The 103898-nt window shown below is 33.5% G+C and overlaps 13 protein-coding genes and 1 long non-coding RNA gene across 28 annotated transcripts; 7 read left to right on the top strand and 7 right to left on the bottom strand.

The window, feature by feature from the left end:
* Positions 1–7850: 7850 nt before the first annotated feature.
* LOC110600792 (ethylene-responsive transcription factor ERF086) lies at positions 7851–9816 on the top strand. The gene has a single exon (XM_021737663.2). The coding sequence runs from the start codon at positions 8022–8024 to the stop codon at positions 9057–9059; it is 1038 nt and encodes a 345-aa protein (XP_021593355.1). The 5' UTR covers positions 7851–8021; the 3' UTR covers positions 9060–9816.
* A 603-nt stretch (positions 9817–10419) lies between these two features.
* On the bottom strand, positions 10420–16312 carry LOC110602191 (zinc finger CCCH domain-containing protein 34). 2 transcript variants are annotated; one of them, XM_021739646.2, is made up of 7 exons: positions 15869–16312; positions 15568–15713; positions 15243–15308; positions 14918–15037; positions 14496–14813; positions 14095–14412; positions 10420–11495 (listed from the first exon to the last, which is right to left on the bottom strand). In XM_021739646.2, exons 1-7 carry the CDS (start codon positions 15954–15956, stop codon positions 11106–11108), a joined length of 1446 nt encoding a protein of 481 aa, XP_021595338.1. In that variant the 5' UTR covers positions 15957–16312; the 3' UTR covers positions 10420–11105. The 2 variants fall into 2 exon arrangements, with proteins under 2 accessions (XP_021595338.1, XP_043807226.1); XM_043951291.1 differs by lacking the exon at positions 15243–15308.
* A 6682-nt stretch (positions 16313–22994) lies between these two features.
* LOC110601755 (protein ALWAYS EARLY 3) lies at positions 22995–34087 on the top strand. Of its 4 annotated transcripts, XM_021739033.2 has the most exons (21): positions 22997–23198; positions 24739–24862; positions 25060–25158; positions 25326–25388; positions 25591–25668; positions 25959–26133; positions 26495–26754; positions 26833–27172; positions 27770–27847; positions 28634–28851; positions 28972–29028; positions 29343–29354; positions 29493–29660; positions 29749–29927; positions 30023–30305; positions 31008–31250; positions 31769–31912; positions 32297–32437; positions 32529–32747; positions 33252–33551; positions 33681–34087. In XM_021739033.2, exons 2-21 carry the CDS (start codon positions 24758–24760, stop codon positions 33843–33845), a joined length of 3327 nt encoding a protein of 1108 aa, XP_021594725.1. In that variant the 5' UTR covers positions 22997–23198; positions 24739–24757; the 3' UTR covers positions 33846–34087. The 4 variants fall into 4 exon arrangements, 3 of the variants coding, with proteins under 3 accessions (XP_021594727.1, XP_021594725.1, XP_021594724.1); XR_002485885.2 differs by having other exon boundaries at positions 22995–23198; positions 29343–29660; positions 32529–32805; XM_021739032.2 differs by having other exon boundaries at positions 29343–29660.
* An 864-nt stretch (positions 34088–34951) lies between these two features.
* On the bottom strand, positions 34952–41280 carry LOC110601756 (sucrose nonfermenting 4-like protein). 6 transcript variants are annotated; one of them, XR_006348789.1, is made up of 14 exons: positions 41054–41280; positions 40751–40938; positions 40583–40670; positions 39977–40117; positions 39579–39713; positions 39411–39470; positions 38790–38879; positions 38163–38297; positions 37784–37928; positions 37540–37713; positions 36645–36708; positions 36482–36551; positions 35767–36161; positions 34952–35682 (listed from the first exon to the last, which is right to left on the bottom strand). XR_006348789.1 is itself a non-coding variant. In XM_021739036.2 (14 exons), the coding sequence occupies exons 2-14, from the start codon at positions 40852–40854 to the stop codon at positions 35591–35593; spliced, it is 1413 nt and encodes a 470-aa protein (XP_021594728.1). In that variant the 5' UTR covers positions 40855–40938; positions 41054–41276; the 3' UTR covers positions 34952–35590. The 6 variants fall into 6 exon arrangements, 5 of the variants coding, with proteins under 5 accessions (XP_021594728.1, XP_021594730.1, XP_021594729.1 ...); XM_021739036.2 differs by having other exon boundaries at positions 35767–35881; positions 41054–41276; XM_021739040.2 differs by lacking the exon at positions 34952–35682 and having other exon boundaries at positions 35767–35881; positions 36109–36161.
* A 2473-nt stretch (positions 41281–43753) lies between these two features.
* LOC110601334 (pentatricopeptide repeat-containing protein At4g15720) lies at positions 43754–45794 on the bottom strand. Its single transcript, XM_021738430.2, has one exon. The coding sequence runs from the start codon at positions 45674–45676 to the stop codon at positions 43853–43855; it is 1824 nt and encodes a 607-aa protein (XP_021594122.1). The 5' UTR covers positions 45677–45794; the 3' UTR covers positions 43754–43852.
* Positions 45795–48022: 2228 nt separating this feature from the next.
* LOC110601132 (protein SRG1) lies at positions 48023–51445 on the top strand. Its single transcript, XM_021738152.2, has 4 exons — positions 48023–50079; positions 50158–50405; positions 50487–50814; positions 50894–51445. The coding sequence occupies exons 1-4, from the start codon at positions 49822–49824 to the stop codon at positions 51155–51157; spliced, it is 1098 nt and encodes a 365-aa protein (XP_021593844.1). The 5' UTR covers positions 48023–49821; the 3' UTR covers positions 51158–51445.
* LOC122721866 lies at positions 50154–53784 on the bottom strand. Of its 2 annotated transcripts, none has more exons than XR_006348645.1 (2): positions 52476–53784; positions 50154–50847 (listed from the first exon to the last, which is right to left on the bottom strand). It is a non-coding gene; the product is annotated as an uncharacterized LOC122721866 (long non-coding RNA). The 2 variants fall into 2 exon arrangements; XR_006348644.1 differs by having other exon boundaries at positions 52705–53784.
* A 515-nt stretch (positions 53785–54299) lies between these two features.
* On the bottom strand, positions 54300–62068 carry LOC110601771 (cullin-1). Of its 2 annotated transcripts, none has more exons than XM_021739075.2 (20): positions 61875–62068; positions 61077–61255; positions 60845–60944; positions 60212–60397; positions 60062–60109; positions 59774–59977; positions 59613–59690; positions 59321–59410; positions 59116–59196; positions 58962–59024; positions 58413–58448; positions 58241–58327; positions 56368–56517; positions 56224–56279; positions 56001–56121; positions 55753–55914; positions 55528–55671; positions 55183–55401; positions 54928–55095; positions 54300–54849 (listed from the first exon to the last, which is right to left on the bottom strand). In XM_021739075.2, the coding sequence occupies exons 2-20, from the start codon at positions 61214–61216 to the stop codon at positions 54748–54750; spliced, it is 2235 nt and encodes a 744-aa protein (XP_021594767.1). In that variant the 5' UTR covers positions 61217–61255; positions 61875–62068; the 3' UTR covers positions 54300–54747. The 2 variants fall into 2 exon arrangements, with proteins under 2 accessions (XP_021594767.1, XP_043807162.1); XM_043951227.1 differs by having other exon boundaries at positions 61928–62061.
* Positions 62069–65870: 3802 nt separating this feature from the next.
* LOC110602591 (nuclear transcription factor Y subunit B-5) lies at positions 65871–67239 on the bottom strand. Its single transcript, XM_021740146.2, has one exon. The coding sequence runs from the start codon at positions 67178–67180 to the stop codon at positions 66704–66706; it is 477 nt and encodes a 158-aa protein (XP_021595838.1). The 5' UTR covers positions 67181–67239; the 3' UTR covers positions 65871–66703.
* An 8375-nt stretch (positions 67240–75614) lies between these two features.
* LOC110602270 lies at positions 75615–81084 on the top strand. The gene is made up of 4 exons (XM_021739751.2): positions 75615–75776; positions 75987–76037; positions 77311–78150; positions 78906–81084. Exons 2-4 carry the CDS (start codon positions 76032–76034, stop codon positions 80676–80678), a joined length of 2619 nt encoding a protein of 872 aa, XP_021595443.1. The 5' UTR covers positions 75615–75776; positions 75987–76031; the 3' UTR covers positions 80679–81084.
* Positions 81085–81902: 818 nt separating this feature from the next.
* Positions 81903–86008, top strand: LOC110601886. Its single transcript, XM_021739269.2, has 3 exons — positions 81903–82311; positions 84831–84955; positions 85450–86008. Exons 1-3 carry the CDS (start codon positions 82149–82151, stop codon positions 85729–85731), a joined length of 570 nt encoding a protein of 189 aa, XP_021594961.1. The 5' UTR covers positions 81903–82148; the 3' UTR covers positions 85732–86008.
* Positions 86009–86115: 107 nt separating this feature from the next.
* Positions 86116–91072, bottom strand: LOC110601884 (mitochondrial thiamine diphosphate carrier 2). The gene is made up of 8 exons (XM_021739268.2): positions 90791–91072; positions 90519–90683; positions 90008–90124; positions 89333–89444; positions 89044–89171; positions 87967–88119; positions 87218–87367; positions 86116–86602 (listed from the first exon to the last, which is right to left on the bottom strand). The coding sequence occupies exons 2-8, from the start codon at positions 90639–90641 to the stop codon at positions 86384–86386; spliced, it is 1002 nt and encodes a 333-aa protein (XP_021594960.1). The 5' UTR covers positions 90642–90683; positions 90791–91072; the 3' UTR covers positions 86116–86383.
* Positions 91073–92617: 1545 nt separating this feature from the next.
* LOC110601834 (protein SRC2) lies at positions 92618–99801 on the top strand. Of its 4 annotated transcripts, XM_021739177.2 has the most exons (3): positions 92711–92811; positions 95594–95682; positions 98609–99801. In XM_021739177.2, the coding sequence occupies exon 3, from the start codon at positions 98718–98720 to the stop codon at positions 99597–99599; it is 882 nt and encodes a 293-aa protein (XP_021594869.1). In that variant the 5' UTR covers positions 92711–92811; positions 95594–95682; positions 98609–98717; the 3' UTR covers positions 99600–99801. The 4 variants fall into 4 exon arrangements, 2 of the variants coding, with proteins under 2 accessions (XP_021594868.1, XP_021594869.1); XR_006348701.1 differs by lacking the exons at positions 95594–95682; positions 98609–99801 and adding an exon at positions 94754–95312 and having other exon boundaries at positions 92618–92811; XR_002485891.2 differs by lacking the exons at positions 95594–95682; positions 98609–99801 and adding an exon at positions 92945–95312 and having other exon boundaries at positions 92618–92811.
* A 2739-nt stretch (positions 99802–102540) lies between these two features.
* Positions 102541–103448, top strand: LOC110600971 (60S ribosome subunit biogenesis protein NIP7 homolog). Its single transcript, XM_021737930.2, has one exon. It carries the CDS (start codon positions 102713–102715, stop codon positions 103274–103276), a length of 564 nt encoding a protein of 187 aa, XP_021593622.1. The 5' UTR covers positions 102541–102712; the 3' UTR covers positions 103277–103448.
* The last annotated feature ends 450 nt before the right edge of the window (positions 103449–103898 follow it).

Here is a 103898-nt window from a genome sequence, read left to right as displayed (position 1 = left end):
AATGGTAAAGAATGGTTGAACTCTTCTTAAAAAACCAAGTCCTTTGAACAATTCTTTTCTTTCTATGATGCCGTTGGATTTTTAGAATAGTGTAATTTTCTCTAAATAACATAGGATCAATCGAAGGTTAAGTTTGTTATATATATATTTAGAAGACTTAAAGAAAAATTAATCAATAAAAACATTTTTTCAATCAAAATGAATAATTTTTTTAAAAAATAAGTGATTTTCATTACTTTAAAAATTTTATCAGTGGTACTTAACTTTTTAAACATAAATTTATCAACATCCTTTATTATTAATATTATTATTAAATAATAATTTTTTTCATATAGAAGTTATTATTTACAAAATAAATGGAGTATCTTTATTTATTTAAGTCATATGAAATAATAAAAATATATTGAATTTCTAACTAGACATATAATTTTAAAATAAAACTATTTTGTCCAAGTAATTTTAAGATAACTATTCAATTCTTACAATTTTAATGTTACAATTATTTTAATTATTGAAATAAAATAAATAATTAACTGTTTGATAATATAGAAATTAATTAATCTATTTTGAAAATAGTTGAGTAATAGTTAATTTCATTAAAATCTAATGATGATTTTTTTTTTGAAAAAAAAAAAAAAGCTTTAGGAATGCTAGTAGCTTGCGGGATTGAGTGACAGCAGCAATCTCGTAGTTTGTGTTCTGAAACGGGTCGCTCTCGGACTCAGTTCTCGACCGTCAATCTAAATCCAACCGTCCCAAATGAATCTTTGACCAGAACGAGAGATTCGCTTTTACTGCACTCTATGAATACTCAACTACACAACAAATCCTCTCCGTACATAACCGTAATTCACGTCTAGATCTTTGACGCGTAATCATCTGCCAATCGCTCCTCGCTCTCACCCACCCGTTATTGGAGTCGCCCCACCCACCACCGATCACCTTAGCCTGTTTGACACGTAGTCTAGTGGTCCAAAAATGCCACTCTGGATGACGTGGCAACAGTGTCCAAGCACACTGGCTTGTCAGATTTGGTTTTCTTCATTTGGCGTGGCAATGTCCCAGTGGTTGAACAGAAAGGGCAATCCTTGTTTCCGTTGGCCGTAAGATCCTTACTGTTGGATTCAAAAACAAATCGAATATTTTAGACAAAGTTCAAATTCATCCTTAAAATTTTTTCTAACATGTCTAATGTGATCCATTTGAATTTATGGGTTAATTAGAAATTTACTATTTTAATTAATTTACTAAGTGGGTTTTTTGGATAGACAGAAACAAACTACAAAGCCAAGAGAACAAAAAAAAACAGCCCTATGCTACCATTCACCGAGCATAGCACATTCCACATGCAATTATACAAAATCCACGATTTTGGTTTGAAATTAGAACCCATCATGGTTTGATTCGCAATTAGAATCAGAATGAGTTGTATGCAAATGTGGTGCAAGAGTAGGGGTGAGCATTCGGTCGATTCGGTTTAAAACTGAACCGAACCGAATAAATCAAAAATCGAAGTTTTAGTGTTTATGAAAATCGAACCGAACTGATTTTGGTCAGAAACCGAATCGAACCGAACCGGTCTGATTCAGTTTGATCAGTTTCGATTTTTAATAATTTTTTTATTTTTTACATTTTATTTTTAATATTTTAAAATTTAATTAAAATATTTTAATTTTAATATGATTTAATTTCTCTATATTATTAAAAAAATATATTATTATCACTAATCGATTCGATTCGATTTTTTCGATTTTTTTCTGATCAAAACCGAACTGAACCGAAATAATTAAAATTTCTGAAATTAAAAACCGAACCAAACCAAAATATATAAAAAACAGAATCAAATTTTCAAATTAATTCGGTTCAATTGATTTTTTCGATTTGAACCGAATACTGCTCACCCCTATGCAAGAGCAGTGTAAAAGCAAATGGGAAATTGGAAATTTTAAAATAATATTAAGGAAAAATTATTATTTAAGGTAAAAAAAATTATTGATTAATTTTTTAATTTTAAAAATTATATTCAAATATTATTGAAATTTAAAAAATAAATATTAATTATTCTCTCTAATAATTTTAACTATTAAATATTATTAAAAAATCTAAAATATCAATATATAAATACTAATTAGTATATATTTATATAAAAAAATAACTTATAAATTTTTTATGCTATAAAGGTAAAATTTTCTAATAATAAAACATACAACTAATGATGCTATTCTTATCCAAAAGGGCTACCATTAAAAATATAACTCAGTGTATAATTATCTACTCTTTGTTTCTGGGCTCAAGAAGTTGCAAAAACTCTTGGCCTGGGTTCCCACTCTCAACCTCAACGCCTTTATTTACCTCTGCTTCATTTTATCGAACATGTAGTGTGCACTCTACCTCTTAGCCCAGCAACCTCAAATATTAAATTAAAAACAAGAAGAAGAACAACAATGAATTCAGCGCATGCAATGCAATAGTTTCTCCATGAGAAGAAGAGGACAAAGAAAGATGATAATCCCTTGACCATCTTGGCTTTCCTTGAAAGTTGAAAGTGCTTTTTCGGCATTGACATGGTAGATTCTCTCCTTTTCAAATTCAACTGGCTTGGTTGTTTGTATAATAATGCATGTGTTAATTAGTCCATAAAGCCTTAATTACGCCACATAAATTATGTTATAGCACCATGATTTCACAAGCACTTGTCTACTTGAAATAATAAACCTATCATAAAATAACAAATAAGTTCAATTATATCCATATTTTTAAAATAATTTTCTTCTTTTAAATTGTAATTCATTGCAGTTTGATTATCATCCTATACATTGTTCCACATGTAATCATTCCAGATAAAATTACTCTATTAAACATATGCCAAACAAATTTAAGAACCAAACTGGAATTTATATTTCTATGGTTTGAAATTAAAAGTTTCATAAGAATGTAATTTAATTAATTTTTTATTATTTTATTTTAAATACAAACATTCAATTTTCTTTTAAATTAAAAAAAAAATTCTCATTTAAAAATATAAATCATAAATGTTTTATGTAAAAATTCTTTTTTTAGCAAAATTAATTGTTTCAAACAATACTAAGATTTTTTAATAAAATAGAAAATCATTGTGATTTTATATAATTGAATTATATATAATTTGTTGTACGTAATAAGTTTAAGGGAATTGACTTCAAATAATGAATTTTGACTTAATAATAGAAAAAATTAAAAAATAACTTATTGATATTATGACTGAAAATGAGTGGATATATAATTAGTTAATTTATAAAATGAAGAATGAAGTAGCTGATGCAGTATTCCGATAGTCAAGTCAATAAATTGCTAGAAAAAATGAGTGTAATAGATTTTTTTAGTTTAAAATTAATATGTAAAATTATATATTTTAAATTCTGTATATATTTATTTTTATACCATAAAAATATAAAAATAATTATCGAATTTTTTGAAAATTCGACTGGTATTAATTAGTGAAAAAAAAATTTCATGATTATAAACGTAATAGCAATATGCTAGATTATATTCACTAATGGTAATTTTGTTCCATGAAATGCTCAATCTGCTCAGAAGAGAGCGGATCTTGATGGATAACCGAGTATTATGATATTCTGATGTTCCATTTTATGAATAAAATTTCTACAATCACATGTTGATTGATTGTTTCATGGTATTATATATATATATCAGTAATATTGAATTCATTGTGAATTCATTGAAGGCTCAATTAAAAAATGAAAAATATTTGCAGACAATCATGTTTCAACTTAATGCTATCAATTTGACAATTTATGCTTAAGTTAAGTCTAATTGTAATTAAGCTTTTTCTAGGTAGCTTAATTATTATAGACATGATATATCATATATTTTATTTGTTATGAGTAAGTCTAGCATGATGTCTTAAGATATAACATATATTATTTGCAATAATTAAACCTCATTATGAATTTTGATTTAGAAAAAAATTGATAGCTTATATTTTTATTGTATAAATTATCATTTCATTATCAACCTTCTACTGTAATAGTATCTTCATTGTTTAGTATTGTTTTACATTCATTTTCTATGACTCAGCTCATACATACAAGTTTAAATATTATTAATGTAATTAGTTACAGACCCAATAATTATATTTAGAGAGTATTAAAATATACATTTAATAAGTAAAATTAATTTTTCAAAATTTATACTAAAATTATGATTAGACTAAATATATGATAATTTATTAAAAACAAACTCATATTTAACTATTATTACTTAAAAATTAAAATTTCAACATTAAAAATTAAAATTTCAAGAAATGACGGTGGATACCAACCTTCTTTTATCTCTGTAAATATGTGATATTGTTTATGGTTATAATATAATGATAATAGACCTCTTAAGATTGCAAACGCATGTAGGTAAAAGAGGAAGGGTCCATTACTGGCCCATCCGGTTTGACCATCTTGCTGGAGAATCACCGGTCATAGAATGTAAGTCCGACTTTTTACATTTTCGACCTCACCTATACACGAAACGTGTAGGCCAACCTTATTAAAGCACGTAGATTTCCAATGGGTCATCATGTGGAGCGGAACTGGCAAATAAAATGTCATTGACGAACAGGACATGGTGAAAATGGCTCAGTATTTATTAGTTGATTGTCCACCATAAATGGCTCAGTATTTTTTAGTTGATTGTCCACCATAAATGAGCTGTCTGATATTTCTGTCATAATACTTTACCATCATGTTCGATAGAACGATTCGTCATAACGCATCAAAATAATTATAGTATTAATAACTATAAACCAATTACACAAAAAAACAGATTTTTTAGGTAGAAAAACTCATATCCTAGAAGTTTTGGACTATTGAAAAAAGAAAAAATTCTATACATTTTTAAATTTTAAAAAAATCAGTCCGATTCTCTATCCACTCTTAACTACCCGGTCAGATCCATTAATTTTTCCGTGAATCAAATCCTCACCTTTCACCATCTTTTTGATTCACCATATCTCAAACTTAATCAATACTATATGGAATATGAGGCCTAGTATATATTGTTTCATGAAGAAGAGGGTAAAGATGAAAAAGGGAAGGAAAGAAAAGTCTACATTCAAAGATCAAAGTCCAAGTGGTTAGAAATAGAAAGACAAGTTAATGTTTCTTTCCCCTAAATCCCGGGACACTGATAATTAAACACACAGAGAGAGACAATGGTGTTTGGGAGAATGTGCAGAAATTCTTTATCTGACCCAACCCAGTACTACTAATCTTCCATTTGAAGAGAGAAAAGACCAAAAAAAAATCATTCTTCCATCTATTTTAAGAATTTCATAACTATACTCTTTAATTCCAAGCAGCTCACGCATTTTTAGATTGCCCCTTGACTCTCCTTTCTTCTCTACAAATTATTCATAATTTATCTCTTCAATTTCTTTTAGTGCATAGCATATTCATTTATCTTTAATGGTTTTTTATGGTTTATTCTTTTTTCTAATATCAAACTCATGACCCTTTTTGAAATTATTCTTGAATAATATGATTTTTTTTATTTATTTTGTAATGTTTTGGTCCACATGCAAACATTATTATAGCTTCCTAATTGTGGGTATTGCTCATTAAGATAGATCAAATTAAAAAATTCAACCAATATATATTATTATAAATTTGATCTTTTATATATAAATTTAATTTACATGGAAAATTAAACTTTTTATTATTTTAATTATATGTATATTAATTAAATATAATATCAAACTTATATTAGATGTACATGTTTCTTCAAATCTTGAGTGGATGAGTCAAGGGTCATAGATTCTATGACTATGTCATTATAAAAGAAAATAAAATGATTGCTGTTTAACTTAAATTACTAATACACATGATTGCTTGATTTTCATTTTTTCATACGTTAATTATTTAAATTAATTTCACCTTTTTCTCCTCTAATTTTAAATCTAAATAATACTATGTATTTTACAGCAGACAACAATAATGACAAGTGATAAAAAAAGCAAAAAAATAAAAAATAAAAAGGGAAATGCTAAAAACAAGAAAAAGAAAAAAAAAAGAGGGCTGACCCATTTGATTATGATTAGTTTATGTCATTCCCAAAGCCATTTTAGGGGTTCATCAAACAGAATAAAAAAAATAAAAACTTTTTTTTTCCCTTTTGGAAGTAATTAAATTGGTAATGGTAGTGACCCACTTATAGCTTATGTTTGGGCAGTTTAATCCCCCTCTCTCTCTCTTTCTTTCTTTCTTTCCAAGTGTGGTTCAAGCTTTTGATTGCCCTTTGACTATCTCCCTTTTTGCATACTTTTGGAGATCAGAGACTCTCTCTCTAATTTTTTTTTTTTTTTTAAAAAAAAAAACAAGCAAAAGGCAGTTTTCCTGGAATTCTCTCTTCTTTTCAAACTTAGCTGTCACCTTCTGTTTTCAGCTTTCAACAATATATGATTAGGCAACTGGTTAAGATACTTGTTATTCAGAAGTTACAGGATCCAAAGTGCTGAATTGCATATGTAACAGGTTTATGTGCAATGAGTAGCAATCTTACACATCCAATGTGAGAATGGTCCAATTTAGCTAAAGCGTATGCAACAGAATTGGTTGTTTTTACCTGTTTAATTTCAATAAATAACTTTTTTTTAAAGAATTAATAAATTTTTAAAAGAATATTAAAAAAGAAGAGCTGGAGTTTTCTTGCCAGTTTCAAAGTTCCTAACATCTTGACATGTTGTTAATTTTATATTCCTAATCACACACACAATTAATGAAATTGCAAGACAGTGGTCAACAGCTACAAATAGTTTTTGGTTAAGCTGAGCTCAAGGCAACATATGTTAAAACTAAGATGTGAAGCATATCTCTATAAAGTGACAAGACAAAACAAAACAAAAGCTACAAACTTTGACTTATGGGCCCTTTAGGAAGCCAACACCTTTGCTTTTGTGTGTTTCCAGTATGAAGTGGACCAGAAATTAAAACCTAAATATAGAAATAATTCTTGATTTATAAGTACAGTAGACATAAAAATTTTAACTGCTCCCTTTGAAAATCTTGAAGCAGACAACATCCTACCATGTAATTTCTTTAATCTATTTTGCATAAAATGCGGATTCACATGTGCATAAGTTTATCACTCATAATAAAATGTTTTCTTTCCAAGTTTTATCCATTTTAATATTTTTACGAAAAATATTTTAAAATCTTATAATAAAAAAAGGATTTTAATATTATTAAATTAGTTAAAACTCATACCCATCATTAATTTAATTAAATTAACATGAAGTAACAATTTCAATTAAGAAAATTAAGGATTTTTAGTATGAATGATCTTATGAGTTTGACATTCGTATGGGACACCTTAGTCTTAGAAATTGGCATTATTTATGACATTAAGAAAAAGCAATAATGTTCCCTATAGCTCAAGGATAGGGTACACATTTTTCTGGTAGATTGGCATTGCCTAGCTACTGAGTTTGCACGTGAACTGCTCATCTTAATTACTTTAATTCTCAACCTCATCTTCTCTCATTAACAAAATTGCTACTGCTTGCATTTACCTGATGTAATGTTCACCTCATTAATTTTATGATAATTTAATCATCAACTATATTAACATTTTGTTGATTTCTTTATATATCTATCATGTTCTAAAAACCTCTACTTAAATTTAGAGAAAAGTTCTCTCTTTCAGAGAAATGAAATCTCTGCATTTTTGAGTTTTTTTTTTTTTAAGGAGAAACCCTAAAGGTTAGAGGCTTAAAAGAGACCAAAAAATTTTAGGAGAGAATTGGGTATTAGAAATTGGAAAAAGAAAAAGGTTTCAAAAGTAGGTGGAAAAGGCAGCATAGTCTTCCATGGAATAGAATGACATCTACAGTACTGTCCATTTCAGTGTCTTTATAAGACTTCCCTGCACCTTCACTCTCAACACCATCTCCACACAAAAGCTCCACACTTTGAATTCCTCCTTGCTCCCTCTTCTCTTCTTATACCTCTACTGGTTAACTCTTTTTCTTCACAATGTCTACCTCACAAACCTTGGATAAACCCTTGTATGAACCAGTTAAAATTCATGGTGGCTATGCTCTTATTCAAAGGAACACATCCCCTCCTCAATCTGGGGAAAGAAGAGGCAGAAGAAAGCAGCCAGAACCAGGGAGGTTTCTTGGAGTCAGGAGGAGACCTTGGGGTAGATATGCTGCTGAAATTAGAGACCCAACAACTAAAGAAAGGCACTGGCTTGGTACATTTGATACTGCTCAAGAAGCAGCTCTTGCTTATGATAGGGCTGCTCTTTCAATGAAAGGCACCCAAGCTAGAACCAACTTTATATACACTGATAATGGTACCTTTCACTCTCTTCTTACTCCATTTGATATTCAACCATTCTTGCCACCATCACAGTTTCTCACAGGCACTCTTCAGGATAATAAACAACAAGAAGCTCCCACCAACCACAACAGTCCACCCAAGCATGAGATTTGTCAGAATGAGACTCACAACCAATCAAGTAGTGAAACTTGTGGTGCTGAGACTTCCACTGAATCAGCATATGATAACAGTTTCTTCTTTTCCCAGGACGATTCTAACTCTGGCTACTTGGGCTGCATTGTCCCTGATAACTGCCTGAGACCACCTGCCACTCCCACATGTACAATCTCCAAAACCAACAGCTACAAAGCTCCAAGTGATCATCAAAACTTTTCTTCTATTACCGCAATTTCCATTGAAGACAAAACACATTGTAATAACCATGCATTTCTTCCGGATACTACAGGTCTGCCAAGTAAAGCCCTTAACCCTGGAAACTATCCCTGCTTTGACGATCTCAACTGTGGTTTCTGGGGAGATCAGAAGCCATGGGAGTTCAACTCTGATGAGCTCTCTGCGATGATCAATAACCCGTTAATGGTGGGAGATGTGTGCATGGAAAATTTTTATCCTAGCGCCAACGATCCTGGTTATGGGTCAGTTCCTCAAGCTACTTCTTCAGTATCTTGCACTCCGTCACTTCCTCCTTATGGTGATATAGTCGACTATGGCTATTCATTTTTCTAAGTATGGGATGTTTAATGAGTTATCTACCAGCATTCTATTTACTATTTAGTCGTATTTTGATTTACATGCACTTTATGTTTTACTGTAATTACACAGAGAGTTTCCATATGTGAGCAAGAAAGAGATATGGAATGGGTATCGCAATCCCTGGTCCTATGAGTTCTAAAGAAAGTGGTTAGTTTGAAAAGCTTCTTAGCTTGTTTCAAGGCAGAAAGTGCTCATTATTAGATGCGCAAAATATCGACTGCGATTGGTGTCTGTCTTTACGGCTATTTGCCTTAGCTTTTTTCGACAATGTTGAGAAGATGACGCACGCCATTTCCAAGCGCCACAGATTGATGAATCATGAATCACTAAGCTATTGCAGCCCATAACCCTTTTCTCATCTTCAAGACTATTAACTGCTTGCCACTGTTTACTTCATTTCATTGCATTTCTGTGTTCAGTTGCATTCAAATGGGATTTGGTATATTTTCCTGATTGGACTAGGTCCATCCCTGCAACTTTTTCTGGCATTTGCTGTTGGTCCAAACTTTTCAATCCATATACTGAGCAGGACCATCTCTATGCAAAAACTCAAAAAAGGGCTGCATGTACAATAACTAGATCGATAGGTTCCTCAATTCTCAATTCTCATCCACTTAATTTGACATGCCAATATTAACATATTTAATATTAACTCCATAAGTGTACTTGACCTTCAGTTGATCTAGGAGCTAATTACAGGCATAATAGGTCAAGGCTAGATTGACTATTTAGCTGACAGCTACAAAAGTTAGCTCTCGGGCTGCACGGGTCAAAGGAAACCTAGAATATAGCTTCAGCTTTGCTGCAACTCGTATCTTAATAGGAATATTGAGGAACTCATAGAGGAAGTAGCAACAAAGTAACAGTGATGCATAGCTGACCTATCAACCGATGGAATGAGAAACCAGTTCTGAGCCTCATCATCTGATAATTTGGAACTTCCCTATCTCTACATGCATACGTAAGCCATACATGACCTACAATGACTAAAACTTCAATGGCTAGTGGGACACAAATTCAGCAACACAGGAGAGAATGATATAATCCCAATAAATTCAATCAGGTTTAACGGCTCACCCACCTCACTGGTCCTCATTAAGGAAACATCAACTACAAACCAGCAGACTTGAGGTTCAAGGAACAGAATTCGTTGTCTAATTGCTTGATTAAAACCAAGATGAAATATTATTCTTTTTCTTTCTTTCTGTTTTTCTAATGAGAGGCTTTTCTTAAGAAGTGCACTCTTCAGCAAGTTATCATTTACCACTAAAAAAACCTACCTGATATTACGTACGTAACAAAGCTCATGCAAAGAATACCAAACGGTATAATATGAAAGAAAAGGATGATTATTACAGAGTCAAAGAGTGGTTCTTCATATATTCGTATTTCATAATAAATTTATCAATAACAGTGTCGAGAATTTCAATTGTCACAACATAACTATGTACCTACTCGCATGTAAAGTAGCATTTGGATTTTCCTTTGGGTCTTCTGTAATTACTTCTCTTTTTCACAATAACCCCCACTAAAAAGAGGGGGAACAAGGAACCTTCAAATTCCTTTCTAGACAAATTGGAAGCCTGTTCCCAGTTATAAAGCAAATTGTAACACGATGGAGATGAGGACACGGCTGATGTAAAAAGAAGAATGCTACAGGACTGATCAATTTCATTTTTGAAAAGGATTGCAGCATAAATAAACACAACAAACTCCAAAAACCAGAGAACATACCCAAGGGAACTGCAGACCTTGGTGGTTATTCAAAAGAAAGGAAGAAGGCTATTTGGGGCTTTGATGAACAATTTGAGGAAAGGCCATAACTTATTCAAGGCAAAAGGGATGGCCATGAGACTATATTAACACAATTACAAGACCTAACGTGTTCTATACCTGAATCATGGAACCATGTGGCCAAGAAATGAATCTTCCTATTTGATGGATAGAACAAAAAAAAGGAGAGGCAAAAAATATATATGTTTTCATGAATTTGATAAAAAAAAAAGTTTGATATTTCGCTTAGATTGAGGTGCAGGCCTCGGTGCTGCTGCTCCCAGTTGAAGGGCCGGACCTCTGGCTAGACTGCTGCGCATCAGAATGAGGAACAGAACCACTCTTTGAAAATGTTGAACCCACCAATCCGCTCGATGTGCTTGATGAGGAAGACATCCTAGTAGAACTGGATTCCTTGCTTGACCCTGAAATAAGATCAGGCCGCAATTCTGAAGATGATGATGATGGGGCTAGAGTACCAATTGAAGAGCCCACGGGGTACGGTGAAACAGGCATATCAGCAAGAGAAGATGCAGATGGACTGTAACTTAACGTTCCCATTGGATGATCAAATTTGCATGCAGGTCCAAACTTGCACTGTCCCCGTTGCGTATAGTGAGTACAAGTCGGTGCACCCTGATAAGCATAAAGAATTATCAGATGCATCACAACTTAGGAGAGAACTAGTTTCAATGAACTATATGCATCGTATAAAATAGAGCAGGTGTTAACTAATGGTTACAATGACAAAGTATTGAAAAGCAACATAAAGAGTGGAAATGCACAAGAAATGAAAGAAATCATCAATACAAATTGAGGGTAAAAGTCTGAATGTAATACTGAAAGTAGTTTCATATGCAGTTCAAATGCTTCCAGAGTTGGTGGCACACTTGTTGCACGTAGCCAATAAATGAACTAATGAACTGATCTCTAGCAACAAAGCCTAGATGGATGAAATCATGCTAATGCATTAATTTGGCAGAACAAATATTTCATTTGCAACATGTCTCATATAGATTGTCATGACCCGATATTTGAAAAATGATCTCGCTTTAACAACAACAGATCTTTAAACATGGAGAAGGCAGGCACCATAAGCTCACTCATTCTAAGCTGCTTGGGCTCATCATACACAGACTTGGATGGCTTATGAAGATATCTGTCTAAGGACGAGAAAATTATAGAAAAACCAGAAAAAGTAATATGATGAACAAAGAAATAAATTATGGCCATCCCAAATATCCAAATTGAAGTCAAATACACTTACGGCAACCCTGCCAGAACAACACGTGATGACATTGATCACTTTGAAAAGCTTGATGATATAACAAACTTAAACCTAGTACTCAAAAATATCAACAAGATGTGAACCCAAACTAGCTTAATAAGTAACAAATATAAATTATAGGTCAAAAGAAGCATTATTCACCAAAAAGAAACCCTCAATTTAACATTACTCAAAGTGGACTTTCACAATATAAGAAATGTATGCTAATGAATGCACACTGATCATGGTTAGTACAGGTGGGACAAAAAGATCAATTCCTGAGAAATCCAACACCGGTTTGTAAATGCAGTTTAGTAAAATGTAACCACAAATATCTTGCAAAACTAATTCATCCACTTCCTGTTTCTCCGACTAATCTCTCTCACTATTTTCTCAAGCACACAGCCCCGTGTATTCATGCTTCTATGGTAGTTCCAACTTTTCATTAGTCCCCCCACTTTGACAAAAACCTCTCAAAAAGAAGTCAACATATGCAAGGTAAGAGTTGGAAATATGATACAAGAATGGGAAAAGTATAAGACTCAAAGTTCCATGATGCTTTGAACAAATCTTTTTCAACAGAAAACAAAATCTCACTTTGATCAACGAAAGTAGCATACTGTCATTCATCTTTGCATTATCACACATATACAATGCTTACATAGATTATTGATAGAAGGACTCCAATAAAAGTAATCCAATCCACCAAAGGATCACACAGATCCTTGCATAGCAAAGATAAGGGATTGAGGGGAAGAAAACAAAGAAAAGAGAACATTTCTCTTGTGCCTCTCTGTAAATTATGAAAGGATACCAGTAAAGTTCTGAAGACTGAACATTGGATTTAGGTTTTTCAACAAATAAAGATTTGGAAACAAGCTTATCTATTGTAACTCTGAGGTTAAAAAGCATACAGGTCAATGTAATTACAGCTTAATATCAATATGGTATCCCCATAACTTGCAAGCTGGGAAAATATCAGAGAGGACCAAGCAAAAAGAGAGAGAAAATTGAAATGTGTAAAAATACCAAGATTCACAGGATGCTCAAGCAGGAGTATTTCTCCATTTACAGCATTATCAAAATAAATAGAGCATTGGAAAGTAATGAACCACCAGAAAGGTTTCAGTGACCCATCCCACTCTTAGCCAAGCATATAACAGGAACAAAGGGCCAACCTCAGTTTGAGTGCATGTGGATAATTGAAGTCTGGGCCAGCTATTTGCAATATCAGCTCAGATAGGCATGCAGACATCCAAAATACAATTTGAATTATCATTTATAATCTCTTATATTTACAAAAGCCCAATTCCTACCATCTAGCCCTAAATATACTGTGCAAGAAAAAGTTGTGCCAAAACAAAGACTTAATGCTAACATCATTAAAACACTGACCAGATAGCAGGACCAAAAGCATAATGTTCAGTACCATGATAAGAAAGGAAGTCCAAAACTAAATTATATTGTGCAATCACAAAACATGAAACCACAAAGGTGGTAAGGCCACAGGTCATATATTATAATCAAGGATTGGAACATTTATCTACTTAACATTGATTAAAGAGGAACATATGATTGTCCGAGTAGAAGAAACTCTACTATATTCAGTTAAAACATTGCGGAGGAACAAATCAGGGTAGAAATATTCTCCTCTTATTCTCACACCAAAAGGAGGCTTGAGAACACATTCAGCAAAATTTACCAAGAGAAACATAGAAGATGGGGGGAAGGAAGAGAGAATGGGATGAAGGAACAAGTGTGTAGCAGCAACACATGGTCACAGCCATGAAAGAAATCCACAAGTAGATATAGACATCCTTTGTATACATGCTTCATATACCATAATATATCAGCTATAATAAAGCTATCTAGAAAATTATACAAGAGGCCTTATTTATTATGCAGCTTCTGTATACTGAATTAGTAATCCAGATCCTGATAATAAAGACAATATGAAAGAATTCTTACCGGACGCATAGGAAGACCAATGGGGTTAAGAACAACAGTTGTTCTTGGTGCAATAAATTCTGGTGGATGATGATATCTACATGATGATCCAAATTTACAATCGCCAGTTTTCATGTAATACTGGCATTCTGGTTGGCCAGGTCTTTCCGGAAATGACTGTTCCTTCTGGCTGCTGCTGGATGGACCAATTGAAGTAGGCATGGGTTGATAGGCTCCGGTATAGGCAGGTGCTGAAGGGGATAGCTGGGTTATCCCATATACAGAGCCTGATCCAACTCCCTGCTGTGTGTTAGGAGATGCAACTGGACTTACATGTGCCTGCACCATGGGAGATGATGAATCAAACTAATAGAGAACTTAATCAAATTTATATCGAATATATAATACTCTCATTCACATACCGCGTAGGGACTCCAACTCGGATAGGAAACTACACCTGGGGAAAGCAGCATTGGACCATAAGGTCCTTGCACATAAGATCCTGGCATAAGGGGAGGCCTTGCAACTACTAATCCATACTGTTGAGTAGAAGGAATGGATGGAGACTGCATTTGGTGATATAATGCAGGACCTGCTACGGGAGCAGGCACAGGTGCAACTTGTGGAGCCAATGATTGTGTTGCCATTTGTAGGCTGGCTGGCTGTGGGTGATGGAATTTACATGTTGCACCAAATTTACACTGCCCTGTTTTAATATAGTATGTACACTCTTTTTCACCCTGTTGACAATTGGAAAAGTTTTAAGCAAACTTAACTTCAGAACCAGAAGACTATTGTGACAAAAGACACTAAAAATTAAACATCAATTTGTAAATATACATACTGGTCGTAATGGGTATCCATAATAATTTAGTGACACAGGGATAACAGAACCACCTCCCTGTTTAGGGTGGTGGTACTTGCAGGAAGTGCCGAATTTGCATGCACCTGTCCGCATATAATACTGGAAATCAAGTAAAGAATAGCAAAATCAGTGCAACTCGAACTCAACATTCCCACAAAATATCAAACATGAACAAAGGCGTCAGAGAATAGCTAAATTAAGACAAAGCACGCATAAACTAATGGCATCCACATTAATGTACATTGTCAAATTTTTCATACATCCCAAACTCTACATTCATAATAAAGCCAAACACATTAAGTACCTGACATACAGGCTGGCCCAGTCGCTCAGGAAACTCCCCAGCACCAGCTCTTGCAGGTGCTATTGCCTAAGCAATGAAAACACTTTAGTATGACAGATCTTTTACAGCAACACCGAAGACTAACCAAACTATTTAACAATTTACTCATTTCATAACAAAAAACATATCGAATTACGCAAATAATCATCCAACTTCAATAGAAAAACCTCAAGATCAAACTCAAATGGTCCCAAAAAAATGATTCAATGATACAATTCGAAAGAACAAATCATAAAGCACTAATTCGAACTCAATTAAAGACAAAACCAAAAGGAATCAGCTTTACCGCGCCCCGTTCACGCGGGTGATTGAACCGACACCTTGCCCCGTACCCGCAAAAACCGGTCCTCAAGTAATAGATACAATCGTCCTCGTCTGGTCTCTCCGGGTACCCGGATTCCCCTTCCCCTAATCCCAGCTGCCAAACACCCTCTGCATTCACACCAAAAACAAACAGAATCAATGAGCAAGCAAATACTCACAATCCAGACAATAGAAACAATAAGATCATACTTACAAAACCCATTTCCTCTGGGCTATACATTCCATAAACCTCACGAAATTGGAATGCAGGTGAATAAACTTACCTTCAAGCTCAGTTTCGGGTCCAGAAGCCGTCCATTCCGGCGACGGATCGGACTGCGAGCCCTCCTGAGTCCAACCGTACCGGTCCATCCCAAAATCGCGGAACCGGACGGCAACGGTGGAAATTATACCGGCTTTGGGACAGTTAACAGAATGAGGCTCCGATCAAATGGGGTGCGCCTCGTGTCTGCGCTTAGAGAGAGAAAGACAGACAGAGAGAGAGCTAGTGTGAGAAACTGAAGAAAGAGTTTTCGTTTTTTGGATTTTGCTTTGGGGATTTTTTTTTTTTTTGGTTTTTTGTTTTATTTTCCTTCTTTCACTCTCACACACAGAGACTCGCACAGTGTTTGGTTTTCATGGTTTTGCGTTTCTCTCTCTACTTTCTCTGTCGCTCTATCAGCTTTCAAGGGGCGATGGCTTTGATATTTCTTCCTTATTGTGTTCTGGTGGTTTATATACGCGCCAAACAGAGAGAAGAAATCACCTAAAATAATGCTTATTTTTCTGGTAACAAAAATTAATAAATAAAATAAATAAAAAAGTAAGTGTCCAGGAAGCACACATAACTCCGGTTACCAACTGTTTAGTGTCTCTCTTATCCCTGAAATGTCTATAATGCCCTTGGCCTATGACGGTGTTTTGGCGGAACGGCGGTGCTGGTTGGGCGTGACAGGGCTGTCCTCTTGTGCTCAGGTTATTGCAAGAGTTAATGGAAGCATTAATTTAACACTCTGTCTCGGATATGGCAGCGTAAAGTGATATTTTACGATTTAAACTTTTAAAATAAAATCTGTTAATAATCTAAAATTTTATAATATCTAATTATATAAAATAAATAAAATTTTAAGATATTTATTTTTTAAAATCTTGGAGAGTGAAAAAAAATAAAATTTTTAGTTATCTTTAAAAATTCATGAATTTTTAAATACACGTTTAAAATTTTTAAATTATAAAAAAATCATCCAGATAAATAATATCTTCTTTAATATCTTATCTTATAAAAGTTAGTTTTCAATATAAAAGCAAATTTATGCATATAAAGTTAAAAGTAAAAAAGAAAAAACATAGGATCCACTTTATTTTAAGTAATAATTAATTAATTTCAAAAAAAAAGTAACAATTAATTAATGCAATCCCATGCAAGTGAATGCATGGGAGTGTGAGAAGACGGTAACGTAGCATAGGATCTCAATTTCTTTGCATTAATTATATTTCATTATTTTTTAGATATAATATAATATTATTACTCTCTTTCATAATTTTTATTTGTTTTTTTAATTACTTTAAATTATTATTTATTTTCATTTTTAAATTATAATAATATATAAATCAACTATGTTTAATTTTATTTTCTTTTTAAAAAAATTGTAATAAATTATTAAAATATAATAAAATTTAATATATTTAAAATAAATATAATTTAAAAATTATTTTAAAAATTATATTTTTTAATATATGTAAAAAATAAAATGAAAAAAAATTATAGAATGGATAAAGTAACAAATTATTGAAATATAATTTATGTAAAAATATAATCAGTAAAAATATTTAAATATACATTGACAAGTGACACCTTGTTTAGAATTGATGTCTTTATAAATTTAAAATTCTTAAAAAATTATAATTTTGAAAATCTCACTTTTAATTATTAAATTAATAAATGGAAAATGTTTGATGCTTAAACTTTTATTAATTTATATTGTTGATTTATTAATTTTTACATCTTTTGAAACGCTTACTAAACAAAAAATAAGATTAATCTTTCCTTATTTCATTCATATTATTGAAAAAGATTCCATTTACTTATTTAAGTAATAAATATAATCCAAAATCCCATTTCAAAAAATATATATATATAATCCAAAATCCATTTGTCTCACTTTATTTTCTTTAATCCAATGCTAGCTTTAAACAGCAGATAAACTTGTTTATTCATTAACATATACATACAAATTTTTAAAAAATAATGATAATATTGGTAGGGTCATACGTTTTTCTCCCTTTCAATTTTGTGTATGAAACAAATTAAATCATAGGTTGTCAAATAATTTCAGTCCAAATATGGCATAGGTTGGTGTCTTTGGCATCTTTGCAGTAATTTATGACATCCAACTCAAATATATTTATATTTCGATATTTTTATATTAGTATCCATTAACTGTATAATTAAATTAGTTTAGCCTAAATTGGTCTATTCAATAATTCATACTTCCAATTACATATTTTTAATTTTCAACTTAAAAATAATGTTGGACAGTAAATTCAGTTTTTCTTTTCATGAAATAAATTTAATTTTCTCTTTGAGATTTTAGGTCTGTTTTCTTCAAAATTTACGAATTTTGTGTTTTAACTTTAAATTTATTATCTATTATTTTAAATGGATAAATATCTCTCTCGATTGTGAATTTACATAAAATATATAATAGTAATATTTATATAGGAACTTAGTTTGATTATCGATTTGTTGTTTATTTTGTAATGGTGTGATTTGTATATTTTGTCAATAAAAATTATTATAATATTTATTTTTTATTTTGAATCTTGAAAACTTCTTATTTGGTTCGAGTATAAGTTTATAACATGGTTATGGTTGTTATTAGAAAAAAAAATCTTAATAAAAAAAAATTATATCATTTAATTATATTGTCTCAATTGCTATTACTAAATTCGACTTTAGAAACTCTCTTGGTATTTCACCAAAAAGGATGACAGCTACTAAAGTACAAATGAACCATCATAATTTTTAATGACCGGCACACGAGTGCGCGAGAAACGGTAAAGATTATCTCGACCATTATTGGAGTATTTTTATAAGATTTTAGTTTAGTAGTTTTTGTGTAGTACTGTAGGTAAGACAGGGGACGATTTGTTTTGTTTATATCTTTTCGGATCCATGACGTCTTTTCATAGTGGTTTGACTTTTCTTTTTGAGTTTCGATGGACTTTTCTTGTCATGCAACTTCTATGGTTTCATCGTCGTCAGTTACTTTATTGATGAACCTGGATTCGATGAGATATCCGATTGACTTTCGAAAAATATATTATTTACTTATAATGTAGCATATGAGGACCACGCCATTATATCCCGTAAATAATGCTTTGGTATATCGTTGATAAACTGAACTCTGCTACGTCCTTTTTTCATTTGGCTTGTTGGATATTTGTCTCCAATAACCTTGTTCAAGTCTGGTCGACTTTCATCTTTCGTTGCATATACCTTTTTATCATTTTTCTCATAGTCTGTTTTTCATTGTGAGTCTGTTTACTTGTATATCAAAAAAGATGTTGGTGCGACGATGATGAGGTCTCTTGTAGTGTGAACTATATTTTGATTGATTTAAATTTAATTATGGCATTTTCAGTTTAATTAATTATTTTTTTTAGTTCAGATTTATTGATTCTCTTAATTCGATTTACTTTATTTGAATCAAAATTTTTATATTTTACTTTTTTATATATAATTTATTGGGCCTTATTAAATTGCAATATATATGAATGGAGTAAAAAAAAAGACCTTAGAAAGTGCTTCTAAAACCATTATCTTATTTTCCCCAAATAATTTTAATAACTTCACCTAACATTCCACTTGTTTATTTCGTACCCGCAAATAATATTTTTTTGGTGCACTGTAAATTAACTCATCATAAATGCACACGTGCCATGACTTGATGATTTAAGATATTTACATAACAAAACAAACTTACATTGGATATTTTATTAATCTCATATTTTCAACAATTAGAAACTCAAATCTTCTAATTTTTAATAATTCACAAAATAAATTGACTATATCCAAATGCAATCTTGATTTTGCTATGTCTTAACTGTCTATCTGTATTTATTGAAATATTAAAATTTCAATTTATGCTATTTCATTCTATTAGTTTATTTTATTCAATTAAATATTTTATTCGATTGATGTTATATTAGATAAACTAGTAAAATGGATTTTCAATATTAGATATATATATATTTTTATATTTCTCAGAATCTTATTTAATTATCTTTAGCTTAATTAATTTTGCTGCTTGTAATCTTCTAATGCATTTTTATAAATAAATAAAAAATAAATGAATAAATGCAAGGTTGAAAAATAAAAAAATGAACTATATCTTATTAGAGATGGTAATTTAATTTGCGATATCAGAAATTAATAAATTTCTTTCTTTTTAATTGAAAACTGAAGATTGGGGGAGTAGATCTAAAATTTATATTACCGGATTAAATATATGAATGTATCGATAAATCTTTTTAAAATCTGTATTATTTTTAATTATATAGTTTCATACAATTATATATGTGAAATATAGAGTTAAAAATATGGATTGTGTTAATTTTTAATTGATTATAGGTTTTTTTTTTGAACTGAGAATTGGGGTTGTGAGTCCAATTGATTATAGATTTTTGAACATTTCGGTCACTGATATTTTTTCATATTTTTTTGATAAATTTTAAAAATGTAATAAATTGATTAAAAAAAAAATGTAATAAATTAGAATTTAATTTAAGACTAATATATGATAAAAGTTATTAAACTTCACCAAAAAAGAATGACGACGGGATACAAATAAATCAAATGCAATAGTTTACTATAGTTATAGAAAATAATTTGAAGGGGGTTTGATAAAAATAAAGAAAAAACAGAGTTTATTTTTTATTTTTTATTTTTTATTATTATCCAAAAAAAAGGTTATAAAACAAAAGGTTCTGAAAGACATCACAATGCTCCTTGAAATTCAATAAAAAAAAAAAAAGTCATCATTTAAGACAAGGAGGGCATATCCACTAGATGCCACCAAATTCCCATATCCTACATGGAACACATGTTTTATTTATTTTCTATACATTTCAAATTTTAATTAAATTTTTAATATCCAATTTGACATTAAAAGATGATTTTAATGCGCAATAAATGAGATCATAAAAGACCTAATTAATATTTTAATTTATTTTTTCTTTTCCTTTTTTGTTAAATTCTACTTCAAAGTTAAACAAATTCAATAATATAATGTTCATTTAACACGATTTATTTTATATATATTTTTTATAAAATTTACTATAAAATTATGCCGTATTTTAATTTTTATAAATAGTTTTTAAATAAAAAATTAAAATTTTCATTATAAATAAAAATTATTAAAAAATAAATTAATTGAACTAAATTTTTATAAAATTATCAATTGCAAATAGAGTGATCAGGTATTCTACTGAGCCAGACTTTATAACAGTTCATATATTGGTATTGTGCAAAATTTTTAAAGTGAAATTACTCATTTTTAATTTTCTAAAACATATTAATTAGTTTTATTTAACAGGTGAAAAGATAAAAACCTAACTAATATATTTTTAAAATTAGAAATATCAAACCCATTTAAAAAAAAAGAAATATCAAACAATATAATTAAATCATAAAGTGAATCTTTAAGATCTATTAATTAAAATTTAAAAAATTACAATTTAATAAATGGCCTTTTCTACTTATGATGGGTGAGGCTTTTTGTGTAGCTCTGTTTCTTTCCCTAATCATCTCCAAATAATGATTTTGGCTCTAATCATCTTTGATTGTTGTTAACGATATGGATGGGCAATTTAGGTTTATTGCAAAACTCACTCGCTATCGCAAGATACAGACACCCGCCGGTGTCCATGCCTTTTTCATTTAACCAACCACTAACTGCCACGTCGTCTCCAAATTTATGCCGTGCCCTTGCCCCCCTTCGCACGAGTTTGCCCTTTCTTGCTATCCATATTCCATTGCATACCGTGGCTTTACCAAATCTAGTCACTGTTTGGATAATTCGTATATATATAAATATTATATTTTTTTACATTTCTATATTTTTCAGTTTGAAAAAGCGAAAAGAAAATAGTTAAAAATTATTACTTTATCCTAATTTTATAAATTATATTTACTTCTTTACTGGATAAAGCATAAAAAATTAAAATGAAGGATGATGAGCAATTTTTTAATTGTAATACTAAAATATGAAATTATTAAAAAATTCAATTTATTAAAATTAAAAAAATGACTTTATATTTAAAAAACCATGAATGTTACAGATTGATCCAAAAACATGATTTTGTTATTGATCCAAAAACATGATTTCGTTTTAAATACAGTGAAATGATTTTGCTTTAAAAATACAAAAAATTAACAATGATTTGAATATTTTAATTTTAACAATAAAAATATAATTTTATTATTAATTTAAAGTAGGATTTTTATTACACTATTTTCAGAAATATATACTTGTATATTCTTAAAGTGTATTTTAATAATTTAATAATTTTTTAGAACTTATTACTTCACGAAATTACGAACTATTTTACATAAATTTATTTTTATAAAATAAAATATTTTTTATTGGATAATGCGAAATAATCATAAAAACTACATATATATTTTATCAATTTGTGGTAGATGCGAGTAACCGGCGCTTATTTGAGTAGAGCGGGGGAATGGTTGCCGGATCTGTTAAATAAAAATCAAAGCACGTAAGCATCATGAGGAGGTTTGTTTCAGTTACATTCAGTTGCAGTGAATTTTCCATCGGGCGGCTCAGTTCCATCCGGCATAAAATGGACGGTAGAGATACATTTGATGTCAGCATCTGGAGTGGAAACGACTGGGGGTTGTAGTAGGTAAGAGGTCTATAAATGCGAAGTTATTCGGTCAGAAGGAGAAGAGAGGACACCGGGTGTAGCCGGTGAGTGACAGTGGTGATTTCGACGGGCGGAACCGGGAAAACCGGTGATTAGGTAGAAGCTGTGTTGTTTGACTTGGACAAGGTTTTGAACACACGTGGCACTGTTTTAGTCGCTTGCATTTACTAGGTTTTGTACTGTAGTAACCGTATCTTATCAACCAGATGTCGGCGACGAGTTGGGCCTTATGAGGGTCTGGGCTTCAGCTAAGAGTTCAAGTAATGGGCTGGATCATGGATCCAGCTGAAACTCCGTAGGAGCAACGGATCAAGATCTAATTTCGATTGCCACGCGTACGGCCGACGCGGTCAGAACCAAAACGAAGGGCCCACGTGCAACAAGAGGGCAGCACTCACTCCCAAAAAAAACAAAAGAAATGAAATTTTAAAAAGTGACCCACCAAAATTACAAAATTCTCATGCCCTTTTAATTTCTATTATTTTTAAAGTTTCGCGGTTATACCCCCAAATTTCTCCACCTTCCTTTCATCCTCTTCTCCATCATTTGTGAAATCCTGCTTCATCATAGTTTCCTTTCTGCTTGATCGATCGCTTCCTGCTTCGATTTGCTTTGCCTTATAATCTTCTTATCGCGATGCTCAGTATATCAAACCCAGCGCTTTGATCGGTAAGTTCAAGCTTTGCTCTTTCTCCCTGCTTCAATCTATCAATTAGGGTCATTCAATTGAACAGTTTCCACCTTCCTTTTGCCATGCCACTTAGTGCCTCTGTTTATTTCCTGAAAAAAAAAATGGGAGTAGGGAAGAGAAAAGGGGAAGCAAATTGATTTCGATTCCTATTGTTTTTCCCTCTTTCTCTCCATTTTTTAAATGATTAGAGAAGTAAAATTCAGTTAAATTGTGTTTTTGGGCTCATTCGAGTCGCAGTGACCTGTGAATTTGAAAATCTCACATCGAATTCTGTGTTTTTCTTTGCTTTGCTTTGCTTATGTGAGACGATTGGACGAACATCGCAAGTTCGCATTGACTAAACTAAACAGCTCGCTTTGAGCGAGATTCTTATTTCGAAATTCGGTTGGCTTTTTTTCTTCCTCTTGTTTCTCAGCGAACAAACATGAACTAGGATTTGATCCATGAATACTCGATTTGTATGTTATAGCTGCAAATTTTAGAAAGAGGCAGTAATGGGATTTTGGCTGTTTTGACTTCATTGGAGCTCTTTGCTTACCTTTTTCTCTTGTATAAAAAAGTGGAACATTCATTTTAGTTATTTTAAACATTAACAATGAACTCAAACTTACCGAGTTTTGGTTCCAGCTTCTTTTCATTTAGTATTTTTCGCGTTTCCTGATTGCCTATAATAGGATTTCTGAAATTTGATTCTTCACTTCTTGTCACAAGTCGATTCTGAGGTCTTAGATTTGGATCTCTTCTATGCTGATTCATGTGGTGCATCCATTTGCCCTGCATTGTCATATGATCTTATATTTATATAATATACTAAGTTTGTGCTTAAAAGATTAAGTTATCTTCACTTTATGACTTGGAATTTTGATGGGATGACGTTATAATGGGAATCGTTGGATCAACCGCAGTACCTCAGAGAAATTCATTTGTTGGGTGCATACTGTTGTTGCTTTCAGATCTATGTAACAGTTATCCGTCAAATACTCTAATGTCAAAATCAATTAGATCTTTGTAAGGTAGTTGATTATTTTTTGTGCTCGGTTGACTTGCTGTCCAATCTTCAGTTCATGGACTGGATTTAGGATAGATCCGGCAACTCAGATTAACCAAGCAAAAAGATGTTGGTTCTTCTTAATTGATAATTTCCTTTTAGGTTAACTCATCCAAAATTGGATGGAGAATATTTGTCCTTTCTTTTTCTCTTTTCTGCATCAGGGAACCAATTCCATGTGCAATATGGGATTTAATCCTGCTTCTTTTTTCCATTTATGCCATTATATTTCTTTTACTGGTTCATGTTTAGCGGATTTTAGTTAATTCTGCTAAACTACATTCTTTTTCCAGCAAACAAATCACTGCTTTTTTCCCTTGTATATAATATTCACCATCCCTCCTTTCCTTTTGATAGCTCTGACCACGTGTGGGCTTGCAGTTATGGGAACATTTATAGAATGAGCATCTTTTTAGACTTTTACTTTTGTTTTGGATAGTAAAAGCTAACTTATTTTTTGCTTACTTCAGATAATTGATCAAGGTACTCATGGCTCCGTCAAGAAAGTCTAGAAGTGTGAATAAGCGGTTTTCATACATTAATGAGGCCACTTCTAATAAAAATGGGGAGAATACCAACAAAAGTAGGCAGCGGGTGAGTATCTGGCCTTGCTCAGTGGGGTATTAATTTATATTTTATCAGTTTATGCAACAAGGTACCTTTTTTATCCGTTCAGGTAACTTTATTATATTAAATAGGGGTAATCTTTTGGAATTAATCAGTAGCTTCCTAGCTCATTAAAAGTTTGATTTTGGAAGCACTTCTAGTGTATGACCCTTTTTCAATTGCAGAAGAGGAAGTTGTCTGACATGTTAGGACCACAATGGAGCAAGGAAGAGCTTGAGCGTTTCTACAAGGCATATCGTAAGCATGGGAAAGATTGGGAGAAGGTCTGTACTGGATTTTCATAATGAGAGTTTATTGGACTTAAAAATGTCAAAGTGATACCTAAATCTTTTTTTTTTCATGGTAAGCATAGGACCAGCTTTTCAGCTGTTAAGATAAAATGATGTGATAACCTTTGCTTTTTCTTTGTTTTTGTTCCACGGGGTTCTAGATAACTGCTACAGTGCGTGACCGGTCTGTGGAAAATGTAGAAGCCCTTTATACCATGAACAGGGTAAGTAATGATTTTAATAACCAGTGTCTATCATACAACTTATTTTGATATTGGAACTTTTACATTTTTTAGCAATTCATGAATTTTTTTTTTCACATTCCTTAAATCATTTATCTGTCTGTTTTTAACTCATTATGTATAAATGAAGAGGTTACTGCCTTGTGGTAATAAAATCAGTAATGAAGATACCCCTTGTTTTCAGGCTTATTTATCTCTTCCACGAGGGTATGCTTCTGCAGCTGGACTAATAGCAATGATGACAGATCATTACAGTAATCTGGTGAGAATGAAATATGCAGAATACTACCTGGATCTTAATTTGGTGGTCTTGTGGATAATGCTCAAGTTGGCCATCACTTTCAGATGTTCAAATTAGATTTAGTTGTTGTTTTCTTTACAAGTACTGCATGATCAAAGGATACCATGAGTTTTTTGTGTTGAAACTTGAAATAGAGAATTAGTTAATCATGTAATTTTTAAGCAAAGCACAGGCATCTACATGTGTTCATGCAGTGTGTGTGTACTATGGATAAGGTGTATCACTAAAGCTAATGGATTGTGATTTTGCAGGAAGAAAGTGAAAGTGAACAAGAAACTAATGAGCCTGTAGTGGCCCATCAAAAACCTCAAAAGGGTGCTAGAGGAACTAAAGAATTAGATGCTTCTCCGGCCCCAGATCTTGTGCAATCCCAGTCAGGTGCATCAAATTATGGCTGCTTGTCACTGTTGAAGAAGAGGCGCTCTGGTAGAAACATGCTCTCTCTCTCTCTCTGCTTCTATGGCTGATTTATTTCCATTAATTTTTCTTTCTTTCCTTGTTTTTTTTTTGCCGGGAGGGGGGGATGTGTTTTGAGAGAGTGCATTTTCTTGTTTTCATGGTTGAAACTGGTGGCAGTTCAGTAGCTGTAGCTATGTCCATTAACTGTGAGTCCGATCATTAAACCTCTGGTCTAAATTCAACTCCAAATTTAGTTTCTTCCTTTTTTAACCCCCTTTGGCTGCTACTGCTGAACTTTTCTGATTTTCTTCCTCCCCCCCAAACAAAGTTTTCATTGTTAATGTATTGTTCAGGATCAGCTTTCTTAATCTCTTGGAATTTATTTTAGGAAGCAGGCCTTGGGCTGTTGGAAAAAGGACACCTCGTGTCCCTGTTTCTTATTCATTTGATAAAGACAACAGGGAGAAGTATATTTCACCAATTCGACAAGGTTTGAAATTAAAGGGTGATGCACTGGATGATGATGTTGCTCATGAGATAGCATTAGTATTAACAGAGGCTTCACAAAAAGCTGGTTCTCCCCAGGTCTCTCAAACACCAAAAAGAAAACCAGAGACACCATCACCTGTTCGGAATGGTGAACATGTGGTAATTTATTTAATGGCTTCCATTATTTTTCTTTAATGTGTTCCTAGAATTATAAATTTAATTAATCATGGTATTCAGCCTGCTGAATCAGAGACGACCAGCACCAAGCTTCGTGGCAGTGAAATGGATGAGGGTGGTTGTGAATTAAGCTTGGGAAGAACAGAAGCTGATTTAGGACATTATGTAAGAAATAAACGTTTTGCGAAGGGGAAGAGATATCATGTGAGGAAGCCAGAAGTGGAAGAAAATGTAGATGATCATTTGGATGACTTAAAGGAAGCTTGTAGTGGGACAGAGGAAGGACAGAAGCTGGGTGCTGTCAAAGGAAAACTAGAAATGGAGGGTTTGGGTACAAAACTCGTAAGGTCCTCTAGTAAGGGTCCAAGAAAGAGAAGCAAAAAAGTTCTCTTTGGAGAAGGTATGCTAGCAGTTTCATCTAAGTCCAAAGGCCTGTCTCCCAGTTTTTCTTTCAATTTGAGATAGCTGTGCTCTTTTCTTTTGGTGGATGTCGCCTTGGACATAACATGTTTCAGGAATATCTCAATGGCACGCAGGCTGTTTGTTTATTGTTTGCAAAGGATGTGCTAGTTTTAGGTCTTGACTCTATTGAACTAAATGGAAGATATGGTAAAAATTTCATTTTGTTCTTCTTTAAGCTATTTGAAGTTGATCAAAGAAGAAAGTTTCTCCTTTGTGAATGAAGTGTCAAGCATCAGAAAATATTAGAAGGATTATACTATACAAAGATGGAATGAAATCAGTCCTTAGTAATTGAGTCTCAGATTTGCTATCTTGAGTGAAATAACTTCACCTTCATCCTAATTTAATTTGTTCGTGGAAACTTTTGGTATAAAATAAGGAAAGTTTGTACTGTTGCGGATGATATTACCCCCTTGGTTCAAATCCAGCAACTTCTTCCTTGTGTTTCTCCTTAAGCGAATGTCAACCTCTGTTGAAGCATGGTATCCTTGTACAACTTTTTATTGCTTTTCCTTCTTTCAATTCTCTTTTGTAGGTGAAGCTGATGCCTTTGATGCATTGCAAGCTTTGGCAGATTTATCACTGAGATTGCCAGAAGCACCTGTTGATACAGGTGAGAGATATATATGCTTTTAATGAGTAGATTATTTAAGGACTAATCTGTGATTTGGTCTGCTGCTTTTATTGTTTATTTATTTTTTCTTCCATGCTTGTTCTGGTATTTGTACTGGTTGTCACATTACTGAGACAATTTTTTAGGTATGGATGTATTATTCATACTTCTAAATAGTTGATGTGATTATAAGATTATTGACCAATAATTCCCGCACATTATCTTCCAAATGTGGATTGAATTTAAAGGCAGTAATAACTCTAATTTATAACCTTGCATGGTGAGGCATGCTGACAGATGGTAATAAATAAAATTGTTTTTACAGGTGGTAATATATTAAATTGTTTTTTTCTTTGATATAAATATTTTTCTTAAAAAAATTTATGAAGGTATTCTATTCAATTAAAGTAAACATGCAAACCTCATTTAAGAAAAATATGTAGTGATTTTGACAAATCTTTATTGTTCATACATTGTATATTGAATCCTCTATGAATGTCCTTTGTCTCGTTTTTCCTGGCATAATTATTTTTTGAAATGGAAGCAACGTAAATGTGTTTGCTTTAGTTATAAATAAGTATTAGAATTCAATGTAGCATTTTTATACTTCCTGGGGACAAAAACTTGTCGCTGCCTTTGCACTTCTTGTGAGTTTGAGTTCTTTGTTTTTATCTATCTCTACCAAATATTTTGGAGATTCCTAAAATTGAGCAAAATTCATTATATAATGATTATATTGTGTTATTAGGCAATCTGGATCTGATTTTCTGTGAATGTGTCTGCCAGAGTCATCTGTTCATGTTGAGGAACAGAAGAATGAAATCGTTTCCAAGACCAAGTTGAAAGGGAATCATTCAACTCCCAGAGTTAAAGTTGCCTCGAAAACAACTAAACAAGGAAAAGGTTTCCCTCATGTTGTTAAATCAATTCCAGAAGTGAAGGATGGAGACCATCAGATTAATGTTGGGATTCGGAAAAGAAGAAAGAAGTCTTTGCCATCTAAGGTTAGGATCAATTGAACTCTCATTTGATTGCAGCCAATTTTTTTTTTGCAGTTATCTTACCAGAATATTCTTCATATTACATGAATTTATGTCTATCTCTAAGTTTCTTATGAGTTGCAGATTTTAGAAAATGAAGAACGTATTGATTCTCATCTGGGTGAGTTCCAAAAGGTTGAGGTGTGTAGTTCCCTTCACCTTTGAAATTTTAACCTGTTTTCTTTTCAATGGTTTTATGGAATAAATGAATTTTAATTATGTGGGATGTTTTTTTAATTTATATGAATTGCCTAGTATAAGTGAAAACAATACTGAAGACTCCATCTTTTCCAATTTGTTGTGTTTGGTATTACAATTTGGATTCTCTTTTTTTGGGGTATATCTTTTGTTACTTAGTAAAGTAATTAGCTGTCTTATGTATAAAAATGGATAGGAACTTATATTTCTAGGTTCCGTCATTGATGTTATTCTTATGTGTCCCTTCTTGGGTGTAGGGCACTGATGATGTAAGTCACTTAATAAACAAAGCCAAATGCTCTCATGATTCTGCATACCAGAAACAAGGGAAATTGATGAAATCTCAAGAACTTACTTCCACCGACCATGGAAGGGATTCAAATGATTCAGCTCCATCTTCCATACAGGTTTTATCTTCAAACCAATTCAACTTACCTACCAAAGTGAGGAGTAGGCGTAAAGTCAAGTCACCAAAACCTTCTATTGATAAAGATGCTCCGTCTTCTGAGAACATTGTAAATGGCCAATACAATATTGCCATTCCTTCCCTCAATGACAATGCATTCAATCTTAAGGTTAGATTGCGTGCTGGTTATTTACATTTCCGTATAGTTTGCTTGAATCTCTGATTATGTTTGACTTATTTGTTATTGATTATTACAGAAAAAGCTTTCTAATTGCCTTTCCTGGTATCAAGTTCGGAGGTGGTGTGTTTTTGAATGGTTCTACAGTGCAATTGATTACCCATGGTTCGCTAAAAGGGAGTTTGTGGAATACCTGGATCATGTTGGATTGGGCCATATTCCTAGATTAACTCGTGTTGAATGGGGTGTTATAAGAAGGTATATGGATCTATTGTATATCTCCTACTGCACTTTTGACAGTTCAATAAAATCTCAGCTTAAAATATTTATTTGCATGCTGCTTATCAATGCAGTTCCCTTGGTAAACCACGTAGATTTTCAGAGCAGTTTTTAAAGGAAGAGAAAGAGAAGCTTAATCAATACCGTGAATCTGTCAGAAACCATTACACAGAACTTCGTGCTGGTACTAGGGATGGACTTCCTACTGATTTGGCTCGACCTTTATCTGTTGGACAACGTATTATTGCTCTTCACCCTAGAACGAGAGAGATTCATGATGGAAGTGTACTTACTGTTGATCATAACAGATGCCGAGTTCAGTTTGACGAACCTGAACTAGGGGTTGAATTTGTCATGGTAATTCAATTTTCTTTATGACATTTTGTATATTCATTGTAGTAAGCATTTAAAGACCATGCCACTGCATTCCTTTATCTACAAGGAAGAGAATAGTTAAGTAAGCAATTAAGCATCTAATTCTCAAAAGACACCTCTTTGTATTAGTAACTTAGATGCCTGAATTGCAGTTATGCCTAGCCTGATTGGTCTCCCTATATCCTTCAAGGGTGTGGGGCTGGAGAAGTGGAGGGGTTCTGAAGTTTGAATCACTCCATCCACCAAATATTGGTTGATTTAAAAGGGATGAGGTGGGGACAGGCATCTGAGGCCTGTTGGGTTTCCCATTGGAATAATTATATAATAAATTTAGTGCCTGCATATGATGTTTATTATCTCTATTTGGATGCTCTGAATTGTTACTCTTTGTATACCTGGTTAAAGAAAACAACAAACCAGTTTACATTGGAGTTTGTTTCTAATTCCCCTGAAAACAACTGTATTACAAGGGAGGTGGGTGGGGAAAAATTTTTGCTACTGGAAGATGTGCTTCAAAGATCACATGTGCACATTCCTTTTCTTAAGTTTATGTTGCATTGGGAAGCCCATAGTGTACTTCATTTTATTAAACTTTTCTGAGAATGTATATGTCCTTTTTTTGTTGCTTTAACAATGATATATTTTTCTTTCAAGTGTCATATTGTGGTGCCTGTTTTACTGCAGGATGTTGATTGCATGCCATTAAATCCATTGGAAAATATGCCTGCATCTCTTACCAGGCACAATATTTTTTTCAATAAATTTATTGAGAACTTAAATGACATCAAAATGAATGGGCAACCGATGGAAAGGAAGGTGGAAGGATACATAAAACTTGCTCCATGTGAGAATCTGGAGAATGGGACTGGTTTTCCACATACTTCTCCATCAACTCATCTTATTAGCAATTTATTTCAGCATGCAAAGGTCAGGAGTCCTTGGAATGTACATTTATTGTATGCTTATGGCATTTGGTTAATTTGTTAGATATAATGAGCAATTAAAACATTTTGCCTGCACAATGGAAAGGATCATTTTTCTTAATACCTCCATTGCTCTGTGGTTCATGAAGTCCTCACCATTCAGAGAAGATGCCTGTTACTTGTCTGTTGGATGCCAGAATGCTTGATTATAGATAACCAGTATGATATTGTGCATGAGTTCATCACCCCAGTCAATTACTTTTCAGTCAGATTAATCCTCTGGGACACATGCTTTAAAATATACTTTTCAGACGCAATGGAGATTTCCCTGTTGCATCATTACTTAACCTTCTCCGATGAGCTAAATTCTTTTGTGTTTTAGCCTAGCTACTGCTATATATCAACTTTTAGCAAGCCCAAGGCCGTACTCACTTCTGCAGCCATTTGATTTAGTAGCCTACTATGTTAACTTTATTTCTGTTTCTTTTTCACTTTACACTAGTTTTTTCTTTTCGGCTGTAGGGCGGTTCAACAAATTCTACTATGCAAGTTAGCGTCGAGTCAGGTGAACCTGTTATTGCTCAACCTTTTATTCTTGCACATGTCCAAGCAAAGGAAGCTGATATCCAAGCTCTTTCTGAGTTGACTCGTGCTCTTGACAAGAAGGTTATATTACTTGTTTGGCTATATGCATCAATTTTAGATAATTTTGGCAGCTTTTTTCCCATTGAAGTAGTTTAACTGAAATTTATCTCAGCATTCATGTTCACACTTCATACATCTTCTAAATCTGTATTTTGGCATATCCATTTGAAAATCTTCTATTGGAAGAATAATTGCATCACTTGTGACCATCTCTTATCTAATGTGCACTTTCATCTTCATGATTGATGTTGTTCACCTTGTTGCGACATTGAGTTTGCTGGTGTCAATTATGGTCCATGTAGTATTTTGTTAACTGTAGTTGCATTCAGCAGTAGCTGAATATAGAAACCCTTTCCTGATGATGACAGTATTAAGCAAGAACTTGATGAATATTTGAACTTGCAGGAGGCTGTGGTTTCTGAGTTGAAGCGCTTGAATGATGAGGTGGAAAACCAGAAGAATGGAGAAAACTCCCTAAATGATTCTGAACTTTTTAAGAAGCATTATGCTGCTGTACTTTTGCAGTTAAATGAAGTCAATGAACAGGTATGAGTAATCTATCGACTGTTGTCAGATTCAATCTTTATTCCACTTTTCACTTGCAGGAATCACTTGACTTGATCACTTCTTTTTGTAGGTCTCTTCTGCTCTCTATTGCTTGAGGCAACGTAACACATATCAAGGAAATAACCCACACATCTGGTTGAAGCCCATAATTTGTATAGGTGAACCAGCTGGGAGCTGTGGCTCGGTTGACCATTCTGCAGATGAGACCCAAGAACCTGGATCTCATGTGTCTGAGATTGTTGAAAGTTCAAGAGCAAAAGCTCAGACAATGGTTGATGCAGCTATGCAGGTTGGACGCTATTTTGACATTTCCTGTTTGCGTGTCCGAGTTCTTTGTCTAGACTACAGTTAAGTTAACAATATATAATTTGCTTAGAAAATAACTTGCTACCTTAAAATTGCAAGTGAACCTATTTTTGCAATTCTGCGCTAAAACAATGTTTGTTAGCGGAAAGTAGTACAATTGCTTTTACCTTTTATGTTGGCGCCCTGACTGTGTGGAACTAAAATCTCATCCTAGCGGTGAATGCTATTTTCCATTGACATAACCTGATGTCTTCTATAGACTGTTCCAACTTCGTGAAATCTGTGGGAACATTTGTGTTGGGAGTTCTAAGCAAAGTGTTTCAGTAAATATTGTGTTGCTACAGTTGGTCATGGATCTTCTCATGGCTGAGATAATGAGCGATCTGATTAACAAGTGGATTCAAAGCCATACCATCACTGCCTTTTTTCTCCTGAAAACCCATGTTTCTCCAAACAATAACCTCTTTCTAACTTCTAACTGTTTCAGGCACTGTCATCTTTGAAGAAGGGAGGAAGTGGCTTTGAGAGTATTGAAGAGGCTATAGATTTTGTAAATAATCAACTTTCAGTAGATGATTTAAGCACAGCAAGCATGCAAACCTCTACCACTGCAAATTTAGCACACAGCAGTCTGGCTTCTCAGGATCAGCCAAGTTCCTGTGCAACAAATGTGGGGACAAACAACCATGCTCCTGGTACTCACTTGGACCTTATTTCTGACCAAAATGAAGCACAAATCCCTTCAGAACTCATTACACAATGTGTAGCTACTTTGCTTATGATTCAGGTGAGTATTAGGTATGTTTGTATGTTCTGACACTTTTATGTACCTTGCAAAATATATCTTTTTTCTTCAGTTTATTGTTTTATGCCCGAGAGACCTGGTTCTGATTATCTTTGTAAAATCAAAACGCAGAAATGTACAGAACGGCAGTTTCCGCCAAGTGATGTTGCCCAGGTACTAGATTCTGCAGTTACAAGTTTGAAGCCATGTTGTTCACAAAATCTTCCAATATATGCAGATATTCAGAAATGCATGGGAATTATTAGGAATCAGATATTGGCACTCATACCTACATAGCTCATAATAATTGCTATATTTTTTTTCTCGGTTACTTCCCTTCCTAAGTGTATAATATCTGAGTGGAATCAGTTGCCTGAAAAATGACAAATTGGCATGTATTCTCCATTTTTTTTCCCTATATCTTGTTTGGTAAGCTAAACAGGAGTCTGTACATGTACCAAAATACCTGTGGTTCCACGATACTGCTGTCAATATAAGAATCAGCATCTCTTATTCTTTGTGCCCCCTAGCGGTGGTCATGATGTTTCTACTATTAGAATAGAAACTAGTCTCTAATGGCATAATCTGTGTAGATTCTCGGCTATACATGTCAAATTGGGTTCACCTGTGATGACCAAGCTTGCACAAACTACAGAAGGTCAATGCCAACGTGAAAGGTTAAAGAAAAAGGAAGAAGAAATGGTATAACTAAACCTGGTTCAGTTATTTTGGCTATCACTAGATAGAAACCCGGGTTGTTATGAACTAAGAAGAAGAGGGACTCGGAACGAGGAACGAATTTGCTTTTCTTTCTTCTTAACTTGCACCTTCCATCTGCACCGTCGTGCCCTAATTTTCTTCAACTGTTATGGGTCTCTGAAATAGGATTTACTTGTTGGAAGCAATCTAGTAGAAATGGCCATGTTATACTTGTTAACAGTTTAGTCTTGATATTCACTTGCATGCAAATAACAGAAACCACAGTTTAAGGAATGAGACAATGATCTAGTACTTGTTATTAAATCACTCGAACTCATGCGTTCCTTTGCTTCGGTTCCTCTGATCTGTTGAAAACAATCCCTTGTATGCATGGTTTATTTTAGAGATTTATCCAAGCCTTTTGTGGCAAATAATTATTTTTTGGTAACATATTTGAAATTGACCGAGTTTTGAAGCTCAAGTACCTATCATATGATGCAGCCTTACTTTTCTCATGAATGAAAATGAAACCAACAAAGATTGAAACATCATATTTAGCTGCCAACCATCAATTAGTCATAAAACTGGCATCTTCACTCACATTCAGTTTTATCTAATCAAGTTTTACCTGTTATTATTAGTCTACATAGCAAATTATGAGAGGGAAAAAAACAATAATAGTTCAAAACTAATTATAACGATGCTAACACTTAACATGAGAGATTTTTTAATTGAATTTCCAAAACTATATATAGACTATTTAGTGTATTTTTGAAAACTCGAAAACTAACTGCTCAATTTCACCACAAAGACTAAATAATAATTAAAAATCTAATCTATGAACACCACCAAAAGGAAAAAGAGCCGGTCACAACCCCTTCAAATTTTCTAAGGACCAATCACAACCTAATGAAGCATAGAAGAGAATATTCATTGAAGTTCCTCTTCCCTAGCTCTTCTCCATTTGGCAGCAGCATACAACTTTACGCATCCCATGCTGCTCCCTCGCACATCAAAATTTTGCAATTTACATCAGTGGCTTGAATGAAGGGCATGGGAGAATAAACAAATTAGAGGACAAGGATAGTTTTGCATGCACTCTATTAGCCTGAGATTCTGAGAACGGCAACCAAGCAAGGCCAACCCAATGGTTGATTTCAAAGAAGTGAGAACAAAGTAACATTGAAGTTGAATGTATTGGAGTCTCATTCGAACGAGGCAGGAGATGCGGCAATAAAATATGCCTGTAGTCATAAAACCACTGTACATTCTCTTTCAAGTTATAACTTTCGTGGTTGGTTTGAACTCATCCATGCAAGAGCTTGAAAATGTCCAGTTTGAACTTATCCAAGCAAGAACTTGAAAATGTCACTCAGTGTGACGATGCCTTCCACACGGTTACTGCCTGCTTCCACAATGATAAGCCGTCTAACCCCTGAAATCCCAGGGTTGAGGACCATTAATTTAGTGACACATTATCCGAAAGGCACCACTTGAATTTTTTAGAATTCTAAATTACCTGGACTTGCCAATCGTTCCATCACTTTATGCAATGTATCAGAACGCAAACACATCTGACATCTTTGATTTAGTCTCTCATGTGGAGAATAATAATCTTGTCCCAATTGCAAAGCCTAATCAATTGAAATAATAATATGATAATAAGCATAGAAAGCCATACCCCAACATAAGCAAGATGCATAGCATGGATTCCCAATTTTAAACTGCATTTTAAATATGATGATATCACATAAAAAACATTGTCATACACAATGCTTAGTAATTCAAACAAATTCATGAAGCCGAAACCAGATTCAAACAGTATTAATTGAATCTTGATGCCATGTCTGCGAAGTCATACATTGATTCTCAACATCCGACCAGCAAGTGCAGCCTTAAGGTTTTGTTTGCAATCTGCAAATTCTTCATACTTTGAGGTAGATAAAAAAAAAGGTAGATACATGCCACAGCTGACCTAAAATCTTGCAAATCTAGAAACTCTTAAGGGGCTATTGGCATTCAGCTTAATTAACAACAACAACAATAATGAAGCTGTAATCCCAAATTAGTTCCAGTTGAAGTTGGCTATATGGATCTTTTTTCGCCATTCAAAACAGTTTGAGCAACCAGTTATTCTAGAAATTTGAGCTATTGTTTTCAATTAATAAATATAAATTGACACAGTGAACATGTTCAAGGGAATGAAAAGTAGAGAGGTAAACAAAGATCAGTACCTCATGAATAGTTATTTCACTAATATTAATATGTGTATAAACTCTATCTTTCGCCAAGGCAGTTATATCACTGTTCAAAAACAATAACATTTATCCTCAATCAGAAAATAGTTCCAAAATGAGCTCTGAACACAGTTGTATTACACCCAGAAGAACTACTTACCTCCGACAAAATATATCCAGTAATGAGTCGTTATCATCAACTATTGGTATTGAACTTACTTGAGCTGCAAATACAAAGAAAAACATTAGCATAATGATTCGCATAAAATGAAGTTTGGCCTAGGCATATAATAACTGATGATAATGCCTAATCTTATACATACGAAGGAAACTAGCTTAGTAAAGTCTTGGCATGAAGGTACATAAGCAAGAGGGTGCCATTCAACAGTAACTTGACCAAGGAGAATGGGTAGCAAAATGGGAAGGTGAAATGAAATGAAATCTAAGATACATAACATCATCTTACTAAAGCATGAGTTCATAGTTCCAGATCTGTTGGAGCATTTAGACATTTGATGTAAGTTCCAGTTAGCCCGCAAGGCTTACACTTGTTCAATCATCAAGCTTGTGTGCTTTTTGCTGGTGAACCTCAATAAAATCCTAAATTGCCTTTTAAGAACACTGATTTCTTTCTTGAAGTCAAAGTTACAGCTAAGAACTTCCCACCTAATGCTTAGATACCAAAAGCAAACTAATACCACATCTAATGGTTGCAGTTTGCCAAGGAAAAGCAACAGGCCACATGTTGTAACTATGAGAACATGAAAGAGGCCTAACAGAAAGTTTTGCAGAATTTCAGTTTCATAAATCGATGAGGCTTATTCTAACCTTGGAAGCCTGACATCCACTTACCCATGTGCTTCATGCAATATGAAAGCCTACCATCAGTAATTAGTCAAGTCTTGATATTGGCAAAACAATTTTAAGGCGCTAGCTAGAAAAGTCATGGCTCAATATAATAAAAAAAAAACAACTTCATCCTTATCATGATTCACTGCCTCCCCTGAATAATCAATTTTTCCCTTTTATGCCCTTGATAGAAACCAGAAGCATACCTTGAATCAACAAGTTTAGAGCTGAACTAAGCGAAGCACTAGGTCTCAACATTGCCAATGGGCGTTTATTAGATTCTCCAATCTTTGGGACCCATGTACCCACCGGAATAGCACAAATTGGCAGTTGAAGAACAGGCAAGGTGCCAGAACAATGTCTAAAGTATCTGCAAATGCCTGGAAATTAATGTGCCCTGGTCAGTAACAACCCCATACAACTATTCAGCAAACCAACCAGGAGGCTTACATTTAAGTATTCCAGAAAGTGAAGCAAGATGCAATAGCTGGGGAAATGAACCATCTTCAGAAGATGAATGGATAATTGGAATTGAAGACACCTCATTTTGCAATATTCTCAAAGCAACTTCTCTCAAGGTATCATATGGCCCAGCCTGAGACAATCAGCAAACTGCCCAGTCAATTTACACAAGCCACTGATGCCTAACTTCTAGTTCATTATTATTATAGTAAATGATACAGAATTATCGTTGATGCTGAGTTCCACAAGTTAGAGCAATACAAACAAACAGTAAATGCAGCACAAGGAATAGTCACGCCTATGAATGTGAACATGAATATGACCTGTTCATTTAAAAGAGGGTACAAATACAACATAAACCTCTCACATGGATGAGACGTCTAGAAAATGCCCTCCCATTCCCATCAATTTGTCTATTATGATATGATTTTCCCTCTTTCCAGGCAGATATGGTGTGTGTATCAAGCTCTTCCTCTGTCAATTTTGATCCATGGTTTCCAAGCTGCAAGTAGATGGTGACACAGCAGTAGCAGAAATACATAACAGCACAATCAAAGATCTTTTCCAATTCTAGATACACTAGAAAACATTAGCAAGTGTAAGGTGTCCAGCATCCTTGATGATCTCTCAACTAAACATCAAGTACATTTTTGTTTCATTCTAAAACAAAACATTCTGAAGGAAAAAAATTCTGAATAACATAAGGTGGAGACAATGGAGAACTACTTCAAATTTAGCTTTTTCCTTTAAAAACATCTCCAGAACAGTTAAGTTCAAATTTCTTGCTATAACTATCATACATATGATTATCCAATAACCAACTCCTTGAAATATCTAGTTTTTTTTCTGTTGCCCAATCCATGTCCTGGTAATACAGGATATTTGACAACTAGGAAATCAATGCAAGTTTGAGCAATAAGGAATGGACAAATAAAGAAAATATTTGCATTTGTAAACACACCAAGGAAAGATATTTAAATTTATGTGCTCATACCTCCCTCAATATTAAAATGAAATCCAATGCACTGAGCACCCCAACAAACTGGCTTTTGCTGAAGTCCCAGAGAGGAGCCATAGGAATTCCCTGGAAACAAACAGCTTATATCAGAAAAAATACACGCGCAAGTTCACATTACAAGTATATATGCATGAATGCCACCAACATGAAAAATTATAACATGACAAACCCTTTACAGATCCTGATTGAAACTTTCTTTGAGAACTTATGAAATAAATTATCAAATTCTAAACAAATTGCCTCACAGGAAAATTACACAAAGGACAAGACCATGAGAGGTGAAGGGTTGAACAAGTATAGGGTTGCATTATTACATTATGTCAGTTAGTATTTGACTAGTACTTTATATAGCAATATTTCCACAGCAATACAAGAAGTACTTTGACAATACAAATCATAAGTTGTTTAAATTTGCATAGGAATGCATGCTTACTTTTCCTCCAAATATCTATGAGTTCAGCGAAGAGACCAACAAAAAAAAACTTTCCTTTTTCCATAGCCTGTCAGTTCAGAATATTTGACAGGAAGCTCAACTAAAGTCGGTCCAATGACACACTCAACAAGATTCTAAGGTTAAGGAAAAAGCAAATTACACACCTTCTCATATAAAATATGAAATGCTTGCTTTACCGGCAAATCAACATCCAAAGCAACAACCTGTACTACATGTACTGAATTAGGAGAAAAAGGGAACAGTTTGCAGAATCCAGTTTAAATAATCCGGAAATGATCTCATAATAAAGTCCACGGTCAAAAGATCCAAACCTTGCCTGACTGGGGAAGTAACTCGTAAGTGGTCTGAGTTGACAAATATGCAGAAATGCGGTGACGAGAGGCCTGTAAGTCAGCCTCTGATATCCTCGGTAACACATCAATTGATGTACCATCTGATGCATGGTCCTGCATTGCGAATCACAACCCAATTGCACTAAGTACAATTTGTGACAGGACAAAAGTTACAGAACATAATCTGCAATATGAGGACAATCAACGTTTGTTGATGAAATACAAAGCCCCATATCCATATCTTTTTTTTAAAAAAAATTTGCATATAATTGGCAGGGAATGAAAAATTCCAATATAGGAATCCCATTTTTTAACTGTTAAAAGGCCATCACAAAGCAACTTCTGAGCTCGGCAGTCACAGTAGAAGTGTGTCTCACCACATGTCTCAACTCTGGACCCATAATAAAATCGTAATTGGCTTCCCCAGTGAACAGGACAGTGTTCACTACCCCACATTCACTTGTCGAGCAAGATTGGCGCTCATCGTGTTTCCATTCTCCGTCAACCAAAAATTTATACTGCATCAAAATATCTCGGTAAATCAATATAAGCATACATAATACTGACATGAAAAAATTGATTCAGCCTATCTCATTCAAGTCGAATGTTTGTAAGATTTGATGAATCCAAAACATTCCAAGTACTTTAAACTTCTGATCTGCGGTGCTGACCAAAGGTTGCCCATATACAAGGAAAAATATATATATATCCATCTCACCATGCATTTATGAAAGTGAAAAATACACAAACTAATTATGTCTCTGTAACCATATTGTTGGAGAAATTCGTTCCCATGAACTCCCTGCAATCTAAGTGACCATAGCTCCGAGACTGAGGAGAAATCAGCATCTCCATAAATAGATAACGTGTATGTCATATAAATACGAGAGAAAGAGAGTGAGGGGGAGGGAGGGAGACCATGACAACTATATAAAGGGTGACATAGTGCACGAGCATCTATGATAATCATAATCCTAACCCACCTGGTGATAACCGGGCGTTATACTGCAAACGGCCTGAAATATTGTAGGGCAACCTTCCATCGGCGACATAGGCACAAGCCTAGCCCATCTTCACAGTAAAAGGACAACACATCAATCAAAGCCACCGCATATTGTAAAATTAAATATAAACTAAAACATGAGCATCACCTATAAAAACTACCGCTCAGAAATACACTTTGACCCCCATGAGGCCACACAAATCGCATTAATACTGTGCCCGCAACTCCACCAGCTTCACTGGCAGAATCCATATCCGGGACAAACGTTATTGCTTCCCCGATTGTATAAATAATTCCCCAAAAATCCCTTCTAAGTACGCTCCTTCAGTTCATTCACTGCAAAGCAACTTTAATCATTAAATCCCTCTCATCAAACCACTTCATTTTTCTTTAAATTCCACTTTGATTAAACTATTAACAAAGTTGTATTAGCAATTAATCCGAGCAGTACCTATGCACAAATTTGTCAGCTAGAAACCCAAATGAAGAACCGAGACGCACCGTGAAACGGAAACGAAAGTAGCTCCAATATTCGAATGGGAAAATCTCAATGAAAAATGAGTGGGAAATTCGAGTATAAATAATCCAACCCTAAAGAATATGATAAACGAATAATACAAATTAAAGGAATAATTGAATACTCATTATTATGCTAATGGTTTATGGGATTAAGATCGATACCATCGAATCTAATTTCCAAATTGAAAAAAAATACGAGGAAAAAGAAAAGACAAACTTTTATAGATGTTAACGTTTTTCTTCCACGTATTGGAATTGGAAGGTAAAATAAAATAAAATAAAGTCCACAGGTTCGAAAAAAAAATGATGGGCATCTGTTTGCGGTAGGTGGATAGGAGCCCACGTTTGAATTTTGCTATTTAAAAAAAAAAAAACTACGGTTAAATAGAGAAAAGAAAATAAATAAAAAAAATAAATTTTTATTAACGTATTTGAAAATGGAGAGGAAAATATTAATTGAAAAATTATTTTTGGATTATAAAATTATAGTTTTAACTGTAAATATTAAAAAAAAAACATTATAAATCTATAGTAAAATTATAATTTAAAAATTCCCTTCTCATATATTTTTTAAAAATATTTAAAAAGAGAAAATAAAGGAAGGTGACGTCTTTGGCTTTTCTTTTCGGTGTCATGAACACGTGGCGGCGTATGCAAAAAGGAGACAAGTGGGACCCAGCCAAATTCTGTTCTTTTTGCAGTTTTTCTTTTGCCAGAACTTTTACGCTATTTGGACCTCCCTTTTCTCGAAACCTCACTACTTGCCATGCATTAGAGGCCAAATCAGGCTAATCAAACCATCCATTGATTAACAAATATATCGTATTATTTTATTAAAATCAATCAAATTTTTATATTATTCATATACAATGAGACAAAATTAGGAATAAGTATTTGAATTTATTAGCTTAATATGGCATGAAATATATGTACTCATCATTTTTCATTTCTCTATTATATTGCGTGGATTAATAATATGGAATAGAATATTCACATAATTTGTTATATTTAATTGCTATCTTAATATTATAAGCATTATTGAATTGATAAAATTATTTCATTTATTATAATAAAATAATAAAACTCTAAACACACAATTTCTCTCCCATAAATTTATTTTTTATATTGTCTAAATATTAGTACAAATAAAAATGAAAGTGGAAGTGGAAATGAGATAAGATAAAATTACTCTTTAACAAATATATAAACCTATATCCATTTAACATTATTACAAAAATTACCTAAATAAAAGATTAACTATTCATTTAAATAAAAAACATACATTTTATATCAACATATATAAAATTTTAATATTAGATCACGCGAATTAATTGATATGCGGTCGTAAATATTACCCCCATAATTCAAATATTATATTTTTTGATTTTTTTATCAAAATATATCGAGTATTTATAAAAAATTATTAGTAATAGATAAAGTTTAATAGAATTCCATTATATATACCTATAAATGCGGATACTTTATACTAACAGACTAATTTTAACATCACATAGCAACATAAAGATGCTGATCTACATTGTTTGAAGATAGCAAGTTTTTCAGAGTTGTAGAGGATGTACAAGTAGCCAATGGCAGGAGATGCAGAATCTATCAAAAACTGGAGGCTGTGTCAATTCCTTAATTTTAGTTTTGGATGTTACATTGTTAATGTTTTTCTTTTTTCGCATAGAATCATGCAATGAATTTGGTGGTTAGAATAACAGGTAGCCAATAATTGGATGGGTTCATTGACTAGACTTGGATGCATAAGAGACCTTGTTTGCCTCAGGAGTGGAGTGCTTCTGTAATATTCATGGCTGTTGCCAAAATATTGTGCTTCATGTAACTTCTAAGTTGTTCAGTGATAAGGATATACAATGCTTGTTAGCTGTTGAAGGCGTTCTATCATTTCTCATCTACTGTTAATATAAAAGATTTCAACTGAAGGTTGGTTATGGACTTGTGATTGTTAATGGATTTGCAGTTAGTAACTAAGCATGGTCTGTCGTTTGGGTAAGTGTGGATTGGCATTGGTTTCATTAGAAAGTTAAAATGCCCTAAGATGCATTACATATTGGGGAAAACTCTCCAATTTATATTCTTGTCTTCCAAATATTTCAGACACAAACTTTTCAACTCATTTGTTACTCTGATAAATTGATGATTTACTCATCTGTTCGGGAGATTTTCTACTGATTTGAAGTCCTGAATTTCAGATGTATAAAAAAGGAATGTTGAATTTGGCTCGAAATATTTGATAATTAGTCAATTTATTTTGTGGATAATTTGCAATACATTCTCCGAAGTTTGATACAGCATATAACTTATAATCGCTACCATTTTAATAACAAATCACTTCTTTCTTAAATTTCCCCTTTGTCGGCAAAATAATTACTCATTTGAATTTTGCTCTTTTATAACAATTTTGTCCTTTTAATTAATAAGTTTGACAATTTTGTATTATATTTTTAATATTCATTAATAGTAAATTTAATTGAATAACTACTTTGTTAATAAAATAAAATTTTAAAAATTAAATTATTTATTTATAAAAAAGAATAAGAATTAAATGGTAGATTTTATTTAAATTCTTTTTATTTTTAAAATGAATAATTGGTTGCGCAATCGTGGTGGAGTTAATCTTATTTATTCTACAATCATCCAGATCATCAAAACTAATTGTTTCACAACATTTCCAACTGAGCGCACAAGTAATTTAAACCAATAATCCTTACCAAAAATCCCTGCAAGAGCATGATCCATCCATGAAATGATGAAATCTATTAATATCTCTCACAACAAAATCTCTCTCGACAATCTCACTAATCAGCTTAAAAGCATCATGACAGTCCTTGCACATTCTCAAGTTCTTCATCACTCTAATGGTGATTCCTTTAGGTATGGTCATTAGCCCAAAGGCCAAGGCCAATCTCTCACTGTGCAGACCCACAATTTCCTCTCTGACCTCTGGTTCAACATCAACAAACACCAATCCCATGCTCCCCCCGACGTAACCCCTCTCCTTCATTCTCCTTTCCAACTCCTTGAGCAAACAAAGGACTTCGTTCCCCCTTTCACATGATAAGTCGCCAGCATAGAACACATAAGTTGAATCCTTAATCTCAACCCAGCTGCACCCAGGTTCCTTGTGAACCCCAGTTCGCTTCATTTCAGTCCGAAGGCTATGAGCATTCTCCCATTCCCCTGCTAATGCATACGTGTTTGATAACGTGACATATGCGCCTGCTACTTGCTGATTACATTCAATTAGCCACTTACTGGCTTCAACAGCTATATCTACTCGTCCATGAAGCCTACTAGCTGACAAAAGCGTGCCCCACAGGAGAGCGCCTTCATGATGGTCCACCCTAGTAGATTTTGCTAACCGGTAAGCCTCATCTATACGGCCTACTCGACTGAGCATGTCAACAACACAAGTGTAGTGTTTGGCATCGGGCACTAGTCCATGTTTCTCATGCATGGAATTCAGGTGTTCTAGCCCTTCATCCACAAGTCCTGAGTGGCTACATGCATGCAAAAGCCCCACAAAAGTGACATCATTTGGTTTTATTCTTCTATCAATCATCTCTTTGAAGAGTTGGAGTGAGAGTTTTCCAAGTCCATACTTTGCTGCACCCACAATCATTGATGTATATGGAATGACCGAAGGATCTTGAATTCTCCTGAAAACCTTGTCAGAGTAACTAAAACATCCACATTTTGCATACATGTCCACAAGAGCGCTTGCAACCACATCGCTTAATTCATGACCACTACGGATCACTGCCCCATGCGTAACTTTCCCTGAAACTAGCTTCCCCAAGCTTGCACAAGCACTGATCACACTTCCCAACATAAAATGGTTAGGTCTTTCTTGCATCGAGCAACTGAATTCTTTAAAAACTTCAAGTGCATCGTGTCCTCTTGCATTCTGTGCATATGCTGAGATCATTGAAGTCCAAGAAACAACATTCTTGTAATCCATAATATCAAAGACCCGCCTGGCTCCGTCAACATCATTGCATTTCCCATACATATCAACCAATGAAGAATACACCACGAGATTGCCTTGAAACCCAAAGATCTCAATATGGGTATGGATTTGCTTTCCAGTTTCAAGGTTTGCAAGCATTGAACACGCATTAATCACTGTTGCAAAAGTGAAATCATTTGGGGCGACTGAACTCTCAAGCATTTTTCTATATAACCAAAGAGCGAAATCGGGTCGACCCGTGTCAATGTAGCCAGCCATGAGCGAAGTCCACGAGACCACGTTGGGTTCAGGCATTTCATCGAATAGTTGCTGCGCATGGCTGGTTTTGGGGAGTCTTACGTAACAATTGATGAGATGATTGATGGTGAAAGTGTCATGCAAAAGCCCCGATTTCAGTAAATAGCAGTGCGCTGACGTCGCACAAATGACGTGATTGCAATTACGAAGCTTTTCAATGAAATGGGCTTGGAGTTGGGTATGAAAATTTGACCGTTTGTTTTGGCGGGGAAGACGGGAATTCGTTAAGACGGAGAGGCACTTTCTGCTCAAAGGCTGCTTCATTTGTTTAAGACCATGGTTTGGATTTAGAAGTCTTATTAAAAACGGGATAAATAAAAGTAAAAAATAAAAATAAAAAGAGAGAAATGGGAGGAAAGGGGATATGCTAAGCAAACTTTTATTTATTTATTGTATTCATCGTTGAAGAAGATTTTGAAATTGCTTTTCTTTTTTGATATTTTATAAAGTTTCAAGTATTCGACGTTCAATATTCGATTTAATAAAAATCTGATAAAATTTGATTTGAATTTTAAGTGAGCTGATCTCAAATTTAATTTTTAGCTTCTTAGCTTCGTTTATTAAATAAATTAAATTTAAGTTCAATAATATTTAACTCGTTAAGATTTATAAACTGACTTATTAAAAGACTCACGAATTAAATCGTTATAGAGATGTATGAATAAACTCGTTAAAAGATTTGTGAACAGATTCGTTAAGAAAATTCGTGAGCATACTCGTTAAAAGACTCGTGAGCATACTTATTAAGAGGCTCAATTTTACTGATTTCAAATTTTTTAGTCATTTAATCTATTTATCATATATATTGTTAATTTATATATTTTTATCTTTCAGTTATCTAACTACATTATTATTTTATATATTTATTTTTTATTATATATATTTTTAAGGAGACACTCTTTTTAAATTATTAAATCTCTTAATAAATTATTATTATTATTATTATTATTTTCATATATTTATATATATATTTGTATGATTATTTTTCTACTTAATATTATTTGCTTAATTTTATAAATTAAAATTTTTATATAATTTAAATATAAATTAATATAATTTCATTCATAAGATTTAAGCACAATGTATATATATAATTATATAATTTAAATTGATTATACTTATATTAATATATTTATTTTATTTAATATGTTATATTTATATTATATGTATATTATTTTTATATAATATAAAATAATTTAATATAAATTATATATTTAAATAAAAATAAATAATGATATATAAATAATCAAATCATAAAATATGAATAATCAGTGATAATATATTAATAAATTTTATATAAAAATATCTAAAATTATACCATATAATTAAAATAATATAATTTAAATAGAAAATTTTTCTTCCTCACAGTTTATATATAGATTTATATATTTATTATACATATTGTAATTAATTTTTCATGTAATATAAATATTTAAATAAATAAAATTTAATATTTAAAATATGGTAAATTTTAAGTCATTTGTAAAGCTTAATATAAATATATATATAGAAATTAACATGTGAAGACATAATATTTGTATCTTATATTGCATAGGAAATTCATTAAAAATACCAAAGATAAAAATCTCTGAATTTTCAATATGATTTTTAATTTAAAAAATTTTTATTTTTATTTTTTCAATTCACTATAAAACAACAACATATATTATCTTAGATTTACATTCATATATTTTATAAGTTGATGGTACTATAATTTGAATAAAAGGAGACTTAATTGCCACTATTAAATTTTATATGGACTTAATTGAAACATTGAATCTCAATTTAATTTTTTGATGATAAAATTGGATGGACGAACCCATTTAAAAAAAAAAAAAAATTGGATGAACCCAATTTAACCTTTTAGACAATAGACATCCTTTTATAATATGAAATAAATATTTTGTTATAATAAATTTATGTGTCAAAAAATAAAATAACCATTTTGCCTTTTGACTGAAGTTGTGGGCTGAGGTTAAAGAAATGGGTGAAGTCACAATTATAAGTAAAAAACAAATGGGCTCATAAGAGACCCTAAGCCCCTATCCCTATCAGAAGCAACCCTTAAAACTGTAAATTACCATCAGGTCCACAGGTTTTATAAAAACTAAATATTTAGTCTTAGTTTCTATATAATTCATATATTAAAATTAAACTCTTTAATGGTTCTCTCATAAGTGACAGAATTAAATAAGATAGATTTTTTAAAATTAAGAAATTAAATAATATATAAATTACAGAAATTAAAATATATAAATATTTATAATCTCTTTATTTTATAAAAAATATTTTTTAATATTTTAATTATTCAAAAAATTTAATTAATAAAAAATATTTTTCTAATAAAAAAAATTAAATCATTTTAAAATAAATGACTTGACAATTTTATTAAAATTTTTATATACAAATTTATTAATGTATTTTACTTTTTAAATTAAAATTAAATAATAAAAAATAAATTATCTTTTGTAATATTTTCTCATGTTCTTAGAGTCGAAATAAATTAACTAATGTTTTATTCCACAAAAGGAGTAGCATTTGGAAGTGTACAGAAGGCAGAACGAAATGCAGAGTGAAAAAGGAAACCAAAGACAAGATTGAGATTGAGAGTGATGGAGCATTAGCAGCAAAAGCAATGACACATTACGAGGAGTCAACAAAGAGGAAATGGATAACTATGGCCTTAGTCTTGCACACATGTCAGCTGGGGGATCTTAATGGACTATCCCCCTCCTCTCCCTCTCTCTCTTCCCTTCAGTACTTTATTTTCCTTAATCATGAAGCCAATATTGGATAGTGCTAGGAACCTGGAAGGAAAATTGCTTTGTAGTCTTTGGAAGTTGAAACTGGATTGATTGCCTTGTGCTTCAAGTCTACATCATAGGCCTGGGATCAATTTTAAGACTTTGAAACTGATAGAAAGAAAAGTGAGATTTGAGATAAGTTTCCTAGCAAATACAAAACATAAAGCAAATGATTCCAAGATTAACAAGCAAAAAGTCCTCCAAAAGTGGAAGTGGGTAATTGAAGTATTCAAATGTCAACAACCCAGCTGTGGAGTTGTGAGGTATGGACCTGGAGGGTTTCCCATAGAATAGAGCTCTACGTGTTTGATTATAATCCTGAAAGGGCTCTGATTAGAGTCATAGTACACAAGTCAGGCGCGCTTTATAGTGTAGGGGTGATATTGGAGAAGAGGTCATCAAATGGATGATGACAAACACAACGCTTCAAATGGTTTGCCAGAATCTGGGACCTATTAAATTGGCACCATTTGAAGGGCCCCTACTAAGTACTAAAACCACTTGCCAAGAGACAATCAGATATACCACTATTTATCAGATTCCATGCCCTTTGGGGCCTATCTTGTTGTTGGGTCCTCTCTTATCAACGTTCACAGAAACTATGAGGACCATGACTCAGAGCAAAAAAACAAACAAAAAGACAGAGACAGTTAATATAATCGTTTGTTGGAATGTGCCAAGTTCAGCCAATTTCAAGGTTAATCCCTGTTATACTGTTAAAATTGAAGGAGTACAAGCTAATGCAGACCAATTTTTAACTACAAGGATAAGGAGTTTCCACTTATAGGCTCTGGGAAAAAAGAAAAAAGGAATTAGTCCTTTGTCTTAATCAGAAAAGAATCTGGTCAGAATTTTCTTGGTAGTGATCTGTCTTTTTGTTCCAAAGGCAAGGGATAAGACAAAACTATGTTCTTCACCTTTGCTTTTCCTGCGACTTCATTTAGGAATTTAAATTTAGAGTTAGTCTTACTTAATGTGCAGGAGTCGAACCAAAAAAAAAAAAACCTTTGACTATTTGCAACTTGATATTGTACTGCTTGTGAATGCTACTTTTCCCCGCAAGAAAATCTTCAGAAAATAATAGCAATCTACATTTAACTTTCGGTAAAGAATGCATGTGCTATGTAGATGCTAGAGGGGAACAAGCTAATCTAAAAATTTAGTAGGCAGCACAAGCACATCTTCTGAGGTGATAGAAGAAATTTTTACTGCAGTTATCTTGTGTATTTCTGGATGAATATAGTGGGATCAGATTACATTTGATTCTTCTGAGAGCTAACAATAATGGAACAAATCTACTGTGCTTTCATATTAATTAGTTAATTTGCTTTTTCGTGATTTGCGTTTAGTCTTCTTGGTTCTGCAGATATCCGATCACCACACAGAAGTTAGCTAGGTTCCCATAAAATCTTACGTCTGTTAGTCAACTTTTATAAAGTGCACATAATAGGGGCCTGCATCCTACATGCTGTACAGCACACACTAGATATTAAAAAAATTAGAACTCTATGTTTTCTCCTATAAATACAGAGTTGTGTAAGCCTGGAACTACCAAGCAGCACTGGTTAGATTTCACTTATTTAGTCATCTCCAAATTTTACTGCCATGGCTCCTGTACCCAGTTCTCCAATCAAGGTTGGTCATATTGATGATGTTCAGGAATTGAGAAAGGCTAAGCCAACAACAATTCCTGAAAGATTTGTCAGGGATATGAATGAAAGGCCAACACTAACCACAGCTTTGCCTTCTCTAAATAACATACCTATCATCAATTTCTCAAGGTTAGTGAATGGCAGTAAAGATGATTACCAAACTGAAATTTTGCAGCTTGCAAGAGCTTGTGGGGAGTGGGGATTTTTTCAGGTACACTAAATTTATTTTCTTTCTCTTACAACTTAAGAAATGGATTTTGAAGCTGACTCATATATTTTGGGTTCTCAGGTGATTAACCATGGAATTAATCTGAGTTTGCTTGAGAGCATGGAGGAGGTGGCCCAGAATTTTTTCATGCTACCTTTAGAGGAGAAGCAGAAGTATCCAATGGCACCAGGAACAGTTCAGGGATATGGACAAGCCTTTGTGTTCTCTGAGGACCAAAAGCTGGACTGGTGCAACATGTTTGCTCTTGGAATTGAGCCCCACTATATAAGGAGCCCGAAACTGTGGCCGATAAATCCACCAAAATTTGGGTAAGTTTTGTGCCTTACTGATACTATAGAGTTTTAATACTACAAATTTCTTAGCAGTAATGTCATATGTTACTTGTGCAGTGAAACTGTAGAGGTTTATTCTAGAGAAGTGAGGAAGCTGTGCCAGAATCTATTGAAGTACATAGCCATGACCCTTGGCCTGAAAGCAGATACTTTTGAAGAAATGTTTGGGGTGGCTGTGCAAGCCATAAGGATGAACTACTACCCCCCCTGTTCAAGACCTGACCTTGTTCTAGGCCTAAGCCCACATTCAGATGGGAGTGCCCTAACTGTGCTGCAGCAAGGAAAGGGTAGCTCAGTTGGACTTCAAATCCTTAAAGACAACAAGTGGATCCCTGTTCAGCCCATTCCAAATGCATTAGTGATCAACATTGGCGACACTTTAGAAGTAAGAATCCTGAATTTTGATTTCCCATGATACCTGTAACATTAATTTTATGCGGTTATCTAATATTTTGAATATACAGGTTCTAACAAATGGAAAATACAAGAGCGTGGAACACAGGGCAGTGACTCATAAGGAAAAAGACCGTCTCTCTATTGTCACTTTCTATGCTCCAAGCTACGAAGTAGAGCTTGGACCAATGCCTGAACTGGTGAATGACAAAACCCCAAGCAAGTACAGGAGATACACCCATGGAGAATACAACAAACACTATGTAACTAACAAGTTGCAAGGGAAGAAAACCCTGGAATTTGCCAAGATTAAAAGCGATACATCTACTGAATAATTATTAGAATTTGTGCATACTGGTGTTAGTGTTTCACTTCCTCATGTCATCTGTGAAGAATATCAAAATGAGTGGGGAGGATCAATGATGGACTGCACAATTCATGAGTCGACTCATATTTGTAATAAACTTTCAATTAGTTGAAGCCCGTAAGGGATCTTGTGCTCATAAGCATTTCATTTCTTACTAAATGTGTTTGGTTATGAGAACTTTGTTGAATAAACAAGTACAAGTGTACCAGAAAACAAGAATCAAAACAGAAGTGAATGCCACTTTTACTGTTTCTTTTGCATCAGATTCCTAATAGGGAAAGAGGCTGGCAATCATGTGGGGCACTCAAAACACCACCACCACCCCATGTTTCTGAAAGAATGAAACAGGAAATGGACAAAATCATCAATCCTCCATCGTTCAAGGGAAAATAGAGCTTTTCTTTCCTTAGTGGTAGGGGAGAGGAGAGACCACAATTTGTAAGTTGTTCATATTATTGGAGTGAAGGAAGCACTAGGCAAGCAACTTGCAAAAGGGTTTTTGTTTTTCAAAACTGAGGTGACATTTAGGTGGTAGCAGCAAGCAGAGCTCTGAGCATGCGTGACATAAGATGTGAGGTAACTAAACAATTGGCAAAAGCCCACCACTTCTCACAACATTAAGTAAAATAATGTTTTTGTTTTTTTCCGTTGAGTTTGGAAACCTCATAGATCAGCAAAGTGGAGTATTTGGACAATCATTCACTCCATTTCAATGAAAAAATTGGGATCTTTTTCAAGTGAATCAACTGTAGGGAAATTCTTTTTTTCTTTTACTGACCATATAAGAAGATGACATAGCTTGGAATGATGATGTAATCAGATAGTTATTTACCCTAAGCCCATAGAATGAGCTTTTTAGAAATGAAATCATCATATCTTTGATAGAAATAAATCAAAAGAAGAATAACTAGCGAAAGAATGATGATGCAATCAACTATGGAAACGGAGGAAGGTGGAATGATTACCTCCGCCACCATATTCCATCAATCACCCAGCCTATCCTATGGGAAACGAATCAACAATCCCTGTGCTCCTACAAACCAAACACCATTTTTGAAGCTACTAAATTATTGCTCTAAATATTATGATATGAATAGCATCTTAGCATCAGCATGCACTATTTTCATCAATACCAGTGAACCTCCACATCAGAAGGTTTCCTGCAACTCTTGACAGTAACAGATTATATCTTCAAATCAAGCATTTCAAATCTATCAAGTATCTGAAGAAAACATGAGAGTCTCTATTTTATATCAGGAGCTTGATGCCAAAAAAAATATACGTACAAGATCGCTGGATTCTAAAACTCCATTGATGATTTTCATAATTCAGCAAGCAAAGGACAAAGCAGATTTTATAAGTTCTATAATGTATTCAACTAGTCAAATGTGCATATACTGACAAGAACTAAAGAGAGAGACTGTAGGAACCCAACTCAGGCCTCTTCGATGATGAATCTGACAACCCACTACCCGAAAAAAAAGAAAAAAAATGCTCAAGCAAGTGTTTTCTTACATGGTATTCCTGCGTATGGTTGTGGGATTTTCACTTTGTCTTCGAAGCTATCGCTTTCAAGGTGAAAATGCATAGCGTGAGCTATGGGGCCCGAAATGCAAAGCTCGGGAAACGTTACAAGTTGCAAGAGAAATGGATTATAATAACATTAAATAGAGAGAAGGGGGCTTAAGTGGAAGCGCAGGAAGAGAGACAGTTGGGGATCAAGGCAATTCATGTTTGTGCTTGCTTCTGATTTTGGAATGCTAAGAGAGCCGTTGATTTTTCTTTATTCACTCCCATTTTGCTCCACATGTCAGATTAATTAGTTCGCTTGCCACATTCATTGAATCTGATTGTTACACTTCATCTGCACCTGTACTTCAATACTTGCATTGCTTTTATAGTATTAAAAAAAAAAGACATATACATGTGTTTTTTCAATATTTGTATTGATCTTTTACTCCCTGATAATTTCCACCTTTATGCATGAAATTGAAGTTCTGAGGCCCAGAGAGTGGATCTTCAAGACGTGCATGATCTGGTTTGCATTAGCTTTGCCTTCAAGGTCTAACTCTTATTGATTAGTCCATAAATTCAGTTGATTCTGACTCCTTTAATCTCAATTCACAGCTTTGGAGTCCTTATCAATGGCCGTTGAGACTCATGGATACCATATTTGGAATTGGATGGCAGTATTTTAATTTGTTTGCTAAGATCTTCATATTTTTTATGCATCAAACTCAAGCCACATTAAACAGATTGTCCCAGTAGAAGCCTAAAGAGATATGTTACAATTGGTCATAATCACAATTTGATTCTGACATTTAAATCTAGTAACTGGTTAAGGGATCCTTAGAGCGAACCTCTTCAAAAGCATCCATGAATTTATTATCTTTTTTTTTTTTCCTAGGAGTAGCATATCCAAATTTGTTTTGTTTTTTTCAGCTATAAATCACTCACGGCTTATATTGAATCTCAAGAAATCAATTAGATTTGACTATGTAAGATTACTCGGTTTTATTTATATTTTGATAAAATTAATATTGCTAAATTTTTAAAAGAACCAATCGAATATTAATAAAATTAATTTTAATTGGTATCAACCCTATTAAATTTAATAAAATCTTCATTAAATTATATCCGTAATAACTAAATATATTATTTTTATGTAAATTATTTACTACAAATCGAACAAATAAAAAATAAGAGTAAAAAATCCTACTTAGACCTTATTTAAATATGTTATTTCCTAAAAAGTCTAACTTCTAAAAAGTAATTTAATTAAATTGAATGAAATCAGTTAAAAAAACTCTTTACTTCCCAAAAAATTAAAAATAAATGCTAACTAACTTCCTAATTGAGTTACCTCTAACTAAATAATTGAGTTACCTCCAACCAAATAAAACCTTAAATTCGGTGGTAAAATATTACAGTACTGACGTATAGAAATGCGGAGAGGAATCATATAGGAAGCCAACGACACACCAAACGACGATTCCACCTGCAGATGCGTTCAGAACTACTAAAATCATACATAAATTTTATTTTCGTTGAATAACCTCTATTATATTATATGTAATGCATAAAATGCACGAGCAATGATGTCCAAATTCTAAGACAAACCATTCACCTGATAGTTTCCGAAACTGAGAACCAAAACATAATACAACTAAAATCAAATTACATTTCTCTTCTTCCAGTGGGGCAGTAAAGAAACAATTAACGAACAGGCACCAGGTTATGTGTTGGACTAGCAGAAAATAAGAAACAGATACAGGATTGTGGTAAATGGTCCTACTGGTGCATTGGACCTCGTTATGGAATCAATTACAATGCTCCAACACTGCGCAATCTATACAAGTTCTTCATACCTGTCTCTGTAGGCAAAATGTACAAGCGGCCTCTGGCTCATGCTTTTCTAAGAAATCCGCAAGAAGCAGCTCTTAATTAATGGCGTTTATACATATTCATGTGCTGCTTCATTCAGGTACACTCTTTCAGTGCAAATTGCAGCAGCCATAATCATCTCTTCATCATTCATGGATAATCAACAAGCCCAAGTTATGCCAAGTATCTGAACAAATTAGGGTTGTCTTTGTCCCTTTCAAGATAGTCTCGTGTAATCAGATCTTCAATCCGCTTTTTGATTGCCTTGAAATCGGGCTGCAATTTCACAAACAAATTAAAGTTGGAATGAAGAAAACGATGAAATATAGATAGAGTATAAGGAATGTCATAAACCTTGAACATACGGCCCAACTGCTCAACACACTCCATAACCAGCTGCTGGTGACCTAAAACTTTCCGACTCTTCATGATACGCACAATTGAAGCATCAATAGCATATCGTCTGTCCTTGTCAACATCTTCAATTACTTTCTTTTTCTCATCAACAGGAGGCAAAGGAATCTGCAAATTGGAAAATGTAAATAAATTCTCTTGCATAATTCACAAAATGCAGGTATGAACAAGATATTTTATAAAAGCCTTCAACACCTTGATCCTCCTCATCTTGTCAGTGAACTTTGAGTTGAACTCAAAATAATCAGTAGAGGAGATTGATTTTGTATTTGGCTCCTTGTTTAGAATCTTATACTTTGCACATGACAAAGAATGGAGCAATCTAACAACATCATCATCGGTTAAGTTCAGTTGACTCATGATCTCCGAATAACTCAATCTATCAGAGGAGTTGAACAGCAACAGTGCAGAAGCCTATATGAAGAAAAAATAATATCAATATCAGTATTCACTAATTAGGTCATCTAAACCCACTCCACTTATACACTAAGCAGAATGAGTTAAAATGAAAAACATAAGAGATTAAATTTATGAAATTACCTGATAGGTCGTCACAATCAGCTCCAAAGTTTTTGGTTCAAATTTCCCAATAAGGTTACAAGTACCCAGAGAGTATATCCAGGTAAGTTTTCTATGTTTTGTTTTTGTTTGATAAAACTCCTTAAAAACTTCAACACACTTGACCTAAGATGGCAGTAGAGAGGAAGATATGTTAGAGACAACCAGCATATTAACATTCTGACAAACAGAAAGAATCAAATATACCATCTCTGCTGGAAGGTTCAAATCAAAAGACTTGTAACTTGGCCAGAAGCCAGTTGTCAAAACAGTAACTGTCAAGTCAATCCCTGGATTTGCATTTGGGTTATTGCTTAGATACTCCTCAAAACTGGTCTGGTTTTCCCTTGCTAATGTCAAATCCGTTACCTAGCAGACAATTGAATTTGATAAATCATTCAGTTAATATAAAAATTCAATGCATATGAACTAACGTGAACTTATGATTAACTGACCATCCCTTCCATCTTAGAGGTGAACTGACCACCACATTGTTGCTTCAGCTTCGTCAAAATGCTTCTCTCATGATCATCATTAGCACTCTTATCAAAAAGAAGCCGCCGCGCAAGCTTCTTTCTGTCAATGACAAGGCAACAAATGATAATTATATATCAGTTGAAAATCTCCCATAAAAGTGATCAAACTAAACATCTATTCGTTAGAAATGGCATTCCTGACCTATAAAATTCAGCAAATAAGTCCTTGTCACTTATGTAAGCAAGCAGCTTAACCACCTGCATATATCATTAGCAAATTGAATTAAAAACAAAAAATTGATATACAAAAAAATCATCATTTTACAACGAAGAAAGCACAACAGACCTTTTCCAGTGTTTCCTCGATGGCTTCATCGCTCAGCTTCTCACTGCCACCTTTCTTAAGGATATTATCACAGAAAGTAGCTAAAAGTTCTGCACTGGAACTTCCAGCAACACCTTTGTTGCAGAAGACTTCAAAAGCTTCTTTCAGTGCCTAGACAATGTAAAAGGATAATATTTGTTGTTATATTCCACGATAGAGATTACAACCTATTTATACATAAGACGGTATCTAAATAGAAAGGAAAATCAAATCTATGATTATACAATCTTAAGATTAAGTAACTGATCTATCTATCAATATTTAGATCCTATGTTAACATATTTACTTCCTATAACCCATAACACTCCCGCTCAAATTGGAGCATAAATGTTAATTAAGCCCAACTTGTTACATATATAATCAATTTCAGCTATAAGGACAACTAACCCAAAACAATCAAAATAAACAAAGGATCAGAAGAACATAACCCGTTAACAGTACTTGTGAACAGTAACCGATGAATAGTGCCCGATGTCTCCAAGTGTTGCCCTTTATAGATAACAAGTTATGAACAGAGCCCTAAGTCTCCAAATATTACCCTTTATGGATAACCCAAATAAACATAATCTTAAGTCAACAAATGTTACCCTTTATGGGTAATCAAAATAAACATAATCCTAAATCTTCAAATGTTACTCTTTATGGGTAACCCAAGTGAACAGAGCTCCAAGTCTCGAAATGTTATCCATTTTGGGTAACCCAAATAATCAGAACTCTAAATCTCCAAATGTTACCCTTTATGGGTAACCCCGATGAACAGAGTCCTAAATCTCCAAATGTTATCCAAATGTTACCCTTTGTGCGTAACCCAAATGAACAGATTCATAACAGAACCCTAAGTCTCCAAATGTTACCCTTTATGAGTAACCCAAAATGAACAGTCTTAAGTTTCCAAATGTTGGACGGAATCCACAAGCTAGTAGATGGACGTCAAACTCTCACCCTGCTAAATTTGCGACATACTGAATCAAATACAATTGCTAAACCAAGACCGGACCCTCGGATATTGTGATTCGCTAGTACCTTGGGCGGCTCCACCTCGTCTCACACGGGTAGCACTTTTGCAGGTCCACTAGCTCCGCACAATTTGTCTGACCCAAGGTGACTCTGACCCATATAGAAATGTTACATTTTATGGGTAACCCAAAATGAACAGAATTCTAAATCTCCAAATATTACCCTTTATGAGTAACCCAAATGAACAAATTCTAAATCTCCAAATATTACCCTTTATGGGTAACCCCGATGAACAGAGTCCTAGGTCTCCAAATGTTACCCTTTGTGGGTAATCCAAATGAACAGAACCCTAAGTCTCCAAATGTTACCCTTTATGGTAACCCGATGAACAGATCCCTAAGTCTCCACAAGCTAACAGATGGACGTCACGCTCTCCCCTGCTAAATTTGCGACATACTCGTCGCAACTGAATCAAATACAATTGCTAAACCAAGACCGGACCCTCGGGTATTGTGGTTCGCTAGCACCTTGGGCGGCTCCATCTTGTCTCACACGGGTAGCCCTTTCGCAGGCCCACTAGCTCCGCACAATTTGTCTGATCCAGAGTAGCTCTGATACCATGTAGAAGGATAATATTTATTGTTGTATTTCACGATAGAGATTACAACCTATTTATACATAAGATGGTATCTAAACAGAAAAGAAAATCAAATCTATGATTATACAATCTTAAGATTAAGCAACTGATCCATCTATCAATATTTACTTCCTATATTAACATATTTACTTCCTATAATCTATAACAGACAATAAGCAAACATTCAGACACTACACGACAGGACTGATAAGATTTGACAATGCCATAATAGTCATCTACCTTGTGGAAAAGAGTGTGGTTCTGGAAACAATCGTTGACATATGCCAAGTACTTGTCATGCAGCACAATAACCTTCCTAACAAAAACCTGAAGAAGGGCAGATTCAGTACCAAACCATTCTAACAACACATTTGTCCTTTAGATGTAGTCATGTAGAAAAGGATAAATTTACCTGCTCTTGTAAACCAACAATGTCCTTCTTATCAGCCTGTAAAACAAATGGGCAAAAGAATCTGGCATTAAAATTACGTGAAAAAATGATCCTTAGTAATAACAATGATTTTACTCATGAATTGTTAGAATTGGTAATAAAAACAAATGTCTATGCAACTATTTTGACAACTCAATTAATACAGCAAAAGACAAATCTAATATTACCAAAACAAAATAGAAGATCGACGCTTAAATTTCTTTTTTTAAAAAAAATAAAATCACTTATTGGAAAATGGATGTTTTTCACATGAATCCAAAACCATCTCATTGCCACCTTACTCATGAAGCTATGAGTAACTATGCCGATGCAAATTCTTACAGAAGTAACATCATTGGAAGAAAAAAAAGGCAAAACAGTAGTTCAAAATCATGCTTCTTATCATTGCATATAAAACTACAGATACTGCTGTTACTATTCTAGTGAAAAGAATTATCACAAATTGTCTCAGATTTATCAATATATATATATCACATAACCTGCAAAAACAAAGAACAGTTGTAAGCAAACCTTCTTGTTGCTTGCTGCATCTTCAGCTTGTTTGACCAAAGCAGTACCTTCAACAGTAACATGCTGCATCACAGCATGAAAATATTTCAGTAAGTTAAAATTAACTAATGCATCACAGAACCATGGTAAAGCATACAAGTTCAAGGCTACCAACCTGCTTAAATATACTGGAAACAGGATCTAAACCTCGGGGAATTTTGGAAAAGAGCCGAAACATTCGTGACAAATCCTCCACCTGAAACAGACTCAAAAAAATAACTAACATTAATAAAAATAAGGAAACAACAAGCACCCTAGTTTGCAATCACTCTGTTCAGTAAAAATGACTAAATATTACATGTATAATTGCTGATTTGTACCTTGTCATCTCTGAGCAAGGCATGGCATCCAGAGTGCTCCTTTTCAAGCAGTTGGTTTGCATATACAGACAACAGCTCATGTTGAACTTTCTGAGAGAGTTAAAAGGAGAAAAAACATAAAAGACTAGTGGCAAATATAGAAATACAGGAAACTAATGGCATATTTTATGTTAGGTCTGAAGACCTATGTTAAGACAGGTGTTGTGGCATTTTGGTTACAATATACTCAATTTTTAAAATTAAGTGATTTACTTCATGAACATTGGGTTACAATACAAAAATGACCACTAACCTCCAGCAACTTTGGCTCGCTGCTAGAATGCAAGTAGTGAGAAACCCTATCTTTCTCCCGTTTTAGACATTCCTCAGCCTGGGATCATAAAAAATACATGAGATACCATTTGAGATGGCATCCAATTCTACTTTAACCCATTAAAAAAATATCCCATTTACTTTTAACATATAATCTGGACAAGAATCTTCTAGAATCCAGTTGGATGCCTTCCGAGAATAATAAGCAGCTGTATCTTTAAGCATTGCTGCTTCAAAGTCATTCTCATAGTAATCCATCTGCCCCATTCCAATTTCAACGAATATATCCAAAACATTCTTTAATAAAGCTCGGTCAATCTGCTCTCCTTCACGCTCCTGGTCAATCTGAACCAGAACAATTATGTCGATCAATCTTATCCAGGAGCTAAAGTTGGAATACCTTTTCAGGGAAAAGCACTGTTAACATACCAGGGAAATAACAGCATCCCTCACTTTACCATTTAACTCCTGGTAGACCTGAAATTAGAAATTTTAGGTCATAATTTAGATATGGTTTTGTAGAAGCATCATAAAGGAAACTGTGATAAAGGAATATTAAATGGCCAAGCCAAAACATACCAGATCACGAAAGCACGTGAGGCCAACTTCATTTAGGGGCGGAAGTGACCTCCGAGCTATGAAGTAGCGGTCCAGGTAATGGAAGAAACGTGAAAGCCACCTAACCATGACTTTATGGTTTGCCCACCTTTTGACAAGCTCTCTCAACATGAACTCGTCATGCTTCTCTCTTAATGAAGGCAATACCTGAACCAGATAACTCAGGTTGAAAAATAAGGAAGCCGTACTTGTGTTAAAACATAACTTGATAAGAGCTTCAAATGACAACTATAAACACAACACCTAATTTAACTGCAAGGATTGACCACAGCTATGATCTATCCTCACTATCACGGCGACCCAGAGAAATTAAATTGCCTTCAGTGTATAGGTGACATATCTAGCACTGTAGAAATATAAATGTTCAATCTATCGTATACATATGGAAGTCCAAATACAACTGTATAAGAGACAATAATAAAAACTCTGATGACTATACCACAACTTATTCTATATAGTGCAACAAAATGATTTTGATTAAGATTTTAAGTTATGCAACAAAACTATTCCGATTCAGAGACATGGAGCAAATGTATAGAGTATGGACCAAACTAATGTCCTGGAAGACTGGCTCTTAATACAAATGTTACTCACCGTTGAAGTGATGTATTCTTCAAAAGATTCACGATACTTGTCATACAGTTGTTGGGAGTAATCATGCGGCGGCTTTTGCGTGCACATGTTGTAGATAGTTCTATAGAGAAATTTAAGGACAATAACAATGACAATGACAAAAAAACTAGGCAGCAGCAAACCAAATAAAAACATAGATCAACTAACATGCATACAGACTGGCATAAAGAAAAAGTAACACAGTAATGGATACGTGTAGAGCATCATGTAGTCCTCAGAGCTGAACTGTGGCTCGGGCAACCCTTCTAGAATGTTCTTCAGCTTTGTTATACCCTTTTGCATAAACTCCCATCCTTGCTCTAGGTCAATCGTCTTCCGCTCGTTCATTGTCATATTGTCGAGACTCTAATTCTCAAATCTCCACACCAATATCTGCATGATATTAAATGCAAGTCGTTCATTAGAATCACTACCGCAGCTAAGTTCACATTTTTGTACAAAGCCCAATTACTTCTTAGACTCGCGCAGAGCCTAAAAACAAACTCGATTCACAACTTTAAAATCTTCAAAAATATTAATAACAAGCACAATGTGTAGCACGAGTAAAGATAACTTCAAGAACAAACATAGAAAAACCAGCAACGAAGAGCAGTAAATTATTGTTCATCACCACCAAAAACCCTAAATATACTTCAAATACAAAGGAAAAAACAATTATCACAGTAAATCCCATCCCTCTCCACCTAAAACGTAATTCTTAATTCGCAAAACAAGAAGCCACATGGAAGTGCTAATTAGAGAAACCAGCAAATCGAGTTTCAGGTGATGATCAGTGTAGCTGCCATACATACTCCAATCCCACTCTTCATTTCCGCAATTTCTCAGTAACCAAACGATGCAAATGGTCCAATTGAAGCTCGAAAACAGATGTTATTTAAGAATTTATCAACTACTGAAAAAGAACAACCAATACAGAATGCAGAAACAATGAAGAGAAATAGATCAAAAAGTTCGATTAGAAAATCAGATAGCACAAAAACATATAAATTACCTCCAAGTATAAAAAAGAAAGGGAATGGAAAAGATAAAAGGAAAAAAGAAGACCCGATTTGAAGAAGAGAAGAAAAGCTTAGAAAGTGTGGATGGAGATGAAAAGGGATGAAGAGGAGGAGGAGGTCCGACAAAGCATTGATGGCGAATAGGCTGTTGATGAGCAAGAGGTGGCTCTCTTTCGGGTCTCGGATCCTCTATTATTATTTCCTTTTTTAATTAAAAAATATTATATAAAAGGTTAAATAATTACTTGCGCCCTTTATCTCTTAAAATCAATTTGTATATATCTGTTCTCATCCTATTTTTAATCTGAAAAATACTATATATCTTGTTCTCCAATAATTTGAAAACAGTGTTTAATATTTTCAACAATTCAAATAAGATTATTTCAAAAAAAAGTAAAATCAAATTAAAATATTAGTATAAAAATTAATTTTTTTAATATTTGACTAACTAATAATTATTTTTAAATTTTATATTCATCTCATTTTAATTTTCTATACAAGATTAATCAATTACAATACAATTTTATTTTCATCACGGTCATCAATATCATTTCTGCAACATTAATAAATACATCTAATATTAATCTAAATTAACATTAAATATGTAATATAACTTTAATTCAAAATAATATTAATCAATATATATTTAGATAATATTAATAAAATTATTGCATATCATCATTTATTAGGTTTAAATTTTACAATTTTAATATTCATACACTTAATCTAATAGTAAGGGTATCAGAGTAAATTTAAGAGATCTCACATTTTACTCCTTTAATTTTTAATTTTTATTTAAAAAAATTATAATTTTAAAAAAATATTTATTGAAGTTGAGAAAAGTGTGAAAATATTATGATGCCTTAAAATATTTATAATGAAATTTAATAATTACAATTTTTATTATTTAAAATATTATAAAAATTATTATTATTTAAAAAATAATAATTAGAACAATTTATTTAAAATAAATTATTTTTTATAATAATTATCTACCTATAATTTTATAATTTATATAACTTTAAAAATTCTCACTAATGGTTAAATTCCATTCAAGTAGAGTCGGTTATTATAATTGCAAATAAATTTTATAAAAGAGTAACTAAATTTGTGTATAAAAATTAACAAAAATTTACTTTTTTAACAAATTGTGTTTTAGATTAGTTGTAATTATATTATTTTAGAAAAAAGGATATTTTATGCACATAAAAAATAATTAGTTTTATGTTTAGATTATCTAAATTGATTTTTATAAAAAAAAGTAGTTAAAAATAAAACATTACTTTTTATAATTTTTTACCTGCAACATTACATTAAACCCCAAAAGAGTAAAAATGTACAAACTGATATTTCACAAAGTCCAGTCCAAATATGTAAATTAAACTCTCCTCAAAAATACAATTCAAAAAATATAATTAAAATCCAGCAAATCAAATCACTATCAACCTATAAAATCCTGAGACGACGAAATTATAAAAAAAAAAAAAAAAAAAAAAAAAAAAAAAAAAACAGGTGCAAATTACTGCTTCACTCTCAATAGGGCTGCCATACATAATCAATAAATTCAAAGAAAGGTAATCAGCATAGAAATTTGCAACGGAATAATACACTTTTTTTTTTTGATTGATATGTCCCAAAAATAATGAAAAAAAAAACATTAAATTTAATTTAATTTTTGATAACTTTTTATATTTAAAAAATTAATAAATATCCAACAAGTTTATTTAAATTTACAAACTCTCTTCATTCCTATTTCTTCCAGCATGGCTAACGAAACAAAAGTGCCCATTTCTGTTTTTCTCTTCTTTTTTTTTTCTTTTTTTTTTTTTTTGGTTTCACAATGGACAGGAATCTAACTCTCCATTTTTCATTGGGTTATTGTTGAATAAAATTCTCATGTAACCTGTCCATGTAAAACATTGTTTTTGAGATTATTAACTATTTTAATAGTTTGCCTTGCATTATTATTGGAATTTATTTCCTTAAAATATTAGTTAAAAAGTGTTAGAGATTTATTTAAAACTCAATTTATTATATTTTTATTTTAAAAAAAACTAAACAATGTTTTAATTTTAATTTAAAAATAAAATATATTAATTAATTTATATATATAAATTCTAATAAGATTTACTAAAAAAAATTTAGATTAATTAATTTTTTTAGTGTCTTAAATGATAAAAAATGTTTTCTTAACAAATAACAAATGAAGTGAGGTTTGAAAATATTCAAAATGGATACAATTGATTTACTTGTCAGCACATAGCCAGCAGCGAGAAATACAGGCAAAAGCTTAATTACTTTTCTCCTACAAAGCTAAATTGAGTAGTTGTGATCATCTACTATTTATATACATAGATTTCCACCACCTTCATTTCCTGCTATGGAATACAAATTAACCCACACATACTATAAACTACAAACAGAGTTAAATGATTTCAACCTGAATGAATATTATAATTTTTACAATTTTGATTTGATGCAGCTTTTTTGGGACTAGCTTCAATGGGGCTAGCTTCATGACCTGAGATTATGCGGGTAAGCCACATTTGGATTGTGGATTAATTTACTGGATTAATCAATAAATTATAATTGATATGGTTCGATGAGGAGTGAGTACTTGTGAGATTTTATATCGGTTTTTCCATACTCGATCTTAAAGATAGAGCCTATAAAATATAAAAAAAATGTCAGTGGCCTATCAGAAATATTTCAGTGTGGAGACACTCTAATATTCAAGTCAAATATGAAACTTTTTAGTAGAGTGAAAAGAAAATAAGAATAGAACATTAAGGAGAAAAACGAAGTTTCTAATGGTATGTATGGAGGTGTGGGGAGAGTCTGAAAAAGAGAGTTTTTTTTTTATTAAATAAGTGATATATATATCAATTGATGCCTTTTGCGTCATGTCCCATCGGATTAGACGAAAACATTTGTCTACAGACATATCAGACGGCTGGACAGTCGGCTAATAAATGCAGAATCGGTTAGCTCATACTCTATTTATCGTATAATTCACGTCAGTCAATTTTACCGCATGCACATTTATGACCTTAGTGATGTACTAAGGACCAGAATGTTGGAGGTCAGCTTCCTTACTCAGTCTCATCAAATCATATTCGATTCACTTAATATGTGCCGAGGTGAGATTTCTTGATATACCAAAGAGACGGCCAATATATTGGAGGTCGACTTCCTACCTCAGTCTCATTAGATCCTGCTCGGCTCATCTAGTTTGTATTGAGGTGGGTTCCCTTGGTCACTAAGGTTGATAGCCTCCATATTTAATTCTCATTTGTGGTACGAGTTTTGAAAATGTCTGTCTGTTCCGGATTTTGGTAAAGTTAGGAGCATTGGTGGTCTGATTTTCATACCCCAAAAGTCGGGTTTTTTACCGTTTGATCGAATCAAATAAAAAAGATTGTACGACCTTTCAAAATTCCAAATACATGTGTCATAATTTTAATGGAGTCTATTTTATATATGTTATCGTACCTAATGCAAGTATAAGGTACAGATATTAGCAAACCAGAAATTTTTGTAAATAATTTTTGCCCTTGTTTTTTTTTTGGGGCAAAAACCGCGTTAATCGTTGATTGGGTACGTATAATTTGCACAAAAGTTGAAAGACGATAGTGATATTGAGGGCAAAGGAGCATGGTTGCAGGCATTAATTTGTCTATAAATATAGGTGGAGAAGAGAACTGGGCAGTTGGGCATCGTACAAAAAATTAAAACATATATTCTTCCATATAAAAAGGCGTTTATTTTGTACGGAGATGAAGGATAATTGGCCGATGTTTTCAAAGCTAAATCTTTTGTCTCCCACCCTCCCTGTCGCTTTCTTATTTTGATGCATCTTCCCATGTTTTTAACTCAAAAACTTTGATGAGAGTGCCAAAGAAACCCTAAATTTAGAAATTTCCAAATGGAATTGTACTTATATTGCTAAATATCAACATTTTGAAACCCTAAAGATTAAACTTTTCCCTAGCTATAATTAGAAAACCAAGAATCCCTAACCTTTGTTCTCTCCCTTCCCTCTTCCTTACTTGGATCTCAATTGAGAAAGTCCTTAACTTGTTTAAAGAAAAATGGTGGAAAACAGATATTCCAACAAAGAGTACAACTAGTTGCTAAGTTAAATCAAATAACACTTAGTGGTCCCCCCCACATCCCCAAAATCCTTGGTTAAAGAAACCCTAACCCTAGAAAAGTACTGTAAAAGCTTTGGTCAACATATACTCGTATGTATGGATATCCTGAATGGACCTAATATGTTTGGATATTAATCCAAAATAAGGCTTATAGATGAAATCAAAGTGAGTGAACTGCAGTGCTTTCTTCTTCTTCAATTCCTACCATCAACTCAAAATCATGAAAGTATCATATGTACAAAATGCAAGAACAATTCAAGAATTTTTTGTCCATCACTCTCGGAAGAAGAAAAATCTAAGGATCGTAGACATTAATTAGCTGACCTTATTTGTTTCCTTGCTGTTGCAGATTGTTCTTACAGAAAGAACTTAAATCCCATCGTCGTCAAGATTAAGGAAAATAGCCATTTTGCTTCTACAATCTTTAGGGAAACAAATTTCAATCATATCCCATGGACAGTTCAACATACAAGCTAAGATGGAATCTTCGGTGGTTGCATCCTCCCGAGCTAGTTTATCAGATTGCAGTCTAGAGATTAAGCTGAGATCGAAAATCTCGTACGCCATACAATAAAAACACCGAAATGAAAGATAAACTAAAAGAAACCCACAAATCTAGTTTAATCCCTTTCCCTTAACCTCAATTGAATGGCCTTGAACAGGAGCTATTAATTCCTCTTCTTATCAAACTTCAACAATGGAGGTGGTGGGACAACTACATCCTGATGATTCCTTTGGTTAAAATGATTTCTATACGACGACGAATCCTCTTTTTCCTCTGTGTTAGCCTTTTCTTGATTAGCTGATCTGTCTCCTTCTAACTCTCTATATCTTTGCAAATACCCTGTTAGAGGCCCTGCATATTCATCAAAACCTAAAGCTCCCATAGCCCAGCAAACATCATCTCCATTCACAGTCTTCCGCCTTTCCTTTTTACACTTCTCCGACGCTTCACTGGTCACAAAGCTAATGAACTCCGAAACGCATTCCTGCATCGTTTCCTTTGCTTCCTTGGAGATTTTTGCATTAGGAGGCAAAATTTTCTTCATGATACGACCAACGTTGGCTATCGGCAACAACCGTTCTTGCTCCTTGACGCCACCATCTTCAGTGGAAGCACTAGCAGCACCAGTATTATCATCCATTAATTCGCAAAGAACTTGGTCTTCACCTAGCTAGATTTGTTGGTCCAGGTCAAACCTCCATTTATATATATGTATGAATACACATCCATGTGCACGTATTTGTGTACAAATATACGACATATATGGATTACTTGTGTACATGTGAGTAGCTTGTGTCGTGTTGTGCAAAAGAACATATGAGGAGCCGACCAGATTTGCGTCAATGGTGGGTCATGCCCTCAGCTCATTCTCCATGTTGGAGGATCATGCATCATAATCCTTTATAATTTCTATTCCAAAGAAAGCTTTTGCGGACCAAGTCCACTTCCATTGACAACTATATATATATATATATATACATGTGTCTAGTCATACTTCCAAGATTCATCTCTGCACATGAAAACTAAAACAGTGGATGCTGAGAGGGCTTTGGTTTTCTTGGAGTCATTTAATTAATAATATATTTTTTTTATGCCTCATGATGTGAGGCGTACAAGAAGCTCATCTTTATCACTGAGTTACGTAGAGCCTCATTGACAAATATATAAAAATTAAAAATAAAAATAATTAAACCTTTTTTTTCTAAATTAAATACATTAGCCTTTATTTTTTTATATAATTGATATCAACTCAAATTTTAACTTTACATTTTACATTGTCTGAAAACTTATATATATAATTTTAAAAATAAATAATTATAATGTTCCATATTAAGTAAATGTGGGATGGTGGTTTCTTCTGCATCTTACATCTAGGATGGAACAGAATTTAATTTTAATTTAATTAAGAGACTGAATTTTTCTATTATATATCTTAGAAGTTTGAAACTAAAATGGAGAATCTTTAGAATATACTCTACCTATGTGTGTTCACTTCCATGTCCCCGAGATTTTCCTCTTACTTATATTAAATTTTCTGTAAATAAAAAAATAATTTTAAGAGTGAGAGAATCTAGATATAAATAATATTTCCATTGTCAGAATTTTAAACACTCTAAATTAATTTTTTAAATAAATTAAGTCGGATTCAAATTTATTTTTTATCACCATCTTTCCTTATATATTTGATTCTAGTTGAACCAGCACCAAATTAAAATTCTAATGCTTTCCTTATTTTATCACTAGAAAAATAAAATAATAAATTATTAATTTTTTAAATATTGTAAAAATATATAATTATTATATTTTTATAAAAATAATAATAAATTCAAAAAAATAACTTCTCAAAATGGACAAATAATTTTAAATAAAATTATTTTTAAAAAAAGTTATTTCCACAATAATATAAATTTTGAATTTAAATTTTAATTGAAACCATATAATTCTTTTTTTTTTTTTTAAAAGGATGGAGCTGTAGGGTCATCTTATTTATACAATATCCTTTAATCTGGTGCTACTTGTCTCAATTTTTAATTGCAGTTCCAGCATCTCTGGTCCTTGATTAAATTAATTAGAGGATAACAGGTACTTGCACATGAATATTAATTCTTCTTTCTGGATCTTTCGGGGAAAAAAATTTATTTTCCTTTATCATTTTACCTTTTCTAAATACTATTAAAAAACATTATTTAATGGTTTTCAAAATTTATAATTAAAATATTTAATTGATTTACATATTCCTGTATTAACTTTATTTTTTTAAGAAAAAGTACTACCATCTCTCATTTTAAAAATATTAAATTTAAACTTTAAAGAATATAAAATAATAATAAAATATTATTATGGTTGAAAAATAATTATTTTTTGAGAAATAAAAATTGAGTAAATTTAATCAATGCACTTATTACAACACTAAAGTGCGAAAAAATAATTATTTTATCGTTTAAATAAGAATCTTTAACTTCTGGATTGCATATTTGGGTTTAGATGCTCAAATTCAATGTATCTAGACCCATCAGTCTCTATAATCCATACCATTAAAATTATCGACATCCATTTGCTTAATTACAAAATATTTTTCTGATTGTAAATTGTATTATTCAAAAAGTTTTAAAGTTTAAAAAATTATTTACTCTTCAAAAAATTATACTTCTAATTTTTTAAGCCTTTCAATAAGAGAAACAAAAAAGCGAAATAAATTTTTAATAGTCATATTATTGAACTTTTCAAGATAATAAGCTATAATTTTAGAACTAGTGAGGATTTTGTTTTTCTAGTGACTTTGATACCATCGTCTATAATTTAGATTAAAATAAAAAATTTATGAATTTAAATATCAATGTTTCCGTCGAAATGAAAATATAATTTATAAAAATAAGACAATATAAAAAAACTAATTATAATAATATTTTTCTTGCCGACATTTGCATTAACATTGGCCGTCATTATCCAAATTATTTAGCGATGCTAATCTTGTTTTGCTGGCATTGGCCAATCTTCTTCCTCTTAAACTTCTTTCTTTCTTTCTTTCTTTATTTCTTTTCAAATTTTGTAATGGTGGAGTCTGGAGTGCATCTATCTATATCTCTTACCCTTTTCACTTAAACTATTATTATATGTTCGTGGACTTTTTATATTTATAATATATCAAAATTCCTCCTCTGCCAAAAACCTGTTAATTTAGTAATTTATAAATAAATTTTAAATAATTGATTTTGACAAAATTCACCTTTGTTGATGAAGAGACGTATATGGGCTTTTCTGGAAATCGTATTCCACATGGTTTCTTTCCCAAGGTTTGCTAGCCCAACAATTCCACCAGCTCTGGGCTTAGAGAGCCACTGACCTTGACTAAACGACGGCGTTCTAGTCATGGCTTGGAGGACGACTTGTAGTTTTGAGTATTGGAAAATGGTTGGCGCAGCATTTTTCAGTTATCTCGTTGTCTGCTTGTTGACAACTACATGTCGGTACGGTTTCCTGTAAAGCAAACGAAAAATTGCTAAGCTATCGTATAATTTGCCGTTGCCCAGACCATCCACCAAAAAAACATGATGCAGCTTGTTTGCGAGATAAACGACAACACGTTTTACTTCGAATAAAGTATTTTTATTCTTATATTTTGCCAAAATAAATAGTACTTTGTTTTTACTTTTCAAAACTCAATTAAAGTGAGATTATATTATTGAATCAAATTCCATAAATTAAAAAAAAAACGAATGCTCAGCAATTAAATAATCTAAACAATTAAAATTTTATGTGCTCCGTTGGATAAAATTTAGTCAAAAAGTGTATTTACATTTGACGTAACTAAATTTACAGTAGAAAGATCAGTCTTAACTCTATTAGATATAAATATATGAGCCTACTTTACATGTAAGCCCAGATTTTACTTTGACGAACTGGACTGGACTCAAACCTCCATGTGGGAGGTTAGGCTCGATTAACCTACTGGATTCGTAGGGCAACAAATCCCATAATACCTGAACTCGTGTCTACATAGCGCCGAATGAAATTAAATGGCCGCCTGATGATGGAAAAGGACGCAGTACATCCGTATGTACAGCAAAACATGACTATGATGAGAGGTACGAGTGTAGAACAACCGTTACATGTCACTAAAAGATAAAAGAGAAAATGAATAAAAGAAAGCAGAGGGTAGGAATGGACCAATCTTACCAAAATACATTTTGAGCCTATTTTTTACTAGATTTTAGATATCAATTGGCGCCGTCTGTGGGAACAAAAGAGATATTTTCATCACTAGAGTTCTCATTCTCATTTCACCCACTAAGATCTACATGGTCAACCATGACAAAAACCATATTGAAAATACCCAAAACGACGTGAGCTCAACTAAGAAAGGATCACAATTCTCATTCTCTAGCTTGATTGCCCCAGTAAACCAGCCACCCATGCTGTTTAACCCCTTACCAAGCTCAACAGGGACCATGCCTCGAACTACCATATCTGACAAAAAACTATAAAATATGGCTCTCCAGTTACAGAACACGACCCACTGGCTAGGGCAAATGTTGCAATAGAGAATACTCAGTACCCCATTGAGCATACCACTTGTAGCCAAAAGGGCTCCAACGCCAATGAGCCCCAACTCACATTAAACTATCAAGCCCCTCAATAGAATAGTAGGAGGACAAACAATGAGGACGGAAAACCCAGTAGGAGAAACAAGCCAACAACCCGAGTTAAGGTAGGATAGTGAGGGAGCTTATCGAAAATGATGGGACTGAGATTTACTCTTCAAAGCCAATAGAAAGGTCGGAGAGTGAAAAGCTTGAAAAACACTACCGCCCGGAGAAGAGACCTAGAAGTGAGGATGTAGATGTAGATCAAAAGTTAAAAAGGTTGAAAGAGCAATTATTAACAAAGTTAGGAGCACAAGACAACAATAGTCCCTTGTTGCTAATCTTATCACTGTTCGTGAGATAGATTCAACAAGAAACCATTTTAAAAAAGTTTATAATACCAATTATGGCAGCCTATGACGAGACAAAAAATCTTCGAAGGCATGTTTTAAACTATAAGACATTTATGGAGTTGCAGACCCACTCGAATGCCTTGATGTGTAAGGTTTTTTCCACCGCCTTAACAAGACTATCTCGAGTATGGTTTAGTAGCTTAGAGACAGGAAGCATTAAGAACTTCATGGTTTAATAGCTTAGAGGCAGGAAGCATCTCAGGCGAGCTAGAGATGTAGGGTCTGCAGCCTGAAAAATCTCCCGGGTCACATCAGCTACAAACTTGTTGACCTTAAAGATAGCTAGAGTCGCCTTTATGTTCTCCCGAGACAGAGTGAAATTATTGAGAAGCTTAATGGAACTCATTAGCACAGCAAAAGCTGAAAAGAAAATACCAACTCAGTTAGAGCTCGAAACAACGAAAGAAAAATATAAAAAGAAAGAAAACCAAGAAAGAATATAAGCTTTCCGGCAGTCCCGTAGGTTAGACATAAATATGCACTTCTCGACATCATATTTCTTCTTTACAGAGGTTAGTCGGAAAAGGCAAATTTGATCCATTAGACTTAACCTAGGGAAGTCGTTACAGTCCTGAGAGACCTCTCCCCAGGAGAGGTCAATATTCCAGTTGACTCTTGAGCTCTCTTTTAGCTCGACAATAATAAAATTTCCTGTCCAACCTTTTATTGAATCATTAAACCCAGCAAATATGGACAGTCTAGTCCTGAGACCAAAGTAATAGAACCCATGGGTAGACCTAACAAAATAGAAGAAAGTGCATAACAACTAAATATAATGGGCAAAACCTCAGCACGGCAAACAGACTCGAAACAACACATGAACAGAATAGAATTGGGGGACAATATCCAATGAGTCATCCTAAAATGATAAAAAACCTCAACAAAGAAATGGGTAAAAGGGAAGGTCAGCCCAAAGTCGCGTTGTTTAACAAAAAAAATCATGTTACGCCCTTGTTGAGAGTCTATCAAACCTGCCGGCGGTGGGTAGAGAAGAATAATTTTGTTCATTAGGCAAAGAAGCCCTAATTCTAATGATGGTTGAAATGGGTAAAGGTGAAAAAGAGACGTTTTGACAGAACCCTTCTAGACTTGCGCGATAATAATTGGAATCTCAAAATTTAACCCTTCATAATTATGGAATAATTAATGAGAGAGTAAAGAGGCACTTGATAATAGACGGGCCTTGGCACCCCGACATGGCTGAGCTCACGCTAGGAAGATCAGGCCTTAACTCAGAGCCTGATACATGGGCTTACTTTACATATAAGTCCAGACCATACTTTGACGAGCCGGACTCGATTCAAGTCTATATGTGGGAGGTTTGGTTCGATTAACTTGTTAGATTCGTAGGGCAATAAACTCTGTAACGCCCGAAATCGTGTCTATATGGCGCATGATGAATTTAAATAATCGTTTGACGATAGAAAAATACGATATATGTCTGTCCGTACGATCAAGTATAACTCTGATGAAATGTATGAATAAAGTACGATAGTTACACGAAAAAAAAAAGAATAAAAGAAAATAGAGAGAAAAAATGGACTACACTTACCAAAATAAGCTTTAGTCTACCATTTCTTAGATGTCAACGTCAACAACTAAGGCTCTATTCAAGCAGAAAATAGAAAAATTAAAAGTTTTGTTAATTAAAAAATATTAAAAGTAATTATTAATCATTTTAAATTATTATGATAGAACTTCAACTTTACTGTTTAAATTAATGTTTTTGAAAGTATTGTGTAAATAAATTTTTTGCGGGTATTTAAATTTAGTTAAAAATTCGGGTGATAAATATTAAGAAATAAGCAAGGGATAAAGTGGCAAACATGATGCAGTTGACTCAAGTGCGCCCAAGCTCTTTATATATTGTGGTTTTGAATAAGTAAATAATAATGAATCTACCTGCCATGTTTTCAATTATAAATAAGAACCGAAACCCAAGCGAGCAACTAGCAAGCTCAAATATAAAATTCATTTCACATTTCCATACAAAACACTTTTTCATAAAATATATATTTTTTAAACAAATAGAGAATAAATTTAAATTAAAAATTAGCCACATATAAATAACTATACAAGTCAATCTCCCTCTTTTTATTATAATTTTATCGTTTTAGTCATGTAAATTTATTAATATTTTTTATATAATAACTTAATTTATTAAAAAATATATTTCATGAATAAAATTTTTTTTTCTAAATAAATATTTTTAAATATAAACTATTTTACACAAATAAATGAAATATTAAATAATTTTAATACCTGTTAATTGGTTGGCTATGTGGCCGAGTATTGGTAAGTCTTTGGCATGGATGATATGGTAAATACCCAAACGGATCTATCAAACGAACCAAAATGGCAAAATAGAAAAGACAGCAGAGAGACACATATGGAGAGCCCACAAATGCATGCTCGTTATGTGTCTTAACAAATTGCTAGCTAAACATTCAACCTCAACAAATTGTAACTGCCCTACTCATAATAATAATAATAATAAAACCTTTACAAAATTAAATAATTCTGTTTACAATATTTTAAATAATTTAATTTGATTATAAATTTAAGTTATTTTTTTTAAAAATGTATATCGAATTCAGTTAAATAAAATTGACTGAATAAATCAAATTAGATGGGACAAATTTTAAGAAAGTAAAATACTATAAATTAAAAAAGAAAAAAAAATATAAATTATATCCCTGCATTCATAGCTTAAGTTAAAAACAAATTTATATTATTGAAAAATAACTTTCTTATTATTTTTTCCTATTTCCAGTCAAACGTAACGTTAAAAATAGAAGCCAATGTAATCCCTTAATTTACCTCAAATTCCCAATTTTTTCAAATTGAAACCCAAAAATTAATTTATGGCGTCCTTCCCAAGCGTATTTGGCCTGCTAGCGGAATAAAATTTAGATAAATTAATATTAAATATTTATTTTTATTTTTTTTTAAATAGAGATCGGTGATTAAAAAAATTTAAATTTATTGAAATGCATTTATTATTAGATTAAATTTGTGAATATAAATTTTTATATTTTTTATATATTAAGTACTATTTAATTTAATTTATTTTTAGATTTAGTAAAAAGATAAAGGAATTTATGTTATAAAATATGAAAACATATTAATATTTAATTTTAAATAGATAAGCCTAATAATAATTTATTATAAAATTTTGCTCCATATGACTTTGTATTGCCAGTTTACTCTAAACTTTTTGTATACATTATTCCTAAAAATAAAGCTTTTTATTTATTTTTAATTAATATATTTTTCAAAAGAAACAAATCAAATCAGGGTACTTTTGTCATTTCAACAAACAAATCCATTGAAAAGCAATCTTTATTCTTACGCTTTTGTTCCGCGAGTGACACACCCCCCTGGGGCGCTTATCTCCCTAGTTACCAATAGGTCTTAGGTTGTGGTACGCTACCGGTACTCGTAGATTTTTATCTGTGCAACCCACTAAATCAACCAATAATATTGCAGACTTGATTTTGTTTTTAAAATTTTATTACATTTATAAATGATCTCGTATATTCCATAATAACCTTTTTATAGATTAACACTTTAAAGAGTTTTTAAACAATTATTTTCTTAAACCACCAAAATTATAAATTAAAATAAATATAAAATCCTCATCATCCACATTGTATTTAATTTATTTTAAAATTTATAGTTTCTCCTTGTTACATATACAGTTAATTATCAATTTTCACCATTATAAAATAAATTTACTTAAATTTTCACCTTCCCTGCAACCCGTCCAAACATGGAAAAGGCATTTGCGGCTTTATCCAGCTGGCATTTACTATTGGATGGATAATCAGACTTCTGTAGGAGTGACTCACAACGGAACAGAGGAATCTTACTCAAAAAGCCAGGTGTCACGTCCTTCAGGAAATGTGAATCACGCATTAGGAAGGCGCGTAGACACATATGGTTATATCGTTTTCGTCCTTGTAAACGGACCAGACACCCTCTCTCTCTCTCTCTCTCTCTCTCTCCAACTCGTATAATATTTTTCTCCCTCTCTCTCTCTCTCCAACTCGTATAATATTTTTCTCCCTCTCTCTCTCTAAAAGCAGCGACTTGCTAGAGAATAGAGGGAAAGGACTTTGCTCTCTTTCTCTCTCTCCTTTTTTTTTTTTTTTTTCTCTCCTCCATATAATATATTTTTGAAGAATCTTCACGGAAATTGAATCTTCGCAGCCATGAAAGCCTAGCTCTTCTAATACAGGTATTCGTCTTCCTTCTATGTTCTCTCTTCCACTGTACTTGTGGTTTTGTATGTATACACACGCACATATATATTTTTCTTTTTTCTTTTTGGTGTGCGTGTGTGTATGTGATTCTCTCTCTTAACTGTGCGTATAACAGGTCACGTTTTGTTTATTTCTAATCTATAGCTTGTTAATCGGTGCGTAACCAAGTATACCCATTTCCTCAGGTTGGCTCTCCGCACTTGGGTTTTGACGGGTTTTTGGTTTTATCAATGGAGGTATGTGCAATAATTTCTTTCTTTTTTCTTCTTTACTTAATTGTTTTATTTTATATTTTTCTCTTTCTCTTTGTGTTGTTATTGGGATTTAATGCTGTTCACTCTTCGTGGGTTAACGGTTTCTAGTACTGGCAGTGTAAAAAAGTAGATTTTTTTTTGGATCATTTTGGAATTCTCAACCATGAGTAATAGTAATTTTATCGTACTCTTGGTTCTTGCTACTGTTTATTTTCTTTCTTTTTTTTTTCCCTTGTAACTTTTTTGATATTCATTTCTTTGGCTTTGAATGCTGTTGTTTGGTTGGGATTATTTTAGGAGGTAAATGTGCTTAAGACGGGTTTTTATTGCTTCGATGTTCGTTTTGGGTTCGCAAATGGATCTGGAGCTGCTTTACTTGCTTACCTTAGTTTCGATAGCTAAGTTTGGTACTCCTTTTGTTTGTGCTCTTGTGTTAGGACCAGTTGGCGATTCATGGAGACTGTTGCAATTTTTTTCCCCTTTTTGTATAAAAATATGTGTTTATACATGTGATATTTTGAGCATGTCGAATTTTCTTATAGAATTTTCTTTTCAATTTTAATCCGTAAAGTACTGTTTCATTCTGATATTTAATCGTATTTTTATAAATAATTACATCAAAAATTGATTTTTGAGTTATCAATCTCAAGTTGATAATATTTGCTTTCCTAAAAATCATTTAACTTCCATTTATGAATTTCTTTTTTTTTTTAAATGATCATTTATGAATTTCATTCCTATATATTTTTTTAATATCTTCTGACTCAAAAATTAAAACTTTTTTATTGATCATATAGTTTTCTTTTTCTTTTTTTTTAAAATTTATTATGGATTTTGTGCGGCTTTTACTTTTGACTTAGCCAGGCTTTCTCCTGGAATAAACGAAAGTTGATATCTTTTTAACTTTAATTTGAGTCCAGTAAATGGCAGATTCCAGATGGATTGTCTGGACAGCATTATCGTTATTGTTATCATTATTATTGGCAAGTTAAATAAGTATTTAGTTTTAGCAGATTGACTCTTTGTCCAAACAAGAACTTCTGTGAGTTCTGTTCACTTTTATTTCAGTCTAGAAACCTTGATCCTGTATATCTGAGTGTCATTATATATATATATATATATATATATATATATAATGTTCATAATGTTGTTATTATCCCATGCTAAATTTGTTCTGATAGTCCTATTTTTCTTACATGTTCTGTTAGCTTTGCAATGCCATTAATGATTTTGGTTTTGTTGCAATACTTTGCAGATGAATGTTGTTCAAGTGAATCAAGTTTGGAATTGCATTGAAGACGAGCCTGCTGAGCAATCACTTTATCCAGAGGCCCTTGGTATAAGTGATGCCTTTAGAGATCCTGAGCTGCTTCCTCGCATTGGAGATCAATACCAGGTCGAGATTCCACCTCTTATGACAGAATCTGCCTACTTCTTGCTCACAGAGATGGCAAATGATCCAATTATCACGTGTGGTACTTCTCATGATTTTTTAGTGGGATTGCCCATATCACTAATGTGGATCAAGGAGGAAGTTAACAACATTAAACATGAACACCAAGAAATTCCTGGTGATTTGAATGGCTCTTCAACTACAAATAATTTCATAAAACATGAAAGCATTATGGGGTTTCAGATTTTTCCAGGAAGTGAGTTACAAATTAAGTCTGAGCTTATGGATGCCACACTTAATGGTGTGGTAGAAGACAGAAAACCTGCAAAGTTAGATTTGCAAGAAGAAGAAAAGAATTATCAGCAGCATGGAGGCAAAGGCTACCTTATGGTTCCAGGTTCTTTGGGGGTCACATGGAATAATATTGAGGAGGCCAGTTTCCTTCTTGGTTTATACATCTTTGGCAAGAATCTTCTTCAAGTTAAGAAATTAGTTGAGAGCAAACAGATGGGAGATATACTTACATTTTATTATGGGAAGTTTTATAGGTCTGAAAAATACAATCGATGGTCAGAATGCCGGAAAATAAGAAGCAGAAGATGTATATATGGACAAAGGATTTTTACAGGATCCAGTCAGCAAGAACTGCTATCTCGTTTGTTTTTACATGTGTCAGAGGAATGCAAACATACTTTGACCGAGGTATTTTTATGAATTATTCCTGCATGTTGTGCAATCTTTGAAGCATGATCACCAAATGAGGATACAATTGGTTAAGTGTAGAATGCATGGGTAGTCATGCACAGAAACATTTATACACTCATCAATCAATGAGGTCAAGTAGTATATACTTAACTAAGGGGAATATATTTTGATTATTTTGCTCTTTTGGAGCTACTTTTTTTGTTGGGTCTTTCATAGACAAGTCTCTCTTGATTAGCAGACTGATTTGTCAAATTTCAAGAATAAAAATTATGCTTATCTAATTTTGAGAAGAAGAAGATCTTAACTCCAGGTTTTTTATGGTGAAAAAGTCATTGTGGGATGAGGAAATGAAAAATTGGATTCTTTGTTCGAATGTAGAATGACAAGTTCTTACACTGAACTAATCAATCTCACTTGTGAAGTTGAGAAAGATGTGCTTTTAGTTTTTGTGAACAGTTTTTTCACCTTCAATTGTTACTTGTTTAACAATTACATAGGGAGGTATTATGTTGGTTCTCTCTTCGTAGTTGTTCAATTCGTTAGTTTTTTTCTTTAGAAAATAACTTGCAACCACTGACAAATTTATTTTGTTGTCGTAACGGGAAGTTGTACCGAGTTCTCTTTTTTGATAATTTGTTCTAAAGTGGCCTGTTTTTTTGTTTTAAATGAAGGGCAATTTATGTATTAGAAATTATGCCTGCCATCTTTGCAACTTAAGATATCCTGTTTCAACCAGCTCTTGATTTTGTTAGGTTTGTAAGACATTTGGAGAGGGAAAAATGTTGCTAGAAGAATATGTATGGACCTTAAAGGCTGCAGTTGGATTGAACACCCTTGTTGAGGCTGTGGGAATTGGCAAAGGGAAGCAAGACTTGACTGGCATGGTTATGGAGCCTCTGAAGTCAAATCAAGTTGCTTCTGGTCGTCCAGAAATACCCGTTGGCAAAGCATGCTCTACCCTTTCACCCTTGGAAATTGTCAAATTCCTTACCGGAGGTTATCGATTAAGCAAAGCCCGATCAAATGACCTTTTCTGGGAGTCTGTTTGGCCTCGTTTACTTGCAAGAGGGTGGCACTCTGAGCAGCCTAATGATCATGGTATTGCTGCTACTTCCAGGCATTCTCTGGTCTTTCTGGTCCCTGGTATCAAGAAGTTTTCAAGAAGGAAACTAGTAAAAGGAGTCCATTATTTTGATTCTATCAGTGATGTCCTGAATAAAGTTGCTTCAGATCCAGCACTTCTTGAGCTTGATGTTGGAACAGATAAAGGCTATGGTGATGAGATCAATGATAAAATTTTGGACCAACAAGGTTTTCCTGATCAGCAACGCCATTGTTATCTCAAGCCACGGACTCCTAGCCGCAGAGCAGAAGTCATGAAGTTTACTGTTGTTGATACTAGTCTGGTTAATGGGGAACCATCCAAAGTGAGAGAACTGAGAAGCTTACCAGTTGATATGATGGACATTTCAACCATAAGAAGTGATTCCGAAGAAAGTGATGAAGATTCTTCTGAGGATTCAATAAATGAATCTGATTCTTCTGGCAATTTGTGTTTTGATCACAATAAGATTGGTATTTCAAAATCTGCAAAGATCAATGTTGATAAGGGAGACTCATCTAGCAGGGAAAATTTTGAAAATAATATTTCAAGTCAGTATTCCCCTGTAATTCGCTCTGGTTTCACCAAGCTCCCTGTCAAAATCCCAAAGGATCAGAATGCTAGTAAGTGTGATGACATGCAACCAAGTAAGTATGTCAAGGGAATAAAGAGAAGGAAACCTGCTGATAGGAATCTTTTAGGCCCTGTTAAAAAGAGACGACCAAGATTAGCTGTGTGTGACCGTGCAGCAACAAGCTGTTGCACAGTCAATGTCCCAGTTGATCCGAGGTTAGAAGAAGTTGGTTGTACGTCAGGAAATCCTGATTTGCAAGAGAATGTTCGTTCTCATCTGGATTTACATCAGGCAAAGTTGTCATCCACTAGTTCTTCATGCAGGGGCAGCCCTAATATTACAGAAGAATGCACTCTCAGTAGCAACTCATCTGTTGCTGAACATTTTAATGAGAAATCTGAGTCTCGGTCATTGATTGACCTGAACATACCCATCCCTCAAGATGCTGAGACTGAATCGTCGATGATAGAAATGACAGAAAGGCAGCTTGATAAAACGAGTGGACAGACAGAGGATTCAGGTATACTGGAAACTTCCACATCAGTATGTGGTTCTACTTCAGAGCAACCACCTGGCATTAGTTCTCGTAGACAAAGCACAAGAAACAGACCACTTACCACCAAAGCACTGGAAGCTCTTGCTTGTGGATTTTTAAGCATAAAGCAGAAGCGGAGGAGTAGGGATGATTTTTCACTGGACGACTCGATATCAAGGCCTTCACGACGTGCTCGCAGTAAGGTAAGAGTTACTGAAAACTTTGGTACTGGTGTAATGGATTACAAAGGAGATGAAAGAGCAAATGGTGCATGTAATAGTAGTAGTGACATGTTCAATAAGTTTCATATGTAATTTGGTTGGTGGGGTGTCCTCCTAATTCTGCGGCTGCAAGATTGGTCAGCTGCTGATTTGCGAACTTGTAACATAAGAATGGAGCTTTCAGTGTCTTTTATCTGCCAATCAGCTGTGGAAGAATGAGAACTTAGCTGATGAAGTATCTGTAACATGAATAATATTAGCAATTCATTTCCCAGCATCTGACTGCTAACTTCATGAGGGTTGCAAAGGCACTGGATTTTCCACGAGGCTGTCTATATTAGGCCTGAGCCTCGTTTAAAGAAGATGGAGGGAGAAGTTGCTTGCCAGTTAAAATATTTGTTTGCCGAACAACATTGGACACAATAAATAATTCATTATTTGTGTCTCATCCTAGCTGCAAATAATGTTCATATTTTAATGTTTGAATGGAATTTGACCATGAAAGGTTGCAGCTCCTGCCAAAATTTAGGAGATTAATTGTTGATGTTCATAAAGTTAGTTTCTGGGAGGATCATTCAAGGGGTCCATAGAAGCTAGTCCACCATGCTCTAATCTGACATGCTTGTGTTTGACTCCTAGTGTTGTTCTTTATTTGAAGTCATTTATGGAAAATAATTACTTAAACTGCTTCTACATGTTGGATCATATTATTAGTGAGATTGAATCTAAAAATATATATATATATATATTATAATGATTAATAGTATTTTATCAAAATTAAAATAATTATTTATATTTAATCTAAATATAATAAATAAGTAAAATAAATATTAAATAAATTAAAAGATAAATTTAATAAATTATGGAGGTAAATTTGAAAATTTTAGTGAGGCAAAAATACTAAAATACTTCGTTTATATATAAAGTATTTTAATTTGCTCCTACCCTAAATCCATTTATGTTGGCATGCATAATATGGCAATAAATGTATTAGATTGAACTTGGGAGACAAATAAATGAAATGGTATAATTAGTTCATCTATGTATTTTACATTATTAAATATTATTTTTAGTTTTTATTTTATTATATTATAAATATTTTAATAATAAATAAGAGTATATGAAAAATATTAAAGTTAATATAAAAAATAAAATATGTTTAAATTATTTTTGACAATAATATTTTTTTTAAATGCTTTTAATTTTTAGAATTTAATACGAGCGAATTCTAAAGCAAAGTTTAATAATAGAATACTATTATTTTATTTTATTTTTTTTTAAAAAAGGAACTGAATTAACCAAAACCCCAGAGAAGAACAAGTGGAAGTAGATGCACGCAACCTACTAGGAAGAGAGCCACGTGGCGACTCATTCTGTGCTCTTTTGTCTGTCTTGAAGATTTCCGAACAACTTCTTCTTCACTGCCAACTCCCAAGCTGATACTGTACAGTGATGCGATAATTGTCCCTGTAATTTCTTTGCGCAAACTAGCATCTGCCCATCGCATTTTTATGAGTGCCTCTAGTACAAAGCATTGAAGCTGTAATCGGTAAAACAAGAAGAATGGGCCAGGCATTTCGTCGAGCATCTGGCAGAATACGAGCCACCGATCCACCTCCCACTCCCAAGAGCGTAGCTGAACGCAGGCCTCCTGTGGGAACCGACGATAAGATCGATATCTCCAGGAGAAGCGCCCAATATAACAATCAGGACAGTCTTGATTCTGGTGAGTGTCTTATGTCAATGCTGCTAAACATACTTGTCGAAGTTTTTAGTACGAGTAATTTGAAAGATCCAGCTACTTTGGATTTTTTTTTCGGAATTCAAATGCAAAATCGCATGCTTTTTTTTTTTAAGGAAAAAAAATTATGCTTGATCAATATGATATACAGCGACTGGCATATATCATTTCCTCTGAAGTCGGTATTCGAGGGGTTTGTTTGGTTTATGGGAAAACTAGGAAAGACTTCAAAATTCTAGTATTGCATGTGCAAGCGAACATCTATATGCATTGCAATCGCTAGCGGAACTGGATGAGAGACACAAGACACTGAGAAAAGACTAGTTTTCAATGTTTCAATTGGATTGAACATAGAGGTTTTAGAAACAAAACATCATCCATGGCAGAACTAGAAACAATGGCACAGTGGCATGTTTATATATATATACACACACACACACACACTTCCTTATTTCTTTTCTTCATCTCCCAGCTAAACCCTATTTGCTTTAACCATTGTTAGGACTCTGCCTAACTCAATTAAGAAATAGAGGAAAGAGGAGAAGGAAATAGAAGAGAGGGGAAAGGGAAGGAAGAACAGAGGAAGAAGAAGAAGAGTAAGAAAGATTGAGAGGGAGAAGGAGAGAAAGACTATAGGGAGAACTCTATCTTTTTATTAATTCTTGAATGAGTATTCTGCACATCTCCTTGGAGTATTTATACTCTTATTTCTACAATACACTTCAATAACTACCAGCTAGTCCCTTTACTTAATAGTCCTAACCTTTCCCTCCTCTTTGAGAACATCCTTGTCCTCAAGGATGAAGCTGCAGATGCTCACAATTTATTGAGGATCCATATATGTAGTTTTTATACCAATCACAAGTGGAGACAATTACTGAGATCGAGAAGTACATAGAATTCACTATTGCTAATTCCATACAAACTTGCACAATTTTCTTCAACTGATTCATTGGTGTTGGATAGTGAGAGCATATAACTGTGGAGCCAACATTTGAATTAAAATCCTTCTGAACTGTTATAAAGTTCTCTTTAAGGCATTTCCACAAACATGTGTTGTGCACCACTACATTATTGAAAAAAGAATATATCTATTTTCATTCTTTGCTTGCTCCACATCTCATATCCATTTTCTTTGAGAATACTATTACCTTTAGATTCCATTAAACAATCAAAGCACTCATAAAACTTGAACCTTCCTATAAGAGCCACACTGTTTATAAACCCTGTGTCTTCTTCACTGTAACAATTAATCCTTCGAACTATTTCAGGCATAGCAGTCCTTTGAACAAAACTGCTCTTGTGATGAATCTTGGAAATGAGTTCAAAGCTAAGAAAATTGGAATTACCATCTTCAATTTGAGAATTTTCATTAATTCTCAATTTCCGATTGTTGCCCCTAGACGAAGGTTGAAAACTTTTATGGATTACAGGTTCTTGGCCTTTCTTCCCAACATCGGAATACTCAAGAGATTCTGAAGCCTTTTCTTTAAAATCAGGTTCTTGAATAGGCTCTAGCAATTCTTCCATTTCTATTTTCTGCTGCCACTTCTCTCAAGTAGTCAAAGATCCCCTCTATGTCTTGCTCATCAGAAGTTGTCCACTTTCCAATCTTTAAAGAAAGGTGTTTAATTCTCCAATAAGCTTTCCATGCTTCATTTAGTTTTCTTGAATCATTCAACCCTTTCCTAAAAAGAATTGTGAACGTAATTCCTCTTCAAGATTCTGGAATTTGGAGCTTCATACCGTATCTTTAATTTCAATAGTAACAGAAGCTACAGAAAGAAGAAATGGAAGTGACAAAGGCCACGGGGGAAATGGTGGAAAGGGTTCTTGATTGAACCTGCTCTGATACCAATTGTTAGGATTCTGCCTAACTCAATTAAGAAATAGAGGAAAGGGGAGAAGGAAATAGGAGAAAGGGGAAAGGGAAGGAAGAATAGAGGAAGAAGAAGAAGAAGAGTAAGAAAGATTGAGAGGGAGAAGGAGAGAGACTCGTAGAGAGAATGAGAGTATCTTTGTATTAATTCTTGAATGAGTATTCTGTACATTTCCTTGGAGTATTTATACTCTTATTTCGACAATATGATTCAACAACTATTGGCTAGTCTCTTTACTTAATAGTCCTAACAACCGACTTGTCCATTTTGATTTAAGTCAACGCATAACTGTACTACTTGGTCACAGATTAGTGGAGAATTTGTTTTTGAAAATGAAAGACTGCTTATGTGATATTCAAGAGTGAGAGATTTGTCTGGATGGATTTCCCCCCTTTTCTGAAATGGTTACCGGCAGATTGCTGATGTTTTTATTTTCTTGACCATTGTTTATTGTTTTTGATGGTTATTTCGATTTCTGTTGATTTGCCACGTAACTATCTGTGTTTGTATGAGAAGGTGAGCAACTAAATATAAATAATAGTCATTCTTTTTCACTTGAGTACTGAGGGGATTACTAACTTCATATTATTTCAAAATTGGCTCTTCATTTGCGCTCTGGGTAAGATGGTGATCCAAGATTTAATGCTGACAATGTCCTTGAAGAACGAGATCCACAATTTGATGCAATGCTTAATCAAATGGTGGGTAGAATTAGATCAAAGCCTGGAGGTAAACTTGAGATGGGCGAGGTGAGTTATTGAAATTTGCAGCACCAGTTTACTTGGCTTTTATTAGATCCTGATCACTAAATATAACCATTTTGTTGATGCTCTAGATGCTTTGGCTAAATTTGAACTTATCATACTGCGTCCATTATTATGCAGCATGGTGGGCGTTGAATTAAGAGAGAATTAGGAATTCTCTTGAGATTATGTACAATGGCCATGATATGACGAGAGATGCATTTAATACGATAAAGAGATTGCCTATTTGAACTGGTGATTGATTCACGAGGTTGCTTTTAAGCAATATCTCTAGGTTCACTTGGATAAAGCTTCACTCTTGAAAACATACTAGCATTTCATGATTGCCACCCATGACATCTTCAGTTATTGGTTCCGCTTGATACATTGTTGAAACCTATTAAGTTCACTTGATTGTGTGAGGCTTTATCCAAGTGAATACTGCCTTGTCTTTCACTTTTTAGATCATCTGACAAGATGCTGTTGTATTTTGTGACCAGGCAGGAGTGGTAGAAAGGTATAATAGGCCCATGCCAAAGCTGCGGAACACAAAACCTGATTCTGGCAGGTATGAAGAAAGACCTGCTCCTCAAGGAACTCTGAATGTGGCACAGCTGCGCCACATCATGCTTCTGCATCAAGGTAAAGCTGATGATCACAATGGGCCAATGGACGTCCACCAGATTGCCAATAAGTTGAAACTTGAAGTTGCACAGGTGCAGCGGATCTTGCAGTTTGTATCACTGCCACCAGAGGATAGCAACAAACAGAAAAGGTACTAGTGGTCACAGGCTTTCACATCTGCTAAACTAACACGGTATTCTGTTGAATAAGGGAGAGTTGATAGTTGATACTGCAATTTGAAATCTTATCAGCCGAGTGTGGGCTATTATGGTTTCATATACTTCATCAAGGTGCAAAATATATCTTTTTCTTAATCACAAGCATCTCGGAAAGGTTGTGCAATCATCTGTTGTGCTTGGTTGTTAAGGACACTATGCCTGCGTTTGTATCCCAAGGAATTATTGAACATAAGAAGGCCGGAGTTTTTCTATGCCATTAAGATGTTTCTTATTAATGACTGCCAAAAGTTCCAATAAATGCCTAAACGCAGGAAATAAGAATCATCCTGAAAGCACACTTCCAAACATGAGCAAATTCAGAGATATCATGAACAGGACCGTAGGACCATAATTATATTGCCAATTGCATAAACTACAAAATTCACTTTGAGATCTATATCTATTTTTATCCTCACTACCTTAAACCTAAAACATACAAAATTCCATCGTATTTTATAATGACTAAATCATAGGAAACAATAATATTCCCCACTTCTATGGGGGCCTTTGGAGGGTATAGGAAAAAGAATGAGATGATCCCAATGATTAAGAAAAACAAAATAAAAACAGCCAAAAGGAAAAGTCATCAGTTTCAAGTCAAAATAGATTCTAGCCAATCTGATGTGAGTTCATAAGCTACAAATGTCACGGCACCAGCTGGTGCAGCCTTGATGGTTGAAGGTACAATGCCCTTATAAAGGCCAGCCCAACCCTCCACTTGCAAGATTCTTCGCAGAGCATCAATCATATTTCTGTAAGCACGGTGCTCAACTCGGGCACCATACTTTGGATGCCTCTGTAGTCCTTCAATCTGCAGCAGCCAAAACAAAAATTAAAATTGAAAAAAAAAAAACAAAAAAAATCCTATTCATACTTGTTAAAACTCTCCTTGCAAGTCGCGTAGAAGTTTTATCACCTTTTGTTCTGAAATAAATCTTATTTCAAATTGCAAACCTAATTATTGCAAGTCTCAAACAACTGATTACTAAAACTGAAAAGACTTTATAAACCTCATAAAGACAACCACAATGAGATTTGAATCCAAAGCCTACAAGCTAGTATCTGAACTCTCAACCATCGGATGTCCCCTTTGAGGCAAACTGTGCATTGTTTATCAAGAGAACTAAGTAAAGGAAACTGTGCAGTCTGTGTTGCAGCCATATAAGAACTATAACACATACAGAACTGCCAACATTTATCCACCAACACCATTCCCACTGACACGGCCAAAAAAACAAAAAAATTCCAGAATTTAACAATTCATTCACATTATTGCTCCAAACAATTACTTCAAGCTTCAGCGCATTTATTTGGCATGAGCCCTCAAAACTATTTCTAGCTAAACATCATACCGATAGAGAAATTCTAACATTGACGATAAACAGTAAACCTATGAAGACATACAACAGGAAGTCGAAAGATATACCTGAAACCTTTTCTTGACCACGTCAAGAGGATGACAGACAAGTTTGGCACACGTCCCAGCAGCTAATCCACAGACAAAAAGCTGAAAACTTGAAAGATTATCACCAATATTGGTTGAACTTGTATTAGAAAACCTACGCTGGTTCCAGGCCTGCAATAAATGCAGCAAAATGTATCAGGGTCCAAAATAGTTAACTCAGCATGTGCAAGTAGAAAGCAGCAGGAAACATCCACGAACACGCAGAGAGGGTACTTGCAACACAATCAAACCTTCTTCTAAAGTTTCTAAGAAGAAACCCTCTTTCTCCTAAACAGAAGAATGCAATTCATTCAATTTCTAATCCATTTCACTAACCACAATACTTAAAATGTAAATCACAATACTTAAGGCCTAACTTATGAAATTTATGAGTATGGTACACCGTTTCTAGTGCTATTATGTGATATACTAAATGAAAAACTAAATAAACAATTGAAAAAATTTTAATTTGTTTGAATACAACTCAACTTCACAACTTCTAGTAGAACGGTAAGAAAAGCTTAAAGCAGCATTTGAAACTTCAGAAGAAGGGTGAATCAACAAATGAGTGAACCAGAAAAGAGTAGATTAACCTAATTTAAGAAGGTCTAATTACTATATCAACATATTGTGTGTCCTATTGAATCAACGCCTAGAGGTTTTCCCTACTCTGAAAGATTATCCATGCCTAGAGAAGGATATTTGACTCAAAAGAGAGATTGAATTAATACCATGGTCCAACGTTTAAAAGTATCGTAGGTGCCAAACTGAAGGCCAGCATAAGGAACAATCTCAACCAGTGTTGGTGATAAACCAGCATATAAGCCTCTGAAGCCACGAGTTCTGATGATATCAACAAATGCAGATCTCATTGTTGGATAGACCTAAATGTCAACACTTATTAGTTAATATAATACAAAAGCGAAAAATGAACATATATACACACACAATGCACACGTTCAAGGCAACATAAGACTAAACAAAAGACCCAAATACCAGCAAGGCCCATTCTCAAAGTTTCAGGGTTACTAAATAGTCTTGCAAAGAGGAGTGGGTGGGTAAACTACCACACTCCAATTTCCAGCATGCAGAGGCTGGCCTCACCCGATGGTAACCAAATGACAAACGCATGATAGGTATAACCAAAATATAGCATGTAATCAAGCGGTTATACCACCTGGATGGAGGGCGATTATTAACTCTTCCAAGGAAAATGTTGAAAAGCAAGTTAAGCCACACTGGATTAAGTTTTTTAGGCACTCATTATATCATGGTACAAGCATTAAAGATACATTAAATTCATTGTTTAAACTCAAATTTTGAAGAGCTACCAAAGGGTATATAGATTGTTGCACAAGCATGAATATGAAAGGAAGTATCACGACCAAAGGTAGTTCCAGACAATATCCTCATCTCCATAATGCCTGGTAGTTCACTTGAAATGTAATTTCAAATGATAATTTTTTTTTTCAAACGCTTGCATAAAAGGTAAGAAACAAGAGACAGCAATTGTGAAGAAGATAAAATTAAAATTGTTAGGTAGTATAAAAAAATATTTCAAACAGTCAGAAGAAGCTCAGAAAAAATTGAAAGCTTTCATGTGGCATGAATTCCAACAAGTTAACTGTTCACTTCAATAATGTGAGACTTATCACTGCAGAAAAGAAATTTTATAATTATGATACATGTTGCTCCATAATACGAATAACTATAAAAAGTAACTCTACAAAAATACAAATCATAGAAGACCTTATAAAAATTTGAAGTTGGGGAAAAAAAACATATTACTACACAGTCATATTTTATACCTTTGGTTCCCCCTGTGAAGCCAATATGGTTCTTAGAAGATCAAATGGATATGATCCAACTGTAGCTGCACACCCCGCTAATGCCCCACTAACATAAGAGAGGTAAGGACTCAGCTGAATGTGATTCTCTGTGTCCGTAACAAAGCAATAATTAACTCATATGGACTTCTATTATGCTTCATATTAAAAGAAATTTCCCAAGTATTAGAAAATAAGGGGGAGCGTAGTCTTACTATCTAAAAAAAACAGAAATCCATACCAACATAAATATCCAAGTTTATAATAATACCTGACTTTGAAGAACCAGCTGCAAAAGTTTTTATTTTGTGTAACACTGTAAATTGTATTGCCGTGTATGGCATAACCATAAGTAAAGCAGGTACATTTCCACGCCAGAAACCCTACAAGGAGTGATATTGGATAAAAGGCAGAAATTGCTATACTGTATTCAAAAAATTAAATAGAACATCTTAGGATAGTAAAAGGATGCCAAAGGAGCATCAAAAAGACGATGCATGCACAGAATGATAAAATCTGTCATCAAGTTTTTTAGTTTAAGAAAAGCTACACATTTATGACCTTTGCTACCAGAAAGGGCTGGAGACCCTTAAAATTAAATTCTCATAAACCAGCTAAGTTACTCAGAAACATTCACTAATAAAGAAAGTAAAGTTGATGAGCAAAAAGAGAATATGCCAAGGCCTACTGTACAAATTACTTGGCGACATGTAGAAATGTAACTGAAACCCACACTTGAAGAAATTGTAGTAATCACACAAGTATTGGAAATTTCCACATCTTTCAAGCGCAATTGAACTATAAAGCTGGCTGTCTGCCAGCAGAGCACCAGGAATGGGTCTGCCTCTCAAAAGTTAAGATTACATGGCTGAGATTACTTGATCTTGTAAAAAAGACTTCAAGTAAACCATCTATTCAAAAAACAATAAGCACAAGGAATGCATACCGGCAAACCTTCCTCTCTAAATATATCCTTTGCTGCTTGCGATATTCCAGTGTACTTTGATGGTCCACCAATATTTCCACGAATCAGTGCCCGTGAATATGTGGGCTCTAGTTGAACCTGTGAAACAGTGTGCACAACAACTTTTTTTCAATATCTTCGCTAACATCTTTAGTCAGATTTCACCAATATTCTTTTTCACTATCCTGTTTCATTCACAGAAAGTGAAAGCACATGGATGTATGACTAGTACTCTTTATGACTCGAGGAGTAATAGAGGAATGCACATTGGCATTTAATTTTCCATGAATACAGAAGCTGTGGATCATATAAATAGTAAATTTTCCTGGCATAACCTCAACGCATATTAAATTAAAAAGAATACCGTCAAAACAATGCATTCCAATAAATGAAAGAAGGAAATGCAGCTGCACAATTTTAAAAAGAACCTCTGGTTGTGACCAAAAAAATCAGAATAAGCACATAGAATTGAACCGCAGAAAAGAAACATGACCTGAAATCTGATCTTAATAACATCAAGCGGCGAGGTAACCGTGCGCGATATAGCACCAGCAAGTGCTCCAGCAGTGGTATCAATTAGCGCTCGCTGAAGCTTCCCTGGTTCCTCCATTGACATAGAAACCCTCCCTTTCTCAGGCAAGGCGGCTTACGCTACAAGCTAACGCAAACACCCCCGCCCCAAACCAAAAGAGAGAGAATTAGGGCTCGAGAATAAATGAAATAAACAAATATGATTGAAATATGAAAGAGAAAAGGGGAGATTACCTAGAAAGATGAAGGGCAAGGAGGCAAGTGAAGGGAACGGCCGCCATCTAATGGCTTTTCTTCTCGCCGCTCGCCTTATTGCTTTCGGAGCGGCGACTTGTCGCTCCTTCTCAGATACAGGAAGGAAGATTTTGGTGGGCGAGAGGCTTGCTTGCGTGACAGAATGATCTCAGAGTTCGGACGTCAATGATGATGATCGGCTACCGTATAAATGTATCTCAGTGCGATTACCGTTCTTTTTCTCTTTTTCTATCGTCCGCACGTCTCGTCTCCTCCTTAATGCCCTTTTTGCACTTTCATTAAATAAATAAAGTTTTTTCGTTTTTAAAATAAATAAAAAAGTAATTTTTGACAAAATCCGCTCATATTAAATTTTTAATAATAAATTAATTTTTAAATTTAATTTTATCTAAGAAAATACTGCTTGGTGGATAAAGGGCATATATTATTAGAGTTGATTATTGAATTAATCAGAGATTATATGTTTTTTAAATGGTAAAATTCATTAAAATGTTATTATTTTAATTTTGAAGATTAATGAATTTATGGGTTTGATTTTATTATTATTTATTTTTTATTATAGTAAATAATTTTAGATTTCAAAATATAAAAATTAATTTTTTATAAATATAAAATTTCCATAAACATCAATTTAGATATACTCCAACTATAATATGTAAAATATGTAAACTTTCAATTTTTGGTTAAATATAAATTTTTTAAATTTATAAAAATCAATTTAGATGAGCTCTAAATTATAAAGTTCATTTTTAATTTTTAAATATATAATTTTATATTTACATAATATAAAAAATAATTTTTAATTTTTACACTTACACAATATTAATTTTTATATTTTAAAAATTAAAAAAATTTACTAAGATAATAAATAAAACCAACAAGTTGACTAATTTTTAAAAATTAAAATAGTAATATTTTAATTTATTTATTATTAAAATAATAAATAAAAATAATTTTTTAAGAAAAATTATAAAAATATTTTGACCATTAAAAAATATATAATTTATACTTCGTAGTTAATTTATAACGATATGTATATTTTATTCACAGAATAACTATTTCATTAGATGAAAATTAAATTTAAAAATTAATTTATTTTTAAAAATTTAATGAGAAACTACTCATTCGATTTTGTTAAACCTCATATAAATTAACTAATAAAAAGATATTCACTCTCATTTGCTCCACTAATTTTTTTATTAATTTTTCAATTATATTTATTTTAAAAATATTTAATTTTATTAAATAGTAATAAATATTTTGTATATTTATTTAAAAAATAAAATTAATAAAAAATTATTTTATAAATAAAATAAAATAAAATTATAATAATTAATTTACATATTATTATAATATAAAAATGAAAATAAATAATAATTTTGAGATAAAAAATAAATAAAAACTATAGAAAAAAGAGAATAAGAGTAAAGTTATAAATATTTTGAATCTATTAAATAATAAATTTCATCACTATTAAATTAAATATTTGTATATGAATTTTTAATGATGTTGTGTTTAACAAATGTCTGATGCAATATTAATATTTTATATCATGATTTATATATGATTAATTAAAGTTTACGTAATTAATTTGTAAATTTACACGTAAATATTTTATTTAATAATAGTGAAGTTCATTATCACCCTAACTTATATTATGAAGATTAAAAAATATTTTTAGTCACTTTATTATAATCGAGTTCAATAATTAATTGATTAACAAAATAAAGTCACACTTAGCAGCCAATGATGATTAAAGGAGAATTCTTGATCATTATTACCAATGTTGTTAGTTTGTTACTGGAGAGGGTCCTACCTGCCAAAATATGCTATTTTTCCAGTGCATACTGTATATCTATGTCACCGCCAATCACCAAAAGCCACTTGCACTCTCTCTCTCTCTCTCTCTCTCGTTTTAGGCTTCTACCTCCCAAGGTTTCATCCCAGCAACTATCGGGCGTGGGGGAAAAATGGTGGCCAGTAAGAAACCAACTTCAAAGGTAATTAGATGTTATTCGAATTAGAGGCAACTCTGCTCTGAAATTGCATTTTTCATTTTCGTCGTGTATATTTTACATTGCCTGTGATTGTGAATAAAATTTCCCTTTTGCTTATTTATTTGCTACCCTCTAGGGCTTCTAGCATATGGACTTATCAAACTGATCATTATATAACTTGGAGAAGCTTTTGATAGTGAGGTTGGCAAGTTGAAGTGCGTTCGAGTGAGTATGAAAATAACACTGTAATTTTGGTTTTAAAGATGGATGTAATAGGAAGAGTAGGATTGGATGATCCAGCCTTTATCATTACACTGAGTAGAGAAATTGCTTCTATGCTTAAGGCTGCTGCTGGGGTTTCTGGCTCATTAAACAGGGAATTTGAGGTTCAAAACACTGGCACTGCGTTTTAAGCAAAATGGTAGGAGAACAAACTGAGAGAACTGGTGGAGGAAGTGATTGTTTGGAAAATGTTTCAAATCTAATAGGATATAAATATGAGTGTAGAGATATGGTAAGGGGGAGGGTTGAATCTTACCCTTATGGGTCGTAACAGGTATTCAATTAGGCAATTTTTGTGTCTTATGTGCAAAAGCGAAGATAATGGTCATGACTTGGTTGCAGTTTTTTGGGGATAGTAGCTATGGAAGGCTTGATCAGTGCATTTTCTCCCATTTGATCATTGTTAAATCGAGAAACCAAAGCAAACAGATGCAACCGCTTTTGTGAATGCTGTTCAATTGATCTATGTGGACATGAGCCTAGTGGGTGCTATAAAATTATGCAAATTAAGAGATCTAAAGCTGGGTCAGTCAGTTGAGATGCTCAATTTTCTAAGCAGTTGGAAGTAATGCCATGTAAGAATTTTCAAAGAGTGTTCAAATATGTGGCTATAGTTCCTGAGAACCAAATTTAAAAACTGCATATCTCTGCTGAATAGGAATTAAAGTAACATGCGATTCACTGAATAGAAAGGTTTAGTTCTTATAGGCACTAAAGCAAAAATTTCCTCATCAGAAAGCTACTCGATGTATATCACTAGGTTTGACAAGGACTATTAAAGTTTTACATCGATAGGTACTGATAACATAACTGGCTCTTGCTGTATAGGAATATGAGATTATGAAACTAAGAAGGAAAAAGAAAAAAAAAAAAAATCCAAAGTAGAACTTTAGATTAGCTCCAGTATTTTGGTAGGTGCAATGGCTTAATGAAATGGCAGAAGTGCAAGGCATCATTTTGGTCCTTCCAAACTCGTACAAAACTTGGAAGTCACTGATAATAAGTGTAACGTAATTCCAAAAGCATTTGCCTAATATGATACAGAGAAAATATCGACATATTTAGTGTTTTGAAAATTCTAGTTCAATGCAGATGTACATTGGCTTGAGGTGATTGTTTATTTAACTTTATCCTGCCAAGTCAAAATAATCCCCAAATTGAGAGGGGATGCAGGGTGCACTCCAAAAGCTCCAGTATGTGTCTCAGCTGGAGATGAGAGGGTACTTTATCCTGCTGAGGCAAAACCATATTTGAATTGACGGGGCACGGTGGGTGTGTTGTGAATGCCACTACATATACCCTTCACAGCTTCCTTGAGCAAAATATCTATAGGTCCTAGAATAGTCAAGATCAACATTAGGGAGCCAAAACACTGTGAAGAAAAAGATGAACTGGATGTTTTGAGAGTCCATTATGGTAGTCAGACGCAAGAAAGCTTTTTAAGTTCATCATATGAGATGATGTGAAAGCATCTCTTGTAGCTAGAAAGTCTTGCAACAAAACAGATGCAGTCTTTCACAAGAAAACAGAGTTTCTGTGCAAAGGAGAAATAAATTAAACTTCTGGCTGTATGAATGCTGATATGAGTTCTTGTCTTTCTTATAAAGAAGCTACAATGATGAACAAGCAAATGATGCTTAAATTATGTTGAACTGGCTTACAGAGGTTCTAAACTGACTTGAACAGTACGTTATAGGATGTGCGATACCATCTCTGGTAACCTCCAACTGCAACTATTCCTTCTTCTTATCCAGTTACTTGGATTAATCCCCCTGTTGGAACTTTTAAACTCAACTTTAATATTGCCACCGATACTAGAATAATATAGGAGCCACAGCAGTCATAGTTCGAGATTCTTCTGGCAAAGTGATTCAATTGAGTTGTAGGCTCTGGCTAGCTCAATGTGATCCACTTATTCTTGAAAGTTTGGCCTGCCAAGAAGCTGTTCTATTAGCTCACAGAATTGATATCTCACGACCCCAGATTGAAGGGGACTCTTCTGTGGTTATCAATTCACTGTTGGGTGATCCTATTCCCTTGGCTATCCAAATAATCGTCCATGGTATCACTGTTCTTTCTAGGTCTATACAGAGTATTGTTTTTATCTTGTGAAGAGAGAGGCTAATGTTAGTGCTCACAGCCTTGCTAGAAAGTTTATATCGGACCCTGCGTTCCGAGTTAACGCTCTTTTGCAATTTGATTTCATCTGTAATTCCTTATTATTTTGATGGCCTGTCAATGAATATATCTTTGATTTAAAAAAAAACACTGCTACATACTAAATAAAAAATAATGACAGGATATGGGTATGAAAATAGGAAGAATTTATATATACTTGGCAAAGATCTGACCCATATTTTGATTATGAAATTTCATGTAGCATAGAGTACACAGGTTCTTGGTATGCGGTACAATATGTTGCTTCTCAATGCTTATCTTTAGTTGTGGGCTGTGTTTATCATTCCTTGTAATTGTCCTCATGACAACTTTTAATACCTTGCAGATGCTCTAGAATTATCGATGAATTGACCAAATGAAAACCGAGAGAAAGAGCTAAAACTTTCATGAATTGACTAAATTTTGAATTTGTAGGTAAGATGATGTAAATTACAATTGAATTTAAACTGGACACAGTGATAAAGCATTTGAAACATACTATATTGGTTATATCATAACTAATTATGTACTTAATAAAATTTGTTAAGACCAGTGTCACATGAATCTTAAGAAATATACCTAAAACTTTGTAGAAGGCACTTAAGTTTGAATTTATATGAAATTGCATGTATCTGATATGTTTTGTGATACTATAAACAAATACTAATACTGGACAGATTAAGACTTTATTAAGCAGTTTGTAAAGAAAAATTCATAACTTAAGTTAAAGTGATCAGATTTGTATGAATTATACCTTGTTGGAAAGATAAGACATAAATATACATTTGTTACGAAGATACTTAAGTGAAATTGTAACTTTAAAATGCTTGAAAAGTAGATGCAAAATATGATAAAGTGCAGTTCTCTTGAATTAGAATGCATAAAAATTGACATGTTTACTTAATCGATAAGAATTACACATGTGCTTACTTATCGTAATTGATTTTCGCACGTGCTTACTTGATAATAAAATTTATTTGTGCATGAAGATTTGAGTAAAACTTACTATTCTTTACTTGTTAGTGGTATGAAATGCAAGAAATGAATTGACTTGACACAATATTGGAATGTTAACTCGACAAAGTTTTACACTATTTGCCATGAGTTTCTTATCTAGTTAGCATTGGTATATGATATATGTATTTTGGTAATAATTTCAAATAGTTTCAAATGACATGCATTTACATTGAATAATTGATACATTGAATTAATGATATTTGGTTCTGATAAACTTAATAGGAGTCGATGTTAGTTTAAAGGTATGGCATGCCATATAAACATATGGAGTTCGCAGTACTGCTACTGATACATGATCTATATTTAAGGTTATATATGAGATACCTCATAAGTATGGCCACGGAGCCCTACTATCACAGTTTTAGCGTCTACCATTTGGCATCATGTGTCCACCGTTATAACTCCTTATCTACCTAGTCGACTATACTATATGTTTATAAGGGCTAAGAACCTAATTAAGATTGATGCTCGATTTTGTGAAATAATCAGTGAATGTTAACATGTTTGCACCTATTGCATGCATTAAATTATGGTGATTTATTATAAATATAAAATGTGCAATAGTGGCAAAAGAAGATATTTTATTGAATTTGAAGGAAATTCTTAGCGTGCATAAAGATACATATTACACTCTTATCTTATACCAAGAAGTTTAATAAGTATGATTTGTATCATGTTAACTAAACTTTATATACTTGTAATTATTTACTTAATTATTTATATACATAAATATGTTTATTTTATTTTATTATTTATTTGCAATCAACTATTGAGTATTAGCTCAGTGTGTTGGTTTTTACCTCACGCAAATTATAGATAAAGTAAACACTGCAGAAATCATCAGAAATCTATATAAGACATCAAGACTATTATCATAACCAGTTGTTTGAGTCTCCGCATCATAGTACAATTATATTTTGGCATGTACATATTAAATAAAGTGGGTTATGAAAGATATATAAGTTAAAATAATGTAATCATGTATGGATAAAGAAAAAGAGTTAAGCGTTTGCATGTTAAGATATTCATGGAAAAATAAGGAATGTTGTTATGAAATGTGTGCTAAATTAAATAATAGTAAGATATCAAATGACAGTTGATAGTATAATTATAAATATATTTTTCATATGTACTGTAGGTTAAAATGCTGATAACATAAAGAAAAAATTTTACTAAAATTTTGGTTTAAAATCTTATGTTTACTTTAATCATTGTATAAAATTTACTTGAACTATCTAATAATTTAATAATTACACATAAAGAAAATTATTTAATTTTAAAATATTAAAAAATGTATAGTTTATGACAATTTTTCTTTTGTCTACACTTTGACCTTTGACAATGTAAGGGGGTATTACAGATCTACTAATCTGCTACTAAATTAATATGAAGAGGGCAATGAGACGGTCTGATTATACGAAAATTAGGCACATCAGAAATCCATAAATCTCGCTAAATAAGAGTATTACAATCATCTTCAATATTCATTTGGACGCCTTCTTTAAGCACATCCCTACCAACCAATATTCCTTGTCAAATCCAAGAACATTGCTTCTTGACTCGTGCATCTCATATAGAAGAGCGAAGACAATATGTTTTTAAGAAGTTGAGTCTATAAGCTAGATGGATTTTGAAGTAGGTAGGCGGCAATATTGCTTAGTTAAGCATGCAATATTAAACTTTTTAAAATCCTTGAATTTCATATCTCTATAAAATTTAGATAAATAAAATCGTTGTGAACTAAGTCAATATATTTTATGGCTCTCTTCATCACCTCTTCGTCAAAAATTGACTAAAATACTATTTAATTTAATAAATAATTACTAAAATATAAAAAAAGCCTTAGAATAAGAAAGGATAACTGAAAAAACTTATCCATACTCAAATTATCATGAAATTAATATATAAATATATAAGTTTTATATAAATTTCATTGAAAAAATCAAAGTATTTATATATTAGATACATAATTAGTCGGTTTATTTAAAAATTACTCTTTTATTTATTAATTTTGAAAGATTATATGTGTTATATAATATAATATTAGAAAAAAAATTTAATTCAACTGAATTTATTTTAAATCTAAAATATATGAATATAAATCTTTTCATAAAAAAAAATTATATATATTTATTTTAAGTTCATGTGTACCGGATCCACAAAATTTTTCCCTAGAATATTATGTCATGGGATGCCTCATGTCAAGAGGGAATGGTCCCAGAAGGAAATAAAAGCCATTGACCTGGCCGTTCGTTTTATTATTATCTTTTTATGTTAATATTGACATTGGTGAGCGATAACGACAACCTATCTAACTCATAAGGGCTGCCTTTTTGTACCAAAGAGACGGCCATGACCGCTGACGGGAACACCTAAAGAATAAAGATCTCCTCGGTTTAAGGTCTCTTCACTCTTCGGCGACCCTCTCCCCCTTTCATTCACTGTCCTCAAACATGGAGCAAAGGACTCTTGAGATCAACGTGATCTCTGCTAAAGATCTGAAAAATGTCAATCTCTTCTCCAAGATGGATGTCTACGCCGTCGTTTCAATCTCAGGCGATTCCCAACTCCCTGAACAAAAGACCAGGACCCCCGTAGACCGCGATGGTGGTACCAATCCCACCTGGAACTTCCCTGCCAAATTCACAATCCATGTAGGCCCAGTGCAGCTGAACCGCCTAAACCTTGTCTTCAAGCTCCGCTGTGATCGTGCCTTAGGCGATAAAGATATTGGTGAAGTCAACGTCCCTATCAAGGAGCTCTTGGATTCCATGGGAGATGGAAAATCCATGCAGTTCGTTAGTTACCAGGTCAGGAAGCCATCGGGGAAACCCAAAGGTGAGTTGAACTTTTCTTATAAGTTTGGTGACAAAGTCGTATCAGGATTTGAGAAGGTAGGGGACAAAGCTGACCAACCCGTCACTGCATATCCTGCTCCTCCTCCTCCTGTGGTTGGTCCTTCGGCATCTTATGGTGAGCCTGGGCCTTATCCAACTGTCCTTCCACCACCGGTGGCAAATTATGCTTATCCACCTCCACCACCATTCACTGGATACGCGCACCCACCGCCTCAGCCAGGATACGGCTACCCACCACCACCGCCTTATGGATATCCACCAGCTCCTCAGGCAGGCTATGGATACCCACCGGCGCAGGCAGGATATGGGTACCCACCAGTGCAACAACCACCAAAGAAGAACAAGTTTGGGATGGGATTGGGGGCTGGCTTGCTCGGAGGAGCGCTTGGAGGGCTTTTAATTGGAGATATGGTGTCAGATGCTGCAGCTTATGATGCTGGATATGATGCAGGGTTTGATGATGCTGGTGGATTTTGATTTTTCTGTTCTCTTTTTCTTGATGTTTTTCTTAGACTCGTCTCTAGACAAATGCTGGTGTACGATAATGGTGGGTATTTGACTTTTCAGATTTTTTCTTTTTCTTTTCTCTTTGGATGGTCTGGTTTCGTTGGGAAGAAACAATATATGTGATCTTATGCTTAATTAATCTATGACTTGCATTTTTTTTTGTTTTTTGCCATTTCGTGAGAGTATATTCCTAAGGGAATATTATACAATGTAAAAGTTTGGATCTTCATAAATTAGGGGGTCTCATTTGGTACGAATCTCATTTAAGGCTTTATATTTCAAGTATCTATCAGGTACAAAGTTTTCCACTATAATTTATCAATCTTATAAATGGGCTTGAGAAATTTATGGAAACCGAGGATTGTTGTTAGACCCTTAAGCCGGTTGGCTTGAATTGGAGTGAAGTTGAACCTTGATTTCACCACTATTGGGAGTGTGCGGGGCGCACTTATTGGCAAGGCTGTGTGTTTGGGCAGACTGGAGGACTGCTGGTGCAAAGGCTGGATTTTGGGTGTCAGTTCAGTCCATTATATAGGGATGGAAGTTGCTGAATGTAAAGGAGTGGCCTACAAACGTGGGGAAGTGGATGCTGAAGTGGGGCATGTTCTCCCATAATGCGTAGTGGGGAAGTGGATGCTGAAGTGGGGCATGTTCTCCCATAATGGATAGTTATAACTTTCATGATCAGTAGTGGGTAGTTATATAACTTCCATGATGAGTAGTGGGTAGTTATATAACTTCCATGATCCCATGATCTCATGATCCCATGATTCCATGATCTCATGATCCCATGATCCCATGATGAGTAGTGGGCGGATTTCTCTCATTAGTAGTTGGGGGTGTCAACCACAACTTCTTGTAAGCTATTGTTGTTTCCTATATATATCCATACAAATGTAAATATGGGGAGGCTGGAGGGAGAGCAAAAGAGAGATTGCTGGAACTCTGTGGGAAGAGTTTTGTGAGAGTTGTCTCTTGTATTATTTCCTTTTTGTGAATGAAAGATTGGGAAAGTTATTTCCTGTAAATACTGTTGTCTTGCACTTTGTTGGTTGAGATTTTGTGCCTTTCGAACCTCACTTTGTGAGAGCGTGTGGCTGAGCCAAGTGGGATTTCTTGGTTGCCTAACAGGTTTCTAAGTATTTTGTTCCGCTGCGTGTGTTTCGACTTAGACCCCTGTGACAATTTGGTATCAGAGCAAAGATTTGCTTTGAACGATTACTCTAACTACTATGGCTAGAGGTGGAGTTATAGATGTTGTTCGAGAAAGTGTGGCACGATTAGAATTTATTATTGGCCCAGTTGATGCTGATGGGGTAGAGAGCATTTCTACTCGGATGGATGACCTTCATGAGTCTGAGACCATGCTCAACGAGTTTTGTGTGGAGATGAGAACAAGGGTGAGTTAATTAAAAAAGCAGTAATTATTAATTAATGCTGGCAAGGGAAGCATAAACCTGAGCAGATAAAACATATCGATCAGGGCGATAATTGACACTAGTACAAGCTGTCTATTTCTTGTTCAACTGCATCAAGCTGTGTAGATATTATTGGTCTCTAGCTTCTCTTTAACTAAAATAAAATTTTGGGCTAGTCATCAGTCACCATGGCAATCAAGATCCTTGGATTTCCGCAGACCACTGCCAGCGCGGGTATTGCTGTGCCTTGGCAGAGAAAGGCCTTGAATGCAGGCGTGTTTCGGTTGACGTAGCGGCTGCAGCCGATAAGAAACAACCTCGTCTGTCTCTCAACGTGAGATCAACATACCGTTTTTCACTCTTTCCATTTTCTTTTCATTAAAAGGGTTTTTGAATCTACAAGAAACTTATAAACTTGACAAATTTTATATTCTTTAGTAATGCCTTTTGGCCAGATTCCAGCATTTAAAGATGGTGACGCCATTCTCTTTGGTGAGAATTTTTATATTAATTTTTCTGGTTTTATGGACACGGCACAGCACCTGAAATAGAAGCAGACGCAATGTTTCAATGCCAGCTCAAAAGCACAAGGACATTGTGGTTTATGTGGTTAGAATCAAGGCAATCAACGAGTACTTTGCTCAAAAGCACAAGAGTATAGTAACCGATCTCCGACGAACCAACAACTTCACGGAATATATAATTGTTTCGCTATGGATGGATGTGGAAGTTCACAAATTCAATGGACCAATAACTTCAATCGTTCCACAAATTATCATGAATTCAATATTTGGAAGCCTACGATCCATTAAATGGCTTGGCAAGTCATATATAAAAATATCCTGATCAAGGTTGGATTCCTTCCTCTCTCTCAAATACCTATTGATAAAAAGTCAATATTTAGAATACCTCCAAAGTCATCCAAACAGAACTGGAGAGCTAGGAAAAGTTCTTGGCAAGGTTTTCCAAATGAAAATATATAGTTCTGCAAATAATTTCAAGAATTTTTAGCAATAAAGTTCATGCTGAAATTAAACAAGCAAATAAAAAAATAAAATCAATAATTATGATAGAATATAAATTTTACCTATTCATATTTTTTATATATAATTTAATTATATTAAATTTTATCCTTCTTTTTTAAAAAAAATCTCTATATTAAAAGTTTTAAATATATTTAGCACAACTTACTAAATAAGTTATAACGAGAAGTGAATGGAATCATTAAAAAGAACATCGTGAGTTGGATCATTAAGTCTTTAAATAGATAGTCATTAGATCTACAATTATCAATTCAAATTATCAATCAGTTGACTATCAAATTAATAAGTTCCATGAAAAATGAATTCTGTTTCACTTGTTGTTCCAGTTCTGAATTTAACAGTACCTTCCGAATGTGAACGTCATGTCGTTTGACTAGTTAGGTGTAAGGCCCGAATGGAAGCCTAAATGAATTGGAATGCGGAGAAGATAATTATTATTTAGAAATAAGTTGGGCTAGAGACTCAGAAAGCCCTGTCTTGGCAGTTCAGGCTTGGAGAGGGCGAGCTTGTACTGATCTCTGAAGCGACAAAACCCTAAAGAGGGAAAAGCTAGGAAATCTTGTTGCTGCAGTTAGCGGAACCCCTCTGTTGATTCTTCCTCCTCTCGTTTCAAAGAATCAAAATGAGGCCTCTAGACGAGACTGAAACGGATGCTGTTTTCAGGAAGCTCCACTCTTTCACTGGCCACAATCTCAAGAACATCGTCGAGAACTCTACCCATGAAGGTCCTGAACCGAATCCAGGTCGCTACTGCTTCAGGCTTCACAAGAACAAGGTATACTATGTCAGCGAGTCCTTGGTGAAGCGAGCCACTAATATAAGCCGTAAGAATTTGGCATCACTCGGCACTTGCATAGGCAAATTCACGCATGGAGGCAACTTTCACCTGACTATTCAGGCCTTGAATTTGTTGGCTGCAAATGCCAAACACAAAGTTTGGTTGAAACCCACATCAGAAATGTCGTTTCTTTATGGAAATCATGTGTTGAAAGGTGGATTGGGGAGGATTACTGACAGTATTTCCAAAAATGATGGGGTTGTAGTGTTCTCTATGTCTGATGTGCCTTTAGGGTTTGGCTCCGCAGCAAGATCCACCCAGGATTGTAGGAAGTTGGATCCTAATGGAATCGTGGTGCATCACCAGGCGGATGCTGGTGAATATTTGAGGATGGAGGATGAGCTTTGATAGTATTGAGGATCCCTCAGGGGTTTTAGGAGGGTTTTGGGATGTGGGTCTTCGTTGATGATATAGAGACATGCTAGTTAATGTAAGTGTGTCTTATCTAATTTTGAGTAAAATGAGGTTGTTGTTGTGATTTTCTGGTAATTTGATGAACTGGGTTGTCATTTCTATGTTATTCGATTGTGTGTTTATGCTAATTTCATCTGCGGGAAGGAATTGTTTCTCCATCAATACGTAATTAAATGGATCACAAATTCACAAGTGCATCAATTAAGCTTGCCTTGAGTTGTCTTGGATTTCAATTGTAATATTGTGTTTGGATATCTCTGTATAAGTCTCATAGTCAACAGTGCATCAGTTTCTTAACTGGCATTGATTGAACAAATGAAGAGATTTATCTGTTTGCCTTTACCTCGTAACCTGCTATCTCTTGTGAATTGTTCTCAATTTTATCGGTAAATGTAATTGCACAGTAGCTTAATCAAGTACTTTATCCATAGACACTGTTCTGAGTTTCCACATGAACACACCTACAAATTGTATTTTAGATACTCCCTCGGCATTTCTAGCCGTCTCAACACACAAATCCCTTGCATTCTTTCTTTACTTGTGAAGAACGAAAGGT

The sequence above is a fragment of the Manihot esculenta genome, chromosome 15 (genome assembly GCF_001659605.2).
Source record: "Manihot esculenta cultivar AM560-2 chromosome 15, M.esculenta_v8, whole genome shotgun sequence".
In the NCBI taxonomy this organism is placed as follows: Eukaryota; Viridiplantae; Streptophyta; class Magnoliopsida; order Malpighiales; family Euphorbiaceae; genus Manihot; species Manihot esculenta.
This window is presented reverse-complemented; position numbering and strand designations above follow the sequence as displayed.

What these genes read in the sequence shown, in the direction of transcription:
- LOC110600792 (XM_021737663.2), top strand. Translation starts at nt 8,022, where the DNA reads ATGTCTACCTCACAAACCTTGGATAAACCCTTGTATGAACCAGTTAAA.
- LOC110602191 (XM_021739646.2), bottom strand. Translation starts at nt 15,956, where the DNA reads ATGGACCGGTACGGTTGGACTCAGGAGGGCTCGCAGTCCGATCCGTCG. An exon ending in ACCCGAAACTGAGCTTGAAG is followed by an intron (nt 15,714 to 15,868) that starts GTAAGTTTATTC and finishes GTGTGAATGCAG; the next exon opens with AGGGTGTTTGGCAGCTGGGA. An exon ending in TTGGTCTTCCTATGCGTCCG is followed by an intron (nt 11,496 to 14,094) that starts GTAAGAATTCTT and finishes TATGCTTATCAG; the next exon opens with GGTGCACCGACTTGTACTCA.
- LOC110601755 (XM_021739032.2), top strand. Translation starts at nt 24,758, where the DNA reads ATGGCTCCGTCAAGAAAGTCTAGAAGTGTGAATAAGCGGTTTTCATAC. An exon ending in CCCTTTATACCATGAACAGG is followed by an intron (nt 25,389 to 25,590) that starts GTAAGTAATGAT and finishes CCTTGTTTTCAG; the next exon opens with GCTTATTTATCTCTTCCACG. An exon ending in AAAAGTTCTCTTTGGAGAAG is followed by an intron (nt 27,173 to 27,769) that starts GTATGCTAGCAG and finishes TCTCTTTTGTAG; the next exon opens with GTGAAGCTGATGCCTTTGAT.
- LOC110601756 (XM_021739036.2), bottom strand. Translation starts at nt 40,854, where the DNA reads ATGGATTCTGCCAGTGAAGCTGGTGGAGTTGCGGGCACAGTATTAATG. An exon ending in CTGAGCGGTAGTTTTTATAG is followed by an intron (nt 40,671 to 40,750) that starts GTGATGCTCATG and finishes TTTACTGTGAAG; the next exon opens with ATGGGCTAGGCTTGTGCCTA. An exon ending in TACTTCCCCAGTCAGGCAAG is followed by an intron (nt 39,471 to 39,578) that starts GTTTGGATCTTT and finishes CATGTAGTACAG; the next exon opens with GTTGTTGCTTTGGATGTTGA.
- LOC110601334 (XM_021738430.2), bottom strand. Translation starts at nt 45,676, where the DNA reads ATGAAGCAGCCTTTGAGCAGAAAGTGCCTCTCCGTCTTAACGAATTCC.
- LOC110601132 (XM_021738152.2), top strand. Translation starts at nt 49,822, where the DNA reads ATGGCTCCTGTACCCAGTTCTCCAATCAAGGTTGGTCATATTGATGAT. An exon ending in ATAAATCCACCAAAATTTGG is followed by an intron (nt 50,406 to 50,486) that starts GTAAGTTTTGTG and finishes TTACTTGTGCAG; the next exon opens with TGAAACTGTAGAGGTTTATT. An exon ending in ACATTGGCGACACTTTAGAA is followed by an intron (nt 50,815 to 50,893) that starts GTAAGAATCCTG and finishes TTGAATATACAG; the next exon opens with GTTCTAACAAATGGAAAATA.
- LOC110601771 (XM_021739075.2), bottom strand. Translation starts at nt 61,216, where the DNA reads ATGACAATGAACGAGCGGAAGACGATTGACCTAGAGCAAGGATGGGAG. An exon ending in GACTACATGATGCTCTACAC is followed by an intron (nt 60,945 to 61,076) that starts GTATCCATTACT and finishes ATTTCTCTATAG; the next exon opens with AACTATCTACAACATGTGCA. An exon ending in TGATTGTGACGACCTATCAG is followed by an intron (nt 55,402 to 55,527) that starts GTAATTTCATAA and finishes TTCTTCATATAG; the next exon opens with GCTTCTGCACTGTTGCTGTT.
- LOC110602591 (XM_021740146.2), bottom strand. Translation starts at nt 67,180, where the DNA reads ATGGATGATAATACTGGTGCTGCTAGTGCTTCCACTGAAGATGGTGGC.
- LOC110602270 (XM_021739751.2), top strand. An exon ending in GCAAACATACTTTGACCGAG is followed by an intron (nt 78,151 to 78,905) that starts GTATTTTTATGA and finishes TGATTTTGTTAG; the next exon opens with GTTTGTAAGACATTTGGAGA.
- LOC110601886 (XM_021739269.2), top strand. Translation starts at nt 82,149, where the DNA reads ATGGGCCAGGCATTTCGTCGAGCATCTGGCAGAATACGAGCCACCGAT. An exon ending in TCAGGACAGTCTTGATTCTG is followed by an intron (nt 82,312 to 84,830) that starts GTGAGTGTCTTA and finishes GCTCTGGGTAAG; the next exon opens with ATGGTGATCCAAGATTTAAT. An exon ending in GTAAACTTGAGATGGGCGAG is followed by an intron (nt 84,956 to 85,449) that starts GTGAGTTATTGA and finishes TTTTGTGACCAG; the next exon opens with GCAGGAGTGGTAGAAAGGTA.
- LOC110601884 (XM_021739268.2), bottom strand. Translation starts at nt 90,641, where the DNA reads ATGTCAATGGAGGAACCAGGGAAGCTTCAGCGAGCGCTAATTGATACC. An exon ending in AGCTGGTTCTTCAAAGTCAG is followed by an intron (nt 89,172 to 89,332) that starts GTATTATTATAA and finishes TTACGGACACAG; the next exon opens with AGAATCACATTCAGCTGAGT. An exon ending in TGGTCAAGAAAAGGTTTCAG is followed by an intron (nt 86,603 to 87,217) that starts GTATATCTTTCG and finishes TGGCTGCTGCAG; the next exon opens with ATTGAAGGACTACAGAGGCA.
- LOC110601834 (XM_021739176.2), top strand. Translation starts at nt 98,718, where the DNA reads ATGGAGCAAAGGACTCTTGAGATCAACGTGATCTCTGCTAAAGATCTG.
- LOC110600971 (XM_021737930.2), top strand. Translation starts at nt 102,713, where the DNA reads ATGAGGCCTCTAGACGAGACTGAAACGGATGCTGTTTTCAGGAAGCTC.